Here is a 141,224-nt window from a genome sequence, read left to right as displayed (position 1 = left end):
GTTTTTCTCTATTATGTATATATATTTTCAATGGTCCATGCAAAATTTCAATAATGGATGTTTACTGGCTTTAAGTCACATTCTGTTATTGATTGTAGGTAACATTTAGTAATACTGGAATTGTAATTATATTGACAAGGTTTCACTGATTTTTTAAAACACATTCACTTGCTGTATCTTTCTTTTAACTTCAAAATAATCCAAGCATTCCTCAACCACATGCCACCAAATTTGTTGTTGCCAAACTTACTGCAAGTCGCTTCTACATATTTTCAAGATAAAAGACTGGAACCAGTTACTGGATTGAAACGTCACCATCAGCGCCACTCAAGTCTTCAGCTTCGGACCAAGAGGGGTTACCTTTCAGCACTACCATCTATTGGATAGCATTGGCATATTTTACCGTACATCATTGTCGATGTACCAGAGAAGTTTTTCATCTTGCAACTAGCAGTATTGTCATTACATCTTCCAAACATTATCATTGGTGCAACAACGCTTTTCCTTAGTGCTCTGGCCACCAGAAACCGGGCTCTGGCCTGGGATGAAGTTTCTTTTCCCATCCACTGATGTACACAGGGGCGAATGTACACAATTTTTAAGGGCGGTGTCACTTTTAAAGGTTTCATTTCGGGGAATTTGCCAATGCGAGCAACTTAGTAACAAACTTGCAAGTGGTTGATTCTAGTGTTGCTATTTGAATATGGATGTTTAGCACGATGCCAACCACCAAAGTTACCAAACCCGGAGGGCTTTTATGTTGACAGAAACATAACTAAAAACATAAGAGCATGGGATACGACTCGATGAACAATTGTAAATTTTGAACACGCAATGCGAGAACGAGATGTTTGTGCTGCACGCTCTTAAAATGAAGCTGCCAATTCGGTATTTCTTTCATTTTCATTTGTTAAACACCACAGATTTTTGTAGTATATTTTCAAATGATGAAAGCAAGACCAAGCATGCAACCAAAGCGAAAAAAATTGTCATTGTCAGACAAAATAAGATACTTGTTATTAAAGAACCTGAAAACATTTGAAAGCGCAGTTGCTAAAAAGTCTGGATATCGCAATCGCAGGTGTCACAAATTTTAAAAACAAAAAAGAAGTTTTCGTCTGTTCATCGTAACAATGTGCAAAAGACGATGCAGAAAAACATTAAACAAACTAACAACAATCGTCAAGTATTTTACATTATTGTGCAATAAATGTTTTCCTCCATGCTTGGTTTCCATGCTTTTACTAATTTCAACGGTTTTAAACAACACACAATGCTAAAAAATACCGCTGATTTCCCATTATAGGCAACCGCCAATTTAATAATTTTGGATAAACGCATAATCTGGTTAATCGCATAAAAAACTTGGTCAAATTGACTATGCAATTAACCGGATTTGTCTGTATTTGTTCCGTTTTCTACAGTTGTTTATGCAGGTTAAAAGTGGTTCTTGGTCGAGTATGTCAGAAATTTCACAATGACAGTAAAAACTTGAGAGCGACTATTTCACCGTATGTAGATCACGGAGCCCATTGTTAAAGATAGGCGTTTAGGTTAGGAGAAAAGTTGGGTATGCAAAAGTTGATTTTAGTTATTTGGGATTTAATTGCAGTCAGATTGTAGGTTAGGTTTAGGTTACTATGTTATACCATTTAAGTCAACAAGAGACTGTAAATAATCGCTTTGGACACATGAATTTTTCCGGTGAAATAGACCTTCAACATTTTCCTCCAAGACGGAAAATTCATCTTGCTTTTCAGTAGTGTCTGCAAACCCATTAGACATTGACATTGCGTGGGTAAAGTCCATACACTAAAGTCAGAAGAGAAGATCTCACTGCTGGAAAATCTATCAAATACTATAGTAGTATAATTATTCTTTCTTTTAAGTGTTGTTAAGTGAGCTGCAGATCACCATTTTTCAAACTGAACGTAAACAAAAAAAAACATACAAAGAGGGGTGTCATGACTCCTTGATACAACCCCTAGATCCGCTACTGGATGTACAGCATTGACACAATTTTTATTAATCAGTTGCTTGAACGCACGTCTGCTTAATTTTCGCCTTTTCAACTTATATTTTATAGATTTAACTAATTAAAGGTTTAGTGGCCGTGCTAGTTGTTACGAGCAAATATTAACTTTATTTCTCTTGAGCATGTTTTAAGCCTTTTTGGCTATGTCACTTTTTCTTGTTCATTGGCGCGTGTTAGAAATAACAGGCTTGATTTTTCGTCCCCACTGAGCTATTGACGAAAAATAAAATGATTGAAATTTTAAATAAAAAATTCAATTGACGTTGTCACCAATTGTCAAAAACAAACTAGAGTTACTTTTAAAAAACCTTACACAAAATGTTCCACAACTGATTTCACCAATGCGCTAATTGCAGAAATGGCTAGTGCTGTAGAAAGTGCTAAGACTTTTTAAAACATATATACGCCAATAGTCAACATGTGGCTTCAAAATTTCAGCGAAGACCTCCAAAAACAAAGAAATAGATATAAAACGTCTGAAGGCCCATAGACAAGCTAGGTAATCAGGACTCAAGCAGTGAAAAATGTCAAGTTTGAGTCACGCAAAGAACAGAGGGGTTCTAGTGCAGAAGTGCAAAACAACATGATGCCATTAACATCACAAAAAGCCGGAAACAACTGATGAGAAATACAGCGAGATCAGAAAGAGTTGATAACGAAAAATGAAATTGGAAAGAGCTGAAAACAGCACGATCGAGAAGGGACAAAATCGAGCATATCGGAAGAAACTGAAAATGAGCATATACAGCAACGGTGGGCAAACTGCGACTCAACATCGCAATGTTATAACATTGAACAGTTGTTACCTTACAATTAAACTTTGTTTTGTACCATTTTTAGAACTACAGTATGGGATATAATCTTTTAATTAAGCTAGTATAAGTTACTTAAATACACTTCAAAATGAAGAAGATCAAACAAACAAATAACAGAAAATGAAAGTATGAAGATGAAAACTGAGGTTTTAATCAGTATGATACAAGAGTAAAAAACAATGCAATAAGTAGGTGTTTCAAAGTCGTTTTATATGGCGCTTTAAAATTATACATAAATCCACACGCACATAAACATTTAGACAGCTAGCTTTTGTATTAATATACATAGGCTAAATGCGATATTTAGATTTCATTTCGAGGTGTCTAAAAGCTGTTTTTGGGAGAATAAAACCTAAATTTTTGCCCAGCGTGTATTTGATCGGACTGCGAGAGAGGAAACTGCTGGAATTTTAGACTCAGCATTTAAATGTACTATTACCTAGTAGGTAAGCAGTTATTGCCATAATAAAGTGCTAACACAAATTGCTGTTAGGTCTAGCCTAGTCCGATATCGTTAACTGCGGTAAAAGTAAAACGAAGGATGCTTTACCAGTTTATGTACTGTTATCTGTGACATTTCTTTGCGAAAAATAAATATTATCTGCTACTAATCGCCTACCTATGGAGATGTACTCCATCCAAAACACTTCAGTTAGTCTACCACTGCTACTATATAGGGCATAGGCTATACAGTTTTCATATTTTTTACACTTCTTTGCTTGTTTTATGCGCAATCATTGACAAATTTTCTAAATTCTTTTACTTGAATTGTTCATAGCGTCATTCCATGTCAAATCAACCAATCAATTAACACAAAGTCTGAGTGGGTCACAAATTCACAATGCACCAAAAGCAATTGCACCCACACAGAATTGCACAAATGCGGAATCAAAGGCGTACCTAGGGTACAGAGACAAAGACATTTGCTACCCCCGTCCTATCAAAATAAATGAGATAAACGAACTTCGAAGTGTAATAGAATTTGTCTACTTTCCGTGATTGATCATCCCGTCCAAAACATGCAAATCAAAAAAGGAATTCTATCATTTATATATAAAACAACACTTGGCAATTTCAGGTATACAATTTTGAAACGCCATATAGAACGACATTGTACAGTGTACAAAACAGTGTTGCCACTCAAAAAAAGAAATTAACCCTACCAGCACACCTAAAAAAACCCTACATCTCCCTACGCAGTTTGAACAAAAAAAAAAGAAATTTTGGCAGTTTTATGGCACTTTATAACTATAAAGTGGTTCAACATTTACTGACGTTTGTGTTTCCACTAATTGTGTTTCCCTTTTTAGCCTAATGAGTTGGTATAACTGTGTTTTTGGTGATCCATTGTACAAGTAGCGGACGTTTATACAAAAGATTTTATTCATTGATATATCTGATGCTTTATCACAGAGAATTGAAAAGCCTTTAGCTTCTTGTAGCTCTTGAATTAACCTTTCATGAGCATCAACAGCTAGACATTCTGTTAGTAGATATGTTGTTTTTGTCCGACCAGAGGTCATATCTTTTATTGCTTTGGAATCACTAGCAATATGCTTCAGGGTTGGTACCATGTATGACATGAAATTGAAAGAAATATTGCGTCTTGCAATTAAGGCCACAGTATTTAATTCAGCTTTGATGCAGCCTTGACTACTTGTGACATATTGCTCCATCGATGTGCTTCCAAGAACTTGTGCAGCATTTTGACAATGTTGAGCAGTTTTTGCATGCCTCATTAGTTCTGATTTCCCAGCAAGAATGTTCTTGTCACAAAATTGACAAAATGCTTTTGATGCTCCCTGAGACGAAACTTTTAACCATCCTTGTGCCCAGTTTTCCTTTTCCCATTCTTTTCTGTAGCTTTGCGATCGAAACCTAGAATTTTTGGATCTCACCTCTTTGGGCATTACCGTTGTCAACTTGTCAACAACCAGAATTATTGTAATTTAATGATAAAAGTATCGTATTCAAGATCACTTGACTTGATCAAAACAAGATCACTTGATTCCTGTAATCCTGTCTGTTCAATATGCTGATTCTGCTCATCTGCTGTCTCACAGTCTCACTCTCCAGTCTCCACCTGCTGGGCTTCTCCAACTCTTTTTGCAATTTACAATTATTAGTATAACCATAACCAAGACTTAAAACTAGGTCATCCCTGACGTACAGCTTCAATCTGACAATTTACTTAACTAAAGTGTCCATTGTTACAACAATGAGTCCATTGTTACCACATGAGATAGAACGCATTGTTTCATAATCTGATCAAACAACTCGTCTAGACCGGGAAAATGCATGTCTAATTCAACAATGCTAATTCATTAAAGAGCCGCAGTTTGGCCACCCCTATAGCTTAGACTATGTTTTTGTCATTATTCAGTAAATTTATTATTTGAATTTATTTTTATTTTACTTTAAACAAAAGGAAATCTATGAATAAAGGTGAAAAACCCGTAGGGTCACCCTACACCCTACAAAGGGCCAAAAAACCCTACCGTAGGGTAAAATCCCTACGAGTGGCAGCCTTGGTACAAAACCAAGACAAAATGATAGATGCCAAGTAACCATAAACATAGCATAAACACAATAAAACACGACATAGCATTTATATCTCGGCGTGTAATCCTCCTGTAAAATTAAATATGTTTTCCTAGATAATTTAAACTGAAAAGCAATAATGCAAAAATGCGATAAACAAAAAGAATAAAACGCCATGTCTCCTCAAAAGTGTTTTGTGATCAAGCATTGCGTAATATGGGTGTTAGCGCGCCACCATAAGGCACCCTGACGGTTCTAAACCTATTATAAACAATTCTTACGTACGTATTTGCTTATGTATTAGTGTAGCCTACATGTATGGAGTAGTCTCAAAGCCCGAACGTTTGCAATGTGGTGAGGGTGCATATTCGTGTTTGTGCAATTCTGTGGGGTCAATTACGCATGGGTGCAATCGCTCTGGAACCATCTTCAATACACTTGACGCAGGGTTCCTCGTTTAAACGTTCTGAAAATTTGATTTGCGTCTTAAAACACTTGTTTTGCTACTTTTATTCAATAACGGAAGTTTTTGGATCGTTTTTCCCATTATAATAGACCCTTTCCGAGTTACTGTCTTGGTGGCAAAATTTTTTCGATCGCCTATACTTAACAATGGGAAATGTCGACTAACTTGGATTCTTTTTTAAATGACAAGGGTTCTTGCCATTGAATTGTAAAGATTTTGTTCAGGTGAGTTGCATATGAATTCCTTTATGCGATAAAATAATTTAGAAAAGTTGTTGCCTAGTTCTTATTGTACAGTGGTTTGAATCCTATGCACTGGACTAGTTCGATACCAAGCCACGTTCCGTGGTCAGCGTAGCATGCGCGAATGAGTATTTACCTGCATGATAAGCAAACATTTTCAGTTTTTTTGGTCTTACCACTGTTTTTTTAAACATTTTTAAGAGGGTACAAAAGGCTACCATTTTTAGCTGTATTCTGGTATTAGGTAACAGTTTTGGGTCTTCAAGGTAGTCAGTTAATAACATGCCATGTGGCATCACTGGCATATGTGGAGATAGCGAGTGCTGTTTTGTGTTTGGCCAATTATAAGTGAACGTGATGTCCACCAAAAATCGGTAAAGGTTAAGTGATTAGCACGTAGGCCTATGTGCGTGTGGCGGCCCGACATAAGGATGTCGAACACTTTGTAAATCTTTGCTCCATGTGTGTGGAAAAAATGTGCAAGGAACCGCCAAGAACCATCCCAGCCGATGATACCATCAGCGACCCCGCAGAATCCTTGGTGAAACGTTGCCCGCCACTAATTTCAACTACATGGCAAAAATTTTCTTTTCGTTGTTCAATATTTTTCGAGGTTCAGTGAAATCGCATTGTTGTGTGTTAATTGTCATAACTAGCCCATTTTCTTATTTCCTTCTACTGCAGATCTGATAACTTATAGTGTTATTAGTAGGGCAACCAGTTTTTTGACCTAAAACGTTTAAATTTTGACCTCATTTTGAAAAACGCTATACTGATAGTCTCTACACTGTCTACAGCAACTTTCTAATCTAAAGCTGCATTTAAAAATGACAAAATGCTTTTCTAGTGTTGACTTTTTTTCGTTTCTGCGTATTAAGATTGACAACTTGCAGTTTCAAATGCAATGCCGTCACATCGTGACGTCACCAAACGCGCTGAAAAGCCTTCCCTCTCTTTGTGGCTTTGGTTCTAAGTAAAATTTGCGGCACTGGAATTGTTTGCGGTACAAGAAAAGAGAAAAACGGAAGAATAATATTACAAAATGGTTACAAAATTACAAGTTTAATAGATTTTGACCTAAAAAAAAGACCTAAAGAAACAATTTGACCGTATTTTGACCTAACGTAACATTTTGACTTTATTTGACCTAATAACTTCTATACCACACGTCGTACAAAACTGAAATTTGTTTTGTGCTTGTTTGATAACATTCTGGGCAGGTTAAAAAAAATTGACCATATTGACTTTTGGTTGCCCTAGTTATTAGTGTAATAACTTATTACTGTTCTATTTCGGTGGTCGGACGATTCAACCCAGGACTTTTCAACCTAGAACGATTCAACCAACGGACGATACAACCCACGGACGATTTAACCCGTTTACAAAAACATCTATACACAGTTTGTTATCAGGCGTTTGTTATAGTACTCTATAGTAGAATTGAAATGCTTTCATTAGCCCATACAGGCTAGCTGCCTAGCCTACTGTGACAGAATACGATCACCCATTTCATCTTTGATAGCCTAGCGCCCTAGCCACACTAGATTATGCAATGCCAGTACAGCAATGTAATACACCTATACCACTGGTAAAAAGTCCACACTGCTACAAAACTACTCCGTTCATCAGTCACTTGATTCGTCCGTGGGTTGAATGGTCCTGGGTTGAATCGTCTGTGGGTTTAAAGGTCCGTAGGTTGAAAGGTCCTGGATTGAATCGTCCGTTGGCTGAATAATCCGTGGTTTGAAAGGTCCGTGGGTTGTAAGAACGTTGACTACAGCATAGAAAACTGTACTGTAAGATGGACTGAACACTACCGTGATTGGGAAGGTCCATCACGCTTGAACTGTGAGGGATGACGAGCGTGAGAAGTAGCGTTTGTTATCTGTTTGGAGGGAAAATTACCAATCGTTAACAAAAACTTGTGCTTTCTATCGTGCTCAGTGATATGCTTACCGGTATTGATAAAATTTAAGGTAAAGGGCAAGTTGAAAAAACAAGTTGATCTTATATGAAATAACACTATTTACTCAACATTTTGGTAAAAAAATTTTCATGGTTGGGTAGTTATCGGCAAAAGAAAATCGCAAGAAGTTTCAGGTTTTGGCCTTCATCGTGATGTAGATCAAGGCTCTTGTTATGTCATACATTAGCGAACTTGCGTGACAATATGCTGTTGCTTTCCTTGCGCGGTAGTCAACTGAAGTCAGAAGTATTGGTCACAGGAGTTTAGCCTAGATGTCCAATTAGGCGCCATATAAAGAAATTTGCAACGTGAAGCATTGTTATTAAATTAGCTACAATTGTTTTAAACATAAAAAATCCGGTAGCCTTATGACTTGCGTCCCTGAAGTTGCAGTACCCTTTGTGCTTCATAAGCTACCCGTCAAATCGGTACCGTACTAGTTGCCTTGGTTGGGCTATAAGCTGTTACGTATAAAGCTATTGGAAGTTAGAGCAATCTACACAGCTGTGACAGATACATACTTGACATACAGTAGGTGTAGCTAAATTTTTGTAGTCTGTGATTACCTATGACATCACCAGAGACTTCAATACGTCACAATTAAAGCCAATTTAGCGGTTTTCTTTTGCTTATAATTACCTAACCAAGACTTAAATTTCAATAATATTTTACCAGAATGTTCAGTGAATAGTGTTCTACCATATAAAATCAACTCGTTTTTGGACTTGCCCCTCATTTTAAACTATTTTCCGATGGCGTTGTTTAAAAAGTCATAAGTTGATTCAAAAGAAAGCTACCACAAAGCAAAAACCAGTTGCTTGCATACATTTAATTGTTTTGTTATTCCTATCCGACACACGCCCATTTTCACCGCAACCTTGGTAATTTCTAGAAATAAGCTAGACTGATTAGCATACATATTCTAGTCGTAGTTTATGTTTCTACTACCTCATCTCACCAACAGCCAATCAACAAATAATAAGGGAGACGCTTACCAAGTTCACTGAAACGGCGTTTGCAGCTGATAGTTTGCATTGACCTGATATGCGTTTAAACCACGAACCACATCGGTGATGATGTCCGCTAAGCTTTGCTCAATTATTTAGTAATTTGCAGCCAAATTATACTGTAATTAAATGAGTCTTTATTGGCATAGACCAGAGTCATTGCAAGAAAATTGTAAGACCAATAAAAAAATACGCAAAAACATATTGTACAATGTTTGTAAATGTATCACAAACGCTTTTTTGAGCAGGTGGGACAAAACCATTCGTCCTTTTCAGGTTCACGAACAATTCCAACACATGGCCTGCAAAAATAAATTACCATAAGGCAAGTATGCCGTTGTTTTATGCTGGAATAAATGATAGACTGTGATAGATAAAAGAAGTCCTTAACCGACAACCACTGTTCAACCCCAAAGAATGGCTACGCTGCAATCGGTTTCAAATTGAAATCACTGCTTCGCGAACGCAAACGCGAAATTGAGAAAAGAATAACACATTTAACAAATTGAAGTGGATTGACCCTGACGCTCTTTCAAACGGCTGTTTTTGATGTTTTATAATATCAAAGGACTTTGTCACTCCTCAGTATCTGTTTAGCCAAATTAAACCCCAGGGTTGAACATTGCGTAAACAACAACAGCAATAAGCAGACCAGGATAATGATTGAAAACGATGGTAGGCGCACAGAATTATACATGGTTTAACTTACCAGTGGTACCAACCATCGCATTGGTCACAACCAATCATTGGACTTCCATCATCTGGTTTGCTACAAGCAGGGCATATCCAGACACGATTTCCTTGAGCATCATAGACTATGCCCACCCCAGAACCAACGCTGATAGTTTCAGTAATAACTATAATATATACTTGAGTGAGATCAATTTTCAACACTAACTACTATTCATGCACTACAATATGTTGAAATCAAGTCTTATACAAGTTTTTTTCTGAAGCATCACACAGTTTTAAAAAGGCTAACACAAAATTATAGTAAATGGATAATGGAAAATAAAACTTATTGGAACAATGGAAAAGAATGGTGAGTGACAGTATTGTAAAAGTTACATCAATAACGTGAAATACCAATATGTTAATGCACTTACCCTTTCTTTCCAAATCCTTATTTGATGTCACTTTATCAAGATGCTTTCGGCTAACTTTACTTGTATTAGTCGTTTTTTGTTGACTTGAACTCGGTTTCACAATACTTCTACATGGGACAAAAAAGCACAAAATTATTAAGTCAGACCTATGTCTAAGAACAGTGTCTCCCAAACCCTTTTGTCCCAAGCCCAACTCAAATTAAAATAAATCGTATTGCCCGCTATGATTCCCTATTATAGGCACAGAATGGAATGTAAAATTTCTCTACTGGGAAGTATAATCGTCACTGATTGGTGTGCACTGAGTAAATGAGCTAATCACAAACCCACAAGTGAGGCATCACAATACCCGGAAGGGATTTTATTATGTAGTAATTGTAGTGTAATGTAAGTGTAGTGTAGTGTTATGTATTACTAGTACTATTACTACATTACATTATTATACTATTTTATTAATCTTTTATTTCAAAAGGTATTTCGTCAGGGAACCAGAATTTGCTGGAATCTGTAACCTTTTTGCATCAGTGCGCACCACAATTTGGGAAACACTGGTCAAGAGGATAGTTTGTCAAGTCGGACTCGTTAATCTCAAATATCATTATTACATTTTTTTGTTTGTTGATGCTACTTTAAACGTCAGCTTTGGAATTGGTGAAAAATCTTCTTTTATCTGCATAAAAGTAACAAATTGATGACAGAAACTAATTTTTAAATGATAAACAATTGTTTTATTCAATTTACAACCCAAAGCTAGTGCAATAAAAAATGTTCTATTGGTTGAAAACTCTAGAGATATACGTCAGTAAACACTTCTAAACCTTTTTTGATGATTTGAACGTTTTGTCTTTCTTTCTTTTCTTCTCCTTTTTTCTTGCTTGCGGCACAACGACAGCAGCAGAGAGTTTTGGAACTGGAGTACGATCAGCCAATGTATTTACTTCTTTTTCCTTAGGCATCTGGAAAAAACTGTCGTCATCAAATTTCCTTGCATAACCTGCCTCCAATTACACTAGAACAGTTAATATAAGCAAAAATTACATGTAAAGAAATTATGAAAGTAATTTAAAAACATCAACCAGAAAACAACCTTTACAACTTTAGCTTCTCCTCCCTTGGACTTTTTTAAAATAAGTTTTTCCACAGATTTTGTATTGCCATGTTTATGTTCTTCTGGTGTAGTTTTAGTTTTGACATAACTAACTACATTTTGATGACTTTCTGCAAATAAATAAAAGATTCTTGAAAATGGTTACACATTAGAAGTATAATAATGATTAATTTATTTCTAAATAAATAGAATCCAATACAATAAAGAAAAATGATACAATTTGAAAACAACAAATGTTTGTAGAATATAAATGTGAAAAAATTCTGCATGTAAAGTTAATAATATTCATCAGTAATGACTCTAAATCCAAGTCTCAAATCCCCTCTACGCGATTTTATTCATTAGGTAACCTCCTGCTCCCACTTCCAATGTCAAATGCTTAGCATGTTGCATGAACGTGCTTCCACACGTAAAATGATTAAAAAAATTAAATAGGAAATGGAAAACATTATCTTGCTTTTGGTCAGTCCCACAAATTGTAAAGTGCTTAAATTATTTTCAAATGTAAACAAGATGACATAGAAGCAGCAAAATATCGTTTTTTTTAAATTTGTTTCTCTTTTTCCTATCAGAGAAAGCTTACTGGTATAAAATCATCTTTTAACAATGAACATACGCAGTGGTTCTCATTAAAGACACATATGTTAAATAAATTTTGCTGATTTCGTTGGACTCTTACGTAGGGCTTCAAAACATCTGTTTAAACCAATCAGAGGGCAGCATGGTTGGTGTTGTTGTTTTGTCTGAGAACTGCCCTAGCAGTTGGTACGTTTCAAAATTTCAGGCCACGTGCAGAATACAGACAAAAATTGGCATGAAAAATGGAGAAATGTGTATCTTAGGTTAAATACTCCACTTTTGACTTTTAAGCCTATGTTACGAGAGGTAGATATATGTGAATTATATTATATTTCAGTATTAAGGAGTCTCAGGCATGTCTAGTTCATCGAGTCTCATAACAACGTTTTTAGTAATTTTACTACATAAAGAAAGAAGCTAAGAAATTAGACTTTTTTCAAGCACATACGCCTCTTTAGGATGGTACTTAAACATTCAGCCAGAATTTAACAACAACAATTTGATATAAAACTGTTAGAACATCAAACAGAGATCTATCTAAAGAAAAAGGAAATTTTAGTCTTACGAGGCTGGAATCCTTTAATTCAACTAAAACTTTCACTGCAAAGTGGCATTGCAGTGCTAAATTGTCTTAAAAGAAACATGATGTTTTATTTGGAAAAATAGTGACCGCATTCTCGCAGAAGCACTGTTTGTCAAAAAAAACGGCTGACATTAAAAAAAGGGTTTTGCTCAAAGCAGTGCAAAACAAACTCTACAATTGCCATTTTGGTTAGTTATATAAATCTAGTACATTTTTGGGTTGGTTTTTACAACTCCAAAGACAGTTTTAAAGGTACTTAAGTTTAGTTATTCAAAGAGCACATTAACATAACAAGCTTATAATCCAACAAAACATTTGCTTCCATTTTCCATATGAAATATTTTGTAACAAAAAGCTCTCAGCGTACTGGACTTAGTTTTTGATTTCTTCAACTTCTTGTTTTTTGAATCTGCAGTGTTTTTCTTATGGTGTTGCTCAAAACGGCTGTTGTCTACAAAAAAACAAAATGAAGCTTATATTTAGCAGTAGGTACCAAACTACAGTCCGTGGGCTAGACCTGGTTCTAGAGCAGGGGTGTCCAACCCGTGGCCCGCGGGAAGGTTCTGAGTGGCCCACGCGGTATTTGTCGAAATTACTTATATTAATTATTAGTGGAATCGCCTTCGTAACTTACGGCGAACTTACATTCAGAGAAATTGGCATTTATTGTTTGTTTACTAATTTCTGACAGCCAAATGGAAAACTCGCTTTGCATTGCTACATCGTCCATCTCACCGAATATTGCCAAACTTGTTAGAGAAAAACAGTGCCAAACTTCACATTGAAATGTCGACGTGTAGTAAAAACTTTGTTGAATTTATTATATCTTGGTATGTTTATTGTTCTTATAATTGTAAAAGAGGATAATACGTATTTCTAAGATTAGAATTTTGGTGTGAGGGTTTTAATTAGAAATTAGCAGTAAACACTCAAGTGGCCCGCGAAATCATTCGTAAATCGCATGTGGCCCTTTGGCCAGAAAGAAATGTAAAGATAATGAACTATTTGTGATTATATTCATTTCTTTCAAATGGTACAGGAAATATGTTTTACTACAAACGGATAATAATAAATTACATAATTTCAAATTTGATGTAATCAATTATATAAAGCACTAAATAAAAAACACAAAATATAAAGGAATTACCAGTAAACTTGCTAAAATTTATTAGTACAGTAAAATCTTGGTTATTGACCACCCAGATAACATAACCAACCCGGAATCATGACCACTTAAACGCGGTTCGGAATATCTTCTATTGCAATGTATAGCATTCTGTTTCACTAACACAACCACTCCAGTATCCAGATCGCGACCGCAATATACCCGGCACGAATTATTCAAACCTCACCTAGCCATTAATCTATTATTATATAAAATTACGTAAGAGGTTGGTAATAGTTAAATTGTAACTTGTAACTTATTAGTTGCAGCTGTGAGCATGTCTTCTAGTCATTGTCTGTGTGTGCACGCAAAGTATTGCTTCAACAGATATTTTTACACTTCTTACTATGGTTTCAGAAGGACGATATGGTGTCACGCAAAAAATTAAAAGAACTTCCCATCCAGGAAAAGATCACACCCTTTTAAGCAAAATAAAATGTCAACGGCAAGCATCTACTGTATCCAAAGACTTTTTAGCATGTTGTTATTAGTAGGCCTACAGTAAGCAATTAATCGTACATCCCATTTATTAGGCGTTGTTGTGTAACAACCTATATCGAATTGAATGCATATTCTTTAGTTTATATTTATGAAGAAAAAAATCACAAAAATATGTGCTATAATTGAGTTTTCCTTACAACTATGACCTTATGCTCCAACACGATCACCCCGTTAACATGACTATTTGACTTTTGACCCATGAATGGCCAAAGTATCGGTTTCTACTGTAATTCAAGTTGTATAAATGTTATACGAAACAACCACTGCCAGTTTTCTGTTGCAACACTAAGTCACATATATACTGTTAGAAAGTCTTACCTGAGCTTCCTAGACGTACCTTATCCTTAATATTTGACATGTTTTCCCAAACATTTCTGCAAAAATATCATTTTAAACACAAAGCTATGCAATTAAGTCTTAAAGTAAACAACAAGTAACCGAGGAGGTGGTAGTAACCATGCAATAGTACATAACAAGCTTTTTATTCACAGCAAAGAGTTACATAAAAATTAAGCAATCAAAAGAAACTAGTCATATGTCCATTGTCCAGTAACATGGTCCTTAATAAATAGTTTCAAGATAATCTCTAATAATTATCCAATTCTGCAATTTATCTTTGGAGTAACAATACAAAATAATAAAGCCATTTAATTATAAAAGCTCTTCCATAAACATGGTTGTTATAGATATACTTGAGACAAACAGCAAAGTTTTAGCTTTGCATATTATCACTACACGGAATGGAAACCATAATGCTCCAAAACCAAACCTAGGATTATCATGATCTGTTACATTGAAACGATTCTTTGTCATACCGCTCACCTTAAGGATGATTTATGCCCCTGCTTCTCCACAGAAACACTTGGTGTGTCTATAAAAACAATACAATACAAAAAAAATAAATTAAAAATTGATCAATTAACACCTTGAAAATCTAATACACATATTCTAACACCAAATTAAACAATGGTTCCAGACTTAAGTTCCATGAGCTTGTTTCAAGGTTTGGTAGTGAGCTTCCCAAAATCACAATGCAACATCGCAAATGTTTTAAATCAGATTAATTTTGTTTGCAAATCCTGTTTGCAATAGCTCATTTACAAAGCGTCCTTCAATAAAACTATGTTGGGCAACATTCTACATAAGTTACTGAGATAATATCTATAATATAACTGAAATGCTTGTTGCGTACGTCAACCTTTTTGAAAAAAACGTTGTATTATAAAATGGACAAATTACAATGCGAAGCATAAAATAATACCCTTGATTATGTAAATTGTTGTACGACACTTTCAAATCATTGACTTGATAATTACAGCAAACGATTTAAAAATACACAAGCCCTTTGTGAGCCTAAAAAAACCAAGCATTAAATTGATTGACAGCAAATGGGCAAAAGTTTTTGTTAAGGCTACATCGATAAAATGGTAACTTGTAATGCATAAAAACCATTGAAGTGCAATATTATAGGTAACATAACTAATATAACAGAGACATGTCAAATTGTTTTGAACATAAGCAAAATAGTGTATTACAAGTTTACATTAAGCTCATTAACAGGTGTTGTCTACACCAGTGGTTCCCAAAGTGGGCTTGGAGTTTTCTTTTTTTATTTTCCTGTTTTCGGTTGCATATAATGAGAATTTTCGGCGTTTGTTGTATCCAAGCAGATTTAAACCTAGCATCTTTGAAAATGTTTTGCTGCCTCATGGCACACCTGATAAAGCAAGCTCAACCTTAAAGTGAGGGGCAAGTCCATATACAAGTCAGCCTTAAATTAAAGAGTAGTTGCCAGTAAATATACTGGAAAAAGGATTTATACTAATCTGGTAAAATATTGATTTGAGTTTATGCTTTTTTTATTATGTGCGTTTGCTTTCTCTTGAAGTTTTGTTGTATCTGTTATTTTTGGTTAATGGTACACTGATTTATTTCATGCATGGTGTTGTTTTTGGTGATTTTTGTGTAACATTTTGCTTAATGCATTGGTGTAGTGATATGGTTGACCACATAGTTGCGACGCATCTTTTCTTAATTGGTGGCTTGCATTTATTTGAGTGTAATGTGCTTTTTTTTGTTGGATAGCATGGCACGACAGAACATTCCACATATACAAGACCATTATTTATGTTGTTCTACATGGGTCCACTGCAACGAAATTTCACTTCTCTTTGATCAAGTAACTTTCATTAGTGCGTGTTTTACGGTACCTGTTGGTGACTTTCAGTAAATGCTTTTAATCAACGAGCTTTATAGTACAATACAAGCGAGCTGCTTTTCTTCCAAACGCCTGGTTTTGAGTGGACCATAGAAGTGGCAAAGAAGTACCTGACAGACTAATTCTGTAACACTAATATGTAGTGATTAAGCGATTGTTGTTATAAACAAATGGCAAAAATGAAAATTCATCGCTTATTATCTGAGACGAAGATGGCAATTCTTATTATGTCACAATAACAAAAACAATAAGGATGAATCAGGTATTTGGATCAAGTATGAGCAGAATGTTTTGTGCACGCGACAAGTAAATATTATTATTAATAGATATAATAAAATCATACGTAAGTGTATAACTAGAACATTATGCTTTAAGTAAGCCTCAACTACAGTAGTTTACCATTGGTGTATTTGTACTGGTTAATGTAGATCAGGGGTCGGCAACCTTTCGTATGCAGTGTGCCAGTTTAGGAATAATGTCAAAATATCAACAACTCGCGCGCCAAACATTTTTGTAAGGCATTGTTTAAATTTTCTTAAGGTGATATAACGTGCGTGTCAAATCAACTCGGGGCTGGTTGGTTCAACGTGCCAGGGGTCGCTGACCCCTGATGTAGATGTTAACCTACATTACAGTGCAGTCTTGGCTGCTGCTCCAGCCTAGTATGGTACCGGTAACTGCAGTAAAAACAAGAATGCTTTACCATTTCATGTGCTGTCTTTTTTGACATTTCTATGAAACATTTCTAAAAACAAACATTACCTGCCCCTAGTCACCTACCTATGGAGATATATTTCATCCAAAAGGCGATGGCTAGCCTACAACTATTAACAAATCTAATCCATACCCCAGTAATCAAACATATTGTTTTTACATCGTTCTGTCATTATGACCATCCTCTTCATCATAATAACAGGCCAAATTTACAATTTTGGCAATAACCGCATAACCCCTACGGCTTACATATTGTTAAAAATCCTTTCACCAGTATGTTAAGTGGCAACTATTCTTTGATTTAAGGGCAATTTGTTTTAGGACTTGTCCTTCATTTAAAGAAAGCTTGTGTGGCGAGAATAGAAGTAAACCACCAGAATGTTACCTTTCATTCTATCTGTTTCAATTTAATACTGAGGTTAACACAACATGTAGAACTGCAAATAATCCATTAAATGTACCAGCATGTGTCAAATCCAAGTGATCTATTAAATAATTCGTTGAAGGTGAAGGAGTTAAAGGTGGTCTAACTGGAGATTCTTCACCGACATGCTTGTGGAAACCTCTTTGTTCAAGCTGTAACATCTGCTCAGCTTTGTGCGAAACATCGTTATCACCATCATCGTCAGATGAACTGGAGTTCTACAAATGTAACGTGTTGGGAACAGATAATATATAGAATTATAGATGCAGTGATGCCAAAGTTTCATAAAATTTACATTTCTATCACTATCAAAGAAATTTTTTAAAAATATGCACGAGGTCTGTTCAAAAAGTACCCGACCTTTTGGCAAAAAATACACAACACAATGAATTTCACAAATATTCAATGATTTTCCCAAATCTCCTTCAAAACAATCCCTTTGGCGGTCCACACACTATTCCCAGCGCTTGTTAGACTTCTGGAAACATCTCTTGAATTGCTCCTCGGGAATCCTCCCTAGCTTCGTCGATTTTTCTATAATATCTTCTTGTGATTGAAATCGTGTCCCTCTTAGAGTGGTTTTAAATTTGGGGGAAAGCTAAAAATGACATGGTGTCAAGTCTGGAGAGTAAGGAGCCTGGCGAACGAGTGGCATGTCGTTTTTGGCCAGAAAAGATTGGATCACATGGGCGGAATGAACGGGTGCATTGTCGTGGTGAAGCCGAAAATCGTTTGCTGCCCACATCTCTGGCTGCTTTTTTTTGCACAGCTTCACCAAGGCGACGTAGAACTTCCAAATAGTATCCTTTGTTGATTGTCTGGCCTTCTGGTGCATATTCGTGATGCACAATGCTGCAGCAATAAAAAAAAAACATGTCATGAACACTTTTACATCCCTGCGAACTTGTCGTGCTTTTTGGGGCCTTGGAGATTCCACATGCTTCCATTATGAGCATTGAAACTTGGTTTCTGAGTTGCAACCAAATACCCATATTTCATCGCCAGTGATGATAGTCTTCATAAATTCTGGGTCATGTTATGCACAATTCAGAATGTCCTGGGCGACTTGCTTCTGTTGTTCCGTAAGCAGCTTGAAATGGAATAAACTGAACCCGTGCTTATTCCCACATCTGCAACGATTTCTCGTACTGTTAAACAACGATCTTCCAGTACCAATTGGCGAACCTTCTCAATCACCTCCTTGCTTCGGCTTGTGGATGGCCTCCCTGAGCGTAGGTCGCTCTCCACTGGCATTCGGCCATGTTTAAAGTGATTAAACTATTTCTTTATCTGAGTTGGGCTTAAACACAATCTGCAAAAACATATTGATTCTTTCGAAATGTTTCAGTTTGACTACCACCAAGCTTTTGGCAAAACTTAATGCAATACCTCTTTTTGATGCGTTATGTCATTGAAATGCAATTTTGTGTGAACGGGCACGTACTATATACCTGCATTTTATGCTTAACACAGAGAGAATGACATGGCTGATTGGCTTGAAACGATTCACACGTATGGAGTGATAGTGATGTAACAATGCCCCAAAAAAACTTGGCGCAGGTGGTACTACTTTTGCCGGGAAGGGAAAAGGTCCGATACTTTTCGAACAGATCTCTTATGTACAATTGTTTTGTACTGCAATGCTCAATATCAAGTTGTATGACTTGATGGCCAAAAACAGCAGCAAATTTAATAATTAAACGCTCAGGGTTGTGATTTATTTCCAGCAGTTACCATAAAATAGTTGTACAGGCGGTTCGGTTCCCTGGAGCTAAATGTTCCAAACCTCTGCCTTATACCTAAGAAATATACCTCACCAAGTTTCTGTGAACCTACACCAACCTTCGAATTTTGGTGGTGATTAGTAATGAAATTAACATACATGAAGGTTGGCCTTTGATTCAAGTACAAGTGAAGGTTATGTATTGCATTCTGCATATGATTAGTGCACCAGCATGAATTAAAAATAATTTGGTAATGAAAATTCTATTCTTTTCAAACTGGGAAGAAATAGCACTTACCTCTGTGATAATAATCACTCAATATCTCCATGCCTTTCCTACCAATGTCTCTTTTAAATGCTAGCTATGCCCAAATTTGATAATGCTTACAAAAATCACTAAATTGGAACAAATGTCATAAGGCCTTACACCATTCCCTGGGGCCCGCCTTTCACTTCCCTATCCTATGCTTTCAAGCATGTAAGATACTGTATATACAATGTATATATCATACATACAGTATTCAAGTTGGTCATTTCGCTGAAATCCAATATCAACAAGCTTAAAGAAAGTTCAATGAAAATTACCTCAATCAAGTGGGAAAATTTCATTAACTCAGCCTCATCAGCTTCTTTAGACGCTCTTCTGATCACCGCATCAATAGCATCATCAACTGTTTTGGGGGATGCAGTGTGAGTCGGCTAAAATAAAGCAATGTTCATTAAACTTTATAGACTAACTTGTATTAAAATTTGATTCACTCCCATAGATGAAACACTCTGCCGGAACAATATTGCTTGGTGTGTAAAACCAATGAGAAAAGTGAAAATATAGCTTAAACAATTCAAAATCCACAATATAGTAATTCGACCTTGCGCAACCTTTGCTTACTAAACTTGCTGTGTGCAATGGATGCCAATTTTAATTCATGTTTTTAAAATTTTTTTTGCTGTTTTACTTACTCTATATGCCGGCATATAAGCCCACAACCAGTTTTTAGGTCCAAAGTATTCCTTTTAGCCTATAACTTATTTCTTGTATTGGCTCATGCCACGTTTTTTCGTTTGACTACAATAAAATAATTGCACCATGAAGTCTTAGTCTATGAGTTTATGATAGTCACTTGGCGTTGCCATGCTACAACTTTATAACAATGCGCTTTTGATAAAAAAGAAGCCCTATAATGTAATTGACAACACAGTTTCCTGCAAAATTGGCTGACTGTTTGCAACGACCATATATTTTTTAATATATTGTTACATGAATTTGATACTGATGTATGCATTTGTTCACTTTTATAAATAATAAAAACATTAACATCATCTGCGTTATTTGCAAATAATCATTACCAGGACGACGAAGTGAAATCCGTAACAGCAACTGAGAACTGTGTTGATGTGTTGTTTATTTGATTAGGGAAGACCGCAAGTCAGCAATATTAGCAGTAATGATTTGATGCGTTCAGAGCAAAATTTTTTCAAGTAAGATTTTATACTCGTCAAAAGAAGCCCACTGCTAACTTTTGAGATGATTTGGATGAACTCAAAAGTAGGCCTATATGCCGGTATATAAGGGAAATTGGAAATTTTTAGCAAAAACAATCAACAGCAACCAAACATTATTAACGCTTTATTTGCAATGCTTCTATCACTATCCTACCAAACAACATGCTAATGTATCAACCCAAGATATAAAATTGATTTCTACAACAACTTGAAAAAAATCTACAAAAAAATTTCAGCAGGGAAGGGTATTCATTGTTTAGTTAAATGATTTTATGTCTTAAACATGCGAAAGCCTATGTTTTAAAATATATGCATGATTAGTACCATAAAAAGGAAAAAAATGTGAAGTGAAATAATCAAAATCATAACCAAACTGAAAAGAGAACTGGGATTGATGAGCAATTAAGCTTAAGCACATCTTTTTTTAAGAATCTAATGACCATCATGCAAGTGTGTTGCGAACAAGAAATATACTGCAGTACATTACAGTACAGAAAATTTTTATATTACATTAGTTGAAGTAGTTTTCAGACAAATATTATTGTTAGTAAAACATCAAAATTTTGTAAGCTATAAACAAAGTTGTGTGCTAAATAAAAAGGGAGAGTAAAAGGAGTTAAATGTATATGCATTCATAATCAACTATTCAACCAAGAAAAAATACTGCTAGAATGCAAGACCAGATATATTAACTCAATTTTAACTTTTAAATATTTGTATAGAATAGAACCACAGTCTCTAAATACACCAAATGTATTGCTTAAGATATGCCATTGCTACGATAAATATTAATCCAAAATCTAAAAAAGCACAACACTCACCAAATAACTTGATTCTGAAGAAACAGGGTAGTCTTTCACAATGGTGCTATCAGCAGAAACTACACAAAATTTTGAATGTTACAAAAAAAGTTAATGATATTATTTTAACAAGTCATTTGGATAAACTTTTTATTTTCATTGCTCGTTTATGTCCTCGCATATATCAAATATAACAGACAATAAACATAAAACAATAAAGCAAAATATTCCTACTCCTTAAAAAATCGGTATATACATAGTGCATTAGATTTCATAATTTGCCAGATATTACTTCCTAGTAGTAGTAGAAGACTAGTACAGAAGATGCAGTTAAGGGGCAATAATTTTGATAAAGACAAATTGTAACATTTGAATCCAACTAACATTTCCAAAATCAGAATCAAGAACAGATCATCATTATTCTATCATAGAACAAGTTTCTTCATGTACACCAAAAATGAGAAATGATTCTTTAGTAGTTTTTATTATTTTAGCGATGCAGCAGTAATATCCAAGAGAGTAGCTTGTTTTAGAGTGATTGCAAGAAATTGATACTTTTTGTTTTATTGAAAATGTATGATTAACTATAAATACAAATATGTTTTTTAAAACAACTTTAAGTTCTTCAACAAATTATGCTTCTAGACAAAAAAGTGAATGGTGTAGCAATACTACTTAATTAGCTATCTGCTACTAAACCGCTATCTTAAAAACAAACTACCACCGAAACACAAACTCTAAAAAAGCCCGGGGTTTGGGTTAATAGGATTAAGCCCAAATATTTCCCTAACAAGTCTCACTGCAAATAGACTACACTAGGTTTAATTTAGTAATAACAAAAATATTACCTTTGCAGAAGTTAAAATTTACCTGCAGTCATGTTTCTATCGGAAGTACAGTTAGAATCCTTTTTCAAGATTGGATATTGAAGCAGTTTATCAACTTCTTCAATTCTTGATGTTATAGATTCTTTTGCCTTGAAAGCTTTATTGCTCCTTGATGAAGTTTCCATGAACTTACTTGCAGAAACTTTGCTACCAAATTGTCCGAGCCTATTAGCATTCTGTGAGGGGTCTTGAATCATTTCCGCCGCTGAACTGTCCATATCTTTTACCTGGCTTTGCTTTTCCACCAATGCGACAGACTTGGAAACATGTCTATGTGCAGTTTCATTTTCCAGCTTTGCTGCATGTTGCTTTATCCACAATGGCTCATCCATTTTGTCAAAATAGCTTGATGTGTCTTTTGAGATATTTTTCGATGAGACTGCTGTGTAAATACAAATGCAAACAATGATAACACTTGATTTTCAGCTAAGGACATACAGCTGAAAAAGACTGTTCCACAAATTGAAATAAACAATTTTAATACAGTGGTCACCACTTTAAAAATTCACCTTGGAACCGGCCCTTTTTGGCGTATTAAGCGGGAAGGCTCATAAAGTGGGAAGTGAGTTTCCTCTCACCGGTCTCTATAGATGACTGTACACAGTACCCAAGGGTTTATGAACCTTTTTAACGTGACCAAACCTTTTGCTATATCATATCACAAATTAATGGACTGTTTTACCTGCGATTCCTCAAACACTCAGAAAATGTAACTTAGTTATCCGTATTAAATCAAGCGAAATCATTATATGTTGGAAATATAACATGGAATGGTAATATGTAATACTGGCATAATATTCTACCAGCTTGCTGAAGCAAAAGGATTCTGTATGCGCTATACTTCAAGAAAGGGTACATTGTTTCTTTGGTATTTTATCATAAAATATATTATGACATAACAAACGCTTATTTAAAAAGGTTATGGAATGTTTAACAATGGTTATTGCTTGGCTGGTCGATGACAAAGAAGTGCAGTGCAGTGCAGTACGTGCAGTTTCAAGCATACTACATCAAAAACAAAACCAAGTAGGTATTTAAAAAACGATTGGCCAAATATGGGTCAGAACTAGTAGATTACGTGACCCAACGCATAATGCATGGTGACCTATCTTTGGGTTACGACCCATAGGTAGGAGAAACCATACAATATCCAGACAACAGGCAAGTTTATTGTTTTATCCAGCGAGATTTACTGACACATAAAACCGATCAAGCTGTCGTAACTGAGTGCATGATGTAACAACTGCAACAGAAACTAGGTTTTTTGCCCACGAAAAAAATGGAAAAGGTTTAATGAAACGACACATGGCTTGGACGCATTTGATATGAAGCACACTGCCTTCATCATCCAGTCTTTGCGCTCAATTTTACTCCGTCTTGTTTCAAAAAAGGGCATATAAAAAAAGTTTAGGGCTTAAAGCACAGTATTTTACCACAGGAACAAATGGAGTAAACTGGCACCATGCCAAATCGGGCTTTATAAATAAGTGGGCCTATAAATCACGAGTTCATAAAGCAGTAACCATTGTAAATAAACAAATGCTACACATGTACTAGTAACTAGCAAATATAAAACCATAGTTGGAGCGAATGTAAGTTAGGAACTTGAGTAGACATACCTGGTTAGCAATTTTTTTTAACTTAAACCATATTTTAATCATTTCTGTAAATGCAAAAAATTCAGTTTAAGTACAAGTTACCACACTTTTCATGTAAAAAATATGGGAAAAACTTTCTTGCACTGGTTTGCCAATATTTTGCAAATACTTACAGTACTTCAAGAAATGTACATATTTAAATTGTTTACTTATGTCGCTGATACTTTAGTTTAGAACAGCAGTTATTGTTTGCAGCAAACCAGCAAGCAAAACCCCATAGTCAACTGCATTGTAATTTAATGAAAAATGAACAAACAATTGAACACACAACTGCACAAAATGTTTGTCAGAGTTTACAAACGCTGCAAACATTTACTTGATTATTAAAAATGTTAGCAAAGCAATTGTGTGTTCTGATTACATCACTTATATACGGCTTTTACAGCATAAGTTTTTGCCATTGTCTATCTGACACAATCATATCAAAAAAACACAATGTGCTTGCACACACTGCACACTTAGTTTCAGCGCGGGTGAGTATTACAATTTTATTGTATTTATTCATATAAGTATATGTATACATACGTATATATATTATGTAAACATATACTTAAAAGAATAAATGCTTTACTAACTGAAACAAATTTGTACTTGCCAAAGGAATTATTTTCAGATGAGCAACTACCAGTGTGGTCTTCATCTTCTGATATATGTTGTTTACCAGCAATAGTAAACGTATGGTCCGAAAATAATGGATGCAACAAAGGATCATCAGAAATTACACCTTGATCGAGTTTGGCATCTACAAGGCAAACATTGTAACTATATAAATTGTTATTTAATAAATTATCATAAAATCAAAGTAAAAAGACATATTTTAATGTTTTCATCAAATAACCTGTAACACAAATACAATTACCAGGATGGTGTCAAGTCTTCTTTGCTAAACGATTTCTTGTCCTATTGCTGAATTGTGTAATTACTGTATTAAACTCATTTAATAATGTGATCTTTCATTGTTATCACAGATCATGATCCAATGTCCACAGTTTAGAACACCACTACATATACTACCACTACAGTTTTTCAAAACAAAACAAAAAACATTCGGGAGAAAATTGAAAGCTGGGGATTTCCCGATTGCGAGAGTGTGAGATCGGTACAATATTATCGTTATTGTGTAATTATGTAATGCATTATCACAATGTGTTTTATGAAGTGACTTGGCCTGCTTTTCTAATTTGTCTCAAAATATTATGCCTACTTTGTTTAAATTGTAAACATGAAACAAAATTTTTAGCATGGTTAAAGCATGTGCCCTTCACCAAAGACACTATCAAAGACGATTTGCAGGACATATCTAAGAACATCGCCAACTTAATGAGCAAAAAGCTTAAAAGAAAATTACTCTGTCATTTCATTTTCATTGAATTAATCAGGCCAATACATAGTTGTAAATATGTGTGGGAAACAAACATTTGACTTATGAAATAATTCATATTTTTTGAGCAAATTATAAGAGCAGCCTTTTTGCTTTGGTGATTTGGTCTACTGCTAAACTGATCACCCATCATTAACAAAGGACTGAGTGACATTATGTCGGTAAAATACGACACATCCTAAGATTTTCAATTGATACGTAGAACGAGTACCAAAAGACAAAACAGTAGAAAACATTTTATTAATCAGAATACAATACTACAACATTTCTTATAGATGTTGTTTAAAAATTGCTAACAAATTTTCAAATATTGCGAAAACTACTTATAATGTAATGTTTTTAACATCATCCATTATTGTGACGCTTCAGTTCTCGAATGTCAATGGGTGAACGATTTACGCATTATTATTCATCACAGATTTGAATTGGTTAAACTACACATTACAGCATCGCTCGCACTCTCGGTCATCAATAAAAAAAAAACGAGCAACATTTGTGCTCACGTTTATCTATAAAGAAAAGAGCGACCTTGTTTTGCCATGCACGCTCTTTTTGGTGATTAAAAACATTTTCATTTTTGCACATTTTCAGACACCAATCGCTTTCGTATGTTGCAAACATCAAATTTGCATTGTAAAATGTGTGTCTAACAGCACCTGTAGCCTATCGTTATTTGTTACAACCTATCATTATTTGTTGTAAATGTCACAGGAAATTTGATGGAATTCCAAGCTGAAGACTTTGGTCGCATTTGCCACAAATCATTAATAGATAATTAGAGCATTAAGAACCTTCTAGAATTGTAGATGTAAGGTTCAACAATTTAATAATGTTCACTTTTAAATAGTGTTGCATGTAATTGATAATAATTATACGCAACTACCGTTACATAACGGAGCTGCTGTTATGAACGCTTGGTACAAATTACGTTATTACACAGCCTACTTTTTGGTATATTTTATGCACAGAAAACATTGGTTGTCTTTTAATCTGTACGCATTCACTGTCTATTGAAATGAAATGCATGCGATAGCTGCACTCGGCTGTTGGCCCACATTGCCGTTTTTCGAAACCGGGCAATAACATATTGCAGTGCTTTTCAACCTTTCTGATGACAGTTTGCACATTTTTATGTTGAATGTTTAGCCTACAGTTTACTCCAGGTCTAACGATCTCATGCCCCAGTAACATCGGTCCCTAAGGTTTCGTTAGCGATGTGTGCATAAATAATAAACATCAAGAGCTTCAAGTTGGCAGACTAAATATTTGAAAACATACATTTCAAGACAATACAACGTTAAGGGCGAATCACGCAAAACCGATGAAAAACTATTTCAACATACTTCATTTCACTTCATTTCCACTTGTATGTTGATACAAGAAAAGCCACAATCTTGTGCCTGTAACCAACTACTTCTCAACTAAATATACAGCAATGGGTTGAGCCATTGCCTTGTTCTGATATCAATATGCTCCGTTAGTTTGCTGTTGCTTTTTTTCTTTGACACTTCAACGTTCTGTCAAGCTCTTTTTATTAGCAGTCTTATTTATGAAAACTGCATAGCTAAGACTGGATCTGCTTTGTGATAACTGTGGAACGTATTCTATATTACGGACGAGCTTGTCTCGATCTTGGCCACATGAAGATAAGTTTGAAAACGCCAAACTTGCATAACCAGCAGCGTTGCTTAACGATAACTGAAAATCAAAGAGATGAATTTCATCTGCACTACATTTTTTCTATTTACACTAGTGCAGACAGTCTCCTACGTTGAAAAGCACTGGCATATTGTTACATGATGTCCATTGATAACTATTCCTACAACGATAAATTGAGTACTTGCAAAGTATGGCAGTGACACTTCTAAGTTGTTAAAATGAAGTCACACTGCACAAAGGCCATGAAAAATATCGTATTTGGGTCTTGTGCGTAAGTAGTTCACATATTTAAAAAACAAATCAAACTGCCAATACAAGGTTCTGCCATGTTGTGCTTTGTGTTGAATGTTATGCTATATATTTTTCCCTATGTGAACAAAAAATTTTCAAAATGTTTCAACTAGCTTAAAACATCCTTTAGGAATAGATTATACTGGAATGCTACAGATCTATGGTTTACTGTTGTTGCTTTGAAGTGTATCGTGGTTTGATTTTTTTTTGTCTTGTTTTAGAATGACAGCATTGATATAAGCAATTCCTCAGCGAGAATGCAGTTAGATTTTTCTCAAACAGAGCATGCCAGCATCTTGTGTTGGCCCCTAGGCATTGCAATGTTATTTCACATTAGAAAATACTTTTCAGAAAAACGATAAAGACAACACATAGCAGTACTAGAAGGATCCAAACTTGTGACATGGGCAGGTAGAAATATATTAGACTTGAGCAACAACACTGTGCTACATGTAGGTTTGCAACTGTGCCAAATTCGCCCGTTATTTAAAACAAAGTAAAATAGATGAAATAAAACCAGATATCAAAGATCACATTATATGGTTAGCAGTTATTTCATTTCAATCCATTATAAACATGTTTAGTTCTACATTCATTATACTGATTTCATCATTTTGGTATTGTCATCCTGACTCATCCAGCCTTGTGTTCCCCAGACTCTGGTCATTTGATTAACATGCAAATCTGGTTTGCTAGTCATGATTGATTGAGAGGTGGTTGGTACTTGGGCAAAAGTTCATTAATTTTTTTTACTATCTGCAAACTTTTGTTCAGTCACTAAGTAACCAAAATAATAGTAACCAATAAATAAATAAATAAATAATAATAATAATAAACCAATAAATAAATCAATAGTAACCAAATGTTCAGTCACTAAGAGCATTTAGCTGTTAGTGTTTGTTAGCCAAATCATTTTTTCCAATCCAACATACTACAACAAAGTGTAGTAGGTGGCATATGTCTGCAGTATTGGAAAGGAAAAATGTAAAGTGATTGCAAAACATGTCAGTCAGTGGCATTCAGGCACTGCACTACACAAAAGTCTGAAAATGTGTTTAATTTTTTAAGCGGGGCAGGATCAATCCACATTTAACAACAAGTAGTGATCTTGCTCATTGAACTGTCTCACTACACTGCCAAAAAAAGGTTAATAAAAATAATAAATAGTGCTACTCAATGTTATTTCCACCAACCTGACTTTCCTTGAGCAGTGTTCACCAGCAGTGGGAAATATGAATATACATGATCCAGTGAAGAAGAACACAATGCACTGGGGAACTGTAGATTTGACCGTTTGGAAATAGGAAATTTGTTTAAGCTTTGTTTAAACTGCACAATTTCCATTTGCTGCATGTAGTCTAATAGCTCACTACAAATGACATGCATGAAATCAAAGCCATGCTTGACATCTTGTATGTTAATAGCATTGCTGCCACCTGTAAAAACAATGAAAAGTACAGCTTTAAATGTAGCAACTTGTTAAAAATCATGATGTTCATGTTCCTTCAGCCTACTGTCAAAATATAGTATCTCACATTACAGTATTGTGGAAAAGTCTTTACTTTGTTAATAATATAACATTAACAAGTTAAATGTAAATTAATGTAACTCAATAATCATGGATATTGTGACTGTAAAAATACAAGAGACACCAAAACCCAACAGCGTGCAATCCAAACTTTGTCATCTATATGTCAATTTATAACAAAAAATAAGGCAAATTAATGTGTTTGAACAGCAAGTTAAGATTAACACTCAAAGAATTAAATTAAAGCTTCAATGAATGGCGTCACGTGTCTTTGGAAAATTGTGTCTCTGCATGCATATATATGTTTTCATCGAAAACTGCCATACTTTCCAGTCAAGGACAAAATCAGTTTTGGGGCCTATGTTAGTAAGAAATGTTTAACAATAAGTAAGAATTTGCTTATTTATACATTACACTAACACTTAACAAGCAAAATAAGCATACATTGTTCACCAGCTTTGTGGACAGATATTGCACAAACTTCTAAAAACCTTTTTAAAACATCCACTAATACTTCTAGTGATCCACTCTGAATAGAATCAAATCCAACACATTGACATATCTGAGCAACAATGACAGGCAGAGTTTTTATTACAAGTTCATTAGTCATCTTATTCCTTGATTTAAAAACAGTCAAGGTTTAGTTTAGTATGTACAAATGCATATGAAACTGAGGCCTTTTGGTAGTTTTAAAAATTCTTCAGGGAGACACTTGCAATTCTTCAAACAACACTAATCTACGGAAGTGTGAGTGTAACAATATTAATCTACAGAAGTCAACATATTAGAGCAGTGTTTTCAACCTAGAGGTCGCTAGCCTTTTTTTATGGGGGTCGCAATATCTTTGATGAGTGGGTGTATTTGTTTACTTTTTTAAGGAAATAAAGTGGTTAAAAGCTGATTTGAAAAAAACTGAATTGTCTTTGATTAGTTTTTTGCTGTACAGTGTTGTGTAACAGTTTAAGTAAGACTACTTGCATTGTTAGGGTTTATTAGTGAAAAATGCGTTTAATTATTAAATGGATAAAGACGATTGTTACATATTATTATTGTATAGATTAGCCGTAAAGGACTGTTACCACCTCATTTTAGTATTGTTAGCCTAATTCTTTTTTAATTTTGCAAGTACATTACTACTGTATTTTTACTAGATTTTTTTTTTACTCTTTCTTAAAAAATGGGCGAAGAAAGGTCTCATTTAGCATACATACTTTCCATCGACCTATCTGTGTGAGGCTGGCTTCTCTGCGTTGTTGGGAATAAAGACCAAGGTCAGGAACAAACTAGAAGTAGAGCCACATTTAAGGTGTGCTTTATCAACAACGGTGCCACGCATAAACGAGCTTGTCTCCAAGATGCAGCAACAGCCATCTCACTGACGCTGCGTTTAAGATTTATTTATTGGAACCTTTCTTACATTACTTTTGCCTTATTTTTAATTGTACTTGTGTTATTGTTGCGTGTACATAACTGCACTATTTTGGAAGGGAATTGTCATGCAATCTTGGGCTGTTAAAAGGGCCGCGGAATGAAAAAGGTTGAAAACCACTGCATTAGAGTAAACCCTATTGTACCCAACTCTAATTGTCTATTCATGATCATAAAATATAACTGAAACTTCCCCACTTCTACAGATCAGTGTTGTTAGCGTACATTAATGTTGTTACTTCACAACTTCCTCACTCCTCCTCTTCGGCAGATTAGTGTTGACCAATAAAGATTACTCTACTATACCATACTTCCAGTAGATCCAGACCCCCGGTTTTTGCTAACAACAACATACTCAGGGTGGATAGTAAAACCTTAAGGTTTGGATCTGATGGAAGTAACTAAAAACTAACCTAGCTTTGTTTTGTTAAAAGTTTACCAAAATTGGAATTCATCAGTCAGGCTGAAGGACGCTGGCAATAAAAATATTCATAATTGCTGGCATAATAACAAAACCGTTTTATTTACCAGTTCGCAGTAAAATTAACTGATCATTAAATATCTCAGATACGGATCCGGGCTGCGAAGGACAAAGGTAACATCAGCATATCCACTAAACCCGTAACTGAAACCTAATAACAAAGCAACAAGCACAAATAATAGCTTAGCCTAGTGAGAATTTTGGTTTTGTTCTTTAAGTTTTTTATGTATATTCGCTGCAGGGTCGGTTTTAGGCTGATTTGATCAATATTTTTTTTAATTGGGCTACATGCATTCACTCAAGCATAAAATGAAACAATCATAACTTATCTTATTAACATAAGTGTCTTAATTAGGCTAGTTCGTTATACAGTATTACTTTAAGAAAAATTGGATTAAATGAATACTGTATTTTCTTGAATAGAAACCGCCCTTGAATAGAAGCCGCCCTCGAATAGAAACCGCACGATTTGATTAAAAATAAACAATAGAAGCCGCCTTCGCATAGAAGCAGCAGAAGACAATGCTGAAATCGCTTCGGTGTAATATAAAGCTATGCAATGGCATGAGCCGGGGTAGAAAGCATGGCACTATTCAAAGAAATGAAAGGGGTAACTGTCACTTTCACATACAATTAAGGGGTGTAGTATACAAGTGCTAAACGACAGGTTATCTTCGTACACTAGACCCCAATTAATAGCATTTTCTCACTTGACTGTTGAGTCTAGTGTAGACTGTAGAACAACATAACGTCACAAATTCAGTAGAAGAGGTCCAGACTAGTAACGAATCAACTAATGCAACACATGGCTGTGCACTTGACCGAAAGTTTGCTGATTCTACCTTCCTACTGTTCTAGCTTGTAGTAGCTAGCTTCTTTTCACTAGCACTGTCCTGGTACTTCACAACCAAGTTAACCTTATCGGCCTTATATAGTCACTCAGGCAACTGTTATCTTTAACAATGTTTTTGTTACATTTCTTAGGATCAAAAATTTTTCATTTACGATTATTTAGGCTGAAGACTGAATAATACCAGACTTTTCGTATACCGGTCTGCTCGTAATCCTTTACAGATTGAGAAAAAAAGCGCGACTCCACGGCATTGCGCTGATCTCTCTATCGACTATTGTGAAAGTACCGTTGTAATGCCAAATAGTGCAATAGAAGTGGTAACCACTAACCACTATATGCCAGCTGATATACCAGTTAGTGACCACCGTCATTCTGGAAGAATCATAGCTTCCAAAATGACAGCAGAGTTTCCGTTTATTTTTTTATAAACCATATACAGTAGATTAATTAATTATTCTTCAGCGCTCAATAAGTTTACTCTTATTAGTAAGTGTTTTGTTGATGGAACCCAACTAGTTGAACAGGTAGCCTATAAGTTGTTGGTTGATGTTAACTTTTGGCCTAATGGTAAACTGGCTAATGGTTTTAATGTGGTATGCCTATTGCCTAGTCGTGACCTGTCTATTTTTTAATATCGCCTGTAAATATTTTTGGTTACCGTATTTCGATGTCAGCAGTCAATCGTTATTATTGATATTAATAAGAAAATTCTTTGCATTAGCACAGGGGTGGGCAAACTTTTTGTACTGAGGGCCACATTTGAAAAAATGTTGCAGCCGGGGGGCCGCACACTCTCATTGCAAAATAGGAAAATTTACCCGGTGTGTAAATAAACGCATATTCATGTTAAACACAATTTTTTTATTTCACACTCTGACTCAGTTACGTTTAAAGCTATCACAAAAGTTAATGAGACTTGTCATGTAACCTGTTTAATTAAAACAATCAGTGATGAGTAGGAGTTTCTGCAAATGCCGGCCGTCCGTAGTTTGCCCACCCCTGCATTAGCATTATGAATTGCATGGCCTAGGCATAAGGTAAAATTGCTGAATGCTGAGGCTAAAATGTCAGGTTTTTCTATCATTTTAGGCCTATAAGGTTGATGCAATCCAGAAGTCTGGAAGTGAAGCTTCTTTGTAGACTATAGCCCATTAGCTAGCTTAAGAACAGGTTGCATATAGTTGAAAAAAGAAAATCCCAATGGGTTGCACTTGCACTGTCTCAATAACCAAGTCAGCAACTGTATGGATAACAGTCTATAAACCTAAATAAAAGCATAAATGTAGAAATTTGTTTGTTTTCCAAAATAAATGTGCATGTAACTGTATTGTATGTACTCGGTAAATGCACTTACCTGCCCAAGATGTTGAAATAGTTATTAAGTGTTTTTTGCTCTGAATGCTTAACATGTTATATATTTAGTGTAAATAGGAAACATTTGTCAAATTGCTAATGTCTTTTGGGGTTGACAAAATACTAAGTTATGACAGAGAAATGGAGAGTTTTGTGAAAGATCTTCTCTCTAAATCAAAATCAGTGGTGAGATTCAGCCGGTTTGTGCGAATCGGTTCTTGTAATTTTAATGATCTCTGCGAACCTGTTGTTACGAGCGTATGTATAGGCCTATGTGTGTATCGTCTCCAGGTCATATGGCATGCTGCTATGAAGAGAACCGGATTTTAAAATATTTTAATCCCGACACTGGTTAAAATTGTTTGAAAGTTGTTCAATTAGTATTGTAATTGCTGTTTTAAAAGTCAACTCAGCCCTTTAAAACATACATGAAGATTGTTTATGATTTTAATGTGGTTAAGCTCCTATCTGTCTATATTGAAGGCATGTTATATGGTTGTTCAAGTCTCATTTTTTAATTCTCACATTCTCTTTTTCTAATTTCTCTTGTGCTTTCACTGTAATTAAGTTTTATCACATTCATTACTATCGCTCCAAGTGTATCAACTGAATTCGTGTTTAACACTCCAATATATCTATTTGTGTAAATCATAATTTTATGTTAATGGGCTTTCCAACCATGCCCCTGAGGCAGCCCTTTTATGGTCGTTAGGTTTTTTTCACCAGGACCTTCCCCAATAGGCATATTGTACCTGGATAATGAGTAACGCTTGTTTGATAAAAGCAATGGTTACACTAAAAAGTAGTATTTATAGCGAAGCATAAATACTAAACAAGCACAGCAATTATGTTACTGTGCACTCTATATACAAACGGACAAAGTGAACATAAAAGAATGTGGAGCCAACCAGATACATCCTCGTTAGAATAACATCTAAGAATGTACAAACGTGGGACTGGCAGAGGCTGCACATGGCATGGAAAAATCTAGTGAACTGGCAGCATCGCAGTGGTACATCTGACAAGCACATACGAATTTTTTTCCATAATTTATATACAATCATGTCCAAGTTCTGGTATGCACTTATACCATCGTATATCTTGTAAAATGTATGTGAACAACTTTAAATTTCATCCACAGACGTTATGATTGGGAAATTCAACTTCTTGGAAGCACTATTGTAGTCCAAGTGATAGAGGTGCATGGTGAGATAAATTACTGCTTCTACGTCTAACACCCATGCAAGGTAATCATTACAGCTACACTGATACTTTTCAAAATACTGAGCTAGCTCTTTGCGTTTATCCAGTATAATTTCTTTTATGTAAAGGTTGCTCACAGTGATACGGGAAATAACAGAGTTGTCGATCCATCGCTTCCTCACTTGTTGTACACACAGTCTGCTGCGAACAAACTCCATGACATTTAATACAAGGTTGCTATTGAGATCTTCCTCTGTGTACTTAACTTTAGAATCATAAAGCTTTAATTTTGTCATTGAACATTGTAGAAAGAGATAATGGCGATAGGCAAACATGTTTGACTTTGCATTTTCTACAGAAAACTGTATAAGGTCAATGAGTGATTGGGCAATATTGTCCAGAACGGCCGTCGGCAGATCCTTCCAGTGTTTACCATCCTCACCTTCCAAGTTGTACTGTGGCTGAAATTCCTCAAGCTCATTTGTTATTATTATCTCCATGTCAGGGATACATTTCGGTTGTTTTCGCCGTTTGATGATTTTTTTACAACATGCTGAGACTTGTTTTCTTTCATGAAAGGAGTGTTCTTGTAGACGTCTTTTTCATGTTTCGGAATATTGGCTGTTTTTTTGTAAAAAAAATATAGCCACAGCGATCAATCTTGGAACGAACTGCATCATATTCCACTATTCCCACATCCACACCATCACACTGGACCACTCTTTTCTCACACATGATGTAAGTAATATAGTGCCCTTTTCCCTCGCCAAACTCAAGGTAACAAATCACTGTATGAAGTTTATATAGTAGTTTTCCTTCTGTACTGGGTATAGTTAATTCACAATTAGGAACCACAATATTTTCTGACAGTGACTTTGAATCACGTCTTCTCAATCCTATCACAAGCAGCTCTGACATAGAAATGGACCTTCCTTGACTCTTTATGCTCTTCATAGGATTCCCAGGACATGAGGAACACCTTTTGAAAGTTAAGCATGTGAAGTGTTCAGCGATATAGAGACTTAACATTGAGCCGTTTCTTACCTTATTGTACAAAGGCAGCAAAAGATTTCTCTTGTTTCCATCACGAAATGAATTGTGCGCTCCACATAGTTGACATAAAAATTCCCACCTGAACAGCATTTCTGTGCTAGCCTATAACCGAACTTTGTTAGAATTCCTGACAAGTGCCACATTTCATAAAATTCTAAAGCATCTTGCTGCTGAAACATGACGAAGTTGCAAGACATACAAACTTCAGTAAGAACTGTCTGAAGGAGGTGTTCATTTATTTTTTGTCGAAATTGCAGGTCACGAAAGAGCATCAATGCGTTTTGCCATTCTTTTGGGCATTCACTAAGGAGCGACTCCCTTATGTATTGGTTGTCAATCAGGAAAATAATTGCATGTACCATGCAATTAAACCAACAAGAATTACCAACATTTGGCAAACCAACTTTTAGCTCTAAGATGCTTGACTTAGCAGCAAGGAACAATCGGACATCACTATTCAACGCTTCGGCAAACAATGAATATATGATCCAACACCTGAAATCATTGATATCAGCTTTCGCTGCATTTAAAAGATTCTTAGAGCAAATTGCATCAACTGTGATGCACACACAGACTCCGCAACTACTGCTGTCTCGCTGTGTCATGACACGCACCTTAGCGAAAGTTATTTTGTTCTTGTCGACATTGTCAAATTGACCAAGAAAATCAAAAGTGGTTATTCCATAGCAGCGGAAAGAAGAGGATTTTTCTTAGCTTTTTGTTGCCTTCTGTAATGCCTTGAGCCGGAGTGGAAGTTTTTCAACTTTTTGGAAGAAACCCATGAAGCACTTGAGTTGTCATGTCACAATCAACAGCACCGAAAATAAGTTTTCCAGTTTTTTCATAGCAGGATTAAATTGTGCTAGATACATATGAATCAACCAGAAATTTAGTTAACCAGCCTATCTGAAAGGGAGATAGGACATGTTCTCTCATGGCGGTCACAATAGTGTTTTGAAGACAAGTGCTGCAGCTAAGTATATCCAGCCACGTGACTTTCTTTGTGCTTTTAGTTTCAAGTGCCATGTTGCACAACAGCCCAATCACGAATGGTGTCCGCCATACTGTTGAAGCATAATGCTTAATTTCCAGTAACTCTTGTGGCGAAGCATCCCACATGTACTGGCTTGTACGGGGAAATTGAATCTACCACAATACACTATCGGAGTTGAGTTCACTTGAGTCATGGGGTGCTTCAAGTGCTTTCTTTACCATTGTGTTTTCAGTGAAAAATTTCAAATTTCGGGCAGCTTTTTCCGATGTATAAAATCCTTTGCCTCTCCGCTTTCTGACGTGGTAACTGTTGTTTAAAATCCCAGAATTAAGAAAGTCACAAGTAAAGTTCTGTATGTTGTATTGCAAAACGTAACCCATTATTTGTGTTTTCATGGAAAGCTCATCTACCGTTTGTAGCCACATTCCTTCAAACAGACTATCGTAGAAACATTGCTGTTCCATAGAATGAAGATAACCTGAAGAAATTGATGCAGGCACTTAGAATAGGCCTGTAATGAAATGATTGTTTGTCGTTCCTTAGCCTGTAAGCGCGACCACTTCAATTACAAAGTTTGTCTGTTGAATTGTTTAATGTCCTCGATGGTAAATGAGTCTCAGGTCGTTGTTTCGCTTTTCTTAATCTTGGAATTAATTGTACACCTCGACAACTATATATTCTGATTATATTGAAGCTTCATTGAACGAATAAATCAAGATAGAACATTATGACAGCAACAGCATAAAGACATGTTGCGGCGTTGAACATACGACTGATAAGTGATAACTGATAATTCGTAATGCACGCACAGTAAGAGGGAAGCAATCGATTACGTCACGCAGCGTTATGCTTCGCTGATTCGATAGACGAGAATTCTATGTTGTACACAATTTTATATTACATTAATTGATATATTTATCACAGGCCTAATACAACATATTAAGTTTAATTTGTGAGAACAATTTCAAACGATTGTTATACAGGATTTCCTATATTCTTTTTGTCGGTTCGGTAGCCAAATGGTAAAGGCGCTGTAGGCTTATAATAATGCGCCCCGTGTTCGGTATGATACACAGTGGCGCTACCGTTGTGATGGCACTGGGTAAATCATTAGGTTAACGACATTTTTTAGTAGTGTCCTTGAACTGTGCCATAATTAGGCAATACAATAAAAAGAAAACAAATAAAATGTGTCTGACAATCGGAATTACGCACACAAAGGTTAGCTCGTTAACCGGGGCTCGAGCGATGAGATATTATAGCCGAGTTAAAGTTTTGTAAAGACTTTCCTCAATCTGAGGATAAAGTTTGTAATACCATACCACATCAATTTAAAATAATTATATAGACCTAGCCTAGATTCTTACAACCACAGGCAAATGAAATAATGTTACGTACTAAAACCATGAAAAGTTCGCCCAACATTATATAAGCTTTCTTAGTCTGTAGATTAAATGCAGCAAAGTTTAAAGTTCTCAAGTTAGACATTTATATGATGATTTAGTCAAGTGTTTGTTAAAGTAACATAATAAACCACAGCAAGTGACAAATTATGACCCTACTTTACCACGCTTCAAACAATTGGATTTATGTAATGAACTCAAAACCTGCTTGCTCCCTTTATTTAAGCAAGAAAGTTCACAAATTATGGCATAGGGCTATAATCTTGTAAGAAAGTATTATTCGCTTATCAATCATATCTCGCTTACCAGTTGGGTAATAAATAATAAGTCAAATCGGCAGAACAGTTGGGTGTTTAAGGTTTAAGGGAGGTTTAATAAGAAAAGTGTAAACATACCTTCGTTTATTTTGTCGAACCTGCTGTTCATGATGTCCAACTTTCGTTGAATAAATCTTCTCAAATAACCAAATCACAAAACAAAAGCAAAACTACAAATATCACAAATAAAAGAAATCAATTTTACTCGCTTAATTTGAAGAACTTTCCAGATGCAAGACTCCACAAAAATGAACAACGGATGAAACATCATCAAATGTGAAATGGTATCAATTGTTATGACATAAGGGATTGAATATAAAGCATAGTTACGCAATTGAAAATATTCTAGGGTAACAGCTGACATATCTTAAAATCATCATTTCCTGTCTATCTATTGCAGGGGTTCTTATACTTTTTTGCACACACCCCCCTTGACGGTTCCTAAAAAATCCGCGCCCCATCTCATTGCAAAATAAAAAAGCATTAGGGGAAAGTGGGGCAGGACGGGACACTTAACTTCAATCAGTATTTTAAAGAATTCCCTTTTATCAATTTTGCTAACTTTGGTACCATAATATACCTTAGGTGCACCACTACCAACAACCATAATATTAGACTCGGCCAAAATCACACACCGCCGTAATTAAAAAAATAAAATAAAATTAAGTTGTCCCATCTTGCCCCACACCTAGGGCAGGACGGGACACCCGTCCCGTCCTACCCCATTATTACCAAACTCGATTTGAGCTTTAATTATGCAGGTATTTTGTAAGGTTTGGACTTCTATAACCACCACTGAAGCCGTTTTGTATGTTTTTTGTGCTTAATACTCTGAAATATTTCATATTATCTTACTCTAATTTATGCCTGCCACTAAAGCATGTCCCGTCCTGCCCTGAGTCCCATCTTGCCCCACTTTCCCCTAAACAAAACAACAATTTATCTTCAATTAACTTTCATTAATGTGAAGGATGTAGTTGTTTTTGGGAAACCAAACTTTTTATTCGAGGCTTTGTAGAAGATAATGCACATCTTAGGTCGGCTTCGCAGTCAAGTTTGTTCCTAGGTTTTGTCTTTATATTCATGAAGATGACGCTGCAAACGACTTGGCCTCAAACCGTCGTTGCTTAGCTTTTCTAAGCATATCACGCATTGCCGTACGACTTTTCCGTTCACTGTGGTATCTATAAAGCCATACTTCAGATAATTTTCGTCATACTTTCTCTTTTTTTCCACTCATTTTGTGTCAACACATTTAGTTTAATTTCTATAATACCTGATTATTAAATCAATAATAAATTTAAGTTTTACTTCATTTTACGGTTTTAATATTGGCTGACGTTGGTTTTACCCTATTTAAACCGGGTGCGCGAAATTACTATTTTTAATATGTGTGGCCAACACTGCACACAAATTTTCAACCGTTAATGACTCAAAAATTATACGTCGTAAACTGATCGGATATTTACAGGTTAATAGCAAAAGCATCTGGCTTGCTGTATACATCATAACTGTAAAACTAAAGAAAATGCATTTAGTGTAAATTAAGTATTTCTACAAGTGATACATTTCAAAAAGTTTTTCTTGTTATGCCGCCCCCTGCTGTGAGAAAAACCAGCTCATCGCAAAAAGAGAACACAAGAGAACAGTTAATCGAGCTAGGAGTGGATGAAGGAGTTAACGAAAACAATACGCTTCAATGCGGAGAGAGACCAAATATTATGCCGGCCCATAGGGATCGATCGATCGATCGCTTTTCCTAGTGCCTGTCGCGTTTTTGTGAATTTCGGAACTTTCCGACCAGGGGGGATCGATTTCAAGGTCACCATCGTGAAGAGGAGGAAATCTTCTTTAAGAATCTGCAATAAAAAATTATTTTAGGCATTTTTCCTTATGTCCATTATTAGGTCATGTATTCGAATTGTTTTTTAATTGTAATGAAGGTGTACAACATTCTTATCTCTTGAAATTCGTTTTGTGTATACTTCGTTGTTTTTATGTTTCTTGTTGTTCTGTTACCATCATTTTTCATTTTAAAATATGTGTTTAAAATTTTTGTTTTTTTTAACTTGGAAGATTGGAAGCGTTAAACTTTGTCTACTTTGTTATAAAATGCTGTCTCATTTTGATTTTGAAAATTTTACAGTCGGAAACACTTTTGTTCGTTTGGAATCTATGATTCTGCCAGAATGACAGTGGTCAGTTAGTGCTAGCTGGTGTTCCAGTTGCTAGGTCAGATCGTTGGTCAGATCAACGATATAAAGTTCTTTATATCGTTGGTCAGATGGTTACATGTAAGCTAGTGATGTCATCATCAATACGTCGTTAACATGAGGGATTACCCTGGGCTTATTCATTCATTTTACTTTTCGTCTTCAATGATGGAAACGAGAAAATTGTGCTGACGCAGGTGGTGGCAAACATATTAGTAGTTATCAACATTTTCCACAAGTTGGACTGAAAAGATGTGACAAAGCCTTGAGGGCAAAAACGTGCATAAGAGAATGTAAAAAAGTTATTTGGGTCAGCACGGCCACCAAACCCAAATTATAAACACCTTGTTAAAACAAAACTTAACACAAAAACACGTAATTAAATAAAACATTTAAAATAAAACTAAAGTTACTCTGATAGTTTGTCAGGTCATAAGCGTTGTGTCACCGTCAAGATGAAACCGACCTGTGTGTCTGGATGGAAGAAGAAAACCCCCACTAAAATGAACTCCATCCGTAGAACTATAGTTTATATATTATTTATATTATAGTTTACTGTTCAGGTGGCCTGTTTACGTGCTAAGAATCTTTACACAGGTTGGTTGTGAGCGGAAGTAGAATATGGTCAGATACGTCACTCATGTCCAGCCAGATAATTTGATCAGTTTGTTTGTTTATTATCAGGATAGGCTAGGCCTCCGGACTGCAGCGTATGGAAGGTTATGGCCATATCTTGGGTGTGCAGAAGCAAAATTCCGGTTTGCAGGTCTGCAAGGAATCAGCCAGTTTGCAATACCACTCAAGGCCCAACCCTGCAACAGGAGTTCTAGCTGAGCACATGCGAAAATGTCTTTGTGATGTTACTAATAGCAGCTTGCTGTTTTTCATCAGCACCCTGCTATCAGTGACGTCACATGGTTGCCGATCGGTGCTCTGCTATTGGTGATGTTAAGAAGTTGATGGTTAATGATTTAGAGAAGCAGGGTCGTAATGAAAAGAAGGACAATTTGTTTTCAAATAATAGCCTGCTATTGGTTTGCTCAATAGTTGGCAGGCTGTTGTTTTGAATTGTTTGGTTATTAAGTGACTACTTCACCTCAAGGTATGGATAGTTGAAGCTGTCTGTGTTTTGAATATAGGCGGTTAGGGTTACTTTATCCAGTTACGATTTTATTGGAGTTCGATTTACATCAGAAAGTACATTTAAGTTAGTGTATAGCTGTATAGTATGTTGTAAGCTTATATATGAATTAAGTTAACAAGAAACTGCAAAAAGCTTCCGACGCACAATTTTTTCCGGTAAAAGTGTGCGGCAACCTTTGTTTTTTGTGTTGTTTCTTTTTCGCCGTTGACTGTGGGAAACGTAAAATATGGTTTCTGATATAGGTCTAGGCTGAAATGAGGATGTTGTTTTTGAAGCTGCTTATACAGTATGAAGCTTTTGATGGTGGCCTAGTCGTATTTGACGTAATTTCGATATCACTATGACGACTTAAGCAATGTCCACAAATCGTCACAATAGATAGCTGTCTTTGATTTGGCTATCTTCTTTGTCGGCTGATGAGTCTCTCTCTTCTGACCATGAAAGTTGATTGCTCCGTTCACACATTTTGCGGTTTGCACATTAAAAAAACACAGCTGAGTGGTCTTGAGATGACTCTTTGCGTGATTGAAGTTTTTTTCCTTTTTTGTTAGGTGTCTTTTAAAATGTAAATATTTATTCTATATTGTGTAAAATATGTTTCAAAGGCAGTTTATTTCCACCCTTGTCCACTGCAAAGGCGTAATAAAGGGGTCTTACTAAACTAAGAAATATGATGGCAAAGCCTTTAACCAAGACATGAAAGGGTCACTACTTTCGAATTGTGGATGAAAAGCTACATTGTACTTGTCGCTAAAAGGCACGATTCTACTGCTGGCATTAAAGCATTTATGCCTTAAATCACTCAGCCTTATCATTTTCAACGTGTTGAGTAATAAAAGCTCTCTCGATTGGATTGTGAAAGATGATCTCATAATAGTAGTGGCCATAAAACAAGAAAAGTTATTGGAGTATCGTTACGGCTTAATCGAGATTAGGGGAGACACTTAGTCTAGTCTAGCAATTTCAGAATTTAGTGGTGAAAGGTTCTACTAAAAAAACTTAACACAGTGGACCGATCAGGACATGAAACATGCTATTGATAAATTTCTGAAGGTGAAGGGTATTGCCGAAGTATTGCAGCTAATTATAACATAAATGGAAGCATTTTACGCAAAAGGTAGATATGCCGGGTAGACAGACACCGGCTCGCTGAAGAAGGCAAACCTCATTAGTGCAGCGCGATATTTATTTATTTATTTCAACAACACATCAGAGGTCGCTCGGGGATAGAACTGGGAAAAGAAAGCAAGTGGCATGTTTGCTGCAGTGAAGCGTGTATCCAATGATGTCAAGTCTATAAATAGACGATAGGTGGCAATGAAGCTTTTGATGTGAATAGTTCGTGTGTTGTTGTTTGTTTGCTGTGCAACCTTTTTACAGCAATCTAAGTGCTATTTATTATTTGTTAATGTTTTTTTACTTTTTTTTATCGGGTGTTGTTCCCCACGTGTTTTGGTTTTGCTTAGTGTGTTAACTCTCACATTTTTTAATTTTTATCAGGTGTTGCGTCTCACTTCATTTTGATTTACTACTTAAATAAATTGCTTAAAAAGGTGAAAAACATCGTCTTAGCCTATTGGTGTACTCATTAATTTAATTAGGTTAAGCAACGCAATTCGACTAGGGTTCATGAATAAGGTCATCCGATACAGAATAAGTTGAAAAAGGCCACACACCATGAAATTCAAAGAGGCAGAGAATTGACTTTGAGTCGAAAAACATTTAAAGTAGACGCGATGTTCCTTACTTGTTGCAAACTAAGCGTACGACACCACGAGTAAGCTTGAAACAACAAAGAAAATGTTTGAATATACTTGGCTTCCAGACTGAAATGGTCCACCTCTATGTTGTGGTATTGTAATGGTGACACTGCGATTTCAACTTCCTGTTGATCGTTTTCAGTAGTAGGGTCTGGTAGTCGGAAACAAAATTAATTTGTGATAAACCTTTAGGGCCTAGCGAATTTTCACATATGATGCATGTTTAGTCAATATGTATTCCTACGTGACTAATGCCGGCTAGCTGAAGTAGAATTGCAATGAATTCAAAAGTAACCACTAAAAGTCTAACTTGAAATCTGTTTAGCATACTTGTCAAACAATTTGACTTTCATATTTTCCCGGCACTCAAGAATTACTTTGCATTTCTTTTTTCCATATGATGATGGAATATTAAAATTCACATGGTCTGGCAATCCTTCCATTGTTAAAATATATTCTGTATGGAATTTTTGGATTTGGTTTTCCTATAGCTCCGGCAGTTATTTTATACGAACTTTGCATGTTTATTACTGTATAACTATTTGGTGATGTAAATATGATTGTCCACTACAATTGTTCTTTATCTGAAGGGTCACTAACCTTATCTGAAGGGTTTTTATCTCACGTTTCATGAAGGCGATTTCCGTAAACAAAACTCTATACAATATAATATCTACTTGTCGTCACAACATGATTCAAAATTTTTTAACAGTGGTACAAAATCGACACTACAACTTTTGGCCTAAAAAAATTAATTTTAGCTACTTTCAATTTTTTTCTTAATTCTGCACATGCCCTTGGACATTGAAGCACGCTTACATCTAGGGTAATTCCCAGGCTAGAAAACATCACCAGCTATGCTGCCTTCTAATTGGTCTAAATAGGTGTTTTTAAAACCCTACGTAAGACATAGAACAAAATCATAGAGATCTTAGTTTTAAGTGTTTGACGCCTCCTTCATAGTGAAAATTGCATTTTAGCAAGAACAATACTGCTGTAAAATAAATTGAGTTAAATTGATTGAATAATGATTTGAAACTACATCAGTTAACACGGTAACAGGTGAATTCACAGAAAACTATGTTTTAAAATCAACTAAAAATATCAAAATAAATACAATAAATTTCCAGTTTTATTGTATAATGTAACATTTAGTAGTAAAGTAACTGGTTAATACTCTCTTATTTTACCAAATAAAACAAAATCATGGTTAAAATTGGCAAGACCAGCCATGCAAAACCTTCCCAACACTTTGCAAGTTGGTTACACACCTACAGTACATTTTTCACATAATCAAAGACAAGATTCATGTCTTAGCTAAAACAAAAATCAATGAAAAACAACACAGGCAGATTTTTTTAAGGACAGTTTATGTTTGATTACTGCAAAAACTTAATCCTAAAATTTGAGGTTTTTGCATTGAATTTATTTGAAATAACCTTATAATAGTTTCCATAAATTTCCCACCCTCAAAATAAATAAAAACCATGTTCATCATGTTAGCACGAGGTTATAAAAATATATCATATTTAATGTAAAAAATGGCATCCGCTCAAAATTAAAAATCGCCACCTATTGGTGAATGTCTGAATGTCTAATCATGCTTACATTCACCGAATCATGTAGGCTACATTTGGCAAATCACGCATGCATTTACCGAATTATGTACATTTAGCGAATCATACACTTTTAGCAAATCATCTATACCTACATTTGACGATCCATGTATACTTGGAAATTCATGAAGACGTTATGCGATTCATGCGTACTTTTATAGAATCACTTAGTCTTTTTAGGAATGATGTTGGTTCAAGCAATTTGTGTATGTTTGTCTAATCACGCATGTATTTTGCAAATTGGTTTGCACATTTTTAATTTACGAAGACTAATTTCCAATCATTTGGCCATTTTATAATTCATGGTATAAGTTACATGATTAAAAAAAGGACATTTGATTAACAAAACTGCAACCCGATTAAAGAAAACACCATTTGCCATTAGGCATTGTAACTTGCCAACAGCCAGTTTGCTTTGCAATTGTTATATCTGACTTAAAATGTCGTGGTTTGATTTAAAAAAATCAAATTTATAAAACTGTGGTGTAATTGTAAATGTTGCAAAACCATTTTAAAAATTGGCATATCGTGCAACGACAATCACAGAAAAGCCTGTTTGAATGCCGGTTTTGACGTTTGGCTTGTTGTTTCGTGATTGGAATCTATCAAATTACGTTTGAAAACCCTCCAATCAAAATATAACAACAAAATATAATTTGCAAAGTTGCGATACAATTTAACACTTTGCTATTTTTGCGGCGTTGGCGTTCCATAAGATTAAGCTTAGTTTTCCAGGGTTGGACATCTAACTTTTTCGAGGAACACCCATTTTTATAAAGACAAGATGCCGGCAACGGCATCCACTAAAAACAGTTAAGGGTATCAATTGCAAAGAATAAACATACAGGATTGGTACAATACATTAAAAACTAAAAACTGTTAAAAACAAGCACGTCTGCGTGCTCTAACATTTGTACTTTCCCCATCCCATGTTGTTTATGACCATATATGATTGCTGATTTCTTTATATGTCGTTCTTGATTCTTTTGCATTCTTTGAAACCAAACCAAACTCAAAGTTTACTTGCTATTCCAGTAGATCGCTTAATGTTCGGCGCCAATTTCTGTATCGTAAGTTTCGTAACCTTTTGGGCCAGCACGCAGCTGCACTATTTTGTGTTATGTGTTTATGCGCAAATTTTTAGTTATTAAAATAATGGGCCTTATTAGCTGCAAGTTGCAAGTACCTTTAAAGTTAAGTGGAATAACATACAATTAACACTATTTTATTTCCGAATGTGTAATCAGGGAACAAGGTTTCAACTTCATCCGCAAAAAAGTAATCAGCGCAGATAACTGGTATAATAACCAACTTCACAGGTAACTAATAGGTAAACTATAGCTATACAAACAAACTACTTCCCGCCTGTGGGAGGAAGGAGAGTCTTATTCGAAAGTGCGGGACACAGGCAAGCCGCGACTTCTCCCAATATATTAAGTTACTAAGCTGTAAATACTTTTCCCTTTCAGAAATAGCAAATATGTGCGTTTTTGACTAATAGCTAAAAAACTCTATGGCCTAACATATGGAAGTTTTATTTATATTCTCATTATATTACTTGTATGTGACTGCTTGCGCAGGTTGTTCATAAACTATTGTGGTATAATATGCCTGTTGCACTGAGGTATGAAATTGCAGCTACTCAAATCTCTATTACTATGCTAAATCCAAACAATCAACTATATTTTTGTGATGGTTACCCCAAAACGGACTTAAATTTGTGGGCTGTTAAACTGTAGTAGTCTATATCTGTCATAACAAGCGTCGCTGGCAGATATTGTTTTTGAAAGCCTCATAAGTGTCTGTACAACATCAAAATGACACTTATAACAACGCAAAGTGGCAAATAGCTTTACACAGGATTCAATGAAAAGTGTTAAGCAAATGGTGGTTTTGGAAACAGAAAGTTGTAAACAAGGTTCTTTGGCATTATATGTTTTAGGTTTATTTTCTGAACATTTACCTACTTTCAATTTTTTTTCGCATGTATAGAATGACGTTTAGAAATGTAGAACAAAAATGGCCGGCCTATTAGCTTTCAGACTATGTTTAATTTTTACGTCACAAAAGATGATGTCCAACTCGGCAAATATTCAGTTGATATTTGCAATTTGTCTACTTGACAGCATTTCCTCTTTCATCTTGGGTAAGTTGTTTGTAAAGCTGAAAAAGTTTTACTTTATTAAGTTATAGGCTTATACTATAACTATAATGTAGAGTTTAGACTTAGTACAGTATTGGTCTGCATGTATAAGAAAAGTGAATTTGATCAACGCGTATAAAAAAGCAAACTTCATTAGGGTTTACGAAACGTTCTGCATAAGCATATGACCTATAATTTTATAATTAACCTAGTAATGTCTTGACCAAGTCACCAGAAATGTTTGAAAGATGACAGGCTTGTATATAAAAAAAAATTGTCACAAGAATTTCTCTTATTGGTAGGAAACGATTTAAAGTATACAGGGTTATTATTTTCGATCATCAATAAAAAAAAGTACGAACCCTCGTTCACGTTTTAGTAATAATATATAAACTAAACAACTTACTTCATTTCAACACCTCCCGAAGCCGTATTAAATACAATATAAAACTTAGGTCTATATTACAGACTATCACTTATGGATATCAATTTTATCTCATTATCCAACAGATGTAAATGAGTCGGCTAAGTAAAGGTACGTAAATAAAACCAGCTTTGTTATTCACAGCATTCCATAAAAAACAACTTGAAACTGTTGTTTTGTAAACTGGTCAATACGCATATTCTTGAAGTTGGTGGTGCTTAAATTTCATTTTTATCCATGATTAATTGCATTTATAAGCCTGTAGGTCAAGGGCCCCTAACCGCGCTGAAATCTCATCCAGGCTATATCCGAGGGCCTACGGGTAAAGGTGCTTATTTAATAACACGAATACAGAAGCATTTTCAGTCATTAAAATAAATTGGAAATGTTTTGTTTGGGTTTTTGTGGTAATGTCGTTAAACCACTCAAAATTACATTAATTTTGATTTAGGCTATAGTTATAATGGTTTGGGTCGATATGCGTTTCTTTATTGAATACGTGTACTTATTAGCATTTTTATGGAGTAGTTACATGTGTTATAGGTGGTCTTACATCAATGCGTACAGATATACGTAATTAGTGAGAGTAAATAATAGGAAAAAAGTTAAGAATACGTGCTGTAGGACATTTTTTCAAATAATAATAATTCTTCTTAGAATAACTTCTGCGATTTAAACCAGTAGGTCTTCAGTAGCAGTAATGGCTTTAGAATGGGGCAAGCGAGGCGATCGCCTCTCCCCCACACTCCAAAGCGGGTCCCCTATTTCTGTATACGCGCTCAAAAAAACCCAAACGAATATTATTCTTAACTAGTCGAACTTTTTCAGGACAGGAGTCATTCGTTGTTTCATACTGATTAGTTGTATGAACGAACTGTATTTAGAATAGCGGAAGTCATGTAAATCGATCCTTCGTGTGAATTGGTCCCCTCTTGCTTTGTGATTTGCATATAGCTCACGTGATTTTAAGTCATCTTGCTAAAAAGAATAAAATTGCGTTTGATGAACGATTGTGAATCTGAAGAACGATTTTATTCTCTGCTTGCAAACTTCTGAGGTATTAGGCGCTTGATAGCAACAAAGAAATGAATCGTGTGGGGTGAATCGTGCGGGACTGGGATGAATACTTGCTCGTACCACACCACTTCAAATAGCTTAAGTTTTAGATTTAGCTTTGCTGAAAAGTTAGACGATCTGGGCTCAAATTCGCAGTTGGCAGCTACTGATTTATGGTTGTGTCATATTACTTCTGTTACGCGTGAATCGTTTCCCCAGGGTTGATCTTGTTCCTTCCACGTAAATTGCCTTGGAGCAGCGTTGACAACAGATGGCATAGATGACGTTAGTGTTGTTGCATTGAAATCTTTCACGGATGCGGTGCATAAATCCGTTTGGGCCGCGGCTAATCGGTCAGTTGTGTGGATGTATGGACACAGTTAATATCTGGTGTGTTGGCAGGGGAATGTTCCAACTTCTTGAGATGTGTCGAGTAATTTGATCGAAATAAGGAGATTTCTAAGGTTGGGAAGTTGTCGGTTAGTTATTGGAGGTTGGTTTGGAAATATAGCATTAAGTGTAGGATCAACATTGAGAATGCCCTGTAAATCTTTAGTTATAGGCGTTATGGTTCTCAGTTGTAGGTAAAATGTCATGACCAGTGGAGTCCTATACGACTCTTGAGGCTTACGTCCGTATTCAAGTAGCTTATGGCGTGTTTTTTTTTTAGCTTTTTCGATTTGCTCTTCTACGAGATCGCTTTGGTAGCCGAGCTTCACAAATTCCTGGTGTAATTTGCGTATTTGTTGGTATCGGTCTGAAATGGAAGAGTAAACGCGGTAATATCTCAATGCTTGACTATAAACAATAGATTTACATGCAGGGTGTATGTAAGTAAAAGAATTCGTAGGTTTACGATATAGTGAGGTTTGTACTCTATTCTGAATTAACGTCACCTGGGTGTCTAAGAAGTGGACTCCTGTTTTGGACCATTCCAACGTCAATTGGATGGGTTCCACGACAATTAACCGTGGGAAATTGACCGCGAACAAACTCACCGGGGACAACTGACCGGGGGACAACTGACCGTGACGTAAATTTACCTAGAACCAACTGACCTTAAATCATATTATCTTTTAAATCATATAATTTGAATAAACAACAATGCTAATTTGCGTAAAAAATAAAAATAAAATGCGTAGCGGTTGATTTGTGTCGCCGGCCAATTTGTTGCCGGTCAGTTGACCACGACCAATTGTCGCCGGTGAATTTGTTCACGGTCAATTGACGTGATCCCAATTGGATGCTAGAATGTTTACAGTTGAAGGCTCCGAAAATTGGACAAGGTTATCGTATCCGTGAGTCCAGATCATGAATATATCATCGATATATCGCAAATAAAACTGTGGCTTCAGAGGAAAACCGGATATAACGTCCTCTTCGAGTCGAGTCATAAAAATATTGGCGTACTGAGTGCCATGTGAGTTTCCATAGCTGTGCCTTTCTTTTGTTTTCAAAAATGAAGTAATTGTGTTCCTAAATCGGTCGCACACAGATTTGTCCTCAAAAAATGCGCACAGGTCATTATAAGAAACACACAAAAAATAAAATATCGTCTTACATGTTCTTTTGTTAACCTATCTTTCGTTTTACCATATGCTAAAGATGAGCTCATTGCATGTGGTGTTACCTCATCTGAACGTATTTTGTCAAGTTATTGATTTTAGGCCAGTAATATGTTTTGTATTGGCTGTCTGAAATTTGTTGTGGCACGTTCTACGCTGGTAAATCAGAAAAAGTTTTTATGTCATTTACTAATGGAGGGACTTAGTCTTCGATCACAAGTAAAACAACTTTAAATCTTCCGCGGAATCAGAAGCAGTCACGTGCGTTTGAATTTGGTACGTATTTTGCGGTTTGCACATTAAAAAAACACAGGTCACCTGAGTGGTCTTGGGACGACTCTTTGCGTGATTGAAGTTATTTCCTTTTTTTGTTTGGTGTCTTTTAAAATGTAAACCTTTATTTTATATGTTAAATATGTTTCATAAAGCAGTTTATTTCCACCCATGTCCACTGCAAAGTCCTAATAAAGGGGTCTTACTAAACTAGGAAATAGGATGGCAAAGCCTTTTACCATTTAAGACATGAAAAGTGGGTCGCTTACTTTCGAATTGTGGATGAAAGCTGGCATTAAAGCGCTTAAAGATGAAAGCTGGCATTAAAGCGCTTATTGCCTTAAATCACTCAGTCTTATCATTTTCACTTTCAAAGTGGTGAGTAATAAAAGCTATCCCGATTGGAATACGAAAGATGATATCATAATCGTGGTGACCGCAAAAAGAGAAAAGTTGTTGGCGTATCGTTACGGCTTAATCGAGATTAGAGGAGACACTTAGTTTAACCTAGCAATTTCACAAGCAAAATTGCAATTGGAAAGTTTCCAAAAAAGTGCGTCTAATTAGGACGTTAAACATATATTTAGTTTTAGTCGACCACATAAAACATTCTATGCATACATACTTGATCCAAACACCTGAGTTATGAATTTTTGTCAGTCACTTCAAATTTTAATCAATGAATTTGCATTTTTTGCAGTATATTTCTGGTAATAACTGCTTAATCACTTCAAATTAGTAAACATCCTTTATCCATTATACTTGTAGTTGTAGTTGTTTTTGGACATGTAAAAACATTGTTGTACCTACAAAAGAGAGAAATTAGTCTATCTACTATAGATATGTAACTAATGATTGACAGGATTAGTTTCAAAACAGTTTATGGGGGTAGTGGTAAAATAAATTTATTATGACCGCATAAAATGTGGCAAAAAAAACGAAAAAGAAGCTTCTATTTAAATAAGTATGGTAATCACTGCTGCAAAATTTGTTGCAGTTAAACAAAGAAATTCATTAATAGATTTTTTAAGTTATTATTTTTTTTGCTGAATAGGCTTCATTTGAAACAACTTTCCCAAATGATATCCACAAGTTTTAGGTTTAAGTCTAGCCCCACACAAGGCTGAAAACTCAAAGCTCTCTCTTTTGAAGTTGAACCTTTAACTCTAACCAAAAAATCTAACTAACTTCCAATGTTTTTTCTAAATTTTTCTGCTTAAACCAAGTTCTTTATTTGAAATATGGACCTCTAAAGCTCTTTCACTGATGGACTACAGCCTTCCATTACTGATTCTGTAACTATTTTGACATAATATAGTATGTGCAGAGACGTTATAATGTTGAGTACGCAATAATGTTGAACATAAACTAAACACTAAATTCCGATATTACCATCAAATTATATTGGGTAGCATCATAAATTAGTGCAAAACTAAAAAATAACCATAACTCTGTTCTGTTATTACCACAACTAGAGACTTATTGTGTAAATCAAGGGTCTCAAACTCAAATTGTTCTGAGGGCCAAAGAAAAACTGGTAAATTATCCCTTGGGCCGCAAACCATTATAAATTGTAAAAAGTCAATAAACAACAAAACACTTTAAACAAACATAAGTACCAAATAAAATAAATGTAATTGCTGTTACAGTCATTTTTTGTTCTGACAATTTAGCTGGCAATGTTTCCAACAAGGTCCTTGATATTAGGTTTGAATCCATCAGAAGGAACTAATATCAGTGCAGCTTGCAAATGTTCACCAGTGACTTGTGATCTTAGTACACACTTCTTAGCTTTCATAGATGAAAAAAATGTCTTACGTATGTATGTGCTTCCAAACATTGCAATAATTCTTGCAATAGCAGAGAGTAATTTCAGAAAACCTTTCACGTGAAAGAAGTCAGTAGAATTTTGGAATCGCTACGTCTGCATATTTTTCTTTTAAAATGGTATCACATTGAAGTTCCGCTAACTCCATTTGTAATTCCTCTGCAACATCTTGAATTTCTGCAGCAAAAGGAGTTGAAAAAGTTGCAATTGGGGCTGTGGTACCTCAAATTTTGCAAAGCATTCATCAAACTGTAGAAGTAAATTTGACAACAAATCTGCATATTCTCTTAGACATTTGGGTTCAAGTTTTCCTGTAGACTTCAGTTGAGAAACGAACCAAATTACGCTCATCAAACTGCTTTATCCATAAACCTAGTTTAAATTAGAACGATTTTACATGATCACACATTTGTGTGATAATCTGTTTTTTTACCTTGAAGTTTCAAGTTCAATTCATTCAAATGATGCGTAATACATGTTAGAAAAGTAAGATTGCACTGAACAGTAGAATCAGCCAACAAAGGAACTGCTTTATTTTTCATTTTCATGAATGAAGCAATTTCATTTCTAAGCGCAATGAAACACTTCTAAAGTTTTCCACGACTCAGCCGTCTTACTTCAGTATGATAAAGAAGTTCACCGTATTCAGAGTCCATATCTACAATGAAAGATTTGAACTGCCTGTGATTCAGCTTCCGATATCGTATAAAAGTTGACTGTTTTAACTACTACATTCATCACTTGATTCACTTCATTTATAGACTTCTATTAAAAATAGCTTCTTAATGTAAAATGCAATGCACACAAGCAAAGTTGAAGCCATAGGTGTCAAGGCTGTTTAGTTTGTTTTTCACTTATTCAACTACGCCTACATTTGCTGATGCACTGTCAGTGGCTAAACATACAAGTGTATCTCATGGCAAGCCATGTTTCTCGATGCACTTTTCCAGGACTTGAAATAAATCACGTCCAGTAGTAGTACTCTTTAATGGTATTAATGAAAGAAATTCTTCTGTAAGATTTAAATTGCAGTCTACATCTCTGATAAACACAGCACATTGTGTCGTGTCGGACACATCTGTGCTTTCGTCAAGAGTAAATGAGAATGCTTCAAAGTCCTTTGACGTTGAAAGTAATTGTTTCTCTAAATTTGCTAATTCTGTAATCCTGCTTGCAACTGTATTAGGTGAAAAACTTACGCCTTCAAACAGTTTTCTTTGAGTAAGACATAAAATGTCACTTGCTTTTAGGAGACATTCTTTTATGAACAAACCTTCTGTAAAAATTCTTAATGACTTGGCTATCATTTCATTTATAGCAAAACTCACCCTTACATCATCTTTGTTTGACTTATTAATATTGGCAAAGAAACTTCTTTGTTTGCATAATGATAACTTCAGTTGCTTTACTTTTTCCATCCCAACTTTGGCCTTGTACTCATCATGTTTATCTCGGTGCAATGTTTCGTAGTGCCAACATATATTATACTCCTTCACAACAGCTACCTTTTTCTGACAAAATAAGACAATGACATACAGTATATCACCATTAACACTGATAAAATAATATCACCGTCCACAAAAAAATGCAGAAACCTGCCGGAACCAGAACAAGCAGAAACCAGCATGCATCGTTGCTACATTGTTTCCGGCACTTAGTAAAAATGACACAGAAATTTAAATATTTGCTGTTGCTTAAGAATACTGAAAAATGTGAGGCATTAAAAGGGATAATAATTAATTATTTGAAAATTCAAAGTGCGTCACGAGCCACACAAAATGGCCTCACAGGTTGCATTGGCCTGCGGGCCACAAATTTGAGACCCTTGGTGTAAATGGTTTGCTAAATAGTTACTTGTCAGTTTTTTTCCAGACTTCTGGTTAAAATTTAATATATCAACTCAAAAATACTTTTAGACAATTACTTTTAGTATTATCAAGAACACTGCTTATGCTGACGTACAAACAAACTTATCTGACATATAATCCCACTGTCAATTTTTACCTTACTACAGAAGTTTTAATGTATGTATAATTAGTATATAAGATCACTCATGTCTTTGCTTTCTTGTAAGGTCAAACAACATATGATTACTGGGTTAAGGATCAAGTTTAGTAGTCAATTCATTTTGAAAGCCATTGCTTATAAGGTATAAGTCTAAAGGTAATGGACATTTCGACAAATCTATTGAGTTGCGTTACCTTTTTCTTTTTCATTGTTTCATTTACCTACAACTCAGTTATGTAAAACTTACATTTTAGATATTGTTAGGTTAAACTGGGTCCTCAGGCAGGGTTTTTGCCTTGAAGGTTCATTTTAAATAGCTTGTATGTACATATAGCTTCTATATTCATTTCTAGAAAACTATAAGCTATTGCTATTCATGAAGTAACAACGAAAAGTTTGCTGCTCTATTGTATTTTTCTGAATAGCTTGCATAAGAGTAATATTTTTTTTTAAAGGAACCTTAGCACAAAGAAATACTGATCAAGACAATTATGTTACATACAAACAATGTGGTGGGTATCTTCAAGAAGCACAAGCAGTTGTGATGGTACGTTAATGTTATATTATAAACCATCATTTCCCAAACTTTTCTGAGCGTGACCAAACTCTGAATTTGGTGATCATCTCGCTACCCAAGCCACTAACAGCATATTGAATTACAGTTATTAACCTTTTAACAAAACACAGCAAAAACGGTAAATACTTTGCTCCAAAATAGTACCGTGATCTACTAATCTTGACTTGTGAACTTACAAACCATGTTATCTTTTACCAGTTAAAGCTCTTGGATAAAACGCCTAGGATGCATTAATCCAGTCAGTTATTGCATTATAGACATTTCATTCTATGATGAAAGAGATATAACACCTTGATAAGAAGAAAAAAGGAACGTTGAAAATATACAACACAATGTATTTTTGTCCTTCAAGACTGGGTTTGTATTGCCTCGGCGCGATCTATTGTTTGACCCTTCGTTCTCATTAAATTCCTACTAAGTGTGGAAATAGCCATGAGTGATTTGATTGACACAGATACAACCTCTAGCTAGCTGGTATAGACTACACTACACTTACACATCAGGACTGATGTAAAAATGAAAGTATTTTTAAATGCATGTTGTGAAACAGTAAGCAATCTGCATAAGACGTCGCACATAGTGGTTAAGTTCGTCATTTTAGTTCCGAATCCTTGCACATTGTGACTGAGCACAGAATAACGTTCCTTTCAGTGGACTGTAAATAACAGACAGTTCATATCAGACTTAACGCGTTGACTGCTGGAGTACAGATGACGTAATTTAGTAGTAATCAAAACCGGGTAGTGTATACTAAACACGGCCAAAATATAGTACAGCACTTGTTGATAAACACACGAAATAGAACACTAATGACATTATAATATCATCAGATCTGCACGAGAATTTCGTATGAATAAGGGCTAATTATGACAATTAACACACTATCTTCGCCGTAGGGCACTTAAAAAAAATATGCTCGCGGTAGAACCCCATGTGACAACACTACAAGGTTCTCATAAAATAGTATGTTTTGGCATATAGATTATTAATATTTAGTGTGATAGTGAAGGTTATATATTAAAGTTAGAAGTAACACTTCACAAACTGATACATGTATCATCACAAACGCATTTAAGAGTAACAAAAGGAATCGAATGTTTTTCAGTGGAGTGAGGTGTTGCTCGTTCTCGATAATTGTCGCTGATAGCGAATGTGGCCTAGTTAGGTTATGGTGAGAATGCAAGCCAGCGACGTCTTTAAAAGAGTTGTAAGTGGCTTCATTGTCGGCCGACGCTTGTCTGCGAAGGCTTTGTTTTCCACATGTTGTGGAACATCATGTGCTCTATAAGGGCTAATTATGACAATTAGCACAGTATAATGGTCTGAGCATGGTTTATTAGATGGACAATTAACATGAAAAAAACCACCCCATGTACGAAACTAATAACAAACAAGAGTAAATTTTTAATAAAAAAATATTATCCACCTGTCCAGTCATTACTTAGGTTGTGTTCCATTTGCCTCCAAGTGGCACAACCATAATAGTTTATCATTTGAGATGACATACACTGTATGATTACACTTTTATAACAAAATGTGTCATAGCTCTTTGCCTTTTAAAACCAATGATTTCATAGAACTCTAGCATGTTATTGAGTTTTTTGTTTTGGATTTTGCAAGCTGCAACTGTTGTATGGCGTGAGTTTATTGTTTGAAATGAGTAATGTTTGCAAGCTTAAATTCCAAAAAAAAAGAAAAAAATATTTGCCTGCTGTAATTGAAATTTATTTCACATTGTCAAATATGGTTGACCTGGTAATGTAAGGCACATTATGAAATTTTGGATCTGTTTACTCAATCAAGTTTTTTGCATAAGAGTTTATGAGTAAAGCAATTTAAAATAAACAGTTTTCTGTTCAGAGCCCCAATTATCCAGAAAATGAAGATCAAATAGATAATGTATATCCTGAAAATCAAGATTGTGAATGGAGGAAAAGTGAAATGCTTGAGAGTACTTTATACAGGGTAAGTTTTAATCTTCAAATATTGTTTACTTTAATTTCATATTTTAAAATACATCTTGTATGCATAATGAATTAATGATGTACTTGTCTATGTATTCTTGTTTTTAAGTGTAAGTACTTTGCAATTTTTTCACCCCATTAAATATACATCTTATATTTTAGGTAAAGTTTTGGGATATGGCTTTGGAGAACAGACCTTTGGTTTCTGATTCAAATATAACTAAATGCTACGATTATGTGAACATAACTATTTTATCTATTGAAACAAAGCAATTTTGCAGGTAATGTGATTTTGTATAAACTGCATTTTGTATATCAAAGGCTGCGTGCTGTCTTTAATTACTGCTTTAAAATATGCATCCAATGGTACTGCAGTACATTGTAAATAATCAAGATAAAATACATTTAAATTATTTTAAGGTGGCAAGCTCCTGAAGAAATCATTGAAGGAGTCGGTAAAGACTTACTTATTCATTTTCATTCCGATGAATCTGAAAATTATCGAGGTTTTATGCTGTCATATAAAAGTAAGATGTTAACTATTATATTGGTGCTAAAATCACTAAATGGTGTAATGTTTTTTGTAGCTTATTTACTACTTTCTATGTATCCTTGCATAAGTTAATTTTTTTAAGAGGTCTCCAATTTTTTTGGAGATCGTGGACTGCATAACAAAAATGAAGATTTGAAACAGACTGATTTCAAAGAAAGGGACACTAATATTCTGAAGGAAAGGATACGCAATGATTTATTAATAAATGCTCTTGCAAGTTTAACACTAACTGTTGCGTAGTAGATACAAGAGCACCAAATAAACCATGAAGACTTTTAAAAATCGAACCTGTTTGATAAATATGTATTGCAGCAATTGTAATATAGTCACTGCACTGCCACAAGAAATCAGGATAAAAGACACTTGTTCACTTGGGTCTGTGATAAAAGTAGTTGTGGTCAAAACAGGTGACGCAACAAGCCTAATTGTGATGTAAAAGACAGTACATATTATATATACAGTCGAATCCGCTTAATTCGGACACCGGATAACCCGGACAACCGCTTTATTCGGCCAAAATGCTCGGGAACGGAACAAAAGTAAAAATTGAATGTAAAAAACTCCCGTTAATTCGGACAATTCTCCGCTTAATTCGGACACAGGTTCGCATTTCCATCGTTAGGTTATTAGTTATTACACAATAAACAGTACTTCCTTCGTTTTAACACAAGATGCAATTGCATTATGAGTGATTATGGTGAAACAATGACGATTGATGCGGTAACAATCGACAATGAACTCATATAAGGCCATGCCAGCTTCATAGTCGCTTTTACTTCGGTACAATTGCGTCCATCTTGTAGGACAGAATGGTACAGAAAAGTTTAGCACAAAAAGTGAAATTGCTTACTAAAGTAAACGAAGACGTTTTATGCGATTAATGCCAATTACTGCAGTATAGCGCAGCTGCAATTCATTTATTACGCAACAGTACATTATTTTAAATGCGTTTTCTGCCTTTATGCATGACCATGAAACGAACAATTGATTTTCCGCTTAATTCGGACAAAGCCGTTTCTCAGCTTAATTCGGCCAAAAGTGAGCGGAACCAAAGTGTCCGAATTAAGCGGAGTCGACTGTATTTGTGGATTGATTGTAAGCAACATGAAAAGAGGTATCAAGCCACACTGCAACATAAGATAAAAATGTAAGCCTCAAAATGACACCAAAAACTACTTAGTCATTGTTTAAGATAGAATAAATATGATGCTAATTTGTGACATTAAGATGGATCAAAATTACTTGTACTACGGGCTGCATTATAAAGCAACTCCAAGATGCTACCACTGGCTGTAAAAATTTGTCTCATGAATTATAGGTTGGGGACCTCTACTTTGTACCTTTTAAAGTTTTCTTTGCTATAGTTCAAAAGGCCCTCAAGCTTTTCTGCCACAGTAAGCTAATTGCTTATAGAGGAAGATCACATGAAGCTCAAAAGTATTCAATGAGGAATTTTATCTTTATATATGGTTTTGTTTTTTGTTATATCATACATTTCTTGCCACTGAAAGGGACGTGGTCAAAAATAAAATGCTAATCAGTTCAACACAATCAAGCATCATATTAAACACTTATGATATAAAAGAAAGTGCAGCAAAACTTCAAGGGCTTAAAACTCACAGAATACAAGGAAAAAATGTTTTAAAACAGCGGTTACCAACCGCTGGTCCACAAAGTATCTTACTTTCTGGTTAGCTAATTTTAATACGCAGTCATAAGCATTGCAAAGCTGTTACTCCTTGTAAAACTCATTTTACACTTGGGTGATTCACAGCAGTGAAACTGACGTATCTCACCTTCGTTGATACCGAAAAATTGTTTTATAATAAAAGCTAACCTTCCGATGGCCTAGAATGTTGTAGATTTTGTGCCATTTATGATTATTTCGTCATAAACTGTGTATAGCTTTCAAAAATTTTGTAATACAAATTTCCCATTAACATTGATTTTTTATGTAAATGGATTAACATTATGTTGTTTGAGTTAATTTGATTGCCGTTTTGCTCTAATTTTTTGTCTTAAATACATAGCTTATGCCAAAATCTTGCATTATACTGTATTAAGAAAAGACAACTTTGGTTAAAAAAAAATTAGAAATATCTGTTCTATTCACTACAATCTTTTGTTGCCGAACCGCGAAAATTTTTTGAAAATCTTCACCGGTCCCCCGGTGTAGAAAGGTTGGGAACAACTGTTTTAAAACAAGATGATAGATTAGATGATAGATTAGCCGGTCAGCCGCTAACCCTTAACACTGAAGTGGGAAGTACAATAAAAATTGACAATTTTAGCCATAAAAAATATTGTTAATAGTTATTATGAACTAACCTGCCATAACCTAAAATACTGTAGTACACCTGAATAATGAAACTAAAATTCTTTTAAAGTATGTTGTATTCTATAAAAAGAGCATTCACCAAGTGTTCGTGTACAGTACTAATGTTGTTAGTGATGTGGTGAGATTTTATTTGTAAATCTTTATTTCACTGCTTTTCAACCTTTTTGGCATCATTTAACTTCTGGTATACTTCTTGAAATTTCACGAATCCCCTCACTCTCCATTAGTAAAAGTTTAAGAAACAAATAACTTTTAACCAGCTTGGCGGACACTATTAAGCAAGATCAAGGCTTACCTACCTCTAGAGTCTAGAGCTTAGTTGTGATAACAAAGGCCAGAATTTACATTTGCCAATTTTTTGTCAGAATCAGATTGTTACATTTTACACATTCACCTTTGCAACATTGGGTGATGATGCTTGTTTACTGAAAGATGCTTGATGAACAGGAGTTGGGCTTACAAATAGTCAATTTCTTAAATTATTGCTACTGTTAATGCAAAAACAGTTTCACGATTCGAAAGAAGAATGTTTTGTTGTGTTAAGTATGATTTAACTGTTGCAGTCGACAAAAACGATGTTCAGACTTTCAACACACCTTCTGGTTGTCACACATGTACTTTTCCGATTTTTGCGCGTTTTCCACCGTGCCCATGGTTTCTATCGTAAGTGGAATAACACATGATACTTTAGCGTTTAATATTTCAAACATTACACTTACATTTACGGCCTACTGTTCCGTACCTGTAACCTCCTTTTCCTGCTGGCTGCTGCTTTATCAAAAACATTTATCGCTTGATCTTATGCATTCAGTCATGAGCTTAGCCTAGTTATTTAATTTTTAAACATGTTATCCTTATTCTCAAGCGCAGTTCCAAGATTGCTGTTGTTACTTGTGTTTGTAATAGCAATTTGTTACTGTGACTGCTGTACGCATAATTAGTGGGGCATGAGTTTGACTGGCATAAATGATGGTATAGCATTTTTCTTGTATGTTATTTAAATCACAAGATACTTCTTGCAAATACTATGCTTGCTATGAGAGTTTGTGATGTCATTTGTTAACGATGAAAATCAACTCTGCGAACATCCCTTAGTTTGTTTTTATCAAAGGCTTTCACGAAAATACTCTTGAATGATTTAGACCTTTTTGCTAACTTCTAAATTAAATATCATTTCCTTTGAAATATGAGGAGTCACCCCTGCATAACTCTTAAAACTCACATAGCCTCTAAATGTTGAACTCTTGTTAAAGAGCAAGGAGCTACATCGACCATCACAGTTAAAGAACTTTTGCACACTTAAAAAGTTTTTCAGTGGGTTTGTAGCATGTCATTAACAAACTTATGACCAAGTAATTTGTTTCTTCTGCCCATTTTAAAAAAGCCTGTTTTTAAAACTTTAATAGAAGTTAATTTTAAACACATGTACAAGCGTTCTGATAATTTTATTTCCACAATAATATGAATTAAATAATAAATTTAGGTTATATTACCATTACATGTTCCCGATGTATTTGATTTTTCCCATTTTGTTTCACTCTATCATGAAAAACTATAGTAGGCTATAATTTTTTGCATCAGTTTATCATTGCTCCCTTGCAAGTTTATTTAACAGAATTAATTAACAATAGTTGTCCTGGTCAATATATTTGAAAGTGTAACAATTTGTCAATTTCGTTAATAAGAACTTCTCAGTGTTCCATAAAATGTGTTGTTAAAACTTGTTTAAATGTACTTGAATTAATTATTTTTGAACGATCTTATATACAGTACAACTTTGGGGCGCATACACTTTGGAAATAAATCTTTACACTCCTGTTTTAGCAATTGGTTCAAGATATTTTTATTGTTAATTTTGATTGATGGCTATGTTAATTGTGTCCTGTTCTTGATGTACTTTGTAGCTATATCAGACTTTGCACCATGCTCATCAAATCCGTGCAATCAAGGCAATTGTGAATTAACATCTGACAATCTTGGTTATAAATGTGTTTGCTTTGAAGGATATACAGGTATTTTTTGAGATTTTTTCAAGTTTAGGACTAGTGTTGCATTTACACATAAAAGTTGAATTTTTACTCTGTGAAACATAGTTTTTGTTTGTGGGAGAGATTGGTTACCATTAACCAGATTAAGGTTATCCCTTTCATGATCACATACGAAATGCTGGAAGCTGTTTCCCACTTATACTTTAATAAGGTTGTTTTAGAAACTATGTTTATTTATCTTCTTGCCAATAAGGGTCTTTTTAAGCACTGACATCCATTGCTTAAGTATGACATTCTTTGGGTATAATCAATTATAGCTTTAACAAACTTTAATAAATTCGCATTTCAATATTATATAACTTTGATGAATAAATTTATGCCAGTTTAGATTTATAATACTGTAGTGTATATATGCTGCATTCATCATATACAACAAAATTGAATTATCGCAAATCTGGTGTTCCATTCTCATCTATTTCTCCATTTAAATCTTCTGTTAACCACTTTTTCACCATAGTTGTTCTTAACCAGCTTCTCAACATTCTTTTATGAAAAAATAACTTTACTAAAAATTTGGTAACCCAGTGCAATAAAAACTAAACTTTTTGTTAGTCTGAAATCAGGATATCTTATTTCTGGTGATTAATAGCCATTAGTTGGAATGTGATTTAACTAGACAAGTGAAACCAGTTTTATGTATTTTTTTAAAACCAGGGGCAAGTCTAAAAACAAGTTGGCCTTAAATCGAAAACTACTTGTCAGTAAGTATAATAGACAGGAATTACACCAATATGTTGAAGTTAGTGGCATAAATAATTAATTGGTGAAAACTACAAATTCATCAATACATTAAGATGTAGATGATGGCCTTTATTACATTTAATAATAAAATAATCGGCATGACTCAGTTATGTGGATCCAGTATAGGTAGAATGTTTTGTGTGGCCAAGAATAATTAAAACGTACTAAGATGTAAAACAGGTATATTTGCATTACATTAGCCCTAAGCTTGCTTAAAGCTGATGTATTTGTACTGATGAATGTAGATGCCAAGCTACAACTCAGTTTTGGCACGACCCTAGTCCTATACTGGTAAATACAATAAAACAAAAATGCTTTACCATGTTATATAGCAGGGGTGGCCAGACCTGCTTCATGCTCGAGCCGCTTATTACCAATTCGAGCTTTAAAAGAGCCGCAACACAAACACAATAAAAATACGAATTTATTCACTCACAACGAAGTGTAGCTATTGATTAACATTAGTGCTGCGTGGTGATACTATGAGTCTTCACCAACTCTTTTTGCAATTATTAGTGTAATCGTAACCGAGACTTAAAACTAGGTCAGCCCTGAGGTACAGCTTCAAACTGACAGTTTACTTAACTACAGTGTACAAGTTAGCACACTTCTGTACAATAATGTCCTTTTTGGAGTGTAATTTGATTATTACTAACAATGAGTCCATTGTTACTACGTGTGATAGAACGCATTGTTTCATAATCTGATCAAACAACTCGTCTAGACCGGGAAAATGCATGTCTAATTCAACAATGCAAATTCATTAAAGAGCCGCAATTAAAGGCTCAAAGAGCCGCAGTTTGGCCACCCCTGTTATATAGTGTCATATCTGTAACATTCCTATGCTAAAAATAAACATTACTCCCTACTAATCACCTACCTAGGAATATGTTGTGCTAACTGAGGAGTGTTGTTGGGGTTGTGCTAACTGAGGAGTGTTGTTGGGGTTGTGAACTGTTGTTGTGGTTGTAAACTGTTGTTAATTAATTATTTGTTGATCGATTGTTCTCTAATCTTACTCCGTTGATAACTTAAAAGCAAGTTCATTAACCCCTGATAGCCGAGCTAAGCATCACAATACCAGAACCAAACTGTCGATGTCTTGAAAAATTATTTATTAATGACTCTCAATGATACGTTTACTATCCTTCAGAACACAGAATAGAGTTGCATTCACTAGACTGTTAATACCAGACTCGCAATATCAGAACTAACGCATTGAGCATTGTAGTATGAATGACGCAATTCGGAAGTAATTAAAACCGTTGCAAAATTAAATTAAAATTAAATAATAATAAAACGTAATTAAAACTGGTTAGTGTATAGTGATCAAAATATATCACAGCACTTGTTAAACACACAAAATAGAACAGTAATAATAAGTTATTGCACTAATAACATTAGAAATGATCAGATCTGCACGAGAAGGAATAAAGGAAAATTTAATTTAATTTGTTTTTGGACATGCCTCTCATTATAATTGGCATTTCATGCACTTTCCACACAAAAATAAGAAAAGCACATCGTGGCCATTTATCAATTTAGCTGAGTAATTGGGAGAAGCATACTTTTTTTAATGAAAGCACCAGTACTACGTTTCTAGCACTCACTCACTTGTACCGGTTGTATTGCAATGCCGCATTACTTTCTGATATTTGCTGCTGGCATTATATGATTCTGTCAAACCATTTTTACTGGTGTTAAAATTTATGGTACTGTTTAATTTCATTAATGAAATGCACGTTCATTTTTTAATACGAGTAAGTATTTATTATTATTAGTAAGCTAGATTTAAAATTTTATTGTAACAAATTGAGTAATTACAAGTATTTCTAAGAATTACATGTTCTTGAGATTTGCGTAGTGACAAATTTATATCCACCACAGCATTTTATGGAAAACCCACTTGACCCAGTTTTGCAAAATGGCCCAACCAGTTATAAGCATACAATTTAAATAAGCAGAAGCATTGAAACATTCTATTACAGTAGGATCATATTAATACTTCCATGGTTAACAGAACCAAGTACTTATCACATTCGAATTGTTTAGGACGGAATTTTTCAATTCATTCCCCATTATACAAACCCAGATCAATACAACCGCTACTTAATACATCCATTTTCGATTCCAATGCAGGCAAATTGTTCTTTACTGTGTTCAAATAATGGATTATTATGAACAAAAATCTAATGAAACAAACTGTATAGGTAAATGGTTATTTAGTGTGAAGAAACAATAGCCAATTATAATTATGAACAAACTAAAGGGCCCACCAACTCTGGATGGCAAATCTCCTCTGCTAAGGAAAATGTTCTCTTTCTGAATTGCTTTATTAAATTTATGTAATTTTATTTAGCCTATTTACAACTAGTCCACATATAGTTCGATGCATCTTCACTTGTGATGCAAAACGTCTTTGTTATACTACATTGATTAAAGCAATGTCGTTATTACATAGCCTTGTAAAGACATTGCATTGTTCTTGTTAAAACTGCTAACTCTTTAATTTCTTAAAATTATGTTTTTCCAATTATAGTTTTCGAATGCTACTTTAATATTTCGTCTTGACAAACATCAATAAAAATTTTTGAAAATTTTTGTTTGCGTTTAGCTAAAGAGTTATGATATATTTTAATTAAACGTTTTTTCTTCTTATTCTAATAACATGTTTCATAAATTTCAAACATAATACATATAGCCGTTACCAAAAGTAACGCTCAAGGTTTAAACATTAGCTTAAATTAACTGAGTTTGTGTCCAATTATTATATTATCTTTTTAATTTCTTTCCATATGTTATCACATGACATATTAATTTAAGCTGATGACACTGATCAAACACTGATGAAATTAAGACACATACAAAGTCTTCCCGTTAGCTACAACATTTTTTATAGAGCCATTACATTTAGCCTACTCCATGCACTGATTGTGCTTTCAGTATAGCATGTTGCTAAGCTGATCCTACTCATGGTTTGTTGGCCAGTGGGGTCTCAACCAATTCTGGTCAATGCTCACTGCAAGTGTGCGAAGAAACACTGAAACAGGTAGAGAAGCTCAAATATCTTGGAGTGCAATTCAGGACTGATGGAAGGCAGAATACTGAATTGACACCCAAATTGGTAATGCTACTGAAGTCATGCGTGAGCTTCAATGTTTAGTTATCATGAATCAAGACCTGTCTAAGAATGATGCTCTCAACTTTTGAGTCAGTTTTCCTTCCAATTAACAAAGATGGTCATAAATCTTAGATAAATACCCAAAAAGTGTGCTCACCAGTGCTGACTTCAGAAATGGGATTTTAAAGAAGGGCTTATGACGTATTGCTACCAGGTCAATTGCGTGGCACAGGAAATCCAAAAATCTGAAAATGTTCATACTACGATGGTTTGGTTGTCACCAGAATACCTCAGGAAAGACTTGCAAACCAAGTTATGCTTGCCACACCAATTGGGAAAACACCAACGGATCGACCAAGAACCAGGTGGTACAGTTGCATCACTTACCTGGCCTGGTCATGACTAGATATCCCTTAGCCCTGCCCCTCCTGAGCCGGAAGTAGGTTTCAAAAAGATAGAGGGAGAGAGATTTTACTGAGCTTAGTAAAGTAATTGTGCATGAAACTAATTGAATTGTTTTATGACACGTAGGTAACGTGCTTGCTCTTCTCCTTTTTACTTTTTCCTGGCGCAAATTTCACACTCTCTTTTTAAAGTTACCAACACAGTAATGTAAGTACAGCTTCGCATATATCATCTTCCAATATGGCATGCAGTGCTTCCTTGCCAGAGGAGTATAATATGGCTGTAATCTTTGCAAAAATCATAATTAAATAACAGTTTGAAAAAGTTGCTATTTGCCATATTACAAATATTTTCAACGATCAACCCAACTTAACTTAAGTAGTAAAAAGTCCAACAGCTTTGCTTAATGCTTCTTCATTATCGCAATAACACATAATGGGGTATCTCAAACACTTCTCCTATACTATAAGCCTACTGTCTTCACACCACTGATCATCATCAAAAACGGTAAAAAAGGTAACGCTGAATCTTACTTTTAAACCTGAGTCACAGCGGTATATATATAGACATCTAACAAACAGACTGATTTAGGACATCAACCATTGTAGTTTAAGCAGTTCGTTATTTCAGCTTAAGCAATCTTCTTATTGCATCGGAAGTGTTCAATAAATACAGTGATTGCATTTTGACCCCCTAGGGAACTGTTTATTTGCAATTTTAGGAAAAAATGATACTATGGCCACCACTTACTACATCCAAATTGGCTGGTCGTGATGTGGATATATTAACTGAATTCTACTGTATCTACCCAATGAGCCAAAATATCTGTTGTTATTAGTAAGGGATATAGGTCATCATTCTTATGGTGTGTCTCTGTGTTCTATTAAATCCGTTTAATAATTAATTAATCCTGCTTATTATTCTTTAACTAAGTTTATGATACATAGTTTTGCATGCATTAGATTTAATTTTGAAAACATACAGTGTTAACCTAATTATTATCAATAGCAATTATTACCATTATTCCAAGGTGAAATTTGTGACACAGACCTAAATGAATGTGAGAGCAATCCTTGCAGAAATGGAGGTACATGCAGAGAATTACGTCTCAGTGGTTTTTCGTGTCTTTGTCCAGATAGTTGGCATGGAGCATTGTGCGACTATGGTGAATTTTATATGTTAAGAAGTAGCATTTTGTATGTGTCCTGTTGTAGTTTTCATATAAATGAGTTCAACTGTGATCGTAGTGCACCATTGAGATACACTGATAAAAAATCAAACACGAATACATTTGTAAAATACCAATATAAATACAAGAATTGGTTGATCCTGAATTACCTGAACAAGAATTGATATTTTGGATGGAGATAGATTCTAAATGCAAATAACTGTTGATAAAATTGTCAAGCTTGATTATATATTGATTGACATAGTAAGCGAAAGCTTGACCAGACACGAAAAGTCATGAAGTGAGCAAAATTCAGTCAATTGTTTTTCTAATTATCTGCTTAAGTATGTATAGGTAACTTCTTTAGAAGAAAAGGAGTTAATTTCATGTACCTTGTGTTATAACAACATAATGTATTGATAACATATTGTATATCTTGCCTATAACAGACAAATCTGAACCGATATTAATTCTTTTTATGCAATGTCTGCTTTACACAAAATTAACCTTATTATACACAAAATTAAAAAGCACACCTCCCCAGACCTCCGATGCATTTAGTAAATTATTATTTAAAAAAGACTGAAAGTCTTAAATAGCAACCGTACTGTCAATTGTCAATAATATCACTGGCCTACAAGAAATTTTTTGGTGCCAAGAATATTTTACCAGCTGTTACCTGAATTAACGTCACTGATTTCAAAAATACAATTTCTGTTTAACCACCAGGTTTGCTTACTTGCTATAGTGCACTAATTTCTATTTTTTTTAAAAACTCTCAAATTATTTTTCCGATAATTATTTTCCCACCATACAGTAAAGTGCATTGATTAAGCAGGCTGGCCACAAATTTCTCAAAAACCGTAAACATTAGCCATAAACTTATGCTTTAGTAATCTCTGAGAATAAGTTTCAAAAGAAGCATTGATGTTTAATTAACCAATGGTATTTATCCAGTATGATAGTGGCTCATTTCGATCGGTATTGTTCAATACTTCAATTTCGTTACTATCTTGATATAAGCGTCTTGAAGCCAACTCCATAGAAGTGTTGTAAAAGATTTAGATTTCTGGCCGAGTCATTAAGCTTTTTATGCAAAAAAGACCTGGTGTTGAATAAGGCGGTGTAAAATGCCTGCAAGCATCAACTTCCAAATGTTGTTTTTTTAAAACATCAGGTCTCTTGTACTTATTCACTCCCACATGAGGCAACAGAAGGAAGGAGATTTGAGACAATATAGATAAAGGTATGATGTAATAATTCCACAATACTTAATTCAGATTTGAAAGGGTAGTGCTAAGGTCTTAGCAAAGTGCCACAAAAAGATTAAAAGGAGGAAATATCCAAGCAATTTAACGTGTTTTTCCATCACAATAACGTTTATGATGTTATTTCAAATCAACAATATTGGAGAGTTAGCAGACATTAAGTAAATCAAAATTTGTGACTTCACAATGCAATCAACCAACATCATCAAATCACTTATAATCGCCACTAGAAAAATCAAAAGCTTAAAAATTTGACCTTACAGAGAAAAAGTGTTGAGTTTTGGAGGCAGTGCTGAAGACTTAGTCGACATTGGCTGTAAACTTCTGTGCATCAAAAATTGTGTTGACCAGTGTAATCAATTTCGTTGTGAAATTATTGGATTTGTTATTTACAAAGTATTTTACATTGTTATATCTTGTAGAAACTAGAAACGATATCCATTATACACAACAACAGGTTTGTTCTAGGCAAAGTTTAACGTATTAAAATGAGTAAAAAATCATACTGGGCATGACTTTTCATCCATTGCTTGCGTTGCGTGGTCTACTGTATCTTTTGGCAGGTTATAGCAAGACTCATTACTTGTAACAAGACACTGAATATTTATACTTGTTTGCATTGAAAAAATTTGTGTTTAGGCACATCTGGACTGCTGAAAGATAGCATAACACATCATTATGTGTGAAATTGTAACTTAATGACAAATGAAAACGAAATATCTCTAGTAAACTGAAAATCGAAACATAGTTGTTACATATAAACTTTATTATAAACTCCGTTAGATAAGCTTTGGATTTTGAGAACTCCGTGAAAGTATACATCATAAATTCTGAAGTTGAAAATTGCTTAAACTAATTGTCGTATATTTTTGAAAAATATGTTTTACTCTATCATTCAAAAAGTTTTACTTATTTAAACTTCATTGCCGACTTTTACCTCTTGCTGTTCCTATCTTCATCTACAAATTGTTAAAAAAACGTAGTGGGAAATAATATCACATGTGGCCTAGTATTGACCAAAAGTAACCTGTAGGTTGTAGCTATGATTGTTTTATTCAGCTAATACATGTTCAATTTGTACGAATACTAACAGACACCAGACATAACATAACAAAACTCCAAATTGCTAATTCTTTATATAGTACATTGTTAAGCAAGATGTAAGTCAGTTACCACACTTGTCAACTATAAGTTACAGATCATGCCAACAAGTGACAGCTTTTACAATTGTCATTGCAGAAGAAAGATTGTTCATTCGTGTGGATATTATTGCTAGTATACCAGGTTGTTACTAGTTTGTGTATAATGTGTTCGCAGAATAAACAGTTGTTATCACAGTTCTTTTTGCTTTAGCTACTCTTACTACAAGAACCGGGTGTTCAAAGGGAATTTCAACTTTATCAAAGTTGTATGACAGATAATACATTAACTGACCAGACTACACACTAAGCTTGAAATGATTGACTAAATTTTTAATATTTGATTTTGAAAAATCACTTTGATCAAAGCTAAATTATGTCATAGAAGACGTTAAAAGAAGGTTTGAGTTTTTATCAGTGATTTTATCTTTATTCATTTATACTGAAAGCGATCAATATCTTAGTGGCACCAATTTTAAGTGTTAACGATAGCACCAAGTTGTTTTATATAGTTTATCTTTTTTATAGATGTATTTAGATTCACTAAATTGTTCCATTAACCAGATATCAATCCTTGTTCAAGTAATCCATGTAATGAATGGTCTATATGTGAAGAAGCTGAACCATATCAATATAAGTGCTTGTGCATGGATGGTTTCACAGGTAAAAGTCACCATTCCTACGTTTACAAAACTTTACAAATACATAGATATTTATTGTATATTTACAAAACTGAAATGTTTCAGACTCTTACTTTATGCTTTCATCAGAATATAGTGAATCAAAATTCACTCTATCCAATGATAAAATAAAGAAAAAAAGGCTTTGTCAGTGAAGTCTAAAGCATGGCAGACTTGAACTGAAGGTAATGGCAAGATAAAACTGTAAATGTTAACTCAATCATGGTTCAATTAATTTACACTTTAATCATAGTGACACACATCTAGTAAACTAAGATTTAATACCATGCCTACGAACTCAGTCAATCTTTGTTTGAGTTCAAGTTCAAGTTCTTCAAAATTATTAAGTTCGACTTCACACAAATGGCAAATTTTTTATCAATCTTGGTTATTCAACATCGGGTCATGAATATTTTCTTTCCTTTCTCTTACCAAATCTTACTATATACAAGCCCTTAGTGGGTATATTATGTTAACATCACATGTTCTGCAACTTACTCTATATCGTTATGTCATTATTGATGTCTTAAAAAGGTTACCATGCAAAGGTTACCAGAACCACCACTTTATGTCATAAAAATTTTTGTCTGATATCACATAAAATGTCAATAAAAATGAAAGTAATTGTCATTTGAAAAATGTAATTGTAGTTTATTTTTCACACTCTCTTATTGTTTGTGGCATGTTATTTTTGTCCTTTCCATTTATTAAAATATGGGTAGCGTAAGGAAATATTGAGCATGAATCACTCAGGTTTATGTATGTTAAACAGGTGCAAAATTTTTAATTTATATACGAACACATGGTCATCTAGTTAAGTCAGAGTATTTTTGTACTGAAACGTATAATAACTTCTATCTCTGGCAAAAGAATACGTTCCAAAGAAAGATTTTATTAGTTTAAAATGTAAATAACATGTCAAAATTGATTTGGTTGTAATATTTGGTAGGCCTAAAGCATGTTGATTCTAACTTCTTGATCAATCCCTCTGCACAGTTTGCATGATGCATGCCCAGGATATTAAAGAGAAAAGCGAACTACAGAAGAGAATGTGGTATAGGAGACAATATGCATCTGTAACATCTCATACGGCATGCTAGGTTGCAAGGCTCAAAGTGATCACAATTTTTCTTTATTTTATAGTTGTAAAGCGGGTCTGTAATGAGAAAGCAAACGATATTGACATACCATAACCAAATAACTAATCTAATCACTACAGGGTAAAGCATGCTAGCCTTTAGTGTTTTTGCGCCAGAATTTGAAAAATGATATCTTTTTTTCTAGATTGCTAAGTTAGTAAACTCAGATTCGATCGATTTTTCAGTTCAAGTTTAGTAAAATTACCGAGTTCCTTCGAGTTTAAGTATGCATTCCTGTTGAAGACAATGGATTATGAAAATACATTGCGACAATAGTGAGGTTTAAGAGAAGATGATTAATTAATAAATCACTTTTGCTGTTGATGTGTAGCTTAAGGTTCCCAGGCAACACTAAAAGTTATTTAATTTCATGTATTTATTTTTTGCAGTGCTTTACCCATTGTACATAGATCCATTGCATTTATGAAATGAAAGAAGTAGTTACAGTATCAGGTGTCATAAAGAGTAAATTTTGCTTTAACAAACAGGCTAATTAACAAAACTCTTTTAGCTTTTTCTCTCGAATTTGCTGATGCATTGCAATTACATTTGCTACATGAATGTGGCAAGGGTCAGTGCAAAAAGATCTATCATGCCCACTGTTATTGCACTTACTGTACAAGCTGCTTCTTTGTTTTGCTGAGTCAAAGACAAAATATTGACCAATATTAGTAGTTTTGTGTGTAAACTTATACTTGAACATAAGTTTGAAAATCGAAATACACTCCTGTATACCAAAGTCATGATGTTTGATTTCCTTTAACAAAAGGTATTCTGTAAGATCATTTTGTTTGGTTATCTTTGTCATTATCAGACTACAGTGTCAAATATTTTGTTGAACTATTATAAAAAATGCAAAAATTTTGATCTTGCAAACCTTTCAGATTGTTGTAGTTTTACCGACAAACCATTCATTAAAACAGGTGAAAAATGTGATGAAGAAGTTGACGAATGTTCAAGTAATCCTTGTTCTAATAATGGAACATGTATTGATTTTTTTAATTCATTCACATGTATTTGTTCATCGGGATGGACTGGAAAAAGGTGTGATTATTGTAAGTTGGGCTCTAAAAATTTATAATGGAACAAGCTTAACTTGTTTTGTAATATTTTGAAAAGACTAATCCACTTTGCATGTTTAGATGTATTTATTTGTAAGAATGTGTTTTGCATATGTATCTTTGCAGTATGTCTGTATAATGTAATTTGAAATGGAATTAACCATAATCAAATTAAACCCCCAAAAAGTTGAAAAATCAAATTGTATTTCTTTTTGTTTGTTTGTTGTTGCTTGTTTAATTCTGCTTTGGATATGGTAAGTTCCATTGCGATAAATGTCCTGTAAATTTTAAACATCTAATAATAATTAATCAGAGTTTGTAGTAAAATATAATAACACTGTAATAAAACTGTCTTATTCAGGTTCAGATTATTTTCCCAAGCTTTTGGTGGTGGTAACATGCATTCGTTAACTGTAAGGTGACCTAAGTTATGATTCTTTATTATGCAGATTTTTGGTACACTATTATGCACCACAAAACTGTAGAACAACTGCTTCGTATGGTTTCACCTGTCAGGAGAACTTGTACACAACAGTTAACTATGAAGTGTGGTTATGTGTTACATCAAATATGGCAAAACCAAAGGAACCTTTCGAATGCATGTACATAAAGCAAAAATCTTGAAGTTGTTTTACAAGTTTTAATCAAAATATACTGAGAGTCAAAATGACTGTCAAGCTTTCTGTCGCATCGCATTACTGTTCCCACGAAGAACACTGAAGCATTGCCATCCTTTATCCACTCAATTTTGGAATGAAATCATCAGAATAATTCGCCTAGTGTTTTGTGTGATATATTGCTAGGCTGTGTAAACTTAGCGTTTGTGGTACCTTTTGGAGGAGCAAGCGAGTCAGTACAGTTGTGCGATTTTTTAAGGTTATGGGCAATGTTTTTTCTCTGCCTACTACTTAGCATTTTAAGTTAGAAAATAAATTTTACCACCAATGCCATTTTGAATGGTCTTCAAAATCTTCATTACGTTGCAGGCAAAGCAGCGTTCTTAACAAGTCGTAAGTGACCCGGCCAATGGTTAACTTTTTATTGCTTGAACCTCAGTGAAAAAAGTTTGTAATCGCTGAGATGGAAATTTCGTTCTTATAGACTAAGGTATTAATTTTTTGTGAGATTAGGCTAATCGATGTATTTACCGTTACTAGCCCCAAATTATTTACCCATTTTGTAGTGATTGCAAATAGCTATGTTACCTAAAGTTTTTACACATACGAAACTCAAGTATTAATTTATATTTTACAAGAACAATTTTAACGTAATTGCTATGTGTCACTACTATCAATTGGGAATCTATTTAACCTTTGGGAAACGATTAACTCCAAAGATTTTAAAGATTAAGGATATTGTTGAATAAATGCCTCAATAATGTCTTCATAGAATTAATCTGGTGAAACCTTTCAGATCTCAACCATCTAGCGGCCCAGTGCCGGTCTGTTAGAAAGTTTTACTGGACCGCATGGAAACAACACATTAGTAGCACAGAAAGAATGTTTATAAGTGTGGTGCTCGTTGCCAACAAAATTCAAGTGAACAGGCTTAATCATCATAATTCATTATGTAGTTGTAACAATGGACTTTGTTTTTCGCTATTGTATAGTCTAGTTTTTTTAATAGCAACTATTCGAGGCAGTGAGGGTTTATGTTATGGTCAAGCAGTCAGTGTCATTTTGACTGATGAGTTGTAATAAATTTGTATGCCCCAAACTTTTGTTATTTTTTTGGAAATCGGTCTGCAAAATAATGCCTGATATAAGCCAGTCCGTAGTGCGAAAAAGGTTGCCGACCCCTGATCTTCATAGCAGAAAAAATATGATAAGTTAGTACAGTATTAGTCGCATTTAATTAGCTCTTTTAATTTAGTTGAAGTAAAACACTGTGTGTGGTGTGGGCGGCCAGAAATGAGTATTTTTAAGGCATATTTAAGTGCAGGGACACCTTTCTAACAAGGATGCCATGCGTTAATTAAGTGTAACCTAACTTATGATTGGTGTGATTATACTGGTGAATGTAGATGCTAAGTTGCAGCCCATTGAGCTTAGTTTTAGCTGTTGACACTTGCCTAGTTCGGTACAAGTAATTCCTGTAAAGACTCAAATGCTTCAATAGCGCATTTAAAGTTACCTGTGACATTTATATACTAAAAATATGCATTACTTTCTACTAGTTAGGGCTTAGAGTTTAGTCACATTTTATGAGTTGCTTGTGGAATGGCATTAGCTGGTAGCAGAGTTGAGCACAAGCGTACTCAGTTTTGAGCGAGTTCCTCTGTTAGGAGCAACACCTTTTTTTCAAATTAGGAGCAGAACCACAGGCACACTCTTTTCCAAGAAGTATCTGCTCATTGCTCTTCTTTTTTGCACAAATAAACCTGTGAATGCAAGAAAATTTTTTTTTTTTTACTTTGTGATCAATTGTATTGGTAGCAACGTTCTTCAGACATTTTACTAGCGTTGGTAATTTGCTTTACATAATAATAATTTAAGCAATATTTGCTCTGATAGTGAAGAGTATGACTGTGGGCATTTGCAGTTCTAGGTTTTTAATACTCCACTGTTCTATTAATCATTTGTGACAGATGTTACCAAAAGAAAATTCTTCAACATCGGATAGCATAAAATTTCATAACATTTATTAAGCTACATTTAGACACAAGTTCTACAATGCAAACTGCAACTTATGAAAGCGTTTTTTAGTTTTTAAAAATACACCGGAGTGAAATTGACTTGCTAAAAACAACGACAGCAAGAGCTGAAAAAAATGGGCGAGCTTATTTTTATTGAAGATTGGAACAAGCGACACTAATTTTTTTAATCGAGGAATGTTAGCAACGCTCTTTTTAAAAAACGGTTGCTAATTTCTGGCTGGCAGTTAGTGGGCATAGTAACTAATCGTAAAGTCACTTTGTAAATTACTGGAAAAGTTTCCATTTGTTCTTAAGAATCACAATAAAAATTGTTGTGCAGTATTAGCAACAACTGTTGATCTGGACTCCAACATTGGTAAGCTGTTTGCTTTCAGCATACAACAATTTTGGGTTAGTGGCTAACAAATTTTGGTTACCAAGTTTTTATTAATCAAATAAATTTTCCTACACAATAAATTCGGATGGTTTTTACCCTACAACTAATTACGAAATGTCTTTGTTGTAATATATTAAAAAGGCATGCTAGTGTCTGTATCACTATTACACATACTTGATTGAAACGTCAGCCATAAAGCATGCTGATTTTCTATTGTAACGTCATAATTGCCACCACCTTTGTCAAAGTTAGCAGTAAATTTGCGATTCAGTTTTATTACAAATTTCACCACTCAATGTTGAAAAATTCTTTCTTTCTTATACTTAACTGACAACTATCCATCGATTTAAAATCCAAACAAAACTGCGTCCAAAGACTGCAAAACTTCTGGTTTAGGATTGTCAAATGTTACAGAAAAAAAACAAGACTCAATTACCATGGTTTACCAATTTAAAGAAAATATCCCTCTCGTAAGCAAAGTAATAATGCCACAAATGGCTGACCAGATTAATTTAAGATGCGTAAAGTGAACCTAAGTTATATAATTTACGAAAAAAACGTTTACCTTTCAATATGAATTTTCATTCGTTATTGCGCATATGATTTGCTAAATTTAAAATATTGAGACAAAATTTGCTCCAGCCATTTACATAAGGGTAGTGGTGAAGTGACGAGACAAAAACCTTTTTCTATTTCTGAGTGCCGACACTTACTACATGCTCAACCCTGTCAGCTATTTTTGATTATTTTATGTCGTTTGGATCGGCAAATGATAAAATTGTATTTTTAAACAGGTAACTTCTCAAAAAATTTTTTTACTTCAGTTGTTACAGTACTATTGTTGTGTTTTTAGTGGACAATTCAAGTAAATGTTCAGAAAAACCCTGCAAAGACTATGAAATCTGTGAAGTATTGGGTAATGAAAAAGGTTACAGGTATGTCAATTAATCTTTCTGCATATAAAGTTTTGTTCATTTCAAAGTGCCCCTGGCCATGAAGTTATCATCTTATTATCTTTCTTTAAAAGTAAATGCAGGGATGGCAAAAGTAGAATCCTAATGGTTTTTAAAATAAAGATAGAAAATCTAGAATTTAGAATTAACAATTCATATGTTCTAAGTTGCAACACAGAAAAATAAATGCAATTTATGATTCAATTAAAACAATCTTAAGTCCTAAGCAGCCCAGCACTCAGTAGCAGATTTTAACTTTCTTGTTTGAAACCCCTGAACGTATTATAGACTTACATGCCTACTTCTAAAGCGATAAATGCTAGCCCAAAAAAGCAACTGTGGGTTTACATACGTACCAATTTGTACCGTGCAAAATTGTTTCATACTACAGTACTTGGGATAAATGAACGCTAAACGTGAGCTTGACGAAATGTGACACGGTTAGTTGTCATGAGTGAAAAGTTTATGACAGTACCCGGGTACCGAAAAAAAAACCTGAGGCCTTGCCAAAAACTTCTCGGTGTTACACAAGATTAATCACCCCATTGCCATGTGTCCAATGCAAGATAGTTTCTCAATATAAGGCTGCTATGTCACCACAACAGAACTTTTCCTTTCTTGTCTATCCAATTGCAACAGTAAGCACACCTTGAAAGTGTGTGAGCAATTAATGTTGAAACAATACGCGAGAAAAAAATAACGCTTTCATTCATATACATACATTTGTATGTCATTCATTCCTCCAGGAAGGTGAAAACGTAAGTGGGCTTATGGGTAACAAAGGATTTTCGAACTGCAAGATTCAATAAACCATTCAATTTGGATTCGAATACCTGTGTATTCAAATTTCTACTTTGGCCATTTTATGTATTGTTTTGCTTTTGGCGTTTTACAACTATATAGTTGTTTTTTTCATTTTGCTCAGTGGTGCTACTCAGTATTTTATGCCAGTACCATAAGTTACGACACCACATATAGAATGATGTCATGGTAATCTTTGTTGCCTCACAAATGCACTGTAGATAATGGCTTGTAAAATGATTCTTGAAGTTTTTTATTCGGGGTAATATTTGGTGAAAACATCTTAACATTCATCCTTGCATAAACCACTATTTGTTGGGTACATCTTTCGTAACCTTATTTGGGTTGACCAAAAAAAGTCTCATGTGGAAGATCATACAACTCTACATTAAAAAGCTACTAAAAACTGTAACATCACATACCATGAACTTTAAACTATGGTAAAAGATCATGTTATTTGGGACATGTTTGTACTCTCTGGGGTCGACCACCTTGAAACACAGAGAATGAAATATCCACAACAAAAGAAGCAGCAGCGCCACCAGCACCTGGAAATTAACATTAATGTCACAACTTGTCAACAAGAGAGAAACTTTGTGAGAGACATCGCTGTCTGCAGTGACGTTTAGGGTAAAACCATGCAGATATTGGTTGATCGAATAAACGAGGCATTACCTACCCTGTATGCCAGCGTACAGGCCCACTTTTGAGCATGTACAAATCATCGCAAAAATAAGCAGTGGGCTTACATATCGAGTAAAAAATGTTATCTAAAATTTTCGTTCTGGCTGCATGAAGTCATTACTGCCGATATAACTGACTTGTATTCTTCCCTAATCAATGTTGAATAGACAACGCATCAAAATAGTTCTTGATTGCGATTGCACTGTTGCACTTTCACCTTTCCGCATGATTTCACTTGCCGATCGTGATCGTGGTTAGGGTTTCAAACTGAAACTGAACCGTTAAACCAGTTTGAGGAGATGTATTTTGAAAACTGAACTGAAACTAGAACTGTATTAAATTTGTCTGAACCTGAACTAGTGTAGACTAAGAGAACAAACCGAACCGCAGCCGAACCTTTCTCAATTATAACCACATTTTCAGTACAATAATTTTATCCAAGAGTTATTGAAAACGTGTTTCCTTTGCTATTTCATAACTTAGAAAACCTAAACTAAGAAATAGCCACTTATAATGAAATTCCTTGAGGTATCAAATTGCTACTTAGGCAGTGTAGTTAAAGAAATTTATAAAAGTAATTAGCTGGATAATGTCATTTGAACCTAGAGCAAACATTATATCAGCAAGGTTGTTGAACCTAAACCTGGAGCGGAATGAATGTGTGCACCTGATACAAACCTTAGCCGGAGTAGGACTAGTAAAATAACCTTTTGTAAAACCTGAACCAGAGTTAAATCGTTTTCCACTGCGGTTCGACTCCCTGGTCGTTGTCATGATTCTTTTTTGGGTAAAGCAGATGACGTTAATGTTTTTATTATTTACGGAACTGAATAAATGCATACATCTGTTCAAATTCATTTAACAGCGTAATAAAAAAAATCTTTGCAAGTAGTTAGTAATAGGCTAGGCAAAAGAATTATCCTCTTATCTTATCAGGTTATAAGTTTGCAATAATCTAATCATGTTAGCAAAGTTTTTGGAGGCCTGCCTAACCTAAATGAACTAATCCACTCATAGTTAACAAAAACTGTGGAGATTTAGGCTAATAGACAAAATAGGCAAAAACAATTTAACTGAAATTGATAATTCCAGAAAAAAAATTGACTCTCAGACAGGACCAAAAAGCAATCTGTGAGGATTTAGGTGAACTAACGATTCAGATGTATTACAATTTGTTCTGCATTGAAGATGTTCACAGAATGTATGGGTTGATAGATTGGTTGGATAAGAATATTGAAAAAAGATACCAAAGTAAATTGCATGAAAAATACATTTCACCTCGTTTACAGATGAGTTGTTTTATATTTGTGATTAGCTTCGTAACTACTGTTGTGCTTGTTATCATTTTGAAACATTTGTGTCACCTCTATTGATGACATACATTTTTAAAATATCTAATCACTTGTAGGTTTTAAACGGCTCAAGCAATGAGGAATCATTGCTGGGTTGAAGTCATACAAAGACTGTCCTCATTCCGTGGATAAAGGTTATCATACCATACTATAGTCTATTTAAAATTGCAGAAATATATATGGCTTACACGCACATTGCTCCAAAAAAATAAATGAAATGTTGATAAAACTTATATTTAGGTGTCTTTGCTCACCTGAAAATAAAGGTGCGAACTGCAAAGACAGTATTAATAGTTGCGAGTATAATTCCTGTTTGAATGGAGGAACATGTATAGGAGCTAGCAAGTCCAAGTGGTACAAATGTAATTGCAGAAATGGATACTCTGGTCACATTTGTGAAGTTGGTAAGTGTTGTAATAAATGGAATAGGTTTGAAAAAAATTTCTTGCAGAGAATGAGTTACAGCACTTATTTGTGTGTTTTAAGAACTGTTGAATGCCAAACATGCATTCTCACTTTTTTTTGTTCTGTCGTATTTTTATTTTTCTCTGTTGTCAAATGTTATAAATTTATGATTCATATGCTCTAAATTATTTGGTAGCAAAGCCTAATCAATATGGTAATTTAACTTTCAAACAAGCTTGCCTGTACACTTCTCATCAGCCGACTATTTAAAAATTTGGGTTAGGATTTTTAAAACAACAGTAATATTTGAAACTGCAAAACCAAAACAAGACATTAATTCGATCGTCAAATAAACCAAAAGAAAAAGGAAAAAAGCATGTTCAATATGGTCGATATAGAAATACTGCATTGTCTTTAGAAACAGTTTTGGATAGGAAAAAAATATACATTGCATACTTAAAAAAGAAATAAAATGACAGGTGGCATGTGGCATGTGGATGGGCATAATCTTTAGTACTTTTACATCATATTTTTATAAAAATCAATAGAGCCTTAAGAGAATAGGAAATGCATCGTGGATGTGCAGAACTTTCTTAATGAATTAGGTTTTTGGAAAAGAAAATTTTTTAAATGGTTCTTTGGAAGTGGCAAATCTCCCACTCTATTACCATAGGAACAAAATATAACTCAGAAATTTAAATAGATGCACTATTGTAGCCAGGATTCTCCTTGGCCAGGAAACCTCTTGCTTTTACGGCCAGTCGATTAGCCTTTTTCTGCTCTCCTATCTTTTATGACCATTCCTTTAATAAAAAAAACGTCTTTCTTGTATTAAAACCAAATGTAGACTGAATCAACCCTTCTTCAACAAACCACAGTATAATCAATTAATTATCACTAGGGTGTGAGATTGGAAATTGCAAGCAGCGTAACATGCTTGAGGAAGAGTTGTAGGGAACAAAGAAAAACATGTAAGTGTATCGTGTATCTATAACTACAATTTCCTAAAAACGATAAAAAGGGTCACAAATGCCACAACGTTAAAATATTACTAGACAATAACAAACTACACCGCAAAGTAGTGCCTTGAAAATTGGATTATATAACAGTAAAATCCAGTGCTTCTTAAAACAAATGCATAAAGATATTCTCGTGACACTATTACTATTTTTTTTTTGATACAAATGCAGATCAATATCTTAAGCAGATAAATCTTGCAAAAAAATATCTTAAGCACAGCTCAAGTCGCTGCAAGGTTTGTAACGCCTTTCCTTTGTCTTTTATTGTTGGGAATATTGAAATGGTAAGGGAAAATAGAAGACAGATTAGCCTCGATCACTTGCTTTATTGTATCCCTATCAGTGATAGCTTACCTTGAGAAATATATACTAACAATTTGGATCTTTAACAATTCGGCAGCAGCTTCAAAAATTTTGCCAATAGTAAATGTTTTAACTAAGAAGCCAAAATTTTTGTTTTGAGATATTCTTTTAGGGCACATAGGAGCAATACATAAGTCCTTATCAACTGATTAACTTAAAAAACAGCTTTTAAAAAAACTGGCTGCAATACCTCGGTTCGATGTGTTCTGTCATTGAAATGCGATTTAACATGAAAAAAATCGCTGAGCATGTACTGTGTACCTGCATTTAATGCTTAAAACAGAGAAAATGACATGACCGATTGGCTTAAAACGATTCGCACGTAAGGAGTAATAGCAACGTGACAATGCCCCAAAAAATTTTGGCGCAGATGGCACTACTTTTGCCGGGAAGATTAAAGGTTGGATACTTTTTGAATAGACCTCGTATATTAACAATGCCGACAGGCGAGTTATACTTTAACATCTCATTATTGTGTTATATCAGTATAGTTTTTAGCTGTTTTTACATACTGTATATGTTTAGAGGTATTCCACTTACAATGAGTGACATTGTGTAGTGTTAATGTATTACCGTTGTGCCACTTTTGACCCTTTTTGGCAAGCTTTAGATACATGTAGACGTTTTACTTTTTCCCTACAACTCTTTCCCGATGCATGTTACGCTGCCCGCGATTTCTTATCTCGCTGATTAATAATGATGGATTGCAAGGTGGTTTGGTGACCAAAAGTTGACTTTTTATTATTTTATTTACTGACTATGATGCACAACACCTTTGTTTGATACTAAACATGCTCGAGTTAAGAGTTAGAATGTTATTAAAAAGCTTGAAGAGCAACGATTGGCTATATTTGACTAGGCATTAAACGCGGATATACTGAAGGTATAGGAATTTGTCATAACACCATAACTTCATGGGCGCAAAGGTCATACTTGTCATGTTGTCAAGCAATTTGACTGGTCTACGACATAAAAAGAGCTTTGATCTATCTCACAATGTTGGCCAGGACTTTTTGCGATTTTCTTTTGCCAATTGCCACCTTACCACAAATTATTTTTCATAAATATTTTACTAGAATGTTTAGTTAATAATGTTCTTTCATCTGAAATCAGCTTGTTTTTTTCGTATGCTGTAATCGATATATGCTTTGAATTTAGTGTTGCATGTAACTCGAAATTTAATGACACAATTTATGTGACCGTTAGTAATTACAAGGTTTTTCCTGCTCACCGCCCGCATTTCTTTATGGTGATACTCTGATATCACTGTTGTTTATTGGCAAAACAGGTTTATAACACAAATAATTGCTTAATATTAAGTTTCAATTTCACAAAATTTGCATTTCTTTTCAATGGCAAAAAAGACCTCTTTTCTTCTTGTTTTATGTTAAAGGCAAGTTGAAGTGTTATTTAAATAAAGATTATTTGTTATAGTTGTTATTAATCGGACTTAATTTCTGACAAACATTTTCCAAACCTTAATTAGTTATTGTAGCGTTATCGACGAAGTGTGTGATCTACTTTTGCATGAGAAGCGAAAGCGATATTTTTCGTGTACTTCGTGCAGTCTGATATCACTTTAGCAGTGTCACTGCCATACTTTCCATACTCGATTTACCTTTGTAGTAATAGTTATCAAAGGACGGTTATTCTGTCACATTACAATCTGCTATTGCCCGGTTTCGGAAAAGCAATGTGGGCCAAGAACTGAGTTCAGATATCGCACACATTTCAATTGTGTTTACGCAGCGAATGCATACAGATAAAAAGATAGTTATCCACGTTTAATGTGCATGTCATATACCAAAAACTAGGTTGCATAATAACATAATTTGTAACAAACGTTCCAAGCAGCAGGTCAATTACGTAATTTTCTTAATTATTGTCAGTTACATGCAACACTATCAACATCTACAATTCTAGAAGATCCTTACTCTCTGGTTCTCTTTTAATTATTTTTGGCCAATGTCACCAAAACAAAATTATTCAGCATAGGATTCCATCAAATTTAAAACAAATAATGATAAGCAATTACAGTTGGAGTTATAGCCATATAAAGCAAGTTTGACGTTTGCAACATACGAATATTATTAATGTTCGAAAGTGTGTCGGAGTAAAAATGTTTAATTGTCAAAAAGAGCGTCAGCGATATAACATAACATCTTTATAGAAGACCATGAGCACGAGCGACGCTCTTTGTTCATTGATGACCGTGAGGGGCGTTCTTTTTACAAGAACGGTTGCCAGCTCTGATCTAGTGCATGTGGACTCTGTCAAGTGTTCTGTGATTACTCGGATTTGAACTAAAAACTGTAGATTTTTTAATACTTTTCAATCAAAAACTTAATCATTATGTGAAATTTAGAATGTCAACTCAACCAAGATTTTTGTTATTTATTTTTGGAAATGTTCATAAAAAAGGTCACATTGTTTATAGCCTGTGAAAACCTAATGTGCCCAAATAATTTTTATTCAAATACACAAACATTAAAGTCGGGGTAAATAACATCTAACACTAGGTGACCTGAAATTTCATTCCTTTGCAAGTAGCTACAAGCTTATTAATTGTTTACCTCATGTACCATGCCGAATTTGTTGAAAGAGACAGAAGAGAGTTGTACGCGTGGAACTCATGCTATAGACGTTTGTATGCACTTAATGCTGAAGCAATTTCCTAAACCGTGGTACACTTAATGCTGCAATATTTATTAAACAAACTCATTGGATGATATTTCATAGTGGAATGAAGGAAGCGCGGTAAACAAGGAGCATAGCGAAGGTCAGCGTTAAGGAGTAAAACAAACAAATAAAGAGCACTATCTATAATGTCGATTTAAGCCATTAGTTATAGAGTAGCAGTTTGCTACAAGTCAAGTAATCCTATAATGTAAAATCTACATTTGATTTTAACCTAAACATTAAATTTTGAGCTTTTTAAGTTTAAAACATATCAAAAACAACTTGAAAGTGATTCTTGATTTGCTGTACAAATTTTTGAAAATTATTCCTACTGATGTTTTTCTCATCAAAGTCAAAATAATTCTATCGTATTTGTTCATATCACATTCATCCCAAACAATTAAGTGTGTCCCCATTGTAATAGTACAGGGGTGGGCAAACTGCGGCTCTCCGGCATGGTTTTTGTGGCTCTTCTAGTCGAATCGTAAAATTCCAAAAAATTGTAAAGGTTACAAAGAGTACCGTTTATGAGCGTTTCTGTCTATTTTTTTCTATTTAGGCCAGCATTTCGTTTATGACGTAACACTAGACATAGCATCCGACATTGTTTTCAGGTATAGATTCTATACTCTATGGCAAAGGTGGTCAAAGTGCGCCTCGCCGACATGTTTTTTATGGGTCTTCTAGCTGAAAAGTAATATCCCAAAATGACTACTAATAATTTAATATAATAACCAAATTGACAATCATTACTAATTTTGCGGCTCGCTGGTGTTTTTATTTTTCCGCAAGTAACTCTTTCATTGAACAAGTTTGCCCACCCCTGTAATAGTACATTTCAATTGCTTCATGTCATATTATAGTTATTTATTTAGGTCCTCCACAATGTGGCAACCCAGGAATTCCTTATCTTAGCAAAGATTTCCATTGGACATCTGGATCAACACTTAAATTTTATTGCACTGAAGGTTATCGTTTGTTAGGAGTTGAAAACCTTACATGCATGAAGAACAACACATGGACAAATGACATGCCTCTTTGTATCGGTAAGAAAAAATAGATTGTTTGACAACAAGCCAGAATTCCATGGTTTTTTCAACTTCATGTTGTATTTTGTAAAACTTCATTTTATTTAACGTAACAGTGTAGAAAACCAGTAATGTTGTTCTTTATTAGTTTTTACAATATTTTGGATAAATTTCAGGTTTTTCATTTGTTTGTACAAAGTTCCCTTATACTGTACATATTTGGATATAAAATGACTATGGACTCCCATGTTGTGTTGCATAGCCTAATTTTGCAGAGTAATACTACAGCTACTGTTAACTTTTAACATGAAGCTGAAGCGAGATCATTCTACTGCTTTTAAAGCAAACTTAGCTAGCTGAAAGAAACTTGATTGGTCATAATCCAGCAAAATGTCCATTTTGTAGTTATCTCAAATGTACCAACTCCGATAAGGAATTTAAGGCACCCCTTCAACTTCTAGCTTCTTGATGGCCTTCCACTCTAATCTATATTCCGCAGAGTTGTGTTGCCTTTAGGTTTGGGCTTCCTCGAGTAATAATAACAAAGATCAAGTCAGATTTATCAATCTAATATTTGTAAAGATCTGATAATAATTTTTTACGTGCAACCATAAAAATAAAGCTATCAATATAAGCATGATATGTTTTTTGTATCCATGTAAAGTGTTTAGTTATCTTAAGTAGCAAAGGTTTTCCTCGATGCGCTTATAAAGTTATGTCAAGAAAGGCACAATCTACACAAGAAAATAAAATTTTACCCTAGGTTTTAGCATGCACAATTAAGCAATCTTACCAATGACCAGGCAACAGTTGTGCTCATGTGAATGATAAAAAAAAATAAAAAATATTATGTACAATTACCCTTCTAAAGGCATTTATAATATCAGTATAATTTTGGATGAAGTTCGAAATTCATCGAATGGAATTTTTGGCTTCATAATACAGTAGAATCCACTTAATATGACTACTCGCTTTATATAACCATTTTATTATTCTCCAAAATTTTGCTATATAAACCCTCCATTTACTATGAGCAGTCTTCGGATATTATGACCACTTTTTCAGATTTTTCATGTCAGAACTTTCGATTATTGTTACCATTCAGATATTGTGACCGAAATGGTCTCGTCACAAGGTGGTCATAATAAGCAGAGTCTACTGTTCCAGGATTTACAAAGTAAAACAAAAGCATTTGGAATCATTTTTGATATTGTTTAAATTGGTGCATGTGAATTTCTTTTCCACCTCGTGTCATAATAACACAGCCCAACAGAAAAATATTTTTTTTAGGAGTCCAGCGATTTTGCAACGGGTTTAGGGTAAATTGAGGTCGCTGAATCCGAATTTGGCATTGGTTTTGCTGAATTGGTTCTAGATTTCGAGATATGGCTATTTTTTTATTTCAACATTTTTCACTATTTCTGCCATTAGTGACAGTGTTGTAGCTACCACGTTAAAGTTTGTGTTTAGGTTGGAACCTCAGAATAGACTCAATTGAGATTCTCATTAAATAAACCTTCCTTAGTTTTTGATGTACTAATAAAAATACGCTAATTTCTCCTGATTTCTTGAGATGTTTAATGCACTGAAGGCAAGAATCGTTGTCCTTGCTATCATCAAGTTTGCTTCTTTCGAGTTGTAAGTGGAAAGCATTGCTACTCTTGAAACTTGTAAGTTGCATAGGTATGCAAAGATAACAGCGTACCGGACTAGAGGAGAGGAACTTCTACCTTTCTTCAGTCAAGATGCAGACTTTGTATTTTTTAAAGACATACCTGGACTTTTCCTCAAAATGGAAGTCCTAGACTACAAACCGGAAGACTGGCGATTAGTTATAGACAGCTCTAACAGAAGTTTAAAATGCGTTCTGTGGCTCATTGGCAATCACTATGCATCTTTGCCAATTGCTCATTAAACAAAAACTGAAAGAAGAGTATGAACAGGTTAAATTTGTTTTTTACGGAAGATCTGCTATGACGATCACCAGTGGTCAGTTTGTGTTGACTTAAAGATGGTGGACTTTTTGCTTGGACAGCAAAGTGGATACAGTTAGTATCCCTGCTTTATGTGCTTGTGGGACAGCAGGGAAAAGACCCAGCGCTGGGTAAAAAAGGCATGGCCCACAACAGAAGATCTGGAGGTAGACAAAACAAATGTGATTGAAGAACTATTTGTTGCAAGAAAAAAGATCATTTTACCACCTCTCAATATCAAGCTGGGGCTGATGAAATAATTTATAAAGGCTTTAGATAAAGATGGTAATCGTTTTAAATATATTTGTAGATGTCTGCCAGGACTGACAACCAAAATTTGAAAGCAAGCATTTTTGATTTGCCTCAAGCTCGCAAATTAATCAAAGATTTTGGTCCTAGGCAATGAATTATTTGTTGGGTTAAGGATTTACTGTAGAAGGAAAGCAAAACTTGTTTTGATTTCGTAGCAAATTAGCATATCTCAATGAATTTATTTGGAAAAAGTTGGAAAATAGTGGAGGAAGTAATTGATGCTTGGCTTTGAACATGATGGTGCATATTTCACTTTCAAAAAATCTATTAATAGATAGAACATTGCAATCCTTCAAGGAATTTGAATAAACTTTGGTTTTATAACCACATATTAGCTCAGCACACTTGTTGCATGTTTTCTGATTATCTTTCATAACAGATTGTTGGATATATCTATATCAGTTACCAATATTGATACGTTCAGTTTAATATTAAACAAATCAACAAGAAAGTTTTCAAATTGATGGTAGACAGTTGGGATGTTTTCCTCCAGTCAGTTATGTAAAATCAGGCACTTCCTTCTGCTGTATTTTACCAGGTCATCAGTTTGTTTTTCCATTTCACTTGCCATCTTCATGGCAACATCAATCTTCTTCGAAAGACCTGTAATCTGAGATTACAGGCTACTGATCTCCTTAGCTGGAGAACCTGTAAAAAACGGAACAGCAGCAAAATTTTTTCAAGTATGGGTAGAATCTATCTTACTGTTATCTTTGTCTACTTTCAACTTTGGTACTTCGCTGGCATTCTTTAATTACTTCCATCTCTTCCTTGATGAAAGCCAGAGCCATCTTTTTTTCTTCCATCGATAGTACTTCATACTTGTTAATAATGCAAAAAAGTGGACAGGTACTAGGCAGTATTATCAAATTTGAGGCTAGATTTTAAACAAAGGCCTTACATAGTTACTGATCTCAAGCATGTGTAGAACGCTCAAGGCACCGGCCATACTGGTATCTGACAGGTTCAAAAGAATTTTTAAAACATGGTGTTAAGGAGGCGTCAAACACCAAAAAATGCCATAAAATCTTTTGTTTGTTTATTATACAGTAAATTTACTAAAAGACTGATTACTCGAAAAATCCCCCATGGGGCTCTCTCAAATTTTGTATGTCAATTTTGTATGCTTTGAACTACTATTCCATAAAATGCCATCAAAAAACCATGATTCAAACAATTTTAGCTACTTTCATGATAATTTTAGCCTAATTCTGCACGCGACCTGGGACATTGAAGCGCTCCAGCTGCTAGGGTAATTCCCAAGCTTGAAAACAACACCAACCACGCTGCATTGTGATTGGTCTAAATAGGTTTTTTAAAGCCCTATGTAGGACGTCCAACAAATTCATAAACATCTTAGTTTTAGGTGTTTGCCCCTCCTTAAACAAACTCCAACTTTTTTATTCAAATATTCCTGGGTTGAATGCTTGATGGGCCTTTTGTTTCATCCATATAAGCCTGAAGTCCAGATTCGGGCCACGGTCTGACAAGTAACCAGCCTTGTTTTAAGTATACAATGCTATGTTTCAGTGTATTTTCTAGCCGTCTCTTGAACAGGAAAATACAAGCCATCATAAAACATGTCATGGCCTTTCCAAGCATTCGAAATGCAACACTCTCACTCGACATACGTGCTTTGTTTTTTATGGCAGCTGATGTACACAACTCTTTATCATCCTTGCTTTTAACACGTGGTGCCTCACAAGTGGTTTTTCTCGTTGTGTTGTGCATTGCTTGCTTTGTTTTGATAACGTTTTGCATTTGGCTGTTTATGAAAGGGTAAGTACAATGTGTTTATAATAATTAACAACAAACTATTTGATGCTGCATTTGTAGTACAATGTACGTACCTGAACTTTTAGTGCAATGTGTATAACATGACCAATAAGTAAAAGAAAATTTGAAATTGTTTCCCCCCATACCATAGTATTAACTGTTTTACTGGTCTTCATTAAATACCTTCTTTGACAGAGAGTTGCTTGATCCTGCTAATCGGGACCAGTGTTTGAATACCAGCATTGTAAAATATTAATATTACTCTATATGACTAAATATTTAGGAAACATACTGCACTAACGTTAGTCAAATCTTGATACATGGAAAGTCAGAAACGAAAGTAATAATTTCTTAAGACTCATTGAGATAAATTTTAGGTTTTTCGTACCACAAAAACATGGAAGTTATGCCAAATACTTTCAGCATTTTTTATATGTTATACAATTAGCATGATTTTAATTTGATTTGCCACTCTTGTGGTTGCTATGATTGTTTTCATTAGAAAATAACAGTATTAAGAAACGAATTTTGAGAAAGGTTATTTTTGTTTACAGTTGTTTTCTTTCATTAAAATGTAAAGTTGGTTGTACGTTATTGCATTTAAAAGCTTAATGTATTGACTAAAATTGTTAACATTTGTTGGCTGTTGTGTTTAAGTACCCATTGTGGTAATTTGCTTGGTTGCAAAATCAAGTTACATTTGAGTACGATAAGTATAATTTTTAGTTACTATCTGGATACTTTTATAAAACTTTCTTGAACATAAATGAGGTAATGAACCAGCGGAGGTCATGTACAGCAATTAAAAATCTTGCGAATCAACGAGGTGCAGGAGGGGCTGGGTTTCTTGTGGGGCAGTGTGGAAACAGACGGTAATTTAAGCTTCTGCAGGGTTTTTGTAAAAAAAGACCAGCAAGCACTTTTACAGTCTAGTTATGTTTTCTAGATTGTTTAGACAGCTTCATTCTCTCTCATGTAAGCAACTATTTTGTTTTTGTGACCTTGTTATTCTATTGTATTGGTAATTGCATTTACCGACTTGTCATCAACATGTATATGGCACAGGAACATGAGGCTGACATGGTGTAGTACAATGACAATTTAACTTCGAAACATCTTTGCCTGGAACGTATCATCGCTGGCATGTTTGGGTATCAAACTTCTTGAGTGTGACTGTCATCTTTTGTTTGAAGTCGTACCGGTACCAGCCCAACAAGTACTTGCTTGGTCTTTTAGTTGACCATATCATTAAATGTTTTGCTTCAAGGCACAGAAAGCTGGCAAGGTAAGGATTCAAACCTTAGATCTTTGTACTTGGCCCATTACCTCTAGACCAGCAAGCCGACATTTGCTGACTGATGGATGGTTGGCAGTAAATGAAACAATTGAAAAAAATAGTTGACCACTTACGTAAGATAGGATTGGCTTGGCTCTATTTTGGACAGGATTTTTATGTTGTTGTTGCTGTTGGCTCTGCTAAATCTGCAGATCAAGTAAAATAATAGACAATAAACATAACATACACATTGCGGATGAAGTAGATTGGCGATGAAGTTCTCTGAAAGTTCCTTCAAAGATCAGCGTTTTATCAAGAAAGTCGTCTTGGACGTCGGCTGACAGAGCATTCCTGACCGTTGTTAGGACCTAGAACGAGATCGGAATCTTTCTTGATTCCTTATGAGATTGCATGTCTTCCTCCGCGGCACTTTTGCAGAAATTGATTGAAGAACAACTGAATGGGTTGGCAAATAGTGAATAGAATATAAAGCAAAAGCAATCAACGTAGAATTAACTAAGGAATGTAAAAAAATTGGTAAAACAAAGAAATTAAATAAAATTGTCCAATGTCTTGGTGTTGACATGATGCCAACCACCACATGTTGACAAACGAAGTGTATGCTTTGTTAGAAATACTAATTTGAAATATATGCCGCTTCCTTGCTATGCACAAGGTTCTCTTTCTTTATTGTGGTACACAATGATGCTGAAAATGTTTACTGATGAATTAGTTCCAAGCAGATTAGGATAGCAGCAGAGTGTAATTGTAGAAATGTGTTAGCATCACAGGAACCACTTGATCAAATAAAACAAAACAACTAACTTTCCCTAATTATAGTTACAAAATTCCATGTTACTAGACCAGTGGTTCTCAACCTTTTTTGGCTTACAGCACCCTGCCAACCACCAAAAGATTTGGAGGCACCCACATTCAAACCAAAACTTTTCTGCATTAAATAAAAGTAATTTTCGCAACCGTTTTCCTGGACTAGTGATTAGAGCGCAATAACTTGCGGCACCCTTGCGAAACGTAAATGGCACCCCGGTTGAGAACCACTGTACTAGGCAATGTTGTAATGATTCGTTACGTTTCTTGATGACCTGAGTCAAACTAAATAATGGCTCAAGTCACGTTATGACAATTGTGAGGGCAAGAAAGACACATTTAGGTAAAAAAAGCGGATATTTTTCAAAACAGTTACAATTTTTTGTAATAATTATCGATCAGGCTAATTTGTAGACAGCCAAAATGCAACACATGGTGTGATCGCAGAATATTTTTTAAGTTAAAGGCATTGATTTGATTTGACTCAGTCACGTTTTACACCAACTCGACTTGACTCAACTCGCACCTTCAATTGACGCGATGAATAACTCAAATTGACTCACTAGAAAAAACTGACTTTTAAGTTAAACCCCGTTACCAGGTTAAAACATGCATCAAAGGCCGATGCATGTCATGCCTGGATTGAGTCAAGTCAAATAAACATAAAGTTGATTAAAAATATTTAAGGTTCAATGTATTTTAAAAATCGTTTCTATTTTATCCTAAATATCTGTGCTTGTTTTGTTTAGACCATGGCAATTTGGATATCATTTCACCAAAGTTGTGAAGATTAACGACTGATGGCTATCATATTGCAGAAGTATATCGTTGTCAAAGCAGTGCTTTTTCGTAATAATTTTATACTAGGTGTATTGAGAGTGGGCTGTTGTCAAGTGATATTATTCGCAATCACACTTAATTTTCTGTAAACCACTCACAGTTTTTGCTTGAAGGAACGTTACAATATATATTGGCGATTGGCCACTCATTGCGCGATCCAGCTGAGGTTATGCACATTTTGTTATGTTATTTGTAGTTCTATTTCAATAAATAAAATAAGAATGGTATCAAACTTGTTTTTGTCTAGTCCCGGAGAGCCTTGACGATTAAATACAGTATTATCAATTATTATCATTCAAGTTGCAGTCATTGAGCTTATCTGAGTGTATTTTCCTTTTCAAATAATTCAAGCTTTGGATAACTGAAAACGATCTAATAGGCCCCTTCAGCTCCGAATCCTGTGTCTGACATGCCGTAAAAAATCAGTAAGTTAACTCATAATCGCATTTCTCTTTGATAAAACAGAATGTGGGCAGAAACCCCAGGAGAAAAACTCGATGTATTAATTCATCAAAATTAGACGATTTCAATTAGTCAAAAATTCCTTATATTTCAGATAAAACAACCTTTCTTGAAATCGTGTTCATCATTATAAGATTTATTTATACTGTCTCCTTTTTATGTCTGTAATTCTTGGTTTGGCAGTAACCTCTATTTTTAGTATTACAGCAGTTATTTGGGTTGTATTTTTCTTCTTGACTGTGATGTTGCTCAAAATTAATCCAATTTAAATTTGTGAATTGCCTTTGTCTATCCGTACATCCTATTTTTTGCCGAAAGCGGTTGCCGTGAATCAGAAAAGATTGGGAAACCACTAGTCAAATTTGAATTATAAATTTTTTATGATCTTCTATTTCCCGCAATCAATTACTCTTAAAGCATCAGTTCATAGTTTCAGATTAATAATTCTCGCTTGGAGTCAAAATGAAATTATATTATGGCAGTCAGTGCCACACAAATATCCCACACCTAAATTTATTTGTTTTTGTCAGATAAAATCGGACCAGCACCTTAACATTTTACTTCTGTGCGACTTTCTGTGTTCTTAATTGCTTTCCATTTCATCAGTTAACCTGTGCATGCGTTACGGATAAGGTCGTTTTCAATTTTTACAATATCAAACGTTAAAGATTAAGTAAGTTGGCGTTTATTCTGTGTGCTCTCCGGAAAGAACAAGCAACCTTTGGCTGGAGTCTGACAGCTTATCTTTCAGTTATAACATACAGAAACGCAATGCGCCACAATGTGATGAAATTGATTCGAACTAAATAAAAGTAGAAAACATAGTTGAATGTAATTTTTTCTTCGTGGCCAAAATATACTTTTTTTATATTCGGGATCGTCGACAGGTCGCATATTGTATTACGAAATGAGTTAAAAATAAACTCAAAACGTTTGCTTATTATTTTGATTTCTAGTTTTTTAGCTGTAACGATTGTTCTTTGAGGATGTTTTTGTTTTACAGATTTTGCTGATTTCTTGGTAATTAAGTTATCAAACATCTAATAAAATTATTTAAAAAACACGTAATTACATTTTCTTATTTTAACTTACTGTGATTCGATTTTAATGTCAATCTTGATTTTAACTGTGATTTTTTTCTTATTAAGTTTTATTTGGATAAATTTAAATAATAAACTTAGTTAATGTTTTTCAATTTTTATCCTTTTGTTTATGGCCATTTCATCCACAATCATAAATTTACTGAAAAATGACGCATAAATTTCTTTCCGCTTGTTAACAATTTGTGACTAGCGATTGGTAAACCTTTAGACATCAAATTTTAACATGATTTTTATCTCAATTTTTACAAACATGTTTTAATTTTTTGTTGACATACAGTAGTGTTCTTAGAAAAAGATCTTAGTATTGTGAATTTCATCTAGTGGTTGATTTGGGATCTAATTTTTAACTTCTACCTTTTTCAAAGTGTCTTTAACACTTTGTTCTTTATTCTTTATTATTCTTTAATCTTTATTGGTTTGCAAAGTATAGTTTTGGTCCCGAAGTGAAATCAGTAACAGATATACTTTGAAACCATTGCTTTATCATTAACTTTTTGATCATTTGTGAATTAAAGAGGAGATCTCTGTGGTATAGTCCTTCTTGACGATTTGCATTAACATAAACAATAATGATGAAATGAAAAACTTTGATGACTGTTACAGAAAGCGAGATAGTCCTGGTCGACTAAAAGAAAACTGGAATAATCATCTAACTCAGGGTTTCTCAACTGGGGCAAGTTGCCCCCAGCGTTAAACAAAATAATTTTTTTTAAACTCGACAAAATATTGCTTTTAGGCGTCTATTTCAAAACTTCATATAATTGCTTTCCAGCAGTTTTATATATCTTTTACAGCAGTATTGTGTTAAACAAAGAGAGGAGAATTTTAACTGTGAAGGTAAGCCAGGGAAAATTCCTAATTCCCTATAAAATTACGTGTATTTTTCGGAAGCACCTTCGCAGGAACAGATCGACCAACATGAAGATAACTAAAGTATCCTGTGTTTGTAGAAAGGCCTAATATCATTGTGGTTTTAGTGAAGTAAAACTGGCAAAAATGCAATTAAATCGGAGAATCCCAGATGGGGCTTCCTGAAATTTTGTATGTCACTAAAGTATGCCTTGGGCTATTATTTCCTAATCAATCAATCTATCACTTTATTTTTCATCAAAAAAAGGGTGGGGACGAAAACTCGAGCCAGTTGTTACTAACACTCGCCAATGAACAGGAAAAAGTGACAAAGCCGAAAAGGCTTAAAACGTGCTCAAGAGAAATAACGTTGATATTTGCTGGTAACAACTAGCACGACTACTAAACCTATAATTAGTTTAATACATAAAATATAAGTTCAAAAAACGAAAATTAAGCAAACGAGCAGGTGGTGTGTTCAAGCAACTGATGAATGAAAATTGCTTCAGTGCTGTACATCAGAGGATGGGAAAAGAAATCCCATCCTGGGCAAGAGCCCGGTTTCTGGTGGCCATAGCACTAAGGAAGGACGTTGTAGATTAGCCCGATTTTGTATAGCAAGAATGCACACCAATGATAATCTTTGGAAGATGTGATGACAATAATGCTCATAGAAAGATGTAAACTTCTCTGGTTCATCGTCAATGATGTACGGAAAAAGATCACGTCACAATTTATAACTGTTGTATTAGAATGTAAAAGTGAAGACCGCAATATAGGGGCCAAAAAGTCAAATTTCGTAAGTTTCACTTTTAATTTTGGCTAACCTAAACACAGGACCTGAAAGTTTTTAACGCACCATTTGCTAGGGTAATCTCCATACTGAAAAACAACACTGGCCATGCTGGCCTCTGCTTGGTCTAACACACTTTTTTTTATCCAATACGTAGAACGTCCAACAAAGTTGTAGAAATCGAAAAATTTTAGCAAAAACGGCTCCTAAAACGTCATTTGAATATGTGCCGAACTGAAAGAAGAGATGGGCTGCTGAATGAATATCAAACAAATTGTATAGCAAATTAACGAACGTTAATTAACAGAAAAAAATTTTCAGCACAGCAAAGAAATTTAAGGTGATTATTAATGACGATATTTATGCTTCTGGGGTTGTGGTATGAGGCTAACTGTGACGACTTACAAAATGTTTTAAGTAAAAGTAAAATCAAGCGAAAGCAAACCGGAAAAGCTACATTACAATAACCTCTAAGTTATATACTGGCAAAGTCATGAAAATAACAACTTAACCCGTTAATAAAATATAATCACATCAAATGATTACACAGGTTCCAAAGAATAGAGAGAAAAATGATATGTTACGTGATGGTCAATATTAGCCCAAATAAATGTTCTCGAGACTATAACAAATCCGTTAGAGGTGGTTATCACAACTTTTATGAACTGAGTGGGTAATTTTTTCAAGGAGAAAGCGAACGGTCACTTGATAGAAACAAATACGTTACTAACTTATAACATATTGATCGAATAGAAACTATCATCAAAAATCTCGAAAAGACTACAATAATTTAGTAACAAACTTCCTTATGTGATAAATTACCATAACAGAGAGACACGTGCCAAACGTAATATTTTCATCGACCACCTGATGAAGCGAGGCTTTACAAAGGCGATTAACAAACGTTTCGAAAAGGTAAAAGAGATTGAAGCACGATTAATCAAATATATTAAGGTCCACGTGATGCTTTAATTCAACGTTTATCACAAAGGTTAAATAAAATATTTTCCGAATATATAATGAATTAGCAATTTAAAACCTGTCGTTAAGTTTAAAAAAAATCATTAAATACATGCAGTTGTTGGGTAACAGGTATCGACTATACTTTCAAGTTAATACCTGAATAAGCAACCAGCTTTCCAGTATAGTCAACTGCACATATATAGAACTAACGAAACAAGTAACGGTGATCGGCTTCCTCAACGGACAAGTAACTAAACGAGAAGACACTGTTTGAACGGCTGTTAACAGTATTTATGCCTTAGGTATTGTTGTGCAGTTTTACTTCAGTGGCAGCATTCAACATGACAGGAAAATAATGTTTTCTCCCCAAAGGCGCTTCGCGTCACGGTACCATTAGCTTCAGTGCTATTGTCTACGTACAGTATTGCAGGTGTAACTTTTTGGTAGAAATGCTCGCATTGACATGAGAAGTGTGTGCGAAAGATGAATGAATGCTTGAAAGCAAAGTGTTCCAAGAAAGTGTCAGCTTTGCATGAAAACACCAACTATATATACAGATTTGTTTTTATGTGAAGCTACAAGCAAGATATATATAGTAGTTCTTTGTACACAAGTAAATGTATGGCCAATGCTAAAATTGGAACATAATGTCCAAATTTGCGCATGGAATGATTTACGCTTTCTCTTTTGTGATTGCATTATTCATTTCTGGAATGGACTTATCAGAAGCTTCACCAGTATGTAAGTTCATCAAATGTTTCTACTGTATTTGTACAAACGAGCTTTTATGGTTTTCAAATTAGAATGTTATAAGAACTTTAGTAAGTTTCTTTGTCATCAGATATTTGAAGAAAATACAGTGAAACGATGCTGTTAGTTTGACCCGTAGGCTATTGTAGGTTTCTAAGGACGTATTGGGCTAATATAATTTGTTTGCTTGCTGTACTAAATGAATTTATTTTGAGAATTTTATTAAAAATGTATTTTTCGTAAACATAGGTAAAATGCTAAAAACTTTTTATGGTACTACCGTTTTCTAACTTATTAAATTAAAAGTAGCTATGTAAAGAAAGCACAGACACAGATATTTAAAAAACTTTGTCACGTTTACCTCTAAAGTAATGTTAGAGCCGTAATGTTAGACCTTAGGCCGTAATGTTTGCAAGGTCGCTATATGTTCTTAATGCGTGTAGACTACAAATATACCACACTATGACATAGTACATCTTATTAGATAATGTTGGTCTTGCATTTTTTGTTTAAATTTTTGAATTTTAAACGATTTTCAAATGTGTTTACATATTTATAAAAGTAGAAATGTAAACAAGAACCATCATAAGGCCTATTCTTCGGAACAACATCTGAGATATTTTGGATGTTAGCTTACAACCAGCATTGTCAGGCTGTTGTGACAAAGCACATTTAAACTTGGCCAACTGTCTCTTGGTTAAAATCATTCCTAGTCTCGTAGACCTGATTTATCATATTTTAAATGGCATAGAAAATTTTATACTTACCATCCAACAGAATATCGATTTTCCTGTTTGCCTAATTACAGACCAGTAATTATTATTTAGATAGATAAAATGCGATTCTTTAAAACCCACAGGCTATTAATGCGATGTACTTACCCAGTGGCAAAACCACTAACCGGAAAACCAGTATATTCGTATGCCTCAGCAGTATATAGGACGGCAAGGAACAACTTTTCTTAGCCTCCTTATAGAAAGAATACGATGTAGCACATTCTGTATAAGACACAGAAATCAAGTTTGAATAAAAAGTTGAACCATTGGTTTCCAAGTGCTGCTTCATTGTCCGCATCGCAAAGTGCAACAAAAGATTCCTTCCATTCTGATACGTGATAGGCCTGTAATTGACTAATTCGATTTACCAGGAATTATGTCGGTGTTTTCAACTAAAAATTCGCCAGCACTAAAGCAAACATAAACTTAGCGATGAGAACAATTTTACTTTTTAAATAAATCCATCCAGTATTAATGTTTGGTTGACAATTCTATTAACCTGAAGTTCAACATTGTCAACTATCTGTCAACATTGTTCGCGCGACATAAGTTTTGTAAAGTTGCTTACTTTAATCGTTGTTGAAGTAACAAATCAACTGGGGCCAGCAATCATATTGATCCGGAAACTGTTACTTTAAAAAAATTAAATTAAGACTGATAAAGTTAAGTTGATTGTCGTGAATTGCTACGACTAATGCTCATTTGCGTTTGTTACGTTTTTTTGTCTTCTAGAAATGTTATAGTTATGAAGGACGTTGTATGAATTAAAACTAAAGAAACATTCCTCATTGGCGACTTGAACATGCTGTTTTCTCACTTAGTTTAGTTTTCAATTCGCCAACTATGTATGAAATTACATTTATATACGAATTGTGCCCAGCAGACTTAAGAATTTTAACATTATCATAATTACCACACCTGGCAGCCCGAAACTTTTCAGAGCAATAAATGCATGTTTATAATATCAAAATCATTTATCTGACCGTCTGTAACGACAACATGTTAGTAGCATGTTACGATAAAATATTTGCTATAAGGAAGATGCCTTTCCAGAAACATTTTTCTATGATCGTTTAATGCCCTGAAGGAGAACATTTTTGCCGTCAAACTGTTTTTTACCTGAAAACCTCGGAAGTAACATGAAAAACATGAATAAACTCACGCAGAGACTTATACAAATGGAGAAACAAGATGGATGAAAAATAAAATGAGAAAAACAATTCATCCACGCGACTTTAATTATGCTTAACACGCATCTTTTTTCTGCATGAATGATCTTCGTGTCTTAAACAGTATATTAAATACAAATGGCTGTAAAGTATTACACTTCTCGTAGTTTTCTTTAAGAAACAAAAATGTTTTAAGGTTTAAGCCACGGGCTTCTTTTATAAATATACCTGAACTACTGTGTGTCAACCTTAAAGTAACGCATGTTTCTTTAGTTAGATACAAACGAAATTTTCGTGTAATTAATATCATTGTGTAAATATTTCAATTTTTCATATTTATCACGCGACTAAAAGGGACGATTGTGGTCCTAAAATTCATGTTTTTCAAAGGAGTCAACTGGTAATCTCAAAGAAGGAACATAACTGAAGTAGGATTAGAGCATGTATACGTTTTACAGTATACTGCAGGCAAAAACTTAATTCTTTACATAATGGATTCAAATAATGTAGTAATGGATCTGGTGCTATATTCTTACAGCTTCGTTTTTTCCCAGCTAGTCTTAACAAGCACCCAAATCATGTGCAGGATAACCTCTGAAACATTACTTCAATTTAAAAGAGATAAAGTCTTATGTAGGAATTTCGCTCTGTGTGTACATATGTCAGACGCAGTATCTGTATAACAAGAGTAGAACATCTATGTCACAAACAACAGGCAACGATGTTTTGATTGACTGATAAGTTAACTGTGTGTAGTTGTTACATACTAAGTCGAAATTCTATCACAAATCATCATCGGCTATCCTTAATTAGTGTTATCAGCAAAATTAAAAAATAATGCAATATTGCCAAGTAAACCATTTAACGTTGGCGACTGCTAAGAAATTTTAAAAGACCGCAACTTCTATAAACTATAACTGCTAATTTTAAGTTGTAGTTGTAGAAGTATAAACTTTGAGAGACCTTTAGAGAAGTCTGTAAGAGACCGTTTCATCCACCAAAAACGCTTGAAACAACATTGCTTAAGTATAGATTAATTATATTAGTGTTAAGATTAAAAAATTAGATTAGAAATATACGCAAGTATACATAACGTCACACCGTGTGGTATAGAAATTACTACTTCCTATGCTAACTACATAGCCACATGAGGCGTTGCAAGCAATATCGAAAGCAAACTTCGTATAGCATAGACGGTTGGTTACGGAGTTGTAAACGGGGCTTTATATTCTTAACCCGATCCCGAAAATGTATTTGAAACCAGAATTAGGCCCGAAATTTAAATTAACTGAATGAACCAAAGCCATCTTTTGAAGCCATTCTTTGACTGTTATCCTTAATCTGGCCGGAATTTTTTTTAACTTTAAGTCTGAATCCCAAAAGCCCGGCCCGACTTACAACTCCGGTTTGCTACCACAGCAGAAACATAAAATTAAAGAATATATATAAATTTGAAAACAAGAACAGATTTAACCGAAAGTCAAATCAAGCGTAACTTTTTCGATCTGGTAAAAAACAACTAGAAATGAAAAATTAACAACTTGCGCATATTTTAAAGGGAAAATTATAGAACCCAATAATTCCCTCAAATCACCGTTTGAACAATAGAGTGTTTTAAAACTGTAATCATCGGGATATTTGACCTCGTGTTTTACAACGGCCGAATTTCATCACAGTTAAAGTATAGCAATATTTTTTTTCTTTTTGCTTAAACGAACTAGTGCGGTTCACAATTGTTTCGTCAGCCCTTTCTAGTTGACGTACTGCAAACAAGCATTATAAAAACTGCCACTGCAATTGAAAGCAAACAATATAAAACTATATGCCATTATGTGTGCTTTTTAGCTTAGCGCCAATTTAGATCAAAAGTATACTTTAAATTCATGCTATAACCATACTTCAACAATTGCATTTAATCGCGTTTGGAATTGGACACAGAGACGTAGTTGGGGTTTTTAGCGCCCGGGGACAGAGGCAGTTTTTTCAAAATAAATGAAAGGTGCAAACAATGAAGATGAGAGCTATAGTGGAGTTTGCCGTCCGAGGCATGTTTTCTGGGTTTGCTGACTATACTAACTTTCTATCGTAAAAGAAGTTAGTTTACCTTTTTCAAGATAAAGCAAGGTCTTTTAGCTTTTTCAGTTAACCTGTATGTTTTCGCCCGGGGACAGATGTACCTCGTTGCCCTCACCTAGCTACACCTCTGTTTGGACGTTATCGATTGCTTAAGAACATGAATTAGTATTCATTACAGAATTTCTTAACCTAACAAATCATAAACTTTGTATATATCAAATTCCACGGAAATAGACTTGAAAAAAAAACATGTTCAGGTAAGTGTAGCTATTGGCAAACATGAACCTAACTGCAAAGTTTTTAAACAAAACTTTTAAGTTACAAACAATTATATTATGTTATATTTTATTGTATGCAATTGTTTGAAATTACATTGTGCAAATTGCATCATGAAATGTTTCATAAAGTCTAGTTGGACCAAGTTAGTCTAGTTATTTTAAAGGTCAGTGTCTTAGAAAATATGTTTATCCTTTTTTTTCTAAGAAATGTCATTATTTTCACTTGCGTCCTTATTTTCGTCTTATTTTTAGGGCAGGGGTTCGTATTTTGAGCATTTTGACACCTTTGGTATACCATTTTGTACCAAAGAGATACAAAATTAAGAACATGCAGATAATGTCTTGTTTTTGTAGGAACATTGGTTGCTTTCTCCTGTTGTGCACTGTTTAAGGTGGTATTCGTCTTTCGTTTCCCAGTCGTCCTTATTTTTGAGTTGAGACCGATGGCAACCCTGGCTATAGAGCTATATACAATTTATTAGTGTAATTGGAAGTGTGGCTAGCAACAAATCTCCAGGTCTCGATGGTATTGGCAAAGAGTTTTACAAGACATTTTGGCCAGATATTAAGTCGCTCTTTATGGCGTCAGTAGAATAATAATCAATGCCAATGGGGTAATGTCTAACTCACAGCAAGAAGGGGCAATAACTTTACCTAAACCAAATAAAACCGATTGTTTGCAAACAATTACAAACCAATCATACTTTTAAATGCACATTATAAAATAATCTCCAAAATAATATGTAAAAAGATTGTAAGACAAATTAACCACTTAATTCATCATGATTTATAAAAGGTAGATTTATAGATAATAACATTCGTACACTTTGTGATTTTATTGATTACGCGGACGAGTATGAAATTCTCGGCACCTTTCTATCATTAGATTAGATATATATAACGCCTTTGATTCCCTTAATCGGAATTTTATCTATTGCTCTCTTGAAGCTTGTTAATTCCGGACACAACTAATGGAATGGGTGAAAACACTTAACTCGAATCATAGATGCGTAATTACAAACAACTACTTCTTCAGCAAGTCAAAGGAAGTCCTACCGCTTTCTAGCGGGCAGGGTGGCGAACGCTACAGGTTAATGGATATTCCTTTGCGGTCCGTGAGATTTTACAATTCCCACTTAGTAGTATATCATGTATGTGACAAAAGTGATAATAGCAGTGATACAAAGAGGTGGGTAATCGGTACTTTGAAAGTACCGTCTAACGGTACCGATACTTGGCAAAAAATTTACCGACAATTCCGGCATTCGGTACTTTTTTAAAAAAGTAGTTCGGTACTTTGTTGGTACTCGGTGCCGGTACTGTTGTAAAAGTTGTTGCTGCAAATGCAATGTTTGCCGCAATTATGCCCCTATTAAAAATTACTCCAGGTGAAAACATATGTGAAGTTAATCGCTTGCAATTTTCACTTGAGATCTCTAGATTAAAAAAGATCAGCAGATGCTACAATTAGTGTTAAGTATTAATTAACATGTAGTTTAGAAAACATACTTGTTAAAATTTTGGAATTATCACGTGAAAAGTATCGAGTACTGGGACCCACTGAAATGTCTTGAAGAAAGTAGCCTAATTCGCTATAGAGATTTGGTACTTTTTTTCAAAAGTACCGGACGATACCGGTACTGAAAAAGGACCGCGGTAGAGTAATTCGGTACTATAGTATCGCTGTACTGCCCACCTAAGGTGATACATATAAGTACATGCTTGAATTAATCCAACTTTGTGCATACTATTTTGCGTTATAATTTAGATGTCTATAACGAGGCGGTTATAGACATCCAACAAAATGGGCGTCTGGTCCAAAGACATTGAAATCCCATATGTTAGGTCATCGGTTCTTAACCGGTGGAAAATTTTGTAAGTTTAGGTGGAAAATAATTCTTAACCTATATATCTTTTGTACACAAAAATCATACTCACGATACAAATTTTGTTGCAATTGAACATATACCCTACAGCTTACTGTTTAATACTCACTTTGCAATGTAGCCAGTACCATACCAAATTGCCTCATGCACAAAGTTCAAAGAAGTGTGGCCAACTTAGTGTACATTTGACTTGATATTAACAAAGTTTGAATACTTTATGTTACTAAGCTGCGTAGATTTTGCATTTGTGGTTCATATCAGAAGTGTAATGATTTGGTTTTAACAAATCCGTTAAATCAAAGTGTTTGGTTGTTTGCATTCAATTATGTTTATAGAAGTGAGGTTAGGCTACATAAGCTCTCGCCAAATAGCTGTTAAAAATTGTAGGGGAAATATGGGTTTGGTTGTTGGGGTAAATGAAAAATCAGATGAACATGGTTAAGAACCGCTGGGTTATGTGAATATTGTAAGCTAATGGTTAGGAGAATAGGCATACAAAAAGCTGAGTTAAGCTTTTCTGAACTTAGATCTAGATTAGAGGAAGAGTTAGGTTTAAGTTACTATTTTATAATAACATTTAAGTTAAGTTAACAAGAAGCCATGAAAAATACCTTTGAAGGTATGATTTTTTTCCGGTGAAATAGTGATGACCTATAAATTCTTTGGTCTGGTCTGTTGTTCGGACGAGTGGCATGTTCTTTGACTGACTGTACTTGGCACAACATTGTTGTTGTGTAGTTATGTAATGCATTATCGCGCATTATGCGTTTTATGAAGTAATCTGGCCTGCTTTTCCAACTTGTCCCAAAAAATATTATGTCTACTTTATTTAAACGGTAAACATAAAACTAATTTCGTAGCATAGTTAAAACAAGTCCTCTTCACTAAAGATGCTATCAAATACGATTTGCCGACATATCTGAGAACACGGCAATCACCAAGTTACTTTGCAAAAAGCTTTAAAACAAATTTTTCTTTCGTTTTATTGAATTAATTAGGCCTATACATAGTTTTAATTATGTATGTTGTTAGTTAAAGGATGTTAGTGAAATGGTGTAAATCTTGGCCAAAAACATTTCAATTACATCGATAATAACCAATGACTTTCAATCACTTGTCAAACAGACTCCAGCGATTAATTTGAATGTAAGTTTTCGTGATTTTGTTGCTTTAATGACAATGATGCATGCACGATACTGTATATCACATGTACGATATTTCAGCCTTTAAAAATCAAAAAGGTTTTAACCAAACCTTAGCTCTTGCATGTATGCCCCCACCTGTATTTTTTCTTTAAAGATGGCTTATGCATTGGTTTAGTGCAGTATATTGCTTGCTTGGTTTAGCTAGAGCAGTGATTCCCAAACTATGGTACGCGTACCACTAGTGGTACGCGAAGATCTTCCAGGTGGTACGCGAGCAACTTATCAAGTTCACACCAAACAATCACAAATGATGTTTTATTGTCGTCGGCATTATTTTAATTCACATAAATTAGGTAGAGCATGAAATTTCATTCTATATTCCCTACTGAATACTAATTCCTTAGGGTATTGACGCATTGGATCGTAAAACAGGGTTTCTTTGTGACGAAATAGAACGTCATTTATTACTACGTAATAAATCCTTGAAGTCAGTTTTTGTAATACGTTAGTTGTGCTGTAGCACTGTAGCGAGGGTGGTAAAAGTTCGACTAATTTTAGTTTAATATTCACGAGCCTTTAGTAACATGTCAAAACGAAAGTATAGCCCGGGTTATATAAAGTACGGGTTCATAGCTATCGAACACGGAGGAGAGTCTCTGCCGCAGTGTGTAGTATGCATGAAGACTCTTGCTAATGCAGCAATGAAACCCAGCCTGCTCAAACGCCATCTGGAGACAAATCATGCTAACAAGTAGGATCGAGATGCCAGTTACTTTCAACGACTTGGCGAGAACGTGAAGGGGCAACGTCTGGACAAAACTGGCACTATTTACCAGAGGAAAAGGAGCATTGTCAAAGCGTCGTATGAAGTCTCCCTCCTGGTGGCTAAAAACATGATGGCGCATACAATTGCAGAGTCTCTCATAATGCCAGCGGCGAAGATTTTGGTTAGACAAGTGATCGGAGAGGAAGCGGCTGCAAAGCTGGATATTGTGCCCCTATCTAACAACACTGTGAAGAATCGAATAGAGGAGATGTCAGTCGATATTGCCGACCAAGTAATTGCAGGAGTTAAAGCCTCAAAGTTTGGGTTTTCAATTCAACTGGACGAGTCAACTGACGTAACCAAATGCTGTCAGTTACTTGTGTATGTTCGCTTTACGCAAGATAATTCTGTCAAGACGGAGCTACTTATGAGCCAGGATCTTCCCAGTACAACAAGAGGAAAGGATATTTTTAACGTTGTTAACGATTTTTTCAGACTGAATGATTTGGACTGGGGAAAGTTGGTTGGATGCACAACAGACGGGGCTCCGTCTATGCTTGGCCGAAAATCGGGGTTTACGGCCCATGTAAAAGCTGTGTCTCCCCACACCACCATTGTGCATTGTTTCATTCATAGATTTGCCCTTTGTGCTAAGGTGCTCCCTCCAAATATGTTATCATGCTTGCAGCGAGTTATCAAGATCGTAAATTTTGTTAAATCGTCAGCCCTGAATACTCGGTTGTTCAAGCGGCTCTGTGACGATTTAAGCTCCGACCACACTTGTCTTCTCTACTATACGGAAGTGCGCTGGCTCTCCCGAGGTAATGCAACAAGGCGTCTGTTCGAACTGCGTGAAGAACTGCTTCAATTTTGCAAGGAGAAGAATCACGATTTTCAAACGGACTTGGAGAGTAAAGAATATATTTTGAGGTTGGCCTACTTAGCAGACATTTTTGAAGTCCTAAACAACTTCAACCTGTGGTTGCAAGGGCCCAACCGAACTGTAACAGAATTCATCTCAAAGCTTGGGGCGTTTGTTCGGAAGCTGGACCTCTGGATTAAGAATGTTGAGAATAACAGCTACGGAATGTTCAAAGTCATGGATGCCCTCGAGAACAAACCTAATGATGATATTTCCAAAGAAATTGTCTGTCATCTTTCACAACTCAAGACTGAATTGATGCATTACTTCCCGGACTTTGCATGCTGTGCTTACTCCACGAACCCGTTCTTCGTTGATCCAGCCGATGTGCCTGTGGGAACCGGGGAACAAGAGGAGCTAATAGACATACAAGCTGATGAGACAGCTAAAGCGAAGCACAAAGAATGTTGTCCTATAAACTTCTGGCTGAGTATGGTATCATCATACCCTACGCTAGCCTGTCATGCTGTTCCCCAGTTATTAATTTTTCCATCTACGTGGGAATGCGAGCAGGGGTTCTCTGCTATGGTGACTATCAAATCGAAGACACGGAACCGTCTTGTTGCGCCTGGACATGACTTTCGATGCGCTGTCAGCAAAGTTATTCCTCGCATCGACCAACTGGTTGAGAAAAAACAAATTCATCCATCTCATTAAAATTGTGTTGTGTTTTTGTTAATTTCATCTTGAGGGTTTTAAGTATCCCATTCAAAGGTATTCATTAAACCTTTTGCCTATCATTTTTTATTTGTGAATTCTGGAGTTTGTCGGACCACCTACAATGTAGGTGGTACGAGAACGCTGCATGAACCAAAAAATGGTACGCGAGTAGATAAAGTTTGGGAACCACTGAGCTAGAGGGTGGTTTTGAAGATTACATTGTCACCTTTATCATGACAAAACTTTCTCTAGAACAAATCTCGTACATGCATAAAATTGCCTTATAAATTCGATACGCGATTAACCGATTTTGTCTGTATCTAATTCGCTCGTAAGGTGAAATGTATGAAATTCCACTACAGACACCTCATATTCCCTGAAAGGTTTTTGCTCTAGGCTTGAGTGGAACACCTTATTATAATGACAATTACAGATAATTTAACTTTTTAATATCATTTTTAGCATTCAAGATAGTGGGAGGAAGTGATAGTGTTCAAGGACAGTGGCCATGGCAAGCACTTATTCTAATAGAAAAATCACACACTGAGGGATTTTATTTGTGTGGCGGATCATTGATACACGCCTCTTGGGTATTGACTGCAACATACTGTGTTAGGTAACAGATTATAATTATTGAATAAGATATTTGGATAGCATACAATATTTGAATAGCGATTATTAACTAAAGTTAAGTCCCTGGTTATGTTGAAAAATGCTTGAATATGTATCTGGTTATAGTGTTAATTCTTTGCCCAATTTTCACTCAATCACTCACTCATTTTCACTCAATTTTCATTACTTGATGTTGTAATAAAATAGCCTTTACTGTAGCCCTAACACCAACTGTGACTGTTCCACCCAGTTTTAAATACTTTTGTGGCACAAAAATGAAATGTTTGGTATTAACTGTGTTGTGACTCAGCCAAATGTGATGAGAATAAGCAAACTAAACAAACATAAGGTCAAACAGCAGCAAAAATTGTATCTCATGACTAGGGCGATTATTTTTTGACTTGTCAAAAAAAGTCAAAAATTTGTCAAATTTACAGCGTTAAGTCAAAATTTGTCAAAATTGTTTGAAAAGTCAAAATCTTTTACCAAATCAAAATTTTTTACAAACTGCATTGTCGTGGTGTCAAAGAGGTTGCACTGTAGGTAAACTTGTCATTGTACACCTTGTAACCTACTTTATGCCCATTGTCTACTTATTGTGAATCAGCTCTTGCTTCGGTTTTGCTTTAGATACTTCATTTATCTTTAGTTTAGACAAATGTATTGAACAGTTTTTGTTGTGTCTTAGTTGCAGTTTTTTTGGCAGTGATTTGTAATTAGCTCATTTCCCTTTTCAGAATAGGCTAGGTCTGTGTTCAGATTTTTGCCCTTCTTAATAAAATAAATTTTAACTTTTTGTACAATAATGCGTAATTTAACTACTTGTGTTCTTCACTCGTCAAAATTTGTCAAAATTTTTAATTTTTAGGTCAAAAAATAATCGCCCTACTCATGACCCATGTTTGCGTTACTTGTTAACTATAACATTAAAAGCATGTAATGAAAACAAAACACGAATGTAGTTTTCTCTGATTTAATAAAAGCAAGGAAGCGATGGATAAATTTATGCTACTTACGCTAGGTTTCATGTGAAAAATTTCCCAGATAAATGATTATCTGGTGATAGAAATTGTGATAATCATTTATAAATTGCCTTTATGAACGAATTTTGTACATAAATCAAAAGAATACTAATTATAAATCTAATATTCAGGTTTTTGTTCCTAGCGGCATATTCATAGAGCTTACACTCTAACTACAAAACAAATGCATTTAAATTTTATTACTATCTTTATTTGACTTGGCAATTTATTCACTGGCACTACTCATATTTGGTAAAATTAATACAATCAAAAGGCTGCTTGTCATGGTTAAAACCTGAATTAAACAGAACAAGTGTATAAAGTAGGGCATATTAGCCAGGATCTCAGTTTTGAAAAATCCTATTTTATATACTTTCCATTTCCTCGTTTCAAGTGTCAAATCTTTCAATTTTCAAGCATGTAAATTGGTGCACTTTTTATCAATGCCAATCAAATAATCAAATCTTTTTACCCATTTGCTTTTACTATATCATGATAAAATTCATCACTATGACTGATTTGACAGAAAATTCTCTGTGTTTAGTGTGCGTGTGTTGCAACATGCACAATAGCTTGAGTGGAAATGAGAGTATAGGGAGTATTCCCTTGACTCAATTGCAGAACCTAAAATATTTTAATCATTTAGATCAGTGATTCTCAACCTTTTTACTGCCAGAGCCAAATTTCAAACCTAAATTTTGGAAGGAGCTGCATGAAAAACAACAGTCTAATCTTTGTTATCTATTTCAATTTGAAAATATTTCTCTTCCCAATCCCTTTTGAAAGTCCGATTTTCTTGCTGAAGAGTGCGAGCTTTCTTGGTAGGCTGCTCTGACATTACGCTAGGCTAACCAATTAACACTGCTGAAATAGCTATTTCTTTATTGCCATAGCTTAACGATGAGGACTAAATATATTATGACGTCACAAAGCACAAAATAATTTTACACAGCAGGACGGTAGTAACCTGGTAACATTAGTACTTCGTAGTTCGTACATGGGATCCTTGCTGAGACAATTCACTAATTCTTGATTTCTTTTACTTCCTTTGTTGCAATTCTGGTACAACTAATTAATTTTTCAGTAAGTTAGTGAGAGCCGCAAAATGTACAGTTGAGAGCCGCGGTTGAGAATCACTGATTTAGATTATTAAAAATTTAATCACGTAATTCAAGTAAATATTCCACAATTAACAAACTTTAGAAAATTTTGATTTTTCTGGCTCTTATCTTTTAAGTAGTAGCTTTATTCTGGCATTGGTTTGTTTACCAGGTATCAGGAGGGTTATTTTGACTAAAATTCATTGTAGTGAAAAGCCTGATTACACTATACAACTTTTAGTTACTTTGTTGCATTTTTTTCTATGGATATACAAAGCAATAAATCTACAACACATGCACAAATAAGATACAAAAAATTAAAACGTGTTCAAATTTGCAACACAGTAAAACCTGAATAAAACTGAAGTGTTAGGGCACGGATAATTCTGTAACATTTGTATAATCTCTCCAGTTTCAATTCCTATCAGTTTCATTTCTCACCATGCCAGTTAAATCATTATCTGGGGAAAATACAAACCCTAGCTTATCGAATGCATAACAACATAGTGTATGACAGTTGACAATGTATAAATTTATGTATATGACTTTTGTTATTTGTTGCAATCAACTAGCAAGTTCAATTTTTTTCAAAGCAACTGAAGTGAAACATATGATAAGTTCTTAACTTATTGTAGTTAATTCTTAATTAATATAGGTTTCTTGTAATATATTGTCTCACTAATTATAGTCAATGCCGGTTGTATCAAATGTAATACATGTAGTTGCTGATACACATGTAACATGCAAATGACAATTGCTTATGTTTTGAAAACTGAGCAAACACTTTTTCGATAAAAATTTTTCTTCCAGATAACATTGTTAAAGATATCTCTAAGTTTTAGTTACATTTTTGAAGTTGATATATCAACTGCTAGTTATGTATGATATTGATGTTATTTCACACAATTTCATTTTAAGCTGGATAAAAAGTTGATGTGCTGAAAGATATAAAAAATAAATAAACTTAATAGGCATTGAATTGTTTTATGCCATATTAATTAGAGGAAAAATTAAATTATTCTTTCCTAATTTTTTTTGGCTATTTGGGCTATTTTGCAGAGATTACACTGGAGTTCAAATACTTTTTGGAGTTTGGAATATTTCTAATAGCTATGAAAACCACACTATTCGTAGTGTTGAGCAAGTTATTGAACATCCTTGTTATGATCCAGAATGTAAGTAACTTTAATCTGTTTTTGATTTATTGAATGAATTTTATTAAATGCCACATGACACAAAAATGTATCACGTGACACTTTCAACTAGTAGCTGCGTGACACGACGATGTGTCACAGTGCATTAAATTTTAAACAGCGTTTGCGAGTTTTTTGTTTCTAGACAAGGCTCGGTTTTCTGGTATTCATCACCTCACTTATGGCAAATAACTTAGCTCATTTCAGGGTCAAAATCACAATCTAATTTAAATAACTTCAATGTTCAAAATTAACTGCTAGAAGATGTAAATTTCTTGGGGCTTATCATTGAAACTAATTTGTATTGTTAATTGTACCAATAGCTGTATATCATATTTAGCATAATCACTAGGGCGATTATTTTTCGACCTAAAATATGAAAGTTTTTGACCTAAAAATTGAAAATTTTGACAAATTTTGACATTAAAAAACTTTTTTTGACAAATTTTGACAGATGAAGAACTCCAGGAGTTAAATTACGCATTATTGTACAAAAAGTTAAAATTTATTGTAGTAAAGAAGGGCAAAAATCTGAACACAGACCTAGCCTATTCTGAAAAGGGAAATGAGCTAATTACAAATCACTGCTAAAAAAACTGCAACTAAGACACAACAAAAACTGTTCAATACATTTTTCTAAACTAAAGATACATCAAGTATCTAAAACAAAACCGAAGCTGATTCACAATAAGTAGACAATGGGCCATTTACAACAGTATAAAGTAGGCTACAAGGTGTACAATGTAAAATGACAAGTTCACCTACAGTGCACCCTCTATGACACCAGGACAATGCAGTTTGTAAAAAATTTTGATTTGGTAAAAAATTTTGACTTTTTAAACAATTTTGACAATTTTTGACCTAACGCTGTAAATTTGACAAATTTTTGAATTTTTTTGACAAATCAAAAAATAATCGCCCTAATAATCACTAATAATGGAAACTATGAAGCGCAATTGTTATGTTAAAACTAAAGTCACATTGCATAACATCCTGGCGCCTATGCAGCACTTAAGTAATCTTGCATTAGAACAGGGGTGGGCAAACTTGTTCAATGAAAGAGTGACTTGCGGAAAACTATAAACACCAGCGAGCCGCAAAATCAGGAATGATTGTCAATTTGGTTATTATATTATTAGTAGTCATTTTGACATATTACTTTTCAGCTAAAAGACCGACAAAAAACATGTCGGCGAGGCGCACTTTGACCACCTTTGCCATAGAGTATAGAATCTATACCTGAAAACAATGTCGGATTCTATGTCTACTGTTACGTCATAAACGAAATGCTGGCCTAAATAGAAAAAAATAGACAGAAACGTTCATAAACGGTACTCTTTGTAGCTGCATGCGGCTCGCGAGCCGCAGTTTGCCCACCCCTGCATTAGAATATCGGGAAGTCAGGGATATCTAAACATCGGGATGGGGAATTTGTCACAGGGACTGACAAAGGTAACATTCATGAACTCACTTTTTATAAATAAACAATTAGCTGTTGTGTTAGGAATGTCAAAACATAATTTTATTCCTAACATTGTTGATAAATCACTTCTAAAACGTGAATTTGGTGACACAGTATTTGCTAACAAAATTAAATTCAAAAGATGTATATTTGAAGCTTACAAAGCTGTGCAAAGTCGTTTTACAAAATACTGCATTGCACTAAGCACTAAAAATTTGGGAACAACTTATATGGTAATTAAATAATAAACAGAGCAATATTTCACTTCTTGGTACTACTGCTTAACGTTAATTTCCTAATTTTTCTGTTATTAATAACATATCAGGAGAAACTTTTGAAGCATTAAAGCGTTTCAATTAATTTTTTGCAAAGCAATTAAAAGCTGTTTGCATGATCAGCAAAAAATTGAAATGACCAGCAGAACATTTTTCTTGTATTAAACTTTTATACGAATCGCCAGCAGCAGCTTGACTGGCAGCAGTGGTGAAAGTTGAACGTTGGTTGAGTAAACAGTTTTGCTTTCACCACCTCATCAGCTACAATTGCCATATAAAACTACACAGCAACTGGGAAAATTGGGTTGGTGCAGAAAGACCACCGCAATCAGCAATTTTCAAACAGATGGGCATGCATGGGGTTGTCGTGTGTCATAAGTGTCCACAAGCAAATGTTTTCAACCAGGGCATTTTCTCCTACGAGAATTACTGCGGCCAATATAGCTACTTACGAAATAAGTAATGTTAGCATCATTTTTAGAAAGTTCGTCTCACTGCAGATAAGAAGTTCCCCAGCCATGAAAGTTCAGGAGTGCTTCCAGAGGAAGCAGTTGTGTTATATATAGGGACAGTGACGAGAGAAACCAACCTAGATGCTGTTGTCAAAGCTTGTTGCTGAAGTAGGCTCAAGCAGCAATTTTTTTCTCTGCTTACAGAATTTGCTGAAGTGACTAGTTAAATTTTCCTCCATTTACTTGCCGATACCATCCAAACCAACCTTCGATTGGGTCTGATAAAAACTTTCCAGGCAGCACATAAGAAAATGCATGTCTTTGTTGAAGGTACGCAGCAAGATCATGAACTGCACCCATGCTTTGAATGCATGCCGTGAAAGTCTCACATGTAAGACCAGCAGATCTGGCCCTTGCCCTTCTTAAGTATTGAAAGCCAGTATGCTATTATTAGTTTTGTTCTCATGCAATGTTACAAAAGCGTTTTAGAAACCAGTTTGCATGCCAATGTTTTGTTTTTAATTGAGATTTTGGCGTAGCCAAACATTTTTTTTTGCGCGACAAATTCCGTTTCCCGCACAGGTTCAAAACTTTACAGACTGGCAGCATCTCATATCCACAACACATTTTCTTACATTAATCCCAGTCTAATACATTCAATTTGAAAAAAATATTTTGGTAAGTGGGCTAAATGCGGCCGTGGCTCATTAGTCCCACTGGCTCATAGGCCCTACTGAAGTAGCCTATTCCACACAATGCCAGAAGACAACAAATGCACAAATTTAGTTACATTTAACAACTTGACTTCGCGTTGTAAGGACGATGTTTACCAGTTGTAGCTTAAACCAGTTGTAATTCACTGTTTGCTGCCAGGCCACAGCCTAATGCCGTTTTTTATGCGAGTACAAGTTGGAAGATTAGCCTAAGGCTAGCCAATTAATTAGAAACCAACTTACAGATAATAAAATTATTTTAGGTTAGCTAGGCTACTTCAAATCTACATAAAGCATAATTTACTTTTAACCACATACCATACTTGCAACCATAAGTATCACACACTCAAAACTGAAATCGCGTTTTTTGCAACAAGCTGTGCCCTTCATTTATTATGCAAAAAAATGAAAAAAGGACGAGTTACACCTTTTGGTGTTTAGAACTCCCTGGCCGAAGTTGACATGAAAAATGTTGTTAAGATGAAATGCACAACAAAATTTTTCATGCGATTAAAAGCAAAGCTTTAACATTTAATACTCCTTGTACTATTTAAATGATTTATATTGCTAAAGTAGGTTCTTGTGTTTGTTTGAAATTATGTTTACATGCTCACATGAAGTTGGAGTATAGAGAAATTATTATGTTTTGATGATTATACTGTATTAACATTACAAGGGTCTAATAGGGTAATAAATGAATAAGACAAGAAATAGTTTAGTTTAGAGGATATGTTACTCTGCTTGTTTTAAGTTCTGTATTGTTATAAGCAGATACATGTTCATAGGCCATTTATGCATAGCAACAAGGATTTCAATAAGACAAGTCGACACAAGCGACATCATTCAACTTTCTAAAGCAACAATTTGAGATGCTTTCAAGCAAGAAATGTGCTTAGAAATAATTTTTTTGCCTTCATCTTTATAAATACCTGTAACTACTCCACAGTAACACCATAACATATATGACATCATGAAAATATTATGCTTTGTGACAAAACATGGATATGCCATGTCGTACTCTCAATTATTTTGCCAAGTTGGTGTCAGTGGAGTGAATGATAAAAATAATACTTCTCTAATAGAGAACTATTCCAGGCACTGAGATCTTGTTACTGTGATGAAGGGGTCAAAACATAATATTGGGATCTCCAAGTAAAAAAATAGAAAACAAACAACTTTGGTAAGCATCATGCCTTTTGCAGAAAATACATCATTAACATTGGTTACGCAATAAATCTCCTGTGGTGTGAGCCCTATGTCTAATAGGAAAAAATAAATTGAAGACTAACATAACATAATATTTATATGGTCAAAGTGCTGTTGCTGAATTTACCACAAAACATGAAAAATTATGTTATCAAGGACAATGAAATAGCATTCAAACAATTTAGATTAACCTGCCATTTTTATCATAACCACTGTAAGTTGATACTTTGTGATGAATGTAGGTATAGGAAAGCCTTATGAAAAACTGTCTACCAATAAGAATGACTTTTTAGAAATAAGCTTGCTCTGAAATTTTTTTTTGGTGATGAAAATGATAACACTGATTTGATATACTGTAGTAATTGATCCTGGCTAATATACTGTAAATCATTAATTATTAATACAATAAATTGTTTATGATCAATTTTTAGCTGTACTCTTGGGAACTAATCTTGCTCTTCTTAAACTAACTCACCCAGAGCCGGCAACCAATGCTATATGTTTACCATCAAGTCCAATATATGATTGGGAACAATTAAAACAAGGCCAAGATATTGCAGATTGCATTGCAACTGGCTATGGAAGAACAGGTATCTTTAAATGTTCAAATCTTTGTGTAGGTGAGGATGGAGATATAGGATTTAGATACCATTGTACAAGTATGGCTTTTTCAAGATTTCTTCTATGAGACTCTAGATAGGGATTACGTTATGTTTGTGAACTGTCTAAGATTAGGAACACAATCTAGATTTTATACGTAAAGATGGTGTGTACAAATTGCCAGTATTAACAAATTAAATGAATTTTATTTTCGCTTTATCAACTATTTTGTTTGCTAATTGTTTCTGGTCTGGTATTGCAAAATATTTCCTTTTTGGATTCATAATGAAAATTTAAAAATTTTTTACTTTTGTTAAAGCTTTTTCTTTTACATGTTTCAAAACTGTTTAATTCGTCCATGATAAATGCTAATGATAGCATGTTTATCCCCTTACACATAATGCTAGCAAGTCCTAACAAACTTCTGCCTTGGAAACAAGAATATTTTTATCGAGGGTTTTCCGGCAAGGTTTTATTGCTACAGGTTACCAAATTTGTCAAGTTAGTTAACTGCTGATTTGCATGTTTAATTTTCCCAATAATTGTTATAATCAGGGGTCTTGATTGAAAAAAAATAGTGGAATCATTTACATTTTAATTTGAGTCTAATTATGTCTGGTCTGTGTAAGACCCTTGTGGCATATACTTCAATTTTCTTTAGGGACCCAAGCTTAATCTTAAGCTTAAGTAAAATAAAAGCGGTAGACAAAATACGCACTCAGATATTATTTTCGTTATGTTTTATCGCTATGCGAACCTTGGAACATTACAATGAAAACGTTAGGTCACAATACGACTAAATAAAAACAAACAATTTTTGTGGAGTGATAACAGAGTAATAGCATTTTGGACTTGTGGTATTATATTTAGTAATAATAACAGACAAGAGTGACACAGTGCAATTACAATAAAACTGGTATTTAGCTTTAATAGAATTGCAACAGCATCTAAAACAAAACCAATGTAAAAATCAATTTGATTTCAAAAATTACACTTGTGAAGCCCAGTGCTTTGTGAGGAATGATGTTTGAATTTGCACCGGCTACCACCCAAGAGCATTGCGTTTCAAATACACACTAAATAAGCTCATTATTATTAACCGTTACATTAATTATTAACCCCAATGTGTGATTTCAGGTATTTGCTGCCACTTCTCAAAACTGTGTCTCCAGATGTGCTTAAAACAGTGTATTTGTGATAATTCCTTATTAATACTCGTATAATGCTTCAAAGGAAGCTGATATTCTGCTGGTTCCCTTGAATGGGTTACTAAAATTTTTGAAGTGTAGCGAACCGGATACTGCTGGGCTAATGCACTGATGGTTGCTATTAAAACAATTGATTATTTTTGTGGTGAATATTGATCACCAAGCATGTAACAAAATCCTGATAATGAACGTTTCCATGTTGGTTATTCTCCATAAAATAATCAGTGTGCTATGAAAATTCTTATTATTGCCAAATGCAGAAGATACTTTGAATCAACTAAAATTTATTAATACTTCCTAATAAAAGAGCTCATAACAGCAGCTAATGCTTTTTGCCATTATACATGGTGCAGATGTAGGAAAACTTGAATGTGTAGTACATGAAACATAGATATTCTGTCAGTAGCAAAGAGTTTGTAATAAGCGATATGCCTTTAGGGGAAATGTTGTGAAGGCGAGCTCTGTTGTACTGTCCTCCATTAAACCAAATTGTCTGAAAATTGGTGGAGATGATTGCCTTGTATGAGGTCTTTAGTAAGTTGTAAAGCAATAACTATTGTTTGCATAGTCAAGAGCAAGATCAAGATCAAGTTACTTATCAAAGCTCAGATTATTTTCTAAAATCATCTTTTAAGACTTGTTTTGATAGCGTTGGATAGAAAAATGCATTAAAATTATCGAAAGCAGTAAATTACTTCCCCATTGTTGCAATAGTTTTCTAAGACCTTTCACAATGTGTTCTATATTTCATAACTTGTGATTACAATACATTAAGTTTAGCTGCTAAAATTTTTTGAGATAGCTTGCTTTCTTCTTCTTCATTCATATGTACTTCATCAAATGAAGGCAAATCTTTTTGCTTTACAGGTTTACAGTTGATCACAAGATAAATAAAATGCTACTAGAAATTTCATTTTCCTTAATTTTAACTGCGTTTGGATTTTTCCTTTTTTTAAAATTAGATAATGATGTTTTTGTCAAGTTATTTAGCTTAATGACATTTTATAACAATTTAATTTGCATTGCAATTCTTTTACCTGTTATTTCGTAGCGAGTTTAGCTATGAAATTGACAGGTTATTAAGTTATCGTGTCATGCAGCACATGGCCTACAGATGTTTTTCTTTTTGCAATTTTGCTCAAGAAATAATGAACTTAAAAGTAACAGCTAAAAAAATCTAAATCTCTAGAAAGCAGACAATAGCTTTAAATAGTGATTTTTAGCGTTAGCGCTGACAACGTTGCGCAAAGTTTGCGGTCAACAAAGATAAATGAACTTTTGAACACGTATCCACCTCTTGTCAATCAGCTGTGGGCAATGTGGCAAAGTTGTGGGTGAACTAAATTGTGTCGGTGTTCAAAGTACCAATCTAATTATTTTTTAATTAACCAGATAAACATGTGGCAAAATACAACTTAACAATGGTATATTTGCATCGCTTTTGATTACATGGTAAGTTGGTAATTTTAATTACATGGTAATTTAATCTAATTTCTAGCTATCAAGAACCTAATTCAACCAACAACTCTGACTGCCATAAGAAACAACAACATATATAGCTCATAAGCGTGTTAATTTTTTTATTATCATTATGAATAGCATTGTATTTGTCTTTTTTCCTGAATTCTGGCGATATGACAAACAATAGTGATATTACTAATGCAACTCTGAGTAGCCATTATGAGTGGTTAAAATTAAATCGTATTTCCGCTGAGGCATGTTAATATTACACCAATCGTTTGTCAAAGTCGAAAGCTCAACCAAACAGGACACAAATGTCTTGAAGTAAGACATAAAACTTTATCTAAACCTTTTCATAAAGGAGATTATTCAAGTGGCGTAGTCGCAAGGACTTTCACCAGTGTTCACAACAAACCTAAACATTGTAAATAGATGACAAATGCTATACATTGTAAATAACTGAAATTTGTTGTTTGCCAAAAGCATTTCATTCACGTTGACGGCTAGTGATTTTCAGCAACTCGTCAAACATTAATGATCAATAAAAAATAAATTTCTTTAATTTTGTTGTTTTAAGTTTAATGACATCTGCTCAATTTATTGCATCCAGAGAATAATTCGGTCGATGGTATAACAAATATTTTTGAACAAATTTTAGATCTGGCATACAAGCCCCTTTCATTTTTTTTCTCGATAGTTTTGCCTTAAGATGGAGAGGTTACGCGATGGTATGGTAGTTTGGACAAATTGTCCCATTCTAATATTACCGGAATGCTTAAATAATGGAAACTCAATGTAAAATCCAAAAACAGGCTGGTTTTAAATCAAAGATTACTTGCCAATAAGTATACTCAACAAGGATTTTTAATAATATGTTGTGATTAAGCAGTTGTTGCCAAAAATGTTTTGCAAGTTTAGCCTCTTCTATGACAAAAATGGTGGCCATTATGACGCCACAATGTTAAAACAACATGCTTGTTGGTTGAGGTTTGAATTAGGTGTATTAGTGGTAGTAAGCTAGCTAATGCATTTTGGATGAAATACGTTTCCATAGCTAGGTGATTAGTAGCAGGTAGTGGTCTCAGCATAGGAATGTAACAGGAGACAGCACATGTACTGGTCAAAGATTCTTATTTTTACGTGAAGTTATCGGATTAGGCTAGTGCCGACAGACAAAACTGACCTTGGTGAGCTCTAACTTAGCATCTACATTCACCAATAAGCTAACAAGAAGCTAGGAAGCTGATTTAATGTTCTTCTTATTTGCTTAAGTTATGTATTATATACATAACTTGATTATTGTATCACTGTAATTATCTATATTACTTGTCGGCCCCAAGAAACATTATATTGTGTTTTTATATCGTGATGTAATAAAAAGCACCATCTCTATCATAATTAGATCTCTATCATAATTATGATAGATCTCTATCATAATTAGATCTCTATCATAATCACCATCTCTACTGATGCAGTTTTTTTCGATACTACCGTATTGGCCCTTCTCAACATTGATTGTGTGATCTTTCACAAAAGCCAAATTTAATGCAACGTGGTATTTTTCTTGCCTTCTCAATTTATTGCATGAGACCGAAACAGACTCTCAAAATTTACATTTCTGCAACTACAGTAAAATATTAGCAGATACCTGTTAATTTTAATAGGTTGCAATGTTTCAAAATTTCTTAGCGGTCACCAAAGCAAAACTGAACAAAACCTTGTACGCTTAGATAATAACATGTGTTTAGAGTGACGTATAAGTAGCCTAAATCGTAGCGTACTTTTGAATACAAACAGTTAATTCGTGCTTTCTTTGTCATTTAAATTACTTTTGTTCCTTTGCTACTCTGCAGAAGACATTTTTTTCAATAAATGCATGTGATGTGTAGTCTTTTTTGTTTAAAGAAATTTTATTTTGATACGAGTAAACGTTGTTTGTTAAGAGAGCTAATAAAAGGCAGCAAAGCAGTTCCACAAAAAATTCAAAGGTTAAACAAAACATCGACCAATATATCGTTGAATAAGACGCATTCATCTGTGAAATTACTTATAGATCGGTTTTCCGATATTTAACATTGGCATCAATATATGTCTAGTCATAATTAAACAATGACTTTCCATTTTGTTGCCACTTATTTATGGCAATAATTACTTGACCTTTACTATTACAAACCCATTCTCCAATATTCTTACTGAGAACTGCTCTTTGATTAAGGCCAACTTATTTTTTGATTTGCTTCTCAATTTAACATTCCATTACTGTTGAGCATGTTACCGTACATGTTGGATTTGGGTTATTGTAAGTGAAGTTCACATGTGAGGGTATTGTGTGCTTTGCAACTTGAAACTTTTTAAAAAATTTTTGAAACCTTTTTGTTAAAAATTAATAGTAAATCTTTCTAGTTTGCTTTATTGCATGTGTAAGTCATTGGCAAAGGGTAAGATAAGCATGAAAACTGACAGTCGCGTGCCAGGTTACCAATTTGTTCATTAGGCTACAATCCAATAAGCTCATTTGTGGCAGAATGAGGTGGGCCAGACAAACTAATATCGTCGTAGTCGGTGACCGCTGGCGTGGACTATAACTTTGTAAGTCGGTGGCTATAGTGTCAAGATTGTACACAAAAAGAATAACTAGCCAGATAAGGGTGCATTTTCAAAAATCATCTTTCGTCCTGAAACAGCCTTGAGGTGGTCATTTATTGAAATGGGTTTTACTAAGATCGAAATATTACTAAAATCAAAATATTTGCCATACTGCTATGACATTATTACATGATGATAGTATCATCAAGTTTTGATATTCTGCTAATGTTACTAAAATATAACCAAAGTCCTTAAGTTTTATAGCTAACTGTTAGTTTTGATTTACATATTTTGTTCAGATACTGGAAGTGGCGCAAAGATTCTGCAACAAGTACAGTTTCCTTTTGTTTCAAGAGAGATATGCAAACAAACATATCCAGGATTGATTTCTAATGATAAGATTTGTGCATATGGTGTTCCGGGTAAAGACACTTGCAAAGTGTGTGGATTGTAATTGTATGCTTGTACCCTAAATATTTTAAACATTGCTAAAATGGAGTAATGAGTAATGGAGTAAAATTCAACATAAGGCACTACTTCAAGTAATGTGCCTTATGTTGAGTAGCACAATTATTAATTCAGTGGAATTCGTAAATAATAGTTTAGGACTGTGTTCGCCAAACTGTGGGCCGCATACTATTTCTAGTATTAAGGTAACTTTAGGCCATGTAATACTTATTTTTCATTTTCAGCCGATTGCTGGTCTTTTGCTCTTGCTTTTGCCAATTGAATTTGACTATGCTCCTTAACGTTTTCTTATCTTTACAACATCTGTGGTTAACTACAGCCAATCAGCTATAACAGCAAACATCTGGTAAAAGTGTCTAAATTGGTCTGTAGTAACCTTCCACGAACATAAGATTAATTCATTCAACATAATGAAAACGCATGAATACTTTTAATTGTTATGCCAGTTAATTATAACACATTTCATTTACTAATTGTGACTGGAACAATGCAGTAGTGCAGTTGAATCAATCACAGCAAGTGTAAGAAACATAGTCACAAACACAAAACTAAGTCAAGCTTATCAGCGAATTTATATACAGAAGAGATTCAGAAGGTTTATTTTATCAATGTTGATGGAACGATGAGTTCCAATAAATTTTAGAAACTAAATTTAAGATATAAACCTCATAATTAAGATTACAGTTCGTCTTAAAAGCTGACTGTTTGTGGGATCCCAACCCACGCTTGCAACAACTAATGCATGTTTTGGTTTCCAGGCCGCAATACAACTTAAAGGTATTGTAGCAGAGTTGTGCAGAAAATAAGTCTGATTAATAATGACTATAATAAATAACCTTTATTTAAATTTCAACTTGCCTTTAACATAGAACAAGATGAAAAGACGATTTTTCCTGTGACTACCATCAAAAACAAACACAAATTTTAGAAAATTGAACGACAATATTAAGTTAAATTACTTGTGATATAATTAAATACTTTGTCAATAAACAACAATGATATCACAGTAGTACCATAAAACAACGCGTGTGGTATCAAGAAAAATTACGTACTTACTTCTGGTCACATCAATTACATAATCAAAGTCGGTTAGGTTATAAAACTAACAGCAACGTGAAGCAAATAATAACACCATGATGAAAATTTGGTTCATTGTTGTCAGCTTAAAAAGTAAATGTTTATATCAAACCGCCAAAACAAGGTACTGACGTTCTGGTGTGCTTTACGTAGCGTAAAATGTTGTTTAGTTTTCGCCATGAATTGTAAGTGAATTTACTCTCAATCCAGCCATTGGAAATTTATAGTGCTTCATTTTCTTGTACAAAGTTTTCTAATGTAGTAGCTTCCTGTTTGGTATAATTATGTAAATTATTTTCGGTTCTACCATAAGCGGGCTTTTTGTTTTCTTGTTTGAATTTATAGTGCTATTGTTGTAATTGTGTAATTTTTTTCATCTTCTTTGAAAAATTCTTATTTGTTTAAATCTGTGTTGGAAATTTATAGTGCTTCATTTTCTTGTAAAAAGTTTTCTAATGTAGTAGCTTCCTGTTTGGTATATTTATGTAAATTATTTTCGGTTCTACCATAAGCGGGCTTTTTGTTTTCTTGTTTGAATATTTCCAGCTGGGTGATTTTTCCAAATTTTTTTTTCCAAGTTTTAACATTTTTATTTGTTTTAGTTGGTTAGATACCTCCAGACGTGCAATCCAAACTAGTAATTGTAATAATGTGAATAGTTATTTCATATAAAGCATTGATGGAAACTTGTTATGGGTTTAACATGCAGTTGTATGCTTGATTAGTGTAGTGGTTTGTGAAAGTGTTGAACTTGCATATGCTGATGCACATTTGGAAGGTTCAAATCTTGAAGATGGTATACCAAAGTATATAATGTATAACTAGTATAACTGAGTATAACTTCACAACACTTAGATTTTATCTTATTTGCAGGGCGACATGGGAGGTCCATTGGTGTGCCCTTCAGTTAATCGTTCGTGCGGTTACTACATAGCTGGAGTGACTATTGCTGGATCGTCAGAATGTGGACAAGCAGGTCGCCCAGGTGTATATACAGCCACATTTCCTAATGTAGAATGGATCAAAGCAGTAACACAAGGGTCAACTTCTGCGAATGGGGTAACAAAAACATACAGTTGCACTGGACCTGTCATCCTAAAGTCTACAAAACCTCGAAGAGTTTCGTGGCCACATAAAGCTAGCCATATTACACGTAAATAAAAATATTAAGCAGACCTGTAACTTAGAGAGTTGCCTTGACATACAGCACGGTAAAACCCAGACAAACAAGATTTCTAATTTTCAAACATGTGAAACTGGTACCATGTAATAGGTAAATAAACAAATCTGAAATATAAATGTTCAAAAATACCACTTTTATAACTCCTTAAAATAATTTCAGTTTATTGAGATCTGTAATACTTTGAACCAGAACTGTTGCGTCTTTACTTTAGTTCAAACCGCGCAAAAATGTAATCACGGATTTTGGCAAAAGTGTAATTGACATTTATCTACCACGTACAACTTCTCAAATCTCAATATAATGATCGTAAAACGTTGATTCTTAAATTGCTGTGTCTCTATTGTCCACTGGGCTTAGTTCAGTGTGGTTATATTTTTACAGTTTCGTTTAATTATACCTTCACTTGACATTTTATCTGACGCCAAAATAAGAACATAGCCAAAGTAGGATTAAAACATCTATTGCTGCAATACATTTAAAGCCATACCGGTTTGACTAAAATGTTAGTGATAATCCTATGTCAAATTTATAGCAACTTTAGTTTTCTTGTAATAACACATTCTATGATTTCCATTAATTATAATTTATGATGTTGCTCAATAGGATTTACCATCCATTGTCAAACATTTTGTTTAGTTTTGTATATATGTGAGTTGTATTTTATTCATTCCTAATCATGGGTATTCTATAGTGGCCAGACAGCGCTTGTTTTTCCATTGCTTGAATACTTTTACAATATGATATAGTGTGAAATCATGAATTGTTGTGATATATTAGAATTATTGCTTGTTCATAAAAATTTCGCACAGTATTAAAATGTTTACAAGTTGATAAGGTGTATTATTGTACAGCAGACTCGAATTAGTAGCATAAAAAGTATTATGTCTTTAACTCATTTTATCAATCATTTTAGATGATTAAAATTGTCCGCAGATCTAGCCTAGCTCACCAAACTTTAAAAAAAACTATGTTTAAAATTTTTTTAATACTGTATGTAAGGGGTAGCCTATAGCCTATTAGTTAAATCCGGAAACTTTCACACATAAAGTTGAACTTAATTGAATTGTAAAATTTCCCAAGTTATGAGGAGTGAGAATGGTCACAGAATCCTTTGGAAATCTATGGACCTACAACATGTTAACGATTTTCTGGAGTTTTAACCCAAACGAAATTTTCATACATACAGCCAACGTTGGATTTACATAGTGGAGTGCCTTGGGGTCCAGCGTTGGTGGGACCCCTTTCATTAAATAAATTACAATTTATGCGCTTTATGAACGCACACCTTTTTGTAGGTCTAATTAGACTAGCCAGCTGCTGTTGTTGTTTAATCGAAAGACAGTTGCACAACTAGCCTATACTAGTACTACTATAAGTATAATAACACCAACGGTGTGAATATATTAAAATACCGATAATCATCACCATAATAGATATTATATACGTTATCAAGTAAAACTGACTATAGTTAGCTTGCAGTGGCGTATGAGGGGAGCTAAAAAGCTTTAAAAATTCGTTTGAAAGTTCCCGAGCCCAAAATGAGTGAAGCTTTAAAAACCGCTTTAAAACACCGTAAGGCGTCAAACACCAAAAGTTGCCTTAAAATCTTTCTTTGTTTTATTACACAGTGAATTTACTAAAAGATCGATTACTCGAAAAATCCTATATCTCTGATATTTTGAATGTCAATTTAGTATGTTTTGGACTACCATTCCATAAAATGGAATCATCACACCATGATTCAAACTTTTTTAACAGAAGCGCAAAATAAACACAAGAAATTTTGGTCTCAAAAAAACGATTTTAGCTACTTCCATGCTAATTTTTAGCCAAATTTTGCACGCGACTTGGGACATTGAAGCGCGCCAACTGCTAGGGTAATTCCGAGGCTAGAAAACAACCCCAACCATGCCGCCTTTCAATTGGTCTAAATAGAATGGTCTAATCTGATTTAAAGCCCTACGTAAGACGTCCAACAAAACCATAGAGATCTTAGTTTTAAGTGTTTGACGACTCTTTAAGTGAAATGTGTATTCATATCTATGTGGGCAATAGAGCTGCCAAATTATAGTGTTCACTTCTGAGGCGCCGTATACAACTTGTTGGTCCGTAAATCCACTTTTAAAGCTTTTTCTGTCTAGGTTGTAGTTGATATGTAGTTGCAAAGAAGGAAATGTAATAAACGTAAAAAGGCCTGTGACTAAATAAAAGTTCCTTGGTAGTTGGTTAATGTCTATGTCACAATTGGTTGTTCATTTCCTTGTTCATGGCTTATTAGCGCGATATGACCCAATTTGGGAACGGTATTAGTTTGCTTGTGGGTTTTAATGTTTATTTCGCTTACACAAACCTGATTTTATTTACTTTCAGTTGTTCGGCCGTCTGTTTTATCTTCACCCGTTATGAGTCAAAGCGTGTTTGTCACGATCAATTCATTAAATCAAGATCGTTATTAGACTACTTCGTCATGTGATGACATTGCATTCTACCCTTTGCATTACTGTACTCTGATACAGGTAACTTGTTCTTTATTAAAGTTTGAATCTTTCTTTAATCGCTGCAATTAAAAAGTGCTAACACAATTCGAAGGAAAAACTTTTTCCTGGTAGAAATCGTTTTATGGTCGAGATTGACCAGAGCTGCCAGGAGTATTCCTAAAAAAATTAAAAAAATTTCTGACTATTTTTGGTTCACCTGCCGTACTTTTTCACTACCGGTACCGTCAGTGCTCTCTGAAAAAATACCAAATCCCTGTACCAAATTACTTTTTTCAAGAAATATATGTCGGTACTCGGTACATTTAAATTGGTTACTTCACGATCACTACTTCGTTTTTCTTAAGTTGTTAGATTTTTTTAAAACTGTGGCTGCTTCGGAATAGTTTTTGTGGGATAATTTTCTTTAAGCTGTTTGAAACATTTTCCTGCAATTGTATTCGCGACTTACATTCATCTTCTAAGGTCTGTGGTGTATCTCGGTTTGTAATACGCAGTTCCCGTTGTTAGTAGAGCTCGGTTTAGCTGTAGAACTCCGTTTTCCATCTGACTCGTCAGAAGGTGCTGTTCCCCTGCATCACAGGCGGATTAACATATTAACATTTATTCATGACGAGCGCCTTCACAACGAAAAGCGTGGCCACTCACCTTTTACTAAAGCAGCCACCAAAGTAAAACTAAAATAGAAAGCAGCACGTGAGCTTGTCACGAGAAGCTGTGACCGAATGACTGATTGACTAAAGTTAAGAGAAAATGTAAAGTGGACGGACAATTGGTCCTATTGTTAGTTTGATAATGGCGCAACAAACAGACCAGTAAAACACAACAAAGTATCTTAATTCGATTGTAAAACGCAGTAGAATAGAAATGCACAAAAAGGGAACTTTTGATCGAAAAGGTTAATTAAAAGGCAAATACTGTAATACTAATACTTGCAAGAAAAACAGAAAGCTAATAATGCAATATCAAAGCTGTACATATATACAAAAATTAAGCAAATGATAAATAAAACAAAACAACCACACACAAAATATAACACTAACTAACAAAATTTAAAAAAAGTTTGTTTGGCTACATTTTTTAAGTGTATCTGTATGATTTTAATGCGCTGATTCCAAAAATGCTATCAGTTTTTTTCTATCATCGATCGTTATCAAGATACAATGAATTTCGTTTTTTGTGATTTTTCATTAACTGTAGGTTTTTTATGCGGTTATGATTGCTATAATCTGTGTCTATCAGCATAATCATGTTGTAAATCGGCATCGTATTTACTTGAGGAAGTGAATGGGCATGTGGGAGTGATGACTTTAAGAGTATTGCCAACAGAAATAGCCACTTGGAGTTTTCTGCCTACTTTGATGTTATTGAAGACCTTTGCCATTGCAAAGATGTGGAAGGCCAGGTTAGTGATGTTGCAATAGATAATGATCCTACTCAGTGGCGGCTTTTCGTTGACAGTTCTAGTAAAGTCTTAAAGCAGTGTTTCTTCACAATGGCAACATATACCCATCGATTCCACTTGCTTATTCCTTACAGATGAAAGAAGACTATGAAAACGTCAAGCAACTGCTCATTAAAATCGGTTACGGTACACTCAGTTTAAGTGGAGGCTTACCATACGTCCCGTTTTAGCCGGGACAGTCCCGGTTTTGAAGGCTTTGTCCCGGCGTCCCGGTCAGTCAACCAAAAGTCCCGCTTTGGCATTTAGCCAGCCAGCATTGGTCTACGCTACACGAATATTAACATGCTGTGATTAGTCTGTTTAGCCAACTCATTAATGCTCATTAATTTCAACTTTCTAACAGTCTTGATTTAAAAACGCAATTGATAGTACAGTAATGGCCAAGGTATTTATTGGATCGACCGCCATTTAAAAGTCTATTGAGATAAACAGACACTTCTAGTCGCGAGGACACGCGTTTTCATGAAGGTCTCGTAACAATATGGTGGCATCGTGAATTAACTTGCCAGGCTGGGCATAATGTTGCCCATGGGTATTTTGCCTGATATCGTTCCAGCCGTTTTGTCAAGACTTTTGTAAATGTAAATGTTAACATCGCTGTTTGAAAGAGAGATCGGGAAATTTTTAAATCTTTTTTTACGTCTTTTTTGTGGATTAGCGTAATCAAGAATTTTTTATTATACAGTAGATTTTAGCGTGTAAGCATTTTTATACAACAATGGTTTGGGCACAATGTCACCACAGCTGCATTTAATGTTTGATAAGTCATTTACCTTAAAAACGTCCGTTTCGTTAGCTTCTAAAATTTCGCTGTCGAGCGACTCTTTTTTCGGGAGCTGACCGGGTGGTATTACAGTCGACAATGATGTTGAGTCTTCACTTCGTTCTCGTTTGTCGGCTCTTTCTGGCTCTTCTCTGGATGGGCATTGGAATCATAATAAATCGATGGGGAGGTGGCATGCGGTGTACGATTAATTATACACTGGTCAACACGATTTTTTGTGCCAAGGATTTGACAACGATTTTAGGCTAATTTGGGGTCGCTGATTTCGAAAATGACAATCATTTTTCTCAATTGGCTCTAGTTTTTGAGATACAGTATTTAGATTTTTCACTTTCGGAAATTCCACTCATGTCACACATAACGCAATACTAGGTTTCAGGTCTCAGCCAACTGTAATACACTTGGACAATAGTCAGTAATATAGTCAAATGCATAAATATCACAATACTAAATCAATCAGTGCGTAATAAAATAAGTCTGTTTTTATATATAATTGATGGTGAATCGCTTTTTGTATGACTTTCTTTTATGGCAGACGTCAGTATAATCGTGCTGAAAACACCAACATTAGTCTGCCATCAAGTTTTTCTCCCATCTGCCCTGGTATCATTCTTCCATCACCTTTATGTCCTGATGAAATCTCTCCCCTTGTTCTTCAGAAAAATCACCCAATTTGTCAGGAAATTTTTCCAAATGGCTGTGGAGATAGTGCACTTAAATGCTCATATTTGCCCCTACCTGTTGGTAGGTCTCGAGCATATTTTCTACCAGCTCTGCATAGTTTTCTGCCTTGTGGTTTCCAAAAAAGTTCTTCACAACAGACACAAAACAAGACCAAGCTTGGAATTCCACATTGTTCATGCTTGTTCCAAATTTGAGTCATTGATTAATTTGCGAATTTGAGGCCCATCAAAAATGCCTGCTTTCAAATTTTCGGTTGTCAGTTTCGGAAAACATCTACAAAAATATTTAAAACAATCACCATCTTTATATAAAGCCTTTACAAATTGTTTCATGAGCCCCAGCCGGACATAGAGAGGTGGTAAAATGATCTTCTTTTTTGAAACAAAGGTTCTTTAATCACATTTGCTTTGCCTACTTCCACATTATCTCTTGGGAACCATGCCTTTTTTACCCTGTGCTGGGTCTTTGCCCTGCTGTCCCACAAGCACATAAAGCAGGGATACTTAGTGTATCCACTTTGCTGTCCAAGCAAAAAGTTCACCATCTTTAAGTCAACACAAATTGACCACTGGTGCTCGGCATAGCAGATCTTCCGTAAAACTAACTTCACATTTTCATACTCTTCTTTCAGTTTTGTTGAATGAGCAATTGGCAGAGATGAATAGCAGTTGCCATTATGCAACAGAATGCATTTTAAACTTCTGGTAGAGCTGTCTATAAACAATCGCCAGTCTTCTTGTTTGTAGTCTAGGACTTTCATTTTGAGGAGAAGTCCAGTTATATCATTTCAATATTCAAGGTCTGCATCTTGACTGAAGAAGGGAAAGAGTTCCTCTTCTCCAGTCCGGTAAGCTGTTATCTTTGCATCCGCCTTTAGACAGTTCTTCTCCTTCAGTCTGGAAGCTAAAACCTCAGATGCTTCTTTTGATAAGTTAAAGTCTCTGATAAGATCATTAAGCTCCTTTTGTGTGAACTGTTCGGGAGTGAAAGAGCTTTCTTCGTAAATGTTTCATTTCATGCTTTTCCTCAATATCTGTTTCTTGCAAATCTGGTACTGATGTAAACGCAGGTAAGGGAATGCTTTTGCAGTGCTCAACCGGTCGCCTTACTAATTGTTTTAAGAAGAGTAACGTTTTATTCACCTGCAACTCGAAAGAAGCAAACTTGATCAAGGTCAGCGATTCTTTCCTTCAGTGCATTAAATATTTCAAGAAATCATGAGAAATTAACGCATTTTTATCAGTACATCGACAAATAAGGCAGGTCTATTTAATGAGAATCGCAATTGAGTCTATTCTGAGGTTTCAACCTAAACACAAACGATGACGTGATAGCTAAAACACTGTCACTAATGCCAGAAATAGTGAAAAATGCTGAAATAAAGAAAATAACCATATCTCGAAAACTAGAACCAATTCAGCAAAACCAATGCCAAATTCGGAATCAGTGACCTCAAATTACCCTAAATCCGTTGAAACATCGCTGGCACCTAAAAAAAAATTTTTTTTTGTTGGGCTGTGAATTATCAATCTGGATGCCGAGCAAGTTGGACAGTTGGTGACCGATTTGGTGTTCTATCGTGCGGTTTTCCAAGGACAGAACCTTGTTTTCAATTTTGTCCCTGCAAAATGGGGTCAAAAGTTTTAAATAAAACAAATCCGCATACACGGGAATATTGAGTATGTCATAACCGCCGTGTAGTGACGCTGACCATCGAACGCAGCCGGCATAAACGTTCGTTTAACATTGTAAGTAACGTGGCAAACAGCTGTGCTTAACTCTCAATTAATGAAGAATATTGCCTCGCCTTGGCGAGGTAGAAAAATAAGCTAGACTCATAGTATTGCTCCCAAACACGGAAATCTTTAGTAAAAGGCGATATTTTATTGCGGAAAAATAGCACAAAAAGAGAAAATATGTACAAGGCAAACTTTTCCAAAATCTACTTGCAAAATACTTCAATTGAACATGCCGGTGATGGTAATGGATTTAAACAAATGACAATAACACAGATCGCGAAATCTTAGTTATGACACATCTGTAAATTGTATGTAGAGCGTACGTAGCAAGTACTATAAAGGTTGTACATCGCAAGCAACAATTACAACATAAAGTTTATCTAGAATTTACACAGGTTCTAATTCATAAAAAGTTTGATAATGACGTCAAAGCAACGGGACTAGCGTGTACATTTTTCCTCAAAAGCTATGGTAGGGGTGGCGTGAAATACTTTTGCATTGCAGCACACAGTTTTTCAATCTGCTGTTTAAAAGTGCCTTCATTTCGCCGGTCCCATGTGCGTCTTGAAACCATCCACTTCGTCAGTTTCTAAAATTTCACCATCAAACGATTCTTTTTTCGGGCGCTGACCGGGTGGTATTGCGGTCGACAGTGTTGAGTCTTCACTTCGTTCTCGTTTGTCGGCTCTTTTTTGTTCTTCACTAGATGGGGATTTGTCGGTCCCAAGGGTGTCTTTGGGAATGTCATCTAAGGAGTCTTCCTCGTCGCTGAATTCGATGATCGATCCGTCGAAATGATCTACTTGGCCTTTTGATGTTCCCAATTTGGGTGGTTTTGTCTTGGCTAAAGTTGTTGAATGGCGGTTGTTCAGAGCACCCGAGTTGTTCGGCAATTTTGGAAAATCTTCTTTTGAAGGTGAATATCTTTCTGGAGGCGTGTTTTCCATTTGCTTAAAAGTCACCCCAGCGAAAGTGCGGCGTGTCTCACCAACTGCTTTCCACGACTCATTAACGACGTCTTGTTTTGTAACCTTGTATGGACATTCCTTAACGAGATGTCCGGTTTCATCGCAATAATGGCATGTTTTTTCCTGGCCTTCATATTCCACCACGAACTTGTAATGGCCGAAATAAATGTAGGAGGGTGGTTTTGCTTCCATCAGATCTTTCTTTAAAACTTTGAAGATTCTTCTTCCGTCTTTGATGCCCTTAATCCTGTCTCGACCGTGGACTGTCGATATGACCAACCCGATTCTCTTCAATGCCTCCACCAGGCATTCTTGTGGAAAGTCAGTTGGCACCCATCCAATGCTTAAGTGCGTATGAGCATCACCTTGTGCAATAACATTCATTACCCCTTCGACGTCTCTTAATTGTCCAGCAAGTTTGATGGCGGTTTCTTTGCTCATACAGGTAATTTCGACATTTCGGCCAGGTCTTTGCACGATTCCTTCTATAAACTGTAAAGGAACTCCAGTTTTGCTAAGCAAGGCGTAAATATCGGCTCTTCATGAAGGTTCTTTTAGCCTTATCGAAACCTCTCTATCTCGGCTGTAGTTTGTCGGTGCTTGAAATCTCCATTGATTATTAACTCGTTCCGCATAGGTCTTCGTCTTTTCAGATGATGCTTGCATCTCCATAACTAGTCTGAGAAAAGACATAGCCTGCCTTTGTCTTAGGAAACAAACGGGTTTTGTTGCTGTCTTCCTGATACAACTTCAATAACAATTAAGAAAGATTTATACTGTGAAGGGAAGCCAGAGTGATGATTTCAATATGCCGAAATTGTACTAAAAAACAAAAATAACTTTGCGTTTGTGGTACTTTTGTAATATATAACATCATAGGCAATTATTGATAGTTTCATGGCATATATTTACGTTTTAATTGTGTTTCATACAGTTTTACTAACAAAATTTCTTTTTTTAGAACACTCTTAAAGATAATTACCTTGCTGTAGTTCAGGCATAAACGTTTGTCAAACACACGCTTCCCCGCTTAACCATAATTGCTTGGGGACGTTTGAAGAAAAAGCGCGTTTCCGATAATTATTGAACCGTGACTACAGCGGCTTAAACTCACTCAGACAGGTGTGACCAGCCTTGTTGGTTGTGTTAATTCTTATTTCTTGGTTTGTTCTGTATAGGTAGGCTTACCATACGTCCCGTTTTAGTCGGGACAGTCGCGGTTTTTAAGGCTTTGTCCCAGCGGTCAGTCAACCAAAAAGTCCCGCTTTGGCATTTAGTTAGCCAGCATTGCCCTACACTACACGAATATTAGCAGGCTGTGATTGGTTTGTTCAGCCAACTTGCTGAAGAGTGATGCCTGATGCGTGTTCTTGTTGCGTTGTGTTCGATGTAAAAGCAATTGTTACGTAATTCTCGCGGGTAATTGGTCCAGTAGTGGGTTGTATGTTAGCGCATTCGCTAGTTCAGTAATAGTAGGCTTGTAGAAGGAAGTGTTCTTTTTGCGGTTAAGTTATTGAAAGAACTTATTTTGTTTTTTGTTTATTAAACGTTCTGAAACAGTTAAGACACGCTTAATAAAAAGAAAATAAAAAAAAATGGTCGTATAAAATTCGGAGAAACACAAAGTACTTCAGATGTTCGGATTTTACTCAAAATATGAAGACGCAATGTTTAGTTTACAGTGGAATTAAGATCGTTCGGGTTTGCTTCGTATATATATTTACATGCTCCGCACTGGAGCGGCTCGAGTCTATTTTTACTATGTATGACCGAAAATTTGGTGCAATTACATCGTATAATAACTGCTGTACAACCTACGCAGTAAATCGGATGTTTAAAGTCTGGAAGTGAAATTTGTGAGTCCTTGCTTCTTTTGATTCGAATGAGGTGTCCACAGGAGCACGAGAGGTCGCTCGATGTCTCTAGTTTCCAGCTGGAAAAGTCGAACAGGCGGGGGCAGGTTTTGTCCCTATGTCGGCGTGCTTCGGTTGTTGCTTGTTCTTCGTTTGAGTCTCCGCTTATGTCCTTTCTTTTGTTGCCTCAGCTCTCACTCTCTTCCCGTTCCGAGGGTCGTTTATCAGAGTCGAGCTCCTGGCTCTCCTCCAATGACAGCTCCGTTTTTGCTCGAATCCTCCTCGCACCCCATCCGCTCTTTGCCTTTGCTCCTCGTCGTGGCTCCTCTGTTTCTGCAAGAGCAGAAACCTCTTTGTGATTTTCACTGGGGGATGGTGCTGATCCCTCCGCGTCCGATTCTACAGTCTGACCAGTCTTCATCGAAGTATCCTGTTCATCCGCACTGTCGTTGCCTGCTTGTAGTCTCTTGGGGCATTCTTTAAACTTGTGGCCCTGCTCAGTGCAATAAGAGCATGTGTAAATTTGTCCTTTGTAACTTACCGCACATCTGATCTTGCCCAGGTATAAATACGATGGGAGTTGGTGTCGTTCCATCGTTTTCTTGTTTACTCTATAGATCCTCCGTCCATCTTTTATCCCATACTTATCGACACCCAGCTGTGATGGGCCTTGGATCTCGAATTCTTTGAGGATTTCATCGAGGTGTTTCTGTGGGTAATCTATGGGTACCCATCGAATCGTAAGGTCTACTCTATCATCTCCGTGCGCGGTGGCAGATTTCACTTCCGGTCTCATTCGAAGTAAATCTGCAAGTCTTATTGCAGTGTTCTTTCTATCTACAGTAATGTTTACCGTGTTTCCAGGTTTCTGGATGATGCCTTCTATATATTCGATCGGTAGCTTGATTTCTTTTAGCAATTTGTAGATGTCCTCCCGCCTGTTGTCATTGGCCAATTGGATGGTTACTTCGCGATGGTTGCTGTATTCTACAGCCACGTCGTTATTCCACTGTCTTTTTACTCTCTCTGCATACGTGAGAGTTTCGGCCATTCTTTTCACCTTCACCTTCTTCTTCACCACCTATGTAAACTACTTCTTGACGGCTTTCTTATTTCCTTTGCTGGAAACCATGTTGTTGTTGTTGTGCATGTGCTCTTATTGCGTTGTTTTCCATGCGCTTATTTTGTACCTGTACTTGTTTGCATTTCATTCTGCAAAAATCATTATCTGACAAGACTCGTTGTTCTGAAGCGTCCCGGTTTTCAATCACAAAAATATGGTATGCCTATTTAAGTGGTATGTTTGTGGTGACTTTAAAATGTTGGGAATTTTGCTTGGTCTGCAGGGTGGTTACACAAAATACTCTTGCTTTTTGTGCTTGTGGAATAGTAGAGCTGACAGTGAGCACTATGAGAAAATTCATTGGCCAGCAGGGAAAAAACTAACCCCAGGAATGTACAACGTTATTAGGGACCATCTTGTAAGCCGGGAAATAGTTTTACTGCCTCTACTTCATATCAAATTGGATCTGGTAAAACAGTTTGTCAAAGTTTTGGATTTTCAAGGACAAGTTTTTCAAGAAAGCCGTTCAATGTTTCCCAGACTATCACTTGCCAAAATAAAAGGAGGAATATTTGTTGGTCCTGAGATAAACACAATGTTAAACTGTAAAAGATTGGAAGAAAAAATGAATGAAACAGAAAAAGAAGTGTGGCAAGCATTTCGAGGTGTGGTTGATCGATTTTTGGGAAATAAAAGGCACAGAAATTACAAAGAGTTGGTAGAAAAACGTATTAAAAGTTACCAAAACATGGGTTGTCGCATGTCTGTCAAACTTCATTTTTCATGTTCTCATCTGGATATTTTTCAAGAAAATCTTGGTGACTTCAGTGAAGAGCATGGTAAGAGATTTCATCTGGATATTGAGCCAATGGAAAAACGATATAAAGGCCGCTGGGACAGTGCAATGATGGGAGACTACATTTTGTCTTTAGTAAGGCAAGACAGGAGTGGTCAAAGAAAAGCTCGCTCAAAAGTACATTTTTAAACGACTCTTATTGTTTGACAAAACTATGTTACATTTATCTTCAAGCCTTCCTTATTAACGTTTTTAAACTGGTTTTTGCGTTTAATAAACGCGACCTTGATGTGGAGTTAAAATCTACTGCAAGAGTAGAACACAATTTGCTATACTTACAGCTATATCTAAATTTGAATATCTCAAAAAGTAACGATGGTACGAAAAAACTAACTGGATTTTTGAAATCAGGACCCAAAAATACATAAAGCGGCATTTAAAAAAGTAGCCAAACAAAAATTGTGTTACGTAGTGATAATTGGACATGTTGCTAAAATTACACATGCAAACAATAAGTTGGCACAGTGTTAAAAACAGCAGTAGAATGAGGAAACCAAACAAACAATGTTTCTGCACACTTAACATCCTGGAGTAACAAGAACTTTAGAAACTTTTTGCTTTCACTTGTCCCAAAACCATCTTCAAAAAATCCACTGCCCAATTTCAGGCATGCTTTATGGCTCAAGAGCACTGAGCTTGACATGCATGAAAATCTTTCATTTGAAGGGTTAAAATGTCTGTGATAAATTGATGTTAAAACTGCAGCGACCTGGATGGTATTTTTTAATACCATTACATCATTTCTTGCAAAAGTTTTTTGTAGTTATTGGTTGAAATTTATGAAAATGTTTTTTGATATACACGTCAACTGTCGATTGATACTTGGAAACTTGCACTGAATAACTTCGTGTGAACACCCCTTATATTACGTTCCCAGGTTGTTTTCGAGCATGTATAGTGATACGAAGTCTACTAGAAATGCCTGTTTCTTAACCTTAACACTGATTATTATATTTATCGATGTTTCAATGTGTCGGCTTTAGATATATGTATCTCACATTGTTTCGCTCGCAGCACCTGCTACAACTTGTTTGTTTTGTCAAATGTTTTAACTCCCATCGCTTTCACGTTATATAAGCTCGCACTTCTACCAGGGAGCAGAGTTAGCCGAGTGAATCGCCGAAGCTAATAGATGATTTGCATATATATCCTATAAAACAGGTGTTTTTAGAATATCTATGATGAGCTGTCTAAGCTAGCCATGGTGATTGCAACTCGATAGACATTTTATAAGCAGCAGCATTACTTATGTTCTTGGTTATTCGTAATATTGAGAAAGTGTACAGCAGCTATAATAAAAACCTTTTCTTGTAAGCTATTTCTGTTGTAATATTAAAACCTTTCGGCCGACAAAAGGTTAGAGTATTCCAACCGCATGTAACGATAGAGTCAGATAATTCAACAGGTAAATTAAGTTAAGATACCCTCATAAGTCAAAAGAAGTTCTTTAAAACAATTACAAAATTAAATTGTTTCTTAAAAAATTCACAAAATCTTATACATATCCATATGAGCTAAATATGTCTTGTATGTTATGTATCAATTAAAGATATAAGTTATATCATGTTTGTTCTGATCAAAGTAGAGTAAACTTACAAAATTGGTATTAACCCGAGTTAATAGGATCTTCATCTCAAAAGCCTAAAGCTTGGGAAATGCTCTACTTGTTGCATAGCTTTTTTCATGTCACAAAACTTCCAACAGCGGCTGTTAACACTTTGATGAGATAGTGATACACAATATAAACCAACACAAATATAAACATGGCTGGTACATTTTTTAAAGTTTTAACATCTTGGTTGGTTTCACCATCATTAAGCTGCTGAAAAAACAATATTGACACCAAATTTTTTTTTGGTTTGTCAGTGTTTCAATTGAACGTGGAAATCACATCATACCTTTTTTCAATTGGCTTATTACAGCAAAGGAAACAGTCAAATTTAGGAACGCGTAAGCAATTCGTGTTGACCTAGGTCCTAGGTCCTGTACGATCCACCTAGCGCCCCAGCTATTGTTAACGACCGACGGATTTTACCAAGTTTTTAAATAGTGCTTTAGTATAGTGTTATTTTTTTGTATCAACATCCCTATACTTTCCGCGGAAGTAGTTGAATCCGGCCTGTGTATATTGTTTTGCCCGTTTGGCTGTAGATAGGTACCGTCATCCCTGCCGTGAAGGCAGTTGGACTTCCGGCTTGTGTACATTGTTCGTCCGTTCGGCGGTAGAAAGGTACCGTCTTCTCTGCTAAGGAGGAAGCCTGTATACTTTGTTTTGCCAGATTAGCGATAGTTTCCAAAGCCAGTTACTTTCGGTTCCTATTGTATTGTAGGCCTACGCTCTCTCATTCTTTTGGTACATTGCCTTATGCAATACTGATCTTGTTGGCAAAATATCTTTTTAATTTATTTTTTACTCGGGTTGCCATTAGTTTGTCCGTTCAAACGTGAACCACATTTGTTGTTTTGACGTCAGTAGGCCTATTTACCGTCCGTAGTATACTCACCAAGACCAGATTGTTTACTATTGTCAGCCCTGTCGTTGCCGAGACTTACGTCTAGGCTTAATTACAATCCCACCATTGTCTCCTTTTGTAGCTTTCTAAAACTTACCTTCACTAAGTTCTTATCTTTATATTCTGATCGCGGCTTCCCAAGCCATCTCCAACCTTTACCAGCATCTCCAAAAAGGTTTCACGCCAGCCAAAATTTTTATGGACAAAAGAAAAGGTTCTAGTTATCTCCGGAGTTTGCTGCTGATGGGATATCTTACTCCTTACCCTTTCGAAGAAGCTGTTTACACCAGAGAAGATTGCGAAAAAGGCCACAGAGAGTTTACAGACTGAGTAAACTCTTGGTTCGAATCATTTAACGAACGTAAGTATGGGACGACGTCCGTACGCCTAACGCACTGGTCCAAGATGTTAAAACAGTGTTATCCAAGGGAGGTTTCCGACTTACTAAATCGTTTTCGAACTCTGCCCCAGTAATGGAAACCGTTCCAAAGCATGAAAGGTCTAAGTCACTACGCGTTGCGACGTTGAATAGCAACCCGCAACAGCGGGTGATAGGCGTAACTTGGGACCCCGTTATTGATGCTTTCAAATTCATCGTTTCCTTGCGAGACCGGCCGCTTACCCATCGCGGTATTTTGTCAAGGACCAACTCACTTTTTGACCCTGTCGAACTGGTTACGCCCCTCGATGTCTTGGCTCGTATAATTTACCGCCGAATATACGAACAAGAACTTGAGTGGAAAGAAACCAGGGATACCTCAACATCGGGATGGGAAACTTGCCACAAGCGCTGACAACTGGAGGGTAACATTCAAGAATTCGCTTTTTATAAATATACGATTAGCTGTTGTGTTAGGAATGTTGAAACATGATGAAACACGCTGTAGCTTAAAGCAGTTGTAATTCACCGCTAGCTGCCAGGTGATAGGCCATAGCCTAATGCCGTTTTGTGTACGAGTACAACTTGGAAGGTTTGCCTAAGTCTAGCCAAATAAGTGAAGAAGCCAACTCACAGATAATAAAATCATCTACGTTTAAGGAGCCGTCAAACACCAAAAAATGCCACAAAATCTTTGTTTGTTTTAATATACAGTAAATTTACTAAAAAACTGATTACTCGAAAAATCCTCCATGGGGCTCTCTGAAATTTTGCATGTCAATCTAGTATTCTTTGAACTACCATTCCATAAAATGCCATTAAAAAACCATGATTCAAACTTTTTTTACAGAGGCGCAAAAAAAACTAGAACTGTTGGTCTAAAAAAAACAATTTTAGCTACTTTCATGCTAATTTTTAGCCTAATTCTGCATGCGACCTGAGACAATGAAGCGCGCCAACTGGTAGGGTAATTCCCCGGCTTGAAAACAACTCCAACCATGCTGCATTACGATTGGTCTAAATAGGTTTTTTAAAGCCCTACGTAAGACGTCCAACAAATTCATAGAGATCTTAGTTTTAGGGGTTTGACGGCTGCTTAACTAGGCTACCTCAAAATCTGTCCATAAAAAGTCATTTTCTTAAAGCCACATGCCATATCTGGAACCACAATCGTTAACCACTGCAGAGTTGTAAGTGGCTTCATTGACGGACGACGCTTGTCTGCAAAGGTTTTGTTGTCCACCCGCTCATATGATGTGCTCCATAGAGGGAAGTATAGTGTCTCGTAAATGTGGTTTGTAGATTCTGCAAGGAAAGTCTGTCAGCAGAGGAGGGGCCTCCTTCTCCGTGATTGTGCTTATCAGAGTTGGTGGAGTGTTTGTTGCAGCGCTGCACTTTGATTACGAGTTGCATCACACTGTGACCGTTGGTCAACGCAGTCCTGACAAAAAGATGGAGCAATTCGTCCACGTGTAAGGTGTGACGGAGGGTGAAAGAAGTTGTACTAGGCGGTAGATCTGTCCTGCGTCACTTAAAAACTTGAGCATAAATTCCTTGCCTGAAGGCACGACGTAGGGGCTGATATGTCCCTCAATGATTGGGAAAACGAGTGTTTCAACGAGAATTCGCCAAAATCCATCTTGGTAGGGGTAGTACACAGCTTGTTGGAAATCAGGTTGAAGCGTTTGCAGCGTAATTGAAAATTCCTGTCTATCCGTTCCCACGTTAAAATCCTGGTTGGTTCGTGTGAAACTATGGTAAGCTCAAAATACGGTCCAGTCAGTCAATAGAGACAAATTTCAGTGATCCATTAATCAATTCAATTACAATTCTTGGGTCGTCATCGTCATCATGGTGTTCGCCACCTCCTTCAAAAAAACACTGAGCTGTACCCATTGCTGTCACTGAATTAAACAGTCTGCTACCTTTGCGTCTACTGGTTGACAGAAATCATAACAGAGATGCTCTCGCATCAATGCCAAATGCTAAACTGTCGAAGTCTTGAATATTGATATATTTTAATTCTAGACGAAGCGGTTACTCTTTTCAGAGCACAGAATTAAGCTGCATTCGACAGGCTGTAAATAACAGACTCCCATATCAAACTGACAATATCAGAACTAACGCATTGAGCGCTGTAGTAGGAATGTCGTAATTCGGAAGTAATCCAAACTGTATACTGTGTATGCTGAACACGGCCAAAAATATAGTACAGCACTTGTTGATAAACACACGAAATAGAACACAAATAACATTATAATATCATCAGATCTGCACGAGGATTCTGTAGGAATAAGGGATAATTATGACAATTAGCACAGTTGCTTATTCACTTGTCTGACGACTCGAGCAATCCACTTGGAACTTGCGAGCGACTTATCAACGGATGCCTTCATAAATGGCTTTAGAAGATTTATTTTATAACGAAGACCAGTAGTGCGCATATATTAAGTTAACGGCACCAACCTCGTGGGAGCTGAACACCTCCTAAAACAGTCCTTGAATAATTAATTGCAACAATTCTCGATTATTGTCGTTTTTTCACCAAAAGTAAATAGAATGGTCCTTCAATTTGCTCATAGCCAATCATTTCCATAACTACTTTTCCTCAATTGCACATGAACTTGTAAAACAACTCCCCTCACCCCAGTAATACTTTTAAAAGTTTCTTACCTTCTAGTTCTAGTTTCTAACATTCTACTTATATCAATCCAACATGCCCGTGAGAAATAAAGAAGTTATGAAAATGAAACCTAAAACCAGTTCAGGAAGGGGTGAGATTCCCTCTAAGCTGCTAAAATAAACACCTTATAATGTTCTTATTATGTTGGCTCATGTGTTTAATCTATCTTTATCGTCCTGTAACTTTGTTGAAGTGTTTAAAACTGCTACGTTACTTCCCCTATTTAAGAAAAGTAAACACTAAATATCGACCAATAAATTTGCTATCTTGTTTTTCGAAAATCCTTGAAAAAATTGTGTGTGTTAGGCTTGCGAACTTTCTGGAGAGACAAAATTATTTTATGATAATCGATTTGGTTTCCGCAAAAATCACTCGAATGCTTTAGCAACATCGACAGATGATCGAACGACTCTTTATCGAACGACAGTTAATCGAACCGACAGTTGATCGAACGACACTTTATCGAACCGACAGCTGATCGAACGACACTTTATCGAACCGACAGTTGATCAAACCGACAGTTGATCGAACGACACTTTATCGAACCGACAGTTCAAGCAAGATTTTTGCGTGTTTCTCAAACATTGAGACAATAAGCCATTGTGATGTGCGGTCTTTGTAATGGTGTACATTAATGAATTGTGATGTATATATCATAAAGTTGACGATTTATATTTTTTATCTATATTTTATATTTGCATCGTAAAGTTGACGATTTATATTTTATATCTATATTTTATATTTGCATCGTAAAGTTGACGATTTATATTTTATATCTATATTTTATATTTGTATCATGAAGTGTACGATTTCGCATGGCGGCCCACATATGGCGCCCACATATTAATAAGATTTCACAAGAATACGCACGAGAATCACTAAGTACGAGATTGTCTGTACAGTAGACTAGACTAGTCATTATAGATACAAAGAGTAAGGAATTGAAGGCAAAATTTCATAACAAGGGGCATATCGCTGCCTGACTTTTA

At 35.0% G+C, this 141,224-nt stretch overlaps 6 protein-coding genes and 1 long non-coding RNA gene across 15 annotated transcripts; 3 read left to right on the top strand and 4 right to left on the bottom strand.

Annotated features, from left to right (window-relative positions):
* Positions 1-920: 920 nt before the first annotated feature.
* Positions 921-3,969, bottom strand: LOC143449682 (uncharacterized). Its single transcript, XR_013114605.1, has 2 exons — positions 3,751-3,969; positions 921-1,848 (listed from the first exon to the last, which is right to left on the bottom strand). It is a non-coding gene; the product is annotated as an uncharacterized LOC143449682 (long non-coding RNA).
* Positions 3,970-9,189: 5,220 nt separating this feature from the next.
* Positions 9,190-29,514, bottom strand: LOC143448656 (uncharacterized). Of its 3 annotated transcripts, none has more exons than XM_076948477.1 (16): positions 29,345-29,514; positions 28,566-28,808; positions 24,637-24,783; positions 22,367-22,765; positions 21,518-21,576; positions 19,779-19,892; positions 17,508-17,688; positions 14,937-14,985; positions 14,433-14,488; positions 12,816-12,899; positions 11,266-11,396; positions 10,997-11,134; positions 10,784-10,848; positions 10,179-10,285; positions 9,782-9,929; positions 9,190-9,374 (listed from the first exon to the last, which is right to left on the bottom strand). In XM_076948477.1, the coding sequence occupies exons 1-16, from the start codon at positions 29,508-29,510 to the stop codon at positions 9,299-9,301; spliced, it is 2,163 nt and encodes a 720-aa protein (XP_076804592.1). In that variant the 5' UTR covers positions 29,511-29,514; the 3' UTR covers positions 9,190-9,298. The 3 variants fall into 3 exon arrangements, with proteins under 3 accessions (XP_076804592.1, XP_076804593.1, XP_076804594.1); XM_076948478.1 differs by having other exon boundaries at positions 22,367-22,762; XM_076948479.1 differs by lacking the exon at positions 12,816-12,899.
* A 17,207-nt stretch (positions 29,515-46,721) lies between these two features.
* LOC143449923 (uncharacterized) lies at positions 46,722-91,769 on the top strand. Of its 6 annotated transcripts, none has more exons than XM_076950262.1 (14): positions 46,722-46,864; positions 54,470-54,561; positions 56,452-56,556; positions 56,718-56,836; positions 56,976-57,082; positions 61,351-61,458; positions 66,810-66,926; positions 69,901-69,999; positions 72,079-72,210; positions 76,102-76,183; positions 79,279-79,442; positions 84,368-84,550; positions 88,470-88,596; positions 91,447-91,769. In XM_076950262.1, the coding sequence occupies exons 1-14, from the start codon at positions 46,738-46,740 to the stop codon at positions 91,496-91,498; spliced, it is 1,614 nt and encodes a 537-aa protein (XP_076806377.1). In that variant the 5' UTR covers positions 46,722-46,737; the 3' UTR covers positions 91,499-91,769. The 6 variants fall into 6 exon arrangements, with proteins under 6 accessions (XP_076806377.1, XP_076806376.1, XP_076806375.1 ...); XM_076950261.1 differs by having other exon boundaries at positions 66,792-66,926; positions 84,380-84,550; XM_076950260.1 differs by having other exon boundaries at positions 66,792-66,926.
* A 4,167-nt stretch (positions 91,770-95,936) lies between these two features.
* Positions 95,937-123,581, top strand: LOC143449926 (chymotrypsin-like protease CTRL-1). 2 transcript variants are annotated; one of them, XM_076950268.1, is made up of 6 exons: positions 95,937-96,448; positions 106,598-106,751; positions 109,929-110,044; positions 114,602-114,760; positions 120,325-120,447; positions 122,444-122,624. In XM_076950268.1, the coding sequence occupies exons 1-6, from the start codon at positions 96,355-96,357 to the stop codon at positions 122,479-122,481; spliced, it is 684 nt and encodes a 227-aa protein (XP_076806383.1). In that variant the 5' UTR covers positions 95,937-96,354; the 3' UTR covers positions 122,482-122,624. The 2 variants fall into 2 exon arrangements, with proteins under 2 accessions (XP_076806383.1, XP_076806382.1); XM_076950267.1 differs by having other exon boundaries at positions 95,952-96,448; positions 120,325-120,464; positions 122,444-123,581.
* Positions 103,798-106,591, top strand: LOC143449925 (zinc finger BED domain-containing protein 5-like). The gene has a single exon (XM_076950266.1). The coding sequence runs from the start codon at positions 104,681-104,683 to the stop codon at positions 106,130-106,132; it is 1,452 nt and encodes a 483-aa protein (XP_076806381.1). The 5' UTR covers positions 103,798-104,680; the 3' UTR covers positions 106,133-106,591.
* A 1,685-nt stretch (positions 123,582-125,266) lies between the features above and the next one.
* LOC143449817 (uncharacterized) lies at positions 125,267-126,499 on the bottom strand. The gene is made up of 5 exons (XM_076950145.1): positions 126,411-126,499; positions 126,181-126,219; positions 125,897-125,985; positions 125,700-125,820; positions 125,267-125,407 (listed from the first exon to the last, which is right to left on the bottom strand). Exons 1-4 carry the CDS (start codon positions 126,497-126,499, stop codon positions 125,702-125,704), a joined length of 336 nt encoding a protein of 111 aa, XP_076806260.1. The 3' UTR covers positions 125,267-125,407; positions 125,700-125,701.
* A 3,517-nt stretch (positions 126,500-130,016) lies between these two features.
* Positions 130,017-131,909, bottom strand: LOC143449789 (uncharacterized). The gene is made up of 2 exons (XM_076950118.1): positions 131,871-131,909; positions 130,017-131,710 (listed from the first exon to the last, which is right to left on the bottom strand). Exon 2 carries the CDS (start codon positions 131,327-131,329, stop codon positions 130,460-130,462), a length of 870 nt encoding a protein of 289 aa, XP_076806233.1. The 5' UTR covers positions 131,330-131,710; positions 131,871-131,909; the 3' UTR covers positions 130,017-130,459.
* Positions 131,910-141,224: the final 9,315 nt, after the last annotated feature.

This window comes from Clavelina lepadiformis, chromosome 3 (assembly GCF_947623445.1).
Source record: "Clavelina lepadiformis chromosome 3, kaClaLepa1.1, whole genome shotgun sequence".
Lineage (NCBI taxonomy): Eukaryota > Metazoa > Chordata > Ascidiacea > Aplousobranchia > Clavelinidae > Clavelina > Clavelina lepadiformis.
Note: the sequence above shows the minus strand (reverse complement) of the source record. Positions and strands in the feature narration are given on the sequence as shown.

Bases quoted from the DNA above. Each gene is read 5' to 3' on its own strand.
- LOC143448656 (XM_076948477.1), bottom strand. From the start codon at position 29,510: ATGACTAATGAACTTGTAATAAAAACTCTGCCTGTCATTGTTGCTCAG. The intron at 28,809-29,344 runs GTATGCTTATTT...TTGTTTTTACAG, and splicing joins CCACAAAGCTGGTGAACAAT to GTGGCAGCAATGCTATTAAC. The intron at 12,900-14,432 runs GTAAGACTTTCT...GTTTTTTTGTAG, and splicing joins GGTACGTCTAGGAAGCTCAG to ACAACAGCCGTTTTGAGCAA.
- LOC143449923 (XM_076950260.1), top strand. From the start codon at position 46,738: ATGGCCGGCCTATTAGCTTTCAGACTATGTTTAATTTTTACGTCACAA. The intron at 56,837-56,975 runs GTAATGTGATTT...AATTATTTTAAG, and splicing joins GAAACAAAGCAATTTTGCAG to GTGGCAAGCTCCTGAAGAAA. The intron at 76,184-79,278 runs GTATGTCAATTA...ACTTATATTTAG, and splicing joins GGTAATGAAAAAGGTTACAG to GTGTCTTTGCTCACCTGAAA.
- LOC143449926 (XM_076950267.1), top strand. From the start codon at position 96,355: ATGTCCAAATTTGCGCATGGAATGATTTACGCTTTCTCTTTTGTGATT. The intron at 110,045-114,601 runs GTAAGTAACTTT...ATCAATTTTTAG, and splicing joins TCCTTGTTATGATCCAGAAT to CTGTACTCTTGGGAACTAAT. The intron at 120,465-122,443 runs GTGTGTGGATTG...TCTTATTTGCAG, and splicing joins CGGGTAAAGACACTTGCAAA to GGCGACATGGGAGGTCCATT.
- LOC143449925 (XM_076950266.1), top strand. From the start codon at position 104,681: ATGATGGCGCATACAATTGCAGAGTCTCTCATAATGCCAGCGGCGAAG.
- LOC143449817 (XM_076950145.1), bottom strand. From the start codon at position 126,499: ATGATTATGCTGATAGACACAGATTATAGCAATCATAACCGCATAAAA. The intron at 125,986-126,180 runs GTATTAGTATTA...TCTTAACTTTAG, and splicing joins GCTTTCTGTTTTTCTTGCAA to TCAATCAGTCATTCGGTCAC. The intron at 125,821-125,896 runs GTGAGTGGCCAC...CCTGTGATGCAG, and splicing joins GGTGGCTGCTTTAGTAAAAG to GGGAACAGCACCTTCTGACG.
- LOC143449789 (XM_076950118.1), bottom strand. From the start codon at position 131,329: ATGAGCAAAGAAACCGCCATCAAACTTGCTGGACAATTAAGAGACGTC.